This window comes from Myxine glutinosa, chromosome 14 (genome assembly GCF_964187855.1).
Source record: "Myxine glutinosa chromosome 14, kmMyxGlut1.1, whole genome shotgun sequence".
NCBI lineage: Eukaryota > Metazoa > Chordata > Myxini > Myxiniformes > Myxinidae > Myxine > Myxine glutinosa.
In genome coordinates, this window is record NC_136274.1 from 28,342,862 (window position 1) to 28,487,040 (window position 144,179).

Sequence of the window (144,179 nt, forward strand, 5' to 3'; positions counted from 1 at the left end):
TTCTGACAAACCAGACGTGATCTGCTTAACAGAAACTTTCCTCCTTCATGATGTCTCTGATTCCTTGGTATCTCTCCCAGGTTACTCCCTCCTCCGGTATGATAGACCTGAGCCTCGTCCTGGAGGTGGGGTTGCTATCTTTATAAAAAAAAAACTCTTCCTCACTCGCCCTGCACTGCCCTCTCTCCACGTCACCCACAGGAATACCTTTGGCTACGGCTTCCCCTTCGCTCCCACCTTTTGTTCATATGTGTGTTGTACCGTCCACCAAACAGTGATGACTCCATCTACATCTCGCTGTCTGATAATATGGGCCAACTTCTATCGACCCATCCCAACTCTCTCTTCCTCACATGTGATTTTAATTGTCACCATGCCAGTTGGCTGCCATGGCTCTTCAGCAAAGGACTTCTGTGACTCACTGGGACTGACACAATCTGTCAATTTCCCGACCCGGCTCTCAGTCAACGGAGCATCTTCTCTTCTGGACTTGGTTATGACTAACTTCCCTGAAAATGTCTGCTGCTCTTCTTCTGCTCCAATCGGCTCATCTGATCATGTGCTTGTTAAAGTGGACATCTCTGACCATTCTCAGAGAGCCTCCTCAGCGTCGACGAGTCTGGCATTTCACTCAGGCCAACTGGCACGGTCTTCAAGCAGCCATCAATCATCTGCACTGGTCTCCCATCTCTACCGCCACTGACATCAACTCATCCTGGGAATTCTTCCAAAGTAAATTGCTCTCTCTCATGCACAGATTTATCCCATCTCGTCTTCAGTTGTCATACACTTCCTCCCGTCAATGGTACACGGAATCTTGTGGTGAGGCTATTGCCCAGAAACAACTTGCTTTCGTCTCCTGAAAAGCAAATCCAATGGAAGGAAATCTCATTTCCTTTCACAAAGCCCGAAACAAGTGTGTCCACCCTCAGGAGAGCCAGGAAACAATATCTCGCCGTTCTCAGGACCGAACTCTCTTATCTGTCTCCCTCTTCCAAATCCTGGTGGTGTCTGGTCAAATCTGTTTCTGGTGTTTGTTCCCGCTCCATCCCCTCCCTCACCTCAAATGCCCACATGGCTGACTCCGCACGTGAAAAAGCTGAATGCCTCAACTCTGTGTTTGCCTCTAAATCTTGTGTCCCAAACCCATCCCTCTCTGTACCCACCGTACCCAGCTGCTCCTGGACTCTGTGTCCTTTCCTCCTGACAAGGTGGAAAAGTTTCTGTCAACCCTCGACTCTGATTCTGCAACTGGACCTGACGGCATCAGCCCACGGGTCCTAAAATCCTGTTCTCCCGCTCTTTCACTCGCTCTCTCTGTTCTCTTCACCCTCTCTTTTGCTCAAGGTCATCTGCCATCTGCTTGGAAATCTGCCAACATCACCGCTTTGCACAAAAAAGGTGCAAAAACAGATCCCAGCAACTACAGACCAATCAGCCTTCTCCCAATTATCAGCAAAGTCATGGAATCCATCATTGCTTCAGATATGAAATCTTTCCTCTTCTCCAATGGCTTGATCTCTGATCATCAATTTGGTTTCAGACCTGGTCACTCTACTCTGGACATGCTGCTTCTGCTTTCTCAACAATGGATGGAGCTGTCTCAATGCCAAACAGGAAATTAGAGCTGTCTCGCTTGACATATCACGTGCCTTCGATACGGTCTGGCACCCCGCTCTGCTCACCAAACTCTCCTCTTTTGGTATCCATGGAAATCTCCACGCATGGCTGGCGGCCTTCCTCTCTAGTCGTAGTCAACGTGTGGCCCTGAATGAGTTTCTCTCATCTCCTCTTCCTGTTCAGGCTGGAGTTCCCCAAGGCAGTGTTCTGGACCCTGTGCTTTTTCTGGTCTTCATCAATGATCTCTCTGACTCTCTTGAAAATCCCCTCTATCTCTTTGCTGATGACTACTCTGTCGCTCCATTCTTCATCCCTCAGATCGGCAGTCTGCAGCCTCCTCACTCTCTGCAGACCTGGACAAAATCACAGACTGGGCAAACAAGTGGAACATGTCTTTCAATCCTGACAAAGCTCACACTCTGACGATGTCTCTCTGAAAAGACCGACTGGACAACCCTCCCATCCACTTTCTGAATAATCCTCTCCAATAAGTTCTGTCACTCAAGCTTTTGGGTCTCACTATCTGCCATGATCTTTCCTGGGAAAACCACATTTCAAATCTGGCCTCCAAAGCCAGTCGCCGACTGGGCATCCTCCGTCGTGCGAAGTCCTTCCTTGGCACACCTGAGCTCCTCACCACATACAAGGCTTTCATCCGCAGCTCAATGGAATACTGCTCTCCCCTCTGGGCTGGTGCTCCTGCCTCACACCTAGCTCGTCTTCACGCTGTTGAAACCAAAGCATTCAGAATCATTGGAATCTCCCGCGATGAAGCTAACTCCAAGGGCCTCTCACTCACTCACCGCAGGCAGGTTGGTGGTCTTTATGTCTTCTACCGACTCCTCTCTGGCCTTGCCCCCCCCCAGCTCTCTCTGGGCTCTGTCCCGCAAATATTCCTGCAGGTCGCATAAGATCTGCCTGCAACCCTCTTATGGTTAAACTGCCAAAATCAAGACTCTCTGCTCACCTTCACTCCTCTTTTCTCCCGCCTCTGGAACAACTCCCTCACTCTCTTCAATCCCACTCCGCCCTCCAGGTCTTTAAAATAGCTGTTCATCACCATCTCTTATCTTCCCCCATCCAAAACCTTGATCTTTTCTACCCCCACTAATTTCACCCCAATTCCACTTTTTTGAAATACCAACTTCTGTCCTGGAAATCCTTTGTGTCCTTGTGTTTTATACTTCTCCCACCCCCCCCCCCCCTTCCCACACCTCCTCCCCCCCAAGCCCTCTCCCTCCCACACATTTCCCTGCTCTCAAATGTTGTGTTTGTGTGCTTCCCCTTCTCTCTCCATCTTGTCTTCCGCTCCCTCTTTTTATATATTTTGTTTGTCTGGTTGATTTGTTTGTGAAGTAAATGTTAGCTCTTTCACGAGCCTCGATTGAGTGTACAAAAAAAAACCAAAAAAAAAAACCATCTTATTCCACATGCGAAGTAGTTGACAATGTGGCAGGTCTCAATTTTTTCCATGGTGGTTTCAGAGATTTCGAGGTGCAAAGTTTTTCCAAGATGGCACCTGTACCACGTGACCTATGTCGTCATAATTATCATTAAAATATTATACAGGAGGAGGCGCTCCTATGGTGAAAATTGTGTCAATCGGCCCGACAATAGTAGAGAAAAAAAATTCATACTGATCGAATCAAGTGTTGTACTTGTCGAATTATGACGTCATAATTAAGGTACAGATGACATCATTAATATATCTTATTCCCCAAGGGGAGTACTTGACAATGAGCCATGTTTCAATATTTTCCATGGAGTGGTTTCGGAGATAGAGGTACAAATGTTTTCGGTTTTTCTAGGATGGCGGCCAAACCACGTGACCAATGACGTCATCATTTTTTTTCTCCACCAATTTATCTTGAGATGACGCTCAAGAAATTTCATCTTGATCAGATGAAGTTTTGTACTTGTCGAATTATGACGTCATAATGGAGGCACCTATGACATCATTAATATATCTTATTCCCCAAAGGAGTACTTGACAATGAGCCACATCTCAATGTTTTCTGTGCAGCGCTTTTGGAGACAGAGGTACAATTTTTTTCGGTTTTTCTAGGATGGCGGCCGAACTTTTTTTTATCCAAGATGACTGCCATACCATGTGACATATGACGTCACAATTATCATAAAAACATTGCATGGGTGTCACTCCTACCCTGAAAGTTTTGTCTTAATCGGACATATGGTTGCCGAGGAAAACGAGGTTTAGCCCATACGGACAGACAACCCGAAAACATAATGCCTCTGGCGACTTTGTCGGCGAAGGCATGAAAAGGAATTTCAGACTGGAAGTGTACTCAACAGCGAGCACAGCGGATGACCAATATAATTAGCGATTTGGGAATTCAAAACATTAAAACATCCGTTCTCCAATCTCCAAAAAAATCATTGTGGAAACGTTCTGCAGAGTTCGGCGTTTCCTATTCATCGTTACGTCACACAATGAAAGATCTTCACATGAAACCAGATAAAGCAACTGTCATATGTGAATTGTCAGATTCAGGTCATGAAAACAGGTTGACAGCTTGTGACTGTGGACACCACACAGTTCTGATCTGACCACCTGTGATTGTGATAATGCTCTGTGGGGGTACGTCAAAGCTAAGGTTTGCCTTCTTCAAATCTAATAGCCTTCATCTACTATCTGAAACGGAAGCTCAACAAAATCTTTACCCACACACACTGGTATGGTCACTTGCCCCTAAATGCTGCCCAACTTCCACCATATTGGGATCACTACTTAAGAGGCATAAACCCGCACTCCCGATGGGCTTATCTACAAAATGGCTTTAAAAACCAGTGTAGTGCTCATATACCTCTACGGCTACAGAACAGAGCGTGGACCGTGGAGTGTGCAGATCAGGTGGACCCAGTGGAGCTTGCCGATCACGAGCCATATCCATTTAGGTGGACTGAGTTGTGTGCAGATCGCGTGGACCTGTACACTCCAAAGAGTGTGTAGATGACCAGTTCCATAGATGGTGTGGTGTTTACCATCAAATGACGAGAATTTGCCAATGCAGAATTGGCTGGAATTGATGCAAGTCAACAAACTTCAGTGGAGGATAGGTGGTGTCATCATATTGCCAGACTACTTAAACTAGTCCTCTAGTCACAATAAAACACTTTCAAAATGATGTAATCTGCCTCATATTGCTTGGTGCGCATGTGTAGAAACCACAGGAAGATTACTTTTGGGCAAAATCAAATGTATTATGGGTCTGGGATAAGGATTGTTCCTTGGAATGTCTCACCAAGCTTCTGAAAGATAGATGGAAAAGTACCTGAGAGAAAGGTCTCTTTCATTGCATGTGGTCTCTTTCATTTCTTTCATTCTGACCTCTTCCTGTCAGAAAGTTACACTTCTGCACAACAAAAGTCTTGGAGAACTTTCTCAGCTTGCTGAATTGAATGGGCACCTGTTCGTACTGCAGACTCCCAACCAGGCAACAATGATGGGTCGGAATATTTGGCTTGTGAATGTAGAGGTCAAGTTTATTTATTATTAATAGTGTTTGGGAGAGGAAGGGGGAGGGAGGGAATGGGAGGTACAGGTGCTGTGATGACTGTTATAAATATATTCTGAGGTTCCGGAGCCACAAGAGAAATTATACTAGATCTATTTGTAAATGTTTAACTGTCCATATGTGGGTGTTATATCCATGGCCGACACTAGAATGTCCCAACAAGAAATGGTACAAACCCGTCACCTGTCATCCACAAATATTTCTCGTACTATATTCCTATATTCTTACGAGTCCGATTTGAATTCACGAACAGAAAAATTATGGTTAACTGTTGTAAAATTGACACTTTTATCATCTAAAAGCTGAAAATGATGCTTAAAGGATGACTCGAATCACATATTTCACGCGAGTAACGGCAGGGAAAAAGTGCCCGGTGAGCAGAACTGAGTGTAAACGGAGCGGTGTAAACGCACACAGTGCATGCGCGAAAGGCCTAATTTATCATTCATACATCATTTCGAAAGTTGCATATTGCCATGAGGCTGAGCAAATTGGGCAACCGGTTCAAAGAGCTCACAGTAACAACTGAAAGGTGATAACTTAGTAAGCTTTAGACATTAATGCATTACGCCACATGACAGGTCGTGTCCCAATGAGCAGTTTCAAGACTGTCATTTTCCATTGAAAAGTTTTTCATGGAGATCCACGGAGTGAAATAAAGCCGAGCACGTTCAAGCCTCTGCAAAGTTCCAGTGCCTGCATGGTTGAGGGTGAATGAATCACAAAATAAGAAGCAATTCAGCTGCGGTTTAGAGCAAGGTGAAGATGGCCACCCACAACCCGACACCACGCATAGAGTCCCAAGCCCAATGGGGCCCCGTCGGTCTTTGATGAAATGCATTTCATCAGGAAAACTTGATGGAAGGATACAAGTCTTTAAATTGTCCGACCCAGGTTCTGGAATACGATCCAACAATAAATCAACCGTATTCTGGAGATCCTTTTTGACGAGGCACAGTATCAAAAATTACACCAACATTTGGAGGGGACGATAACTCCGCCTTGACCCCTGCTCACACCAACGTCTGTGTCAAAGATCATAAAAGTACCTTTTGGAAATGAACAGCAGGCGATTGAGAGGCGGAACCAGAGCACTGCATACTTTTCGAACAAAACACCGTTTCAACGGTGCTATAATAAGATTGAGTGTCAACATCATGGTCGAGATAGCACCAACACCCCACCTTAAGAACACAACCAAACCATGTCTTTCATTCGCAGTTGTATTTTAAAAATAAAAGTTTGGATTGGAAAACAAAACCCAAAATAAAAACCCTCAACACGAGAAAGAAAACCAATGGAGGTGGAAACATTTACTTCAGCAGCTAGAAAAAGCACAGAAAAAGCAAATCTACATAATACATCTCTGAGTATTCCACCCTCACACTGTACCACCATCCCTCTCCAGCAACCAAACTGCCCTCTTGCAAAAAAACAAAGCAAAAGAGAAACGAAGGCCGACAATGGCGCAATTCACAAACTGGAATCAAGATGCAGAGGGAAAGAAATCAAATTTGCAGCTCTTGGTGGGAAAAAAAGGAATTAAAAAAAAAAAAAACTTGGATAAAAGAGGGGGAAAAAGCAAATGGGGGAAAATGGAAAATGTGACTTTTTACACAAAAAGTAGTAAAAGGGTAAAAAATGGGAAGCATATACAAAACAAAGAGCAGGAAAGACTCAAGGTGAAGAAGGCCAAGCCTTGAGGGGTGGGGACAAATGAGGAGTGGAGCTAAGTAGGGGGTGTGTCCCAAAGGGGGGGGGGGGGGAGGGGGGGTTATTCAAACAAGGGGTAGAGTAGCCAATTTAATGGTGCAAAGAAACACTAAGAGAACAAAGTACATCTAATGTAGTTCTGGGACTAGATTATACAGATGATTTGAATAAAGTCTGTCAGGCCGAACCTCCATGTATGATAATTCCATGAGTTAAAAATAAAGGAAAGAGAAGGTTAACAGGGGATGAGCAGAGGCAAGGAGCCGAGTGTCTGATGTAAAGGGAGGGACACGGAGCAGTAGAGGAGAGGTGGAGAGACTTTATGAGGAACTGAGGGTAGTCCTCACTTTTTCTTTCCCTCAGAAACGCCCCGTTCTCTCTCGCTCCCTGGAGTACCTTGGGCCTCCTCTATCTCGACCACCTCGCTCCCTCGCGCCGCCACCCCGGTGCTCACGGGAGCGCGAGCGACGTCCACGGGTGCGATCGTGAGAGCGTGAGCGAGAGTGGTGCCTGGAGGGAAAACATGAATGGAGAGAGAAACTTGAACGCCATTAAATGAAACCTTATCCAGTGATTAAATGTGCACGAAAAAGCCATTCGACAGAGGAAGACGGATGGAGCTGGAAGGGCATCCCTCCCCAAAAATAAATACACAAGCTAGTGAGGAGGGCAAAGCAAACGCCTACCTCTTCTTCTTGCTGCGGCCGTACAGGTCTCGGCGCAACTCACGAGAGATTGGTTTAAGGTGCATGAAGTTGCAAAATCCACCACGTGTGCATTCTCTGCGTGCGCACAGGCACACGCAAACACACACAATGTCAGATCGGGTAAATGGACCACGGTTAAAAACCCTTTTTTGTATACATGGTCGAGACTCATGGAAGAACTGGAGCAGAATGGAATCGGGGAAGGGGGAGATGGGTGGGGGACACCGACAACAGAATAATATATTCCTTTTCCAAAACTCTCGGTTCATTTAAGAGACAGGTGAAAGAGGGTAAATTGGCAACATACTGAAAATAGGGGGACCATTGAATAGACCAAGCAAGGGGAAGAATGAACTGGAAAAGAGGAAAAACACAGTAACCGACAAGAGTTGTGTTAGAGAGGTAATGGCAGTAGAAACAGTGATGGGGGGTGACGAAATGGTGGTGCACCACTTCCCCCCCCCCCCCCACCCAAATGGAACAAGAGGTGTGCGGAAAGCCAAGGGTTGGGGAATTTCACCAGGAAGGAAGATAGTGGAAGACAGAGAGCAGAGGGAATAATGTTTGAAAATAGACGGTAGAAAACAGAGACCACCGGCCTTCCTGCAATGTGAGAGCAACAGACATTGTATTTCGGCCTTAGCATGGGAGATTCCAATAACTTCGAGAGCTTTAGATTCCATAGAATCCAAGAGAGGCAGGTGATGCTGGAGTGCAAGCCCAGAGGGGAGAGCAGTACTGCATTGAGCTATGGACAAAGGCCTTGTAGACCTTGTAGTTTTCATTTTCCAATGAGCGACGGCAGGTGCCAGTCTAGGACTGGCTTTTGAGGCCATTTTCACAATATGGTCGGCGGATGTGAGCAGCGTTATTCAGGAGCGAGACCTATGCTCAATGGACCACGAGACCCAGGGAACCAACCTCATTCTACAGTTTGCGCTGGAGGTGGTGGAGAGAGTAATATTGGGCGAGTTATGTGTGCACAGGTGTATATATAGATGTACAAGCTTGGCTGTGATGGAGAGCAACGTGGTCTATCGAAGGCATATATATGTCACTCTACCTCCACAGTGAAATAATTTAAGACCGAAGCACCAATGGCCTACGTTGGTCCCTGACAAAAGCCAGTTCAATCGCTAAAACGTTTTGAACATCCTAAGTCTTTGCCTTTTGTGACAAAAAAAAACAAACTCAAGCAGGTTGTCCTCTTGCACTCTCTGCTCTGGATTTCCCAACATTTTGGTAATTGCTGGTGAGGGTGTACACAAGTAAAGAGGGAAAATAAAAGATGAAGAAAATGAGTTAAATGGAAAGGAAAAGGGAAGCAAAGTTATACCAGAATCAGGGGGTCAAAGAATTAATACGTAATATGTAGATGTCCACATATCAATCAACATTTTCATCTCACCCCATTTCGTACTGTCTGCAGCAAGCTTCGCGAAAATCCGTAACAGGTGATAACTCGGCTTGGATGGGCTGCCCATTAAACCAGCGATTGTTCAGATCATTCACCGCTTTCTCCGCCACCTCTTCAGAGTGGAACTGTGGAGACAGACAAACAAACCTTCTCAACCCATCCTTGGACGCATGGTGCTTGGTCGCGTTGACCCCCCCCCCCCCCCCCCCCCCCCTCAGAAGACCGCATCTTGCCTTCACATAAACGTTTCCCACAAGGTGATCGCCTAGGTTGTCACAAACGTTCATCTCCTCAATTTCACCGTATTTCTCATTGAGCTCGGTGAACACCTCCTGCACAAACACACAAAGTTATGCACCGGACACATGATAAATCGACCAGGCAACTCAAGTAAAACACGGTAGCCACAGCACCAAGATCCACCCGTAGAAGAGCGAGCGCCGACAAAGCTCAACAAACAACAGAAGAATGCGGCAGTTCAACAAGGAAGTCCGAAAGTAGTCGAGTGCATTCGCAAGGCCCCTAACTCCCTTTTCCCTCCGGAAGTAGGTTAGAACTGGAATTTGTTCAGAGTTCCGGTGATAGCTTGCCTTCTCTTCGTGAAGGACACCGTGGTGTATTTAACGTCCACCAACTAATGTCAGCAAAGGGGACACTCGGTTTAAAGTCCATCCGAGGGATGGTGCGTGCCTCGATTAATCGTCACGCCTGTGAAACACCAGGGTGGCAGCTTATAGCAGGGTCAGAATTCAAAACAAAGCTTGGCAGCTAGAGGCGAGTGTGAATATCTCTCCGCAGCAATTGTTTAGTTGTAATGTGCAGCAGACAAGGATTCTTCTCAAGTGAGGTTAAAATTTCCCAGTGGTCTGGTGGACAAAGTCAAACACATTTTATACGAGTCCTGCAACCTTCGGTCCCGGGTAACACGTCTTTCCCGTGATTCGTTATATTATTTACTCACAGATTACAACCGTTTTGTTTGTTTTCAAAATGAAATAAAGGTGAGGAGGCACAAGCTTTTTCATCATCCGTGTTTATAAGCACGTTCCGGGAGTACAAGTGTCTTCGGAAGAAAAGGTACAGGAAGTGTGGTTGCGTGATAATGCACCGCCTTAGGAACTACAGGCCACTTGTAATGCACAAGTGGAAAGTTTCCACTTTACAAAAAACAAAAGTAAAGAAAACCTGGGAGGCAGGTAGTGGATCTGTCGATCAAAAACGACAAGCTCACCTCAAAGAAGTCATCGTAGTGCTGTTGGATTTCTACATCGCTGATCATAGCTGTGACACAACAAACAGGGACACAAAGTTGGACAGACTCACAAAATTTCAAAATTAAAATGCGTGTTGCTCGAGTTCAAAACAACCTCGACACGTCTGGTTAAAGGTCAAAACGCACATCGACATGCAAACACACGCACTCCGTCCCAAAAGGTGGGGAACACATAGTCAGTCAATTAAAAAAAAAAAACTACACAGTGAATAAGCAACGCGGTCCATTGCAAAATCCTCGGAGAATGCAAGGATGGATGGGAATGAGATCTTCTCATTTGTTCTGATGTATCATAAACGCAGTGCACGCAAATGGGCATCACCCTTTACCCGCTTCCAGTACCACTGTTCATACTAGACCGACTGGATGAACAACATGCGGAGACCAAGCGTCTCCAATCACGACGAGCTACTCCAAGGCCGTTCACCCATTTCATTCCCCCTCTCCCACCTCCCCCCCGTGTAAGTGCAAGTGCAGGGTGGGGAACAGACTTACACGTGAGCCCATTGGTCGTCTGCACACAGTTCTGTGGGTTCTGGTACAAGTTGTGCAAAACAATAGTCTGAAAGAAAACAAAGATTTCCATTCCATCTGCAAACAACACAGTTTAGACATTGTACACTCTTCTTGTGTTAAACATCACATGATACCTCGATAACTCTTCATGAAGCAAGTATCTGGAAATTCATTCAATGAGCGGGCAATACAATAACATTAATAGTCTGGAGCACAAACATATAATAAAGAATAATAATAATAATAAGGTAAAATAATAATCCTGCCTTACTCTCCAAACTCTGCCGATGGCATCAAAGTCCAACTTCACACATGGCTTAATGACTTCCTCGACTCTCGTAGCCAACATGTGGCACTCAACGGAATGCTTTCATGGAATGAAGTTCAGGGGAACTTATGCGATGACGCGCCGTCAGTCCGTCCGTCCGTAAACACTTGCAACGTCTTCTCCAAAACCGCTGATGGGATTGTGACCAAATTTGGCACAAATGATATTTGTTATGTTGTGACTAAAGTTTGATCACGGCATTAATATATATATATATTGTTACAGACACGACTTTGATGTTAAGGTGGGCCGAGCGGAATGGCCGTCGTGTCCGCACAAATTACCCGATTGTACTCGAACGTTGACGAAGCCGCGCGATGCTGGCTCAATAAGAAAAAGAAGACACCCGGCTGGATTACAATAACACAATACGACACCAGGGGTTCAGTTCTCAAGACCTCCGGAGGAGGTTATATTAAGGCGGAAGGTTAGATTACAACTACAAGAGGGACAGCATAGAAAGACAAGCACTTAGACACACTCTTATATTAACCCCGGACAGACGACAGACAAACGGGACAAGGCTGACTCACACGGGGGTTGATGAAAAGGACAGCGGGTATCGGTGGCTCAAGGTGCACTCTTGGCTCAAAGCAGGGTCCAGTACGGTCCGGTCCAAAGATGCGGGGAGGTCGCAGCGCTCGGATGGCGTCTTGTCTGCTCAAGCTGGGGGCGCATCTGACTCAGCGCTCGCAGGTGGCTTTCCTTCTCCAAGCTGGGTGCGCATCTCTCTCAGCGCTCGCAGGTGGCTTTCCTTCTCCAAGCTGGGTGCGCATCTCTCGTCACATCCGGCGCGGGGCCACGTATATCCGGCGGGGAGTGACACGCCCTCGGCTCGTTAGCTCCGCCTCGTGGAATCGGCACGTTGCTTCTCATTGGGTGCGTGCGGGGGGTTTACCAGGCTCCGCCCTTGACGAGGAGCTGACAAGGAGCCCCTTCGTGGTAACCCCGTGGAGCGCATGGTCTGGAGCTAATCGAGCCGGTGTGAGGACGCATCCTCCCCCGCTCCGCCGCCATCTCCTCTGTTGTTGTTGTAATTGTTGTTGTAGTTGTTGTTATTGTTGTTGTTTGGGGAAGAAGATGGGAGGAGGTATGGGAAAGGTCCTAAACTCACTACTGATGCCATATAATCACATTCTGGTGCAACGAAGAGTCATAATTAATGGAAACGAGGCCTTAACTGACATAGATTAAGAATAACTAGGAAGATGTCCGAAAGTTGGCTACGTGTGGTGCGGTGGACCTGGGCACGACATTTAATGGGGGAATAAGGGGAAGGTCGGCTCTACTGATTGTTATTTACATGCAATGGGACGAGGGAATGGGGGATTGGGGAAAGTTGGGGAGTATTGGAGAAAATAGGGGAATATTTACAAGCGGATATGGAGGCCAAATTCCATATTCGCAACATTGCACCCTTCTCTACCCTCGGGGCGTCCCGACCCGATAAATTTTTACCTACTTTAGTGTGGCACGCAATGTAGTTCCCTCTACTATTAACTCTACCCTGAGTGCGACAGTTTTACAGATATTCACAAATGAGTAAATATGTCCCCCTGCGACGTTGCACCCTTCTCCTCACAGAAACACACCCACAGGATAACCGAATCCGGAAAGAATTCGCAAACTACACATACAGCCGGTAGGGAGCATTATTTACACGACTACGCTGCTATTTACACTACGATCCAGGACCTGTTTTTGGAGGAACACATGCAGAGGTTATGCATAGAGAGAGCGCGCTTGCCAACATCGATACACCAACCCACGAGTGCTCTGTGGCCGACGGCCTTTAATAACGTACAGAGCACCCTTTCCCAGCATCAAAAGCACCACCCCACCACCAATCGGTGCAGTCACCATTGTTCATTGGAATAAAAATAAATTCGACAACCCCTAACCCTGCAGGTGTCTCTTGCTCTTCTTGTGGTGCACTTGGTGGTGTTAACTATTAGTGGTTCACCTGTATGGCATAGGTGCCACGTTGATCCATAGGTCCATCCCCGGGTGGTGCTTGGCCGCAAACGAACTGCGGTCCATTGTGGGTGGCCACAAACATTGCGGTCCATATGGTGTATCGATCCCGGCAGCAAACAGCGAAAGTGCAGGCCCACAACTGCGCAGCCAGCACCTCTCTCTCCTCTCTCTCTACCCCAAAGCCAGATCCTCGGAGGTGGGAGACAAAAGAAGCAGACAAGTGAGTAAGGTGGTAAGGGCGCAAAAGTGCACGCAATGTAAGGTGATGCACACTGGGGGCACATGGGAACCAGGTGAGACAGGTACGTTCCTATCGTACGCCCCCCCCCCCCACCAGGTAACCTACATGGCCCCTCCCTTACCCCTTACTGCATCCACAAAACACAACACTACCCATAAACATCTACTTTACAAATCGACAAACATCCCTACTGTCTTCCCCGTTCCTCCCATAAACCAAATTCGTCTTCTCTCCCTCCTAACCAATCAAATTTGCCATTTTCAACTCTCATCAAAATTTGCCATCTCCAACTGCACATCAAAATTTGCCATCACCAATTCATCATCAGTCCCTCCTAAGGAGGGAGAGATGGAATCACCCCAATGTCTCATCCACGTCGTGATGCGTCTCACAAATCCACAGCAATCTCATTTCCTGCACACAGAACAAAGAAAACACAGGTGTGGAGTCATCATCATCACCACAGGTAAGTGGCTGCGTATGGTGCGACCAGGTTCTTCAATCCTAACTATTTCCTAAATGACTTTAACAACTTTACACTACCCGGGGTCTCTCTCCGGCCAAACCATTGGCCCTCTTACACTATGGGTTCTAAAAACCAATTCCCATTGGCCAAACTGTGGTGCTCTTCAATTTGGGGTCTCACTCCCCCGATTCATCTCCCGGTGCCCTCGTACAATTTCTGGGCTGCGACGTGTACCTCTCCCAGTGGGTCTACCCACCTGCACACCTCCACCACTGCAGTTGCCTCCGAGCTTACCTGCTCCTTACCCTAACCTAACTACCAGGGGAAGGCCCTCTGGCTCTCTCCCCACTCCGTGCCCTCTCTGGCACTGGGCTGCCCGATCCACACCCGGGATCCTCAGGCACCCACTCACAACTACCGGCTCCCAGAGCCCACCTGCGGCCTCACCTGGCCGACATCCTCACAGTGGTGGAGTGCCCAACCAACTACACACACTAACAGGCTACACGCCCAGCCATTTCCACAACACTAATGCACCCATTCACAACACCATTCTGCAACCGCACCACAAATGCCAATATCCAACCACAATTTACCTGCACCCTCTACCTAACACTTACACTACCCGCCCCGGGTACTCGTGAAAGGGGTCCACTCTTCCCCCATCCACACCTTCGCACCATGCACACCACTCCGTACCACTCACTCCAACTCTCTCCACACACCTGTACCTGCACACCTGTGCTCTCACACCTGGTGCCACCTGCACCCTTCTCTCCCCAAGCGCATTCGCGCTGATCCACACACTCACTACTCATACACTGCTCCACACACCTGTCCAGTTGCACACCTGTGCAATCACACCTGTTCAATTCTCACAAACACGGCATCATCTCAGCTAACTACTCCCTTCTGAAACTTGCGCTTCCCAGTCGTCCCTTTAAACTATTGCGCTCCCTCGTCATTATCATCCATACTAATCTACCTGCGTCCCCACTACAGGTATCAGTCACTAACTAACCTTAACGTTACCTACTGTCATCTTCGCTAGATCCCTACACACAATATCCTAACCCACCCGGGCTAGTTTTCACTGCCATACACCCCATAAACTATTGCGCATTTGCCCCACTCCTGTGAGGGATGGTGGATTTGCCATCCCACCACATCGGGGGTCTCTCACTACCAATTTTGCACATCAAATTTCAACAAATTAAAAATTTGCCAATCACTGCCCATCATCTGCCAATCACTACTGCCAATCCCTTGCCAATCATCAAATTTTGTTTTTCTCTAATTTTGGGTCCAAAACACTAACCTCATCACCCAGTCTACTCACTAATGCCTCTCGGTGCGCCAATCCCTGTCCAAAGCCCGGCTTCGTAAAGCCAAGCAATGGATGCTGGTTGTTTTGTGCCAGCGGCTGGATGCATCCCGCATTCGGTGCAGGGAAGGAGGTTTACCCGGGCCGAGATCCCACGCACCATCTCGGCACGGAGCCATCCCATGGCTCGATCTCGGCCTGCCGGAATGCCTCACCAAAAAGTGGTCACCATGACGACCCTTTCTATCGGGCTGCCCGCTCCGCCTAGTGGAGCACGGACGCGGCCGTTCAAAGCGAGGCCCAGCACGCACCGAGGGCCCGATTCGGCTATAAGTCGTTCTACACTCTACCCCGTCTAACGTCGATGCTTCACCTGCATGCTTACACCCCGCAGCCCGTTCCTTGCTCACACACCCAGCCGTGCCCATGCTCCTCGTACCTTTCCTTACACACCCAGGTACACTCATTCCACTCACAGCCTTGGTCACACACCTGACCACCGAACACTTTGGCACACACTCGTTGCTCGCACACCTCACCAATACACCTCTTCGCGCCCCCTCCTCTGTCACCTCCTCTGTGACAATCACAGGTGTGCTCTCATTCGCACACCCACTCACGTGCCTCACTACCAACTCCAGCGTGCATTCCCACTCACGCTCTACCATTCCAGGTGTGCATCCTTCCATCCCAGGTGTACATCCTCGCTCACCTGTCACAACCAGCTCACTCTCCATGTCACTCTCACTACTTTCACCTCCATTCCTGACAGCGCACTCACCCTTACTCTTGACAGCGCACTCTTTCCCCATGCACCTGCCCGTCACACACCTTCCTCGCGCACACTCTCCCGTCACACCCTCTGTAACACTCACCACAGGTGTGCATTCTTCCTTGCCTTTGACAGCGCACTCTTTCCCCATGCACCTGTCCGTCACACACCTTCCTCGCACACACTCTCCCGTCACACCCTCTGTAACACTCACCACACCACGCTTCCATGTGCTCCCTCGCACACGCGCTACGACCGACTCACTCCCGCCAGCACACTCACTCCTTGGCACGCACTTTTTCCTCACACACCCCAGAGTCGGACTTTCTTGCACACCTCCATTTTCGCACACCAGACCTGTCGCACACTTCACCAACGGCCTCTCACGAACACCCGGGTCTATCTCGACCCCCAAGCTTCTTAAATCCCCTGGCGCATCATACGCACGACCATATTGGTCACCACTTACACCGGGTCCTCTTCCTCTTCGCTTCTCCTCCATCACCTGCGAATCCCTCATCCGGTTAATGAGCACATCATCACGATCCAAACACAGACTTTGGACCAATTCTTTTATCTCCTCTTTTATCTCTTTCTTATCCCCTCTCCGTCGCTTCTTAATTTCGCTCATCCCTTCTTCCACTTCTTCTAATTTGTGCTTCACCTCTTTTATTCCCCGGTACGTCTCCTCAAGCTCGTCCTCCAAGGCTACCTTGACCGTTTCCATGTGCGTCCTCACCTGCCGGTCCTTCGTCTCCATTACCTCTACCACCTCGTCCAACCTCGTTGTCAGTCCCTCACGTACCATCTGACATTCCCTCTTCGTCGCTATCAAGTCGTCTTTTAGTTCTTTCTGTGTCACTTTTAACCCTCCTAATACCGCAGTGTTCCTTTGAACCTGCTCCGTTAGTTCTTTTTGTCCCTCCGTCAGCTGTTCCACCTCCTGCGTCAGGACCTCTATGCCCCCCTGTAACTTTACAGTCCCCTTTCTCACCTCCTTCTCCATGTGCTCCTTACAGTGCCTCACCTCCTCGCGCACTCCTCCGACCTCCTCACTCACTCCTCTTCTGATCTGCTCTCCCATCACTTGCATCTCCTGCCCAGATGCCACCCTCATCTGCTCCATCTCCTCCCTGTGAGCATCCAGTTTGGTTTCTACCCCCATTCTGACCCCCTCTATCTGCTGCCCCATTTGGTTAACTTCCCTTTCCGCTTGGTCCCTCATGTCCCTCAATTTGCCTTCCATGGTGTTTTCTAACCACTCTAACCCTTTTTGCATCCCTTCCATTTGATTCTCTTGAGCGGCCATTCTGTTTTCTACCCCCGCTAACCCATTTCTCACCTCTTTTATCCCATTGTCTAACCCCTCAAAATTTTTGTCTACCTTCTCACCAGTACCCCTCGCTTCGTCCCTCATTACCCCCATTTCGTTTCCCATTACCCCCAATTGCTCATTCTGAGCCTCCATCCGGTTCCCTATTACCCCCAATTGGTTTCCCATTACCCCCAATTGCTCACTCCGAGCCCTCGCTTCGTCCCTCATTACCCCCATTTGGCCCTCCAATCGCTCACTATCAGCCCTCATTTGCTCACTAGTCTGGGCCATAAGGGCCTTCATTTGTATAAAAAAAAGGTTCCAATCCACCAGCGTCACTGCTACGGTCGCGGGCGTGGACGCCGTGGCCACCTCGTGCGTGACAACGCTATTTTGCGACCCTGCCGCCCTCACTGCTTCGCTCTCCTCGCGTCCCTCAATTTGGTCCTGGACCGACCCTGCTTCACTCTCCCCTACCGGACCCCAGCCGTCTTGATCCGCCATAGCGCGACTTTCAAAATTCGAGTTTCGTAAAACAAATCCAAATTTTTTTTTTCGTTATAATTCCGTCGAGCGCAGTACGCGCTCCGAATCGATTTTCCCTCCCAAAATTTGGGCCTAATAAATTTAGTCCCGGGTTCGAATTCCACTCCTCGACACCAATTGTTACTCTAATAGTACAATTGGTGTTCCAAAATTTGGGCTAAATAAATTTAGTCCCAGGTTCGAATCCAACTCCTGACAACCAATTGTTACAGACACGACTTTGATGTTAAGGTGGGCCGAGCGGAATGGCCGTCGTGTCCGCACAAATTACCCGATTGTACTCGAACGTTGACGAAGCCGCGCGATGCTGGCTCAATAAGAAAAAGAAGACACCCGGCTGGATTACAATAACACAATACGACACCAGGGGTTCAGTTCTCAAGACCTCCGGAGGAGGTTATATTAAGGCGGAAGGTTAGATTACAACTACAAGAGGGACAGCATAGAAAGACAAGCACTTAGACACACTCTTATATTAACCCCGGACAGACGACAGACAAACGGGACAAGGCTGACTCACACGGGGGTTGATGAAAAGGACAGCGGGTATCGGTGGCTCAAGGTGCACTCTTGGCTCAAAGCAGGGTCCAGTACGGTCCGGTCCAAAGATGCGGGGAGGTCGCAGCGCTCGGATGGCGTCTTGTCTGCTCAAGCTGGGGGCGCATCTGACTCAGCGCTCGCAGGTGGCTTTCCTTCTCCAAGCTGGGTGCGCATCTCTCTCAGCGCTCGCAGGTGGCTTTCCTTCTCCAAGCTGGGTGCGCATCTCTCGTCACATCCGGCGCGGGGCCACGTATATCCGGCGGGGAGTGACACGCCCTCGGCTCGTTAGCTCCGCCTCGTGGAATCGGCACGTTGCTTCTCATTGGGTGCGTGCGGGGGGTTTACCAGGCTCCGCCCTTGACGAGGAGCTGACAAGGAGCCCCTTCGTGGTAACCCCGTGGAGCGCATGGTCTGGAGCTAATCGAGCCGGTGTGAGGACGCATCCTCCCCCGCTCCGCCGCCATCTCCTCTGTTGTTGTTGTAATTGTTGTTGTAGTTGTTGTTATTGTTGTTGTTGTTTGGGGAAGAAGATGGGAGGAGGTATGGGAAAGGTCCTAAACTCACTACTGATGCCATATAATCACATTCTGGTGCAACGAAGAGTCATAATTAATGGAAACGAGGCCTTAACTGACATAGATTAAGAATAACTAGGAAGATGTCCGAAAGTTGGCTACGTGTGGTGCGGTGGACCTGGGCACGACATTTAATGGGGGAATAAGGGGAAGGTCGGCTCTACTGATTGTTATTTACATGCAATGGGACTAGGGAATGGGGGATTGGGGAAAGTTGGGGAGTATTGGAGAAAATAGGGGAATATTTACAAGCGGATATGGAGGCCAAATTCCATATTCGCAACAATATACACATATACATATACATATATATACATACATACATATATATACATATACATACATACATACATACATATATATACATACATATACATACATATACATATATATACATATACATATACATATATATACATATATATATATATATATATATATAATGGTATCTGTAATCTGGTTCTCCAACCTAATGAGCGGACAACATGACGTCATCGCCATGCACGTCCGCCTTGCCTGCAAAGTTCCAGAGGAACCATCTAGCAGTTTCCCCGCTAATTTCGGTCCCCTTGTGTTTTATACCTCCCCCCCCCCCCCCCCCCATTCCCACGCCTCCTGCCCCCAATCCCTCTCCCTCCCACACTTCTCCCTGCTCTCAAATGTTGTGGTTGTGTGCTTCCCCTTCTCTCCCCATCTTGTCTTCCGCTCCCTCTTTTTGTATATTTTGTTTGTCTGGTTGATTTGTTTGTGAAATAAATGTTAGCTCTTTCACGAGCCTTATGTAAAGCAGCTGTATGGGACACCTTGCTGGCGGTTCTCCACTGATGATATGAAGGTCGCATAGTGACTGACTGACTGACACACACACACACACACACACACACACACACACACACACACACACACACACACACACACACACACACACACACACACACACACACACACACACTTGTGGTTTTTAGAACCCTCCACTTTGTAAATATCTGTAATATTCCCTTATAAATAACCCCCTGTAAATATTCCCATTTTTGGTGTAAAGGTCAAAGGTCACACCCTAGTTAGGCCACGAGCAAGCTGTGCTTGAAGCTGTTGTCCTGTGAGCCACCTATCACGCAAGCTGTTGACTCTCAGAAACTTGTCTTCTGATTCTGTTGTGGCTTTGGGTCTGCCAGACCTCTTCCTGTCAGAGTTTCCTCCAGTTTCCAATATACTACTTCCTGCAGTGCAATATTGTCCAAATAATGCTTCAGAGGGTGTAATAACAGTCTGTTCCAATACTGCTTTTATACAGACAGGGGGATTGTAATCAAGTAATCAGCTGAGGTTGGGACACCTGCAGGAATTGTTTGCATCAACTTTCAAGGCTTAATTTACTTACATTGCTGCAGAATAGCTGTAAGTTGTTAACCCATTACTTGTTCCCTGAAGAAGGCCTTTTTATTTTTTTGCAATATAACTGTGCAATTTACATTATTTTCCCGTTTTTGCTAACCTAAACTTTTTTTTTTTAACCTTGAGCAGCTTACTGCTTACCTTTGTACCATTTCAGGTTATTCACTGGACATTAAACTGCAAAAATTTCAATAAAAACTGGAAAAACTGAGGTGTTCTAAAACTTTTGACCGGTGGTGTATATATATACATATTAATCGGGGTCTAAGTGGGTCAAAGTGGATCCAGGAAGGGGATCAACTACAAAAAAAGGGTCTAAGTGGGTCAAAGTGGATCCAGGAAGGGGAGAAGAGAGATATCCATTCAGGGCCACATGTTGACTACGACCAGACAGGAAGTTCACAAGCCATGCGTGGAGATTTCCATGGATAACATAGGAGAGTTTGGTGAGCAGAGCGGGGTGCCAGACCGTATCGAAGGCACATGATATGTCAAGGGAGACAGCTCTGATTTCCTGTTTGACATTGAGGACCTCCATCCATTGTTGAGACAGTAGAAGCAACATGCCGAGAGTAGAATGACCTTTGAAATTGAAAGATGAAATTTAAAATAGAAATTTTGATTCTTTTGAAATTTTTGAAATTTTAATTTGAAAATTAGAAAAAAAATTGAAATTGAAATGGAAAATGAAAGTTGGCTGACTCTCCTTCCTCAGACCTTGCTCAGCTTTACGGCGTGAAAACCAATGCAGTCGAGATTATTGGAATCTCCCGCGATAAAGCTGAGTATCAATGGGTCTATCACTTCGCCATCACAGACAGGTCGGTGGTCTCTGTCTTCTACAGCCTCATATCAGGTCTTACGCCCCCTTCTCTTTCTGTGCTTTGTCCCCTCAAGCCCCAGGATTCTACATGGCACATATGGTCCCCCATCAACTCTCTTCTGCCGAAAGTACCGAAATCCAGGATCACTACTCACCCCCACTCATTCATCTTTTCTCCCACCTGTGTAATCAACTTACACATCCTCGTCAATCTCGATCTTTCCTCCAAGTCTTCAAGATAGCTGTTGACCACCATCTCAAGACCATTCCCAGTCCAAAACCATGATCTTTTGTACCCTCCCTACCCCAATCCCCACCCCCAAACCAACTCGATCCAACTTCCAGATTTCCGGTTTTCCCTCCTGAGAGTTTCCCTCTGTATCCATCTTGTCAACTCTATCAATCATTTCCTGCCCCTCATTCCTCACCACACCCATTGGGTCTGTTTTTATATTGACTTTCAACTCTGCTGCTGGTGTCTGCCCCCTCTCCCCCTCCCTCTCTTTCTCTACTGTTCCTTTGGTCCTGTTCTCTCCTCATCCCTTCAGTGTACTTATTCTAGCTCTTCCACGGGCCTCGGCTATGTATACAAAAAGGTAAAACAAATAACAACGTTCCATATGCAAAATACAAAATCAAAGTCTTCAGATTAAAACTGGGATATTGTTGGCCAACATGGTCGTGATCATTCGTGGAATCCTGTCCCGAATGCGCATGTGCAGAGGAGTGACAATTTTTTTTTTTAATCTGTCTGCCTGTCTTGCAGTCAAGGAAAATCGAAAATCATTCTAAACTGTTTTTAAGAACATCATAAAAGGACACAAACAACAAGAATGAATAACTAATGTAACGTGGTAGATAAGGTGGTGTAAAACACAACACAACACAACATGCATTTTAAGGCCATGTTCCCTGCTAGAGCGGGGGTTAGCCTTGCGGTCCCCATGACAATCTTCTCCATTTTGCCCTATTTTCTGCATCTCTCCTTGTTAACCCCCTTGCCCGCATTTCTTCTTCCACCATCTTTAGCCAAGTCTTTCTCGGTCTTCCCCGTCCTCTACTTCCTTCTACATTAACGTCCATCACTCTTCTCAACCAGTCACTTTCATCCTTCCTCAATACATGACCAAACCATCTCAACCTGTTCCTCTTCACAGCATCAATCACAGGCAATATTCCCATCATCTTTCGCAATTCATCATTTGTCTTCCTCTCTCTCAACGATACTCCGCACATCCATCGAACCATTCGCATTTCCACCCTTTCCAGCCTTCGTTGCTGCTCTACGTTCATTACCCATGTCTCGCTCCCATAAATCATAACACTTCTCACACATGCAGCATACACCTTTCCCTTCAGCTTCAGCGACACTCTCCTCCTCATCAGCACGCCACTCAGTTCCCGAAACTTCTTCCATGCACATCTCACTCGAGCAACCGTTGCCGAGTCTGATCCACCTTCTCCATTCAGCATGTCTCCGAGGTAACAAAATGTTTTCACACCTTCCAGCTTCACGCCGTCTCCAAGATCCAACTCAACATTTCCTCCATCTGCAGCTCCCTCTGTGCACACCTTACATTTGAATGTAGCTGCCACACTGGTTAAATGACCCTCTCAGACCACTACATTTTTGATGAACCCACTCAGCACACATTGTACATTGAATGGAGTTCACTCCGACACCCTTCGTGCACACAGCACACGGCCACTTCCCAGTTCTTTCCACCTCACCACATGCTTTACCACTTGCCATCACCTTTGTCTTTCCGATATTCACCTTCAGACCTTTTGTCTCCATACATTCCTTCCACTTGTTCATCTTTTCCTTCAGTCCATCCATACTTTCCGCAATCAACACCAGATCATCTGCATACAACAACTCCCACGGTAAACCCTCCTTTACGGTCTGAGCCAGCACCTCCATCACAGCTACAAATAGTAGTGGACTTAGTACCGACCCCTGATGCACTCCCACCTTCACCTCAAACTCACCACTGTTCCCGTCCTTCGTCCTTACAGCTGTGCATGCTCCTTTGTACATTGCCATCACTACTCTGATCAACCATTCCTCCACTCCTAACCTCCTAACTTCCTAACCAAGGTGGTGTAAAAGACGCCGCATTAACAGCAGTAAACTACCGGAATTTCCTATGACCTTTAAATTTTTTATTTTGTTACCTCCACCACCGCAGGCCCTCGGCATTGGGGAATATCAAGATTCAGACAAAATCGCGGCCTATAGGTACTAGGTACTACATAGATGAGGCTTGGAAATGCAAAGCAAGAGTTGGAACGACCCCATCCATGTCCTTTATATCAAGAATGCGTGGGGTTTGGTGCTTTATGAGCTCTCTAGTTACCACTACGATGGTTGCCATTCTGCTGAGCTGTCTTGCCCAATTTGGAATCCAGGCCCTGCTACAAGCTGCTGCTACTTGGCATTTTCCATGCAGGCCAATGCATTCCTGTGTGCGCTGCCATCCCTGAGGTGGACCCATCTGCCAGCACATTGCACATCCGAGGGTCACTTTAGCAAAGAGTAGGCAAATCAACAACCCCGCCATGACTCTTACCAACCTGCACTCGGCAACCATGTTGAGTAGGTCAATCTTTTCATATCGAGTTGAAGGAGGCCTTCTTCCCACAATTAACTGAATATAGGCCGATGAGGGTAACGGCAGTTGCTTGCCATCCTAGAATGCCTGCAGGGCCTCTACCTCTGGGAGACTCGTCCTTATGCTACCACCTTTAATCTGGTTTTGCTCCAGCTTTGTTTAAACCTAATAACACTGCCATAAATGTATGATATTAGGTGAATGATGAAACCTCGTGCTCTGCACTTCCGCATGCTTCCCACCTGAAGCAAAGGTGAAAGATGGCAAAAGGTACCACCAGGAATTAACCCAATATCAAATCACGACTTTCATTTTAAAATGTGCCTGCCCAGGAGGCGGGGCCAAAAATGATGCTGCTTCAAAAACAAACTACTACTTGCCCATTGGCAAGAGGGATCATCTGGGGTTTGGCGTATGACACGGAAAAGGCCTGTTTGATCATGAACACAGCTTGGAATCGGCTGGAAATGAGACGAGCTTCCAGAGCAGATTGAAAACCAGCTCAACAATCAGACAGAAAATAGAGGAAGGTTAAGGCAGAGCAACGACGTTAATAATAATGAACCAAGGATGAAGAAGTCAATACAATCAACAATATGGGCACAAATTACCACCATGAAAATGTTAAAATGTTCTTCAATGACCGTTCCGTACTCGAACACATTCCAAACGCCCAACATTCCACAGGACACGTAATAGGGATGGATTGCACCTGACAGGTAACAGCTCGTACCTGGCTAAAGGTTGGCTTATTGTGGAGACGAGAACAACGATCCCCGTGGCGACATGCTCCGATCTTGAAGTAAAAAGAGCAATTTACTCTGAGGATAAAAGAATGGGCAAAATTAGAACGTATTCCGTACAAAACATGTGCCGAAGAACAAGGAGCCGGGAACAACCCCAAGCAGGAAGACGATTACATACACATCAACCAGTCAAAGGAACAGGTGCATGCACAAAATTAAACAAATAAAGCAAGTGTATGTATGTATGTATTTTTTTGTATACAAGATCGAGGCTCGTGAAAGAGCGAACATTAATCACACAGAAAGACAAACAGACACATAAAACAAATAACATCGGGAGCGGTAGACAAGATGGGGAGAGAGGGGGAAGGACACAAACACAACATTTGAGAGCAGGGACCGAGAGACATGGAGACATCGAGAGAACTGTGGGAGGGAGAGGGCTTTGGGGGGGAGGCATGGGAAGGGGGGGGGGGGGGTGTGGGAGAGGTATAAAACATATGGACACTGCCAGGACTTCCAGGAAAGAAGTTGGAGTTTCAAACAAGGTGGATCTGGGGTGAATTAGTGGGGGTAGAAAAGATCAAGGTTTTGGATGGGGGAAGATAAGAGATGGTGGTGAACAGCTGTTTTAAAGACCTGGAGGGAGGAGTGGGATTGAAGGGAGTGTGGGAGTTTGTTCCAGAGGCGGGAGAAAAGAGGAATGAAAGAGTGAAGGTGAGCAGAGAGCCGTATGTATGTATGTATGTATGTATAACATACATGTTTGTATATATATATATATATATATATATATATATATATATATATATATATATATATATATATATATATATATATATATATATATATGTTTGTGTGTGTGCGTGCGTAAACACCCAACATATGCATTAAGGATACTGTACTATCATTTGTAGACTGGATATATCGGATCAAAACTAGAATATATATTTTGTATACAAGTCAAGCTTCATGGAAGAGCAAGAAGACTGAACGAATCAGGATGCAACACACACAGAAAGAGAGACAGAGACAAAGGGGAGGAGGGACTGAGAGGAATGGAGGGAAGAACAGAATGAGGGGGAGGGAGGGGGGGAGGGAGGAGGGGAGGGGGGGAGGGAATCAGGGGCGGAATGAGGAAGGGATGGAAGGAAGGTGGAACGGAAGGAGGAAGGAACAGAGGGAGGAACGGGGGAGGGAGGGATGGAATGAGGGGCGGAATGAGGAAGGGATGGAAGGAAGGTGGAACGGAAGGAGGAAGGAACAGAGGGAGGAACGAAGGGATGGAGGGACGAAGGGAGGGAACGAAGGGATGGAGGGACGAAGGGATGGAGGGACGAAGGGAGGGATGGAGGGACGAAGGGAGGGATGGAGGGACGAAGGGATGGAGGGAGGGAGGGAAGGGATGGAGGGAGGGAGGGAAGGGATGGAGGGACGAAGGGAGGGAGGGAAGGGATGGAGGAACGAAGGGAGGGAGGGAAGGAGGGAAGGACGGAGGGACGAAGGGAGGGAGGGAGGGACGAAGGGAGGGAGGGAGGGACGAAGGGAGGGAGGGACGAAGGGAGGGACGAAGGGAGGGAGGTAGGGACGAAGGGAGGGAGGGAGGGACGAAGGGAGGGAGGGAGGGAGGGACGAAGGGAGGGAGGGAGGGACGAAGGGAGGGAGGGAGGGAGGGAGGGACGAAGGGAGGGAGGGAGGGACGAAGGGAGGGAGGGAGGGAGGGACGAAGGGAGGGAGGGAGGGAGGGACGAAGGGAGGGAGGGAGGGAGGGACGAAGGGAGGGAGGGAGGGACGAAGGGAGGGAGGGAGGGACGAAGGGAGGGAGGGAGGGACGAAGGGAGGGAGGGAGGGAGGGAGGGACGAAGGGAGGGAGGGAGGGACGAAGGGAGGGAGGGAAGGACGGAAGGACGAAGGGAGGTAGGGACGAAGGGAGGGAGGGACGAAGGGAGGGAGGGACGAAGGGAGGGAGGGAAGGAGGAACGTACGGAGAGAGGGAGAGAGGGAGAGAGGGAGGGAGAGGGACAGAGGGAGAGGGACAGAGTGAGAGAGAGGGAGGGAGAAAGAGGGAAGGAGAGAGGGGGGAGGAAGGCGGAGGGATGGACGGAGGGATGGAGGAGGAAGGGAAACATTAACAGCAGTGTTGAAGTACAAAATAGAGGGATATTTGGACAAACAATTGTTGTGGGGAGGAATGAGGAGTAAGGAAGGACACGTGGGATGCGGATGGACGAGATGGATACGGAAGGAAACACAGGAAGGAGAGCTGGAAATTTGGGAGGTGGGGTTGGTGGATGTGTTAACGGGGGTAGAAAAGATCATGGTTTATGTAGATACGAACATCCCCCTGAAACATCAACGGCACGAGTGAAACTGGAGGTTAATGCAAACAAAGCAGCGATTCCAGTGCAGCGAATGTTTAAACCCACTTAACCATATAATCGGGATTTCGATTTCTAGATGAGGATTCCTATGCCATAGAAGTCTCGAATCGAGCAATTTCAATAATACACGCACGACGAAAATATCCACATGAAAAAAAGCGATACTTAAAATGACATCGGATACACTTCTAACAAAAACACGTCAATTCACAAAAATAGGAGATAGGCCAAAGGCGTTAGTCGAGATGTTTTCCTTTTTCCATCCAAGTGAAAATGCCAAATGTCAGTGAGCCCGGTTAGACAACATAGCGATGCAAATGATTGTTAAGTGATCAAATAAGTCCATTATCTAACCACAACCCAACGCAGTCCGATTACTTGTCCTTCTCTGTGCCAAAGATGGAGGCGAGATATTCAGCCATGATGGCGAGGCTTGAGCGCCTGTTGCTGTTCCCCACTGCTGTTACTCTCGCGAGATTTCACGAATGTATATATGTCCCCTTTATTCTTCAACACAAGGAACTTCAACACGGGTCATTGGGCCCAAGACTTGCACGACGATTGCAAACATGGATTTTTGTCCATACGCTTTCTTTTCTTGATGCTGGTGTCAAGCGAGGAAACACCACGACCACGTACCTTTTTTGTTTGTTTTTGGCATCATTCGGCGGGGGACCTCCGAGACTCGGAGTTTGCGGTATAACTATAAACGATGCATATATGCACCGAATGTCCGAATCTGATGTGATATTTGAAATAATTTTGCAAGATCAGAAGCTGCCAATGGAAAAAAATAATCTAACGATCGAGACTAATGTCTACGAGTGTTAATTATAACACCTAATAATGTAATAAACCGCCGAAAATCTGGTTCAAACCAAAGTAAGACGCTGTCGCTCATCACAACGCCATGGCTTCAACATCCTGTACAAAGTTTTTTTGTTTTTAAAGAGGATGCCTATCTTTAAAGATGTATAACTGAATAAAACAGCTCATTTGGTAGATCTGTAACCGCAGTTATTTTTCAGCAACGCCAGTTACAATCCAAATAAATAAAGTTGGGAATATCATGAAAACAAGAAGTCGATCATACCTTGGAGTGCAGACAATTGTCTTTTTGGCATAATACGTTATGATTTGACATCACTGAATGTGCGGTTAAAGTGCTGATGCATTTTCAATGGGCATGATTATACAATGTGCACAATTTAAAACTACTAAAAAGGGCAGCAATGTTGTTCACATCTATTTCCCATGCATGAGACCAGACCTTGTTTGTGGGTGAGGAGAGTGGGGGGAGGAAGGACAAACGACACGTTCTTCAATTTCATTTTATACTTTAATATCGCACTTGCCACAGCAATAATTCAATTACATGGGTGGAAAGGACGAATGGAGGGGGGCCACGGAGGAATACAGAAAGCATATAGGTAACCGGAAGTGAAAAAAGACCGAGGAGTTGCCTGTTCCGTTGGCAAGGGGAGGGGGGGGGGGAGAGGGGGAGGGGGAATGGGGGAAGGGGTAGGAAAGTCGGATTTGAACAGTGAAGCGACGTCTTGGAATGTCTCACGCGCCGAGTGCCAGCACTGGAAAGGGAGGTGTTCGGGAGGACATAAAAACAAACAATTAGGATCAACACCATAAGTACTAAAGAGGTGCTTTATCAATTGCCATAAAAGCAAGAAGAGGGTGGGCATGACAGGTCAGTCTGCTCACTCGGAGGAAATAACATTTATAGGGGAGCGAGTGTCTATGGAAGGCGAGTCAGAAAAAAAAAAAAGGAGAAAAAAAGGATTTTTCCTTTTTTTCCTTTAATCACAATAAATACAAGGCACAGGGAGGTGACATTCGCTGAACGTGACGTGCAAAGTAAACCAAGTGTTCATTTACATCTGTAAGATATCTAATAATGAAAGATGATAAAAGCACACCTGACACGAGGCTGAGGCTTCAGACTTTGGCATGCTCACAAGGCTAGACTGTCGAAAAAAATGTTCCAATCCGTCATATTTGACGTGCTTTTTACGACTAATATATAATAATTTGGAAAGTAGAGGAAGATGACCCAACAAACTACGCAAGGTAGATCGATGTAAGGTATTGTCAAACTAACAGATTAGCTCTTCTTTAATGCGAATTTATTGCCTGGACAGAAATACAACATGCATTTTAAGGCCATGTTCCCTGCTAGAGCGGGGGTTAGCCTTGTGGTCCCAATGAAAATCTTCTCCATTTTGCCCTATTTTCTGCATCTCTCCCTGTTAACCCCCTTGCCCGCATTTCTTCTTCCACCATCTTCAGCCAAGTCTTTCTAAGGTCTTCCCCGTCCTCCACTTCCTTCTACATTCATTTCCATCACTCTTCTCAACCAGTCACTTTCATCCTTCCTCAACACATGACCAAACCATCTCAACCTGTTTCTCTTCACAGCATCAATCACAGGCTCTATTCCCATCATCTTTCGCAATTCATCATTTGTCTTCCTCTCTCTCAACGATACTCTGCACATCCACCAAACCATTCGCATTTCCACCCTTCGTTGCTGCTCTACGTTCATGACCCATGTCTCGCTCCCATAAATCATAACACTTCTCACACATGCAGCATACACCTTTCCCTTCAGCTTCAACGACACTCCCCTCCTCATCAGCACGCCACTCAGTTCCCGAAACTTCTTCCTTACACATCTCACTCTAGCAACCGTTGCCGAGTCTGATCCACCTTCTCCATTCAGCATGTCTCCGAGGTAGCAAAATGTTTTCACACCTTCCAGCTTCACGCCGTCTCCAAGATCCAACTCAACATTTCCTCCATCTGCAGCTCCCTCTGTGCACACCTTACATTTGAATGTAGCTGCCACACTGGTTAATGACCCTCTCAGACCACTACATTTTTTATGAACCCACTCAGCGCACATTGTACATTGAATAGAGTTCACTCGGACACCCTTCCTGAACACAGCACATGGCCACTTCCCAGTTCTTTCCACCTCACCACTTGCCATCACCTTCGTCTTTCCTATATTCACCTTCAGACCTTTTGTCTCCATACATTCCTTCCACTTGTTCATCTTTTCCTTCAGTCCATCCATACTTTCCGCAATCAACACCAGATCATCTGCATACAACAACTCCCACGGTAAAGCCTCCTTTACGTTCTGAGGCAGCACCTCCATCACAGCTACAAATAGTAGTGGACTTAGTACCGACCCCTGATGCACTCCCACCTTCACCTCAAACTCACCACTGTTCCTGTCCTTCGTCCTTACAGCTGTGCGCGCTCTTTTGTACATTGCCATCACTACTCTGATCAACCATTCCTCTACTCCTAACTTCCTCAATGCCCATGTCAATACTTCGCGTGGAACCCTATCGAATGCTGTCTCCAGATCAACAAACCCAAGAAACAACTTCTTCCTCTTCTCCATGTACTTCTCCTGCAACTGCCTCACAATAAAGAGCGCGTCTGTCATTCCTCTTCCTGGCATAAATCCAAACTGCATTTCGTCGATCTTCACCTTCTTCCTTATCCTCCTCTCCAACACCCTTTCCAATACCTTCATTCCATGCTTCAATAACTTTATCGCTCGGTACGAGCCACACTCCACAGGGTCACCTTTCCCCTTGTATAGAGGGACGAGGGTACTCGGTTCCCAATCCACTGGAATGTGGCCTTCTTTCATCACCAGACTACAGATCTCTGTCATTCTCTTCACACCCCAACTTCCTGCTGCTGCCTTCAACATATCTCCCACAATCTGGGTCCACAACGATTTGTCCCACTTCATCCTTCAAGCAATTCACCCCTATCACATCACACCTCTCTTTCACTATCTGCTTTGCAATCCTGAATACCGCTCTCTGACCCTGTTCCGAATCCAAGCTTTCTCCGAACATTTTCCAACTTGCCTCCTGTGCCCTTGCTACCTCTTTCTTTGCAGCCTTCTTGGCTGCCTTATAACATTCATGCTCTGCTTTTAGTGCTCCCGCACCCTTCGCCTTCTGCCACTCCTTGAACTTCTTCCTCTTCTCGTCAATCCTCTTTCCAACTTCCTCATCCCACCACCATGTTTCCGAGTGCCTCGGTGGTCCTTTTGTCCATCCACATACCTCACCAACGGCTCCCAACAGACTATCTTTCATTGACATCCAACCACGTTCAAGCTCAACCACATCATCCTCTACCCTACTCAGCCTCTCTTTTAATGCCTCCCTTACTGTCACCTCTTTCAACTGTTACGTGCTCCTCCCCGACCCCCTGGTCACGGTGTACCTCCGAACCCCGAGAGAAGCCACGGCAGAAAAATGTGTTATTCCGTGTCAAAACCAATATTGAAACCACACCAATGGTTATCAACAAACAAATAATGTATTAAAAATCACACAGGAATAACGATACAACAATGATAGCAATCAACACATCTTATGATGGTACCATCAGCTAGGGTAAGAGAACTCACTGTGCTCCAAGTGAGTGAAAAAGAACACTCCCCCAATGTCTCTATAACTCAAAGGTGATCCCCTCCAGCGAGTGTCAGAGCGAGATCAAATCGAAACCTGAACCCCGTTCAGATGACGGGCCCGGTCACACTGCCAAAACAGCTCACAGGCGTAGGCGGCCGAAGCGGCATGAAGAGTCATGTGGTCCAAAACCGCGTAAGGCAAACTCACGGAGGAATGGGAAATCCAAAGGCGCCCTCCAGGTATAAACGTTCACAGTTCACAGTTGGCGAACCGCAAATTAATCTTCAAACTCCGCGTTGCGCACACACATCCCAGATAGACGACTGGATGGTGAAAAAGGCTGACGCGAAGCAAAGACCTTTTGCGATGAGCAAAGTGCGAGTGTCAAAATGGTCGACGGTTCGTACTTGAGTCGCCACAACCCGGCGATGATTCTTCAGAATCCCAACGCCAAACCTGACCACACAGGTTTATCAATCCCAGCGATAACACCGATCGCAGGAATTCCTTTCAAGGAAACTCAAAGTTCACTCACGACTTTCGTTCGACAACGCTCGCTTCGGAGCTTGAAGCGACCAGCTTCTTGTTCGACTTTTGCCCCGCCTTCCTTTCTCTCCTCCTCTTCTTCCTCGTCTTCCAGTTCCCGATCCGGTTTCCTGTTTCATTTAACATTAACATTTTTACCTTGTGACAATAATAATGGCTATCTCCCGCAAACAATAATAATAATACGACATGGAACCAGAAATGTTTCAAGGGGATGAAAACCACAACAACGGAAGTGACGAATCCATAACACAACCTCCACACCTTCATTCTCGGTTGGTACTTCACCCACCGAGCTCTCCTCGCACCTTTCACCCTTATGTCGCAGACAACCAAGTGATGCTGTGAAACAGCCTCCTCCCCCGGGATCACCTTTGTGTCCCGGAGGTGCCCCCTATCTCGCCTACGCACCAACAGGTAGTCAACGGTTGTCGTCGACCCACCTGACGTGTATGTAACGAGCTTATTATCCTCTTTCTGGAACTGAGTATTACAAATCAACAAATCAGCTCCATCAGCAAACTCCAAAATCCTTTCACCTTCTCCATTTCTCACACCATATCCGTAACCCCCATGAACTCCCTCAAAACCGTCCATACTCCTTCCCACATGTCCATTTAGGTCTCCTCCTACCACAACAACTTCCTCATCTTTCACGTTTTCCATCAGCTTCTCTATCGCACCCCAGAACTTGTCCTTCTCTTCATCGCTCCGACCAACCTGCGGAGCATATCCCGAGATGACGTTCACCAAGAGCTTTCCAATCATCATTTTCACCATCATCAACCTATCACTCACTCTAGTCACACTCCCCACAGTCTATAAACTCCTCAGAAAACAGGACACCAACACCATTCACACCCTCCGGGCACCCTTGCCACACAAACTTGTATTTCTGTCCCTGCCTACCCTTCACCATTCTCACACCACTTCCCTTCCATCTCGTCTCTTGCACACAACATATGTCCACTCTTCTTCTGATCAATACTGATGTCCCTGATGTCCACACTTCTCCTGATGTCCCTGTCATTGTCCCTACATTCCATGTCCCAAACCTCAGAAACCGATCTCCACTTCGGGCTGTACCCTGCCCATATGTAGTTGTAATTGTCATGGTTCTCTTTTTGAGGCAATGTTTTCATGGCCGGATGCCCTTCCTGATGCCAACCCTCTTAGTCGCCTCTTACGACACGCAGGGATACGGTGTACCTATTCTAACCAGGGTACACACCGGGATGCCTGGACAGAAATGAGTAAATATATAATATATTAATTATTGAGAAACAAAGATAATAATTTTGAATACCTGTACGTTGCCTTTTTGGGTTCCTTCTGGTACTCCAGTGCTGTATTTGGTCAGTTAATTAATTTCGCATTTATTAAAGACTTGCCTGGTAATTGATAAATGACTCGATATTGATGATGCCGATATATCATACCAATAAACGAAAATTGGTCCTTTTAAAAATTTTTTTTTTTAAATCTCTCTGCTTGGTGAACGTTTTGGCTCCACTTGCGTTGGTTTTTCATAAAATTTCCTCATACAGAAATCCAAATCATTTTATGAACAGTATTGGCTAAACAAAATAGTCCTACACCTATCGTAAGAGCTTGAGTAACTTGTGAACAGGCACACAATCGATTTTTTGACCACCTGGATCATCAGCTGGGCTCCATTCTTTAGAGCTTTTGATCCTTTCAGCCCAGAAACTCTCCAAGCAGTGGGTCAACCTAAACTACGGCCACACCGTCAATCCAGCAATGCAATCTCACTTTCAAACTTTCCAATATAGCTTTATCTGTGGATGTTTACCTTCCTAGCAGTGGTATTTCATGCATTACCATGCACTAGAAGCACCCGCAGGTTATGGGAGCGGCCAGGGAGGTTGTTATCATTCTTATTCAAACATGCAATGCCAAATACCTCTCACTGCGTAATTCGAAACGCCTCTAGCTCATGGCACTTTAAAGAGTAGGAGTTGTAATGCCCTCTCCCACCTAGAGGTGGCGCTACACAATACACATTTACATCCCCTCTACCCCCTACCCAAGACCACTGGCAAAGAAAAAAACACCCCCATATACACCATTTAAGGATGATCCTTAAATGACACGATGATCCTATGTAGCAAGTCTGGAAGTAATCGGTCCATGGATTATAGTAAGGATTCAGCATCCTTATCCTCATCGCACGTTCCCTCATACAATGTGTCCCAAAGGTAGTGGAGCGATTTTGATTTTTAATATTTTGCTGATTAATATATAACCACCTTTAGAGGCCATTTTTCCCTGCAAAGCAGGGGTTGGCCTTTTTCGGGAACCGTGGTTGTTGTTGTTTTTCGGTCTCCTTTTTGAAGCAATGTTTTACGGCCGGATGCCCTTCCTGACGCCAACCCTTTTTGCCGCTGGGAAAAATGATTGCCGCTGATTATTAATTTTTATTTTCCAGATTGATGGTCTAAACCTGGAGATTTACCAGGAATAGATGGACAGATCAAGAAGGTGCTGAACTGCCCTTACAAATGGAAATAATCCAATTGGTCAAATTCTATGAGAATACGTGTGTGTGTGCGTGCGTGCGTGTGTGTCACATTACCGGTGAATACATACACACCTGACCTTGTGCATTATACGTACATTACCCAATACGTTTACCACCGAATTGAACAGTTCTTCAAATTCAAAAAAAGGTCAGGTCTTTAGTAACTTGTAATTGGGTGACCAATTTTGTGACTGCCTGAATCATCAGCTGAGCTCAGTTCTTCCGAAAGCCTTTTGACCCATGCATACGCCAACGACACTTACCAGCCATTGCTTCCTGTGCAAAATACTTTACATCAACGTCTTGGTCACCTCCAAGTTTCTCCAGAACTGGTTTCACATCAGTCTGCAAGGTGCTGAAAAGAGGAAAACGTGCACATCAGATTGGGGATGAAAAAAAATCCCATTTTTTACTTTAAAGCTAAGTGGGGGCAAAATACGACCGCCACAGTGTGTCAAATGGCTTGTTAACAGATATACAATTAGGAGTTGATGAACTCCAATCCTAACACTTGTTCCTTGTAAGCAGGACAAAGCAAGCAATGAAGTGAAGGAATGGTCAAGTGCAGAACTATATGGTCAGAATCACTACAAGCCACTTGGTAAACAAAGTCCGACTCACTTTGGGTCAAGGATTGGTCCAATGCGCTGGAGGGACTTGGCAACGTTGAAGCGGACATTTGCTACCTGATCCTGGGCCATGCGTAGCACTGTGGGGAGGAGCAGCCGTGCCGTCAGGTCAGCACCGCAAGCATCGGCCAGCACCTGGCGTCGGGAGCCAAAGGGAAGCGCACAATCGAGTTACAGCACCAGAGGTCGGCTCGCAATTCAAACCTAAAACAGTGGAAATCAGAACTGGAGCTCAAAGTAGAGGGTACGAGAGCGAGGGAAACAAACTGGCCAAGGCCCTTGTTGCGCTTCAAGCAAGACTTGCATTGTGGATTCGCACACGAGATCAAAGTGCGAGGCTCACGTTGACACAGAAGAGCGTAGTCATGCGGTGGAGGTAATTGTGATCTGCAGCCATCGCAAGTACTTTTGGGATGATGGTCGTTTGCGCCCAGTCCCTCCCAAACCTCTCCACCAGCTTGCGCAGGTTGTTTGTGGCAGCATCTCGGATTGCAAAAACTGGGATACAAGGGAAGGGTGGAAACTAGAACAAAACAACAAACACAAGTTTTAAGATCAAGACTTGAAATGAGGATGGGATCAATTGCATCTCCTGTTAGGACGGAGCTTGGTATGGACAGTCAAAGGGGGACTACTTTGTGGAATGTAGTTTTAAATTTAGCTTTTGGAATAGAAATGACGACAGATAAACTGCAAAGTGGGAAAGAGGGGAGGGGGGAGGGGGGGAGGGGGAATTACCAGGGAAGAGATGACTGGCAACGTTAAACTACAAATCGCTTTACTCTGGTCGTTCCACCCCTGGAACATCCAATCGTACAAAATCTTGCTCTTCCATGAGCCTCGTTCCTGCAAATAACAATTTTTTTCATGACAGGTAGAGCCAACAGGTACGTTACAGAACAAGGTCATAAGAAACCAACCGCCCTTTTCCATTAGTTTACTCACCGTGATCCACAAGCCAAGCCATGCACAGAGCATTCAACTTCTCATCAAAGAACTCCACACCCTGACACGAGGAGGGCGACAAGTGGGTGAGAATCCCAAAAGAACAGGAGGCCGATAAACGATGCGATCGTGCGAGTCTATCAAATGAGCCGAACACCGTACCAGCTGCCCGGCGAGCAGGGGCATGTAGTCTATAATGGCGAGACGCACGCGCCATTTGGCATCCTCGGCGAGTTCCACGATGGCAGGCAGCAGGGACTGGGACAGCTGTCTGATACCAATGACCTCGTTAACACAGTCCAGGTTGGAGATGATGTTCAACCTCACTTCCGGGCACTAGGGTGATGAGGGCGGAAGAATGGGAGGGAGAGACACGGGTGAGAAACTACCCAAGAGCTCATCGGAGCAGCAAATGTTATTTGGAAGAGATAAGACAGGATGGAGAAATCAAAACCTCGTCCTTAAGCTGAGTCAGGAAAAGCGGCAAAAGATGTTCCACTGTATTCTCTTTTCCCAGGATTGGCGACAAGCCCATGATTACAGAAGCAAGAGCGGACTTCACGTGCTGGTTTGCATCCGAAACGAGCTCCTGGAAGGAAGTGACACAGAGGAACACTTCATGTGACAGTCAGAAGGATGGACGAACTCAAGCAATCCAGATGTACATCTAAACACAACCTTTCCATTACAGCACGGTAAGCACCTCATCTCCGGAACGTTTGTCACCTGCGTCTACCACAAGCCATTCAGCTCCCCCCCCCCCCCCCGCCCCCCCCTCTCACCCAAGGTGAACTTGACTGCGACACAAACTCACCTTGACCCACGGTAGGATGTTCGTCATGATTACGTTCTCCCGGCAGTCCGCTGGGAGGTTTTCACAAAACTCTGCACACACACAAACACGTACAAGTGCATGGTCACAAGATGCGGGATGACAGACGGAAACTCGCCGTCCGTTAAAATAATAAACATTGCTGACCTTTGACCTTGTTGGCTGCGGCTGCCCGAACCTCAGCCTCACAGTCTTTGAGCAAGTTTTGAAACGCTGGCACCAGATCGGTCTTTGTGATCTCCGCACCCACGGCCTTCTGAATCTAAACAAAACATTCAAAACGGGCGTGCTCAATAACCAACTTCGGTAAATCCAAACAAACACAAACAAAGCACGTCGTATACACGTGGCACCTCGGTGAACTTGTCTGCAACCATGTAGCGGACACGCCACGACTTGTCCTCAGAGGCCTGGCGCAGCGTGGGCATCACCAGCGTCTCGAGCTCTTCTTGTGGAAGCAACGTTGCCACGGAAACGCCCGCCTCCACGGCCAGTAACCGCACGGAATCCTGCGAACATGGAGAGACCTTGAGACGTGTTGGCAAGAGTCGGTGAGATACTAAATGCTAAAAGATTGCATCTGTGGGACGCACACCCCGACAGCCAGAGACCCATCCTCAGATGATCCAGAGTGATCAGATGATCCATCCCATCCAGAGTTTCCCATCATATAAATGGACAAGTGCACTTTAGGGCATTCTGAAAATGACGGCAGCCCGGAGCAGACTCGATTTCTGCCCATTGCGAGTTGAAATGCGTTCTATCAAAATAACTGGCACGACAGTCAGAGTTGTCGGTGGGCTCAGGAGCTGAGTAACGAGGGATGGATGGAGCTGAGTAACGAGGGATGGATGGAGCTGAGTAACGAGGGATGGATGGAGCTGAGTAACGAGGGATGGCAGCGCTCAAAGCCGGATTTGCATTTGTAGGTCGGCAACCGAAGCACCGTGAACGTCTCTTCTTGACACCTCTCCAAAGAGCTTCCTCAGTTTCAGTTCCGCTATTGAAGAGTATATCAGGGATCAGGAAAGCGTAACCTCGTGAGAACAAATGAGGTAAAAGCATACTTGGCTTACCAAGGTAAAAATCCTGTGCCTTGGAGAGGTGTCCAAGGGGCCAATAAATGATTCGTATTAATAGTTGCTATGAGATAACCTATTACTCTTGATCACCCATACCATCACAAACTCAATGGACAAAAGACTGGCACCTTGTAATTTGGTCCCATTGAACAAGGTGCAAGTTGAGCCTTGACGAGCTTTGTGCTGGAAAAAAATCCCCCTACATTATCCAAGGCCTGGGACAATGGGACCCAGACTTTACACCGCTAGTGAAGTTTTGCAACCGCGATTGACGTTTTGCACAAACTTTTTCCCAGAGCGAAGCTATTACCGGATCGTACTTTTGATCCCCAAGATGGCATTATTAATCAATCGGAACCAATTACCCATCGATTTATCCTCATGGTCTGTGCTTATTTAATAAACAATTTGATTAACGAAATAATTTTTATGACCCACAATTCTCCACCCCCACTAAACTGCAGCCGTCCCACCTCCGCCGTCCCACGTACCACCTCTGCTTCCCTTGCAATGCTCAAGTTTGCAGATTTCAAGTAATTCTCAGAATAAAACACTCATGTCTGAAAGTGTAAAATGGAGCTGCATTTCAGGTACTTTGTGTATGATCTTATGGAAATGTTCATGACCATTCTTAGCTGGTACCAGGAGGATAAAAAACCCCCACACCTTTCCTGCAACGCTAAAAACATTTTCACAACATTTCAAAACAGACAGCCAAGTCCAGCAACATTGTGCATCACGTGCGGAGAAAGGGAAATGCGGGGGTTGGTGGGGTGCTGGTGCAAAGAGTGGGGTTGTGGGATGTCGGTGGAAGGAGTGCGGTTGTTGAGTGTCGGTGGAAGGAGTGGGGTTGTGGGGCGTCGGTGGAAGGAGTGCGGTTGTGGGGCGTCAGTGGAAGGAGTGGGGTTGTGGGGCGTCGGTGGAAGGAGTGGGGTTGTGGGATGTCGGTGGAAGGAGTGCGGTTGTTGAGTGTCGGTGGAAGGAGTGGGGTTGTGGGGCGTCGGTGGAAGGAGTGCGGTTGTGGGGCGTCAGTGGAAGGAGTGGGGTTGTGGGGCGTCGGTGGAAGGAGTGGGGTTGTGGGATGTCGGTGGAAGGAGTGCGGTTGAGTGTCGGTGGAAGGAGTGGGGTTGTGGGGTGTCGGTGGAAGGAGTGCGGTTGTGGGGCGTCGGTGGAAGGAGTGGGGTTGTGGGGCGTCGGTGGAAGGAGTGCGGTTGTGGGGCGTCGGTGAAGGAGTGGGGTTGTGGGGCGTCGGTGGAAGGAGTGCGGCTGTGGGGCATCGGTGGAAGGAGTGGGGTTGTGGGGCGTCGGTGGAAGGAGTGCGGTTGTGGGGCGTCGGTGAAGGAGTGGGGTTGTGGGGCGTCGGTGGAAGGAGTGCGGCTGTGGGGCATCGGTGGAAGGAGTGCGGTTGTGGGGTGTTGGTTGGAAGGAGTGCGGTTGTGGGGTGTCGGTGGAAGGAGTGCGGTTGTGGGGTGTCGGTGGAAGGAGTGCGGTTGTGGGGTGTCGGTGGAAGGAGTGCGGTTGTGGGGTGTCGATGGAAGGAGTGGGGTTGTGGGGTGTCGATGGAAGGAGTGGGGTTGTGGGGTGTCGGTGGAAGGAGTGCGGTTGTGGGGCGTCAGTGGAAGGAGTGGGGTTGTGGGGCGTCGGTGGAAGGAGTGCGGTTGTGGGGTGTCGGTGGAAGGAGTGCGGTTGTGGGGCGTCGGTGGAAGGAGTGCGGTTGTGGGGCGTCGGTGGAAGGAGTGCGGTTGTGGGGTGTCGGTGGAAGGAGTGTGGTTGTGGGCCGTCGATGGAAGGAGTGCGGTTGTGGGGTGTCGGTGGAAGGAGTGCGGTTGTGGTGTGTTGATGGAAGGAGTGCAGTTGTGGGATGTCAGTGGAAGGAGTCGCGTTGTGGGGTTGTGGGGCATCGGTGGAAGGAGTGCGGTTGTGGGGTGTCGATGGAAGGAGTGCAGTTGTGGGACATCAGTGGAAGGAGTGGCGTTGTGGGGTTGTGGGGCGTCGGTGGAAGGAGTGCAGTTGTGGGGTGTCGGTGGAAGGAGTGGGGTTGTGGGATGTCGGTGGAAGGAGTGCGGTTGAGTGTCGGTGGAAGGAGTGGGGTTGTGGGGCGTCGGTGGAAGGAGTGCGGTTGTGGGGTGTCGGTGGAAGGAGTGGGGTTGTGGGGCGTCGGTGGAAGGAGTGCGGTTGTGGGGCGTCGGTGGAAGGAGTGCGGTTGTGGGGCGTCGGTGAAGGAGTGGGGTTGTGGGGCGTCGGTGGAAGGAGTGCGGCTGTGGGGCATCGGTGGAAGGAGTGCGGTTGTGGGGTGTTGGTTGGAAGGAGTGCGGTTGTGGGGTGTCGGTGGAAGGAGTGCGGTTGTGGGGTGTCGGTGGAAGGAGTGCGGTTGTGGGGTGTCGGTGGAAGGAGTGCGGTTGTGGGGTGTCGATGGAAGGAGTGGGGTTGTGGGGTGTCGATGGAAGGAGTGGGGTTGTGGGGTGTCGGTGGAAGGAGTGCGGTTGTGGGGCGTCAGTGGAAGGAGTGGGGTTGTGGGGCGTCGGTGGAAGGAGTGCGGTTGTGGGGTGTCGGTGGAAGGAGTGCGGTTGTGGGGCGTCGGTGGAAGGAGTGCGGTTGTGGGGCGTCGGTGGAAGGAGTGCGGTTGTGGGGTGTCGGTGGAAGGAGTGTGGTTGTGGGCCGTCGATGGAAGGAGTGCGGTTGTGGGGTGTCGGTGGAAGGAGTGCGGTTGTGGTGTGTTGATGGAAGGAGTGCAGTTGTGGGATGTCAGTGGAAGGAGTCGCGTTGTGGGGTTGTGGGGCATCGGTGGAAGGAGTGCGGTTGTGGGGTGTCGATGGAAGGAGTGCGGTTGTGGGTTGATGGTGGAAGGAGTGCGGTTGTGGTGTGTTGATGGAAGGAGTGCAGTTGTGGGACATCAGTGGAAGGAGTGGCGTTGTGGGGTTGTGGGGCGTCGGTGGAAGGAGTGCAGTTGTGGGGTGTCGGTGGAAGGAGTGCGGTTGTGGGGTGTCGGTGGAAGGAGTGCGGTTGTGGGGTGTCGATGGAAGGAGTGCGGTTGTGGGGTGATGGTGGAGAAATGAAGTTTGGGTTGCTGACCAAATGATGGCCTTGAAATCTCAATTCCTGACTAACAGACTGCTGGGAGGACAGGTGGATGTGCCGACGAAGCAAAGAAAGGACATCAAACCTGTTCATCAGATGCGAGGTTTCCAAACATAGGTATGACATCATTCTTCAAATACTCCAGTTCAAGAACACGAGCGAATTCACCCAACTTGGAAGCAGCGGCACGGCGCACCATGGGGGTGTCGTCACCACAGAGGTTACGAAAGTGCCTGTCAGTTGTACGATCATTCATTAATTTTACATGAAGCAAAATATAATATATGACTAAAAGAGAAATGATTTATTTAATCTCTCTTCAGGACAGTGAGTGAAGACTTACTGCCGTAACTCGGCCTTCACGGTGCTTGAGACCCGAGGGTAGGCAACAGCAAATAGACCGCAGGCAGAGGTGCGCGACGTAAACCAGTCCCCGCTTGCCAAGCGCTTCACCAGAGGAACAAAGTGCGCCTCGAGATCAGCCGGCGTGTGTTCCGCAGACACGGCTCGAAGAGACTCGACCGCCTTGTCTCTAACCACGGTCTCCTCCACCGTGGCCAGCGATTCCAATGGCGGCTGCAAGAAGAGTATGGATGTGGTGATACTGCGAAAGATGTGGTGCATTACTAATCTTCAAACTCTCATCTTTAAAAGACCCCTCCGTCAAGAACCTTTCTTCAGCCCAGCACCTCTAGCAACAACAAAACAATGAAGCCTCTTTTTTTTCTTTTTCCCCCTTCTACAACATCCACGCACACCCCACAATACCAGCAGGCAGTAGACGTACTCGGACCCCCCAACGAGAGCAGTGAAATTCCCCAGTTGTTCAGCGAGGGCCAACAGAACCTCATCTTCATCGTAGATTGTATCTGCAAGGTTAAAGTTCAAAACAAAGACTGAACATAAGAACAGGAAAAAAAGACCCGCCCCCCCCAAGTGGTAATCAAATAGTCCAGCACTGTGCTTGCTAATGTTAGCATCCATACCTGCATGTACACAAATTATCACATACCTGGAACATGCCTTTAAGGTAACAATGACCAACTCTCTCCCTCCAGAAGTACGAGCAAGTAAATCTCCCAATATTGCGCTGGGATCAGGTCCTGTAAGAATTAGTCTTTGCGGATACTGGGCCTCATCATCGGCTGTAAATCAGTCCATCAGATACCTTATCTTCAAGTTGGAATCCAAAGTAACAAACTGCCTCGGAAATTTCCACGTTTATCCTGCCATTCTCAGCCAAGAATGGTGCGCAAGGCCTCATCAAAAGGGCCATTAAACATGGCTCCCCAGTGTGCACCAGTGCTGTCATTCTAAGCTTTCCCTCCTTTAGGCATGTTTACGCCACGCCAAGCAGGTACTTCGGATCAGGTGGGTACAACAGGAACGTGGCTGGCGTTCACACCATACCGAGCCACCACAAAATAAAACATTACACCTGTTTGTGCATACTCCCATTCCACCTGCAAGGCAAAATGGCTGGACCAAAGTCTGTTGGTGACATCACACAAAAGGAAGTGAAGTATTGAGGTCCGTCGCTCACTCAGCATAGGCCGGTCGGTGACGTTGCAATCTTTCACGAGCTCCTTACTTTTGTCTTGCTTTTCCTGCCCTCTTGCTGATGAGTTGCTGTGTTGTCATGATTTACACCAATCATAATACAAACAATTACTTTGCACAAATGTATTTGTTGTGTTTGTGATATTACATTTTTATAGGCAATTTAGGTTGAAGATTTAGGTTGAATGTTTTTTTTTCAAGAAAGAACCCCTCAGCACATACATAGGGGAGGGGTAGGTGCAGACTGGAAGTTTGGGACGATTACACCTCACCACCACGTAATTCAAAACACCTCACCACCAAATAATTCAAAACACTGCACCACCATGTAATTCAAAACACCTCACCACCACGTAATTCAAAACACTGCACCACCACGTAATTCAAAACACCTCACCACCACGTAATTCAAAATACCCCACCACCAAGTAATTCAAAACACCTCACCACCATAAAACACGTAATAAAAACACCTCCCCACCACGAAAATAAAAACACCTCACAGCCATAAAACACGTAATAAAAACACCTCACAGCCATAAAACACGTAATAAAAACACCTCACAACCACGAAAATAAAAACACCTCACAGCCATAAAACACGTAATAAAAACACCTCACAACCACGAAAATAAAAACACCTCACAGCCATAAAACACGTAATAAAAACACCTCACAGCCATAAAACACGTAATAAAAACACCTCACAGCCATAAAACACGTAATAAAAACACCTCACAGCCATAAAACACGTAATAAAAACACCTCACAACCACGAAAATAAAAACACCTCACAGCCATAAAACACGTACTAAAAACACCTCACAACCACGAAAATAAAAACACCTCACAGCCATAAAACACGTAATAAAAACACCTCACAGCCATAAAACACGTAATAAAAACACCTCACAGCCATAAAACACGTAATAAAAACACCTCACAGCCATAAAACACGTAATAAAAACACCTCACCACCACGAAATTAAAAACACACCACCACGAAATTAAAAACACCTCACAGCCATAAAACACGTAATAAAAACACCACACAGCCATAAAACACGTAATAAAAACACCTCACAGCCATAAAACCCATAATAAAAACACCTCACAGCCACAAAATTAAAAACACCTCACCACCACGTCATTTAAAAACACCTCATCACCAACTAATTCAAAACACCTCACCACCACATAATTAAAAACACCTCACCACCATGTGATTTAAAAACACCTCACCACCATGTGATATTAAAACACCTCACCACCACGTCATTTAAAAACACCTCACCACCACATAATTCAAAATACCTCACCACCACATAATTCAAAACCACCAGAACATTATTAAAAACACTTCACAACCACGGAAACAAAAGTTTGTGGGAGTCGTTAAGTGACAACACTGCCCAGATGTGTAGATATATAGATAAATGACTGTACCCGAGTTGCCGTTTTGTCATGGTTTAAACCAATTATAATTCAAACAATTATTTTGCACAAATGTATTTGTAATATACGTGATATCACATTTTATAAACAATTGAAGTTGAAAACAAAAAAAATTCCCAAAAACATTCCCCAAAAAAAAAAAAAAAAAAAGTAAAATGTTTCCAAAAAAATACCCTTAGAACATACCGACGGGGGAGATAGGTGCATACCAGAAGTTTGGTACGATTTCACAAAAGTTTGAGAAAGTAGTTCAGTGACAACACAACACAGGACAGGACAGACGCAGCACAAATATATACATATACCACCTTTAGAGGCCATTTTTCCCCGCAAAGCGGGGGTTGGCCTTTTTCGGGCACCGTGGTTGTTGTTGTTTTTCTGGTCCCCTTTTTGAAGCAATGTTTTACGGCCGGATGCCCTTCCTGCCGCCAACCCTTTTTGTCGCCTTTTACGACAAACAGGGAATTACCAGTGAACTGGTACTCAATTTGCCGACCTCGGAAGGATGACAGGCTGAGTCAACCCCCCTGGCGTTAATTCAGCGATCGACCGGGATTCGAACCCAGGATCCTGGGATCCTAAGCTGGCACCCTAGCCGCTAGCCCAACACCAGACAAATATATACATAGATATATATATATATATATAAATATAAAATTATATACTACCGGTCAAAAGTTTTAGAACACCTCAATTTTCCCAGTTTTTATAGAAATTTAAGCAATTCAAGTCCAGTGAATAACCTGAAATGGTACAAAGATAAGCATTAAACTCGAGGTTAAAAAAAAAAGTTTCGGTTAGCAAAAACGGAAAAATAATGTAAATTGCACAGTTATATTGTTCAAAAAAGGCCTTCTTCAGGGAACAAGTAATGGCTTAACAACTTACAGCTGTTCTGCAGCAATGCAAGTAAATTAAGCATTGAAAGTTGATGCAAACAATTCCTACAGGTGTCCCAACCTCAGCTGATTACTTGATTACAAACCCCCTGTCTGTATAAAAGCAGTATTGGAACAGACTGTTATTACACCCTCTGAAGCATTATTTGGACAATATTACACTGAAGGAAGTAGTATATTGCTATAATAATGGCGAGAAAAAGGCAATTAACAAAGGAAGACAGACAGACCATTTTAACCCTTAAAAGTGTAGGTCTTTCCTTTAGAGAAATTGCAAAGAAAGCCAAGGTGTCAGTGAGTACAGTTTCCTACACCATCAAAAGGCACTTGGAAACTGGAGGAAACTCTGACAGGAAGAGGTCTGGCAGACCCAAAGCCACAACAGAATCAAAAGACAAGTTTCTGAGAGTCAACAGCTTGCATGATAGGTGGCTCACAGGACAACAGCTTCAAGCACAGCTTAACACTGGTCGAAGTAAGCGAGTCTCAGTTTCAACTGTGAAGAGAAGACTTCGAGCTGCAGGTCTGACAGGTCGAGTGGCAGTAGGAAAGCCATTGCTAAGATGAATAGAAATTGAGATAATAAGAAAAATTGCTAAGATAATAAGAAAAAGAGGCTTGCCTGGGCCATGAAGCCCCGCCAATGGACTACTGAAGACTGGAAGGTCTTATGGACCGATGAATCAAAATTTGAAATCTTTGGTTCATTACGCAGGGTTTTTGTATGCCGTCGAGTAGGCGAAAGGTTGGTTCCTCAGTGTGTGACACCAACTGTCAATCATCGAGGAGGAAGCGTGATGGTCTGGGGCTCTTTTGCTGGATCCAGTCGGCGACTTGCACAGAGTGACTGGCACCCTGAACCAAAAGGGCGACCACAGCATTTTGCAGTGCCATGCAATACCCTCTGGTATACGCCTAGTTGGTCAGGGGTTCATCCTACAGCAAGATAATGACCCTAAACACACCTCCAGGCTATGTCAAAACTACCTTCGAGGAAAAGAACAAGACGGTAGGCTTCAAATCATGGAATGGCCAGCACAGTCTCCAGACTTAAACCCCATCGAGCTGGTTTGGGATGAACTGGACAGAAGAGTGAAAGCAAAGCAACCTTCAAGTGCAACACATTTGTGGGAACTTCTGCAACAGTGTTGGGAAGAACTTCCCGAACAATATTTGATTTCCATTGTAGAAAGAATGACACGAGTGTGTTCGGTGGTTATATCTGCAAAAGGTGGCTACTTTGCTGAGTCAAAAAATTTAAATTAAATTTTGTTAAACAAAATGATTCTGTGATTTCTTTTTTTATCTCCAATTGTTTATTTGTTCTTTGCTTAATTTCAGAGTACATTGAGAAATTAAACTGCGTAAATTTCAATAAAAACTGGAAAAATTGAGGTGTTCTAAAACTTTTGACAGGTAGTGTATATATATATATATATATATATATATATATATATATATATATGCCTAATGTGTGTATATGTGTGTCATACCAGTAAGGAATGGAATGAGCTCACTTCGAGTCCTCTCCACACCCAGTGCCAATGCAATGGTGGAAAGCTTCTTGATGCTATTCAATCGCAACTACAGAAGGGAGGAAAAAAATAACAAATTAAACAATTTTAACGAAGTGGTTATAAAGGCGATACATTGCAAAGTCCACAACGATGCAAGTACTACAAGGCGCGTATCGAGGAGTCCAGTTTACAAATCAGCAACGCTCTGTCCGACCAGGAATTTCACAAGCCTTTATCAACACTGTAAAACAGGTAAGTTGAACTCTGACGTCATAAGCACACGTCAAAAAGCCGGCTGGCTTCGAGGTAGGTATTTCACTGGAGGTACCATGGGTACTTTTCCCAGTTTCTGAACCACTACCTCCACCACCTCTATCTGACTTCACCAGCACAACAGCAAACCACAACCCATCCTCTCCCCCAATAGAACAGTCAACAACCTCTCTCGAAAACTGTCACCTCCTCTTTCCACCACCACCACTAGTCACTACTGCGCAGGGAGTAACCTTCAAGGGCAAGCAATGTTTGACAAAATAAATGCCGATATCAAACGATCTCTGAAAACTTGATACACCAAGTCCGAATGAGGGAAACTAAACAACCAGGAAAATGACACTAACACTAACAAATAAACTCACCAAAGAACGGGTAAAAGGGAGGTAAGTAGGCCTCAACCACTCCCCCGGAGCCAAACACACACTCGCAGTACTGGAACACGCACGAACGAACAGAACCTCTCTCCTCCAGGTTATCAGAGCGCACTGACACACTCACCTGTACATCCTCATTCCGAAGCTCGTCGATAAGAACAGCAATAGGGTACAGGGACTCATCGCTATCCGAGGCCGCCATCTTGATGCCTCTGTCTCTGAGGAGCGCGACGGGGTTTCCCAACATTGCGAGCAGGGGCCATGAGCAAAACGTTTTTTTTTAGTGTTGTTGTTGTTGTTGTTGGTTTGACAATGACAAGAATAGCGATGATAATCGTGTTTGTTGCTGCTTATTTGCTGCGGACACGTTGAGGTTGTAGTGTGATTATTAATTCCCGATGTAAGCAGCCATGTTCATCTTCGCATAATACGACGTTTCATGGGACGGTGATGATTTCCTGTGACGGTGAGTGATCGAGATTGCGGCTGTGCTTGTCACGGCGACTGAGGCCGCTGTGGGCGGGGTCGAGTGAGACCGCTGTGGGCGGGGCCGAGTGAGGTCGCTGTCACCGTTGCCTGGAATAAATATGGAGCTTGATCCCATCTGCGTGTCCGCATATTTATAACAAAGACATTACATTACCCCAATTGCAACCACACTTCACAGAGTTACCCCATAGTAGTTGCAATGTTACCCCATTATAACCGCAATTACCTCCATTGTTATCAGTTACCTCCAATGTTTAATGCCTGCGTTACCCCCATTGCAAATGATGTTACCCCCACCGTAATTGCAGTTATCCGCATACTAGAACCATACCTCTCTGGCCTTGCTCCCCCAGCTCTCTCTGGGCTCTGTCCCGCAAATATTCCTACAGGTCGCACAAGATCTGCCTGCAACCCTCTTATGGTTAAACTGCCAAAATCAAGACTCTCTGCTCACCTTCACTCCTTCATTCCTCTTTTCTCCCGCCTCTGGAACAAACTCCCTCACTCTCTTCAATCCCACTCCACCCTCCAGGTCTTTAAAACAGCTGTTCACCACCATCGCTTATCTTCCCCCATCCAAAACCTTGATGTTTTCTACCCCCGCTAATTTCACCCCAATTCCACTTTTTTGAAATACCAACTTCTGTCCTGGAAATCCTTGGTGTCCTTGTGTTTTATACTTCTCCCTCCCCCCCCCCCCCTTCCCACGCCTCCTCCCCCCAAGCCCTCTCCCTCCCACACATCTCCCTGTTCTCAAATGTTTTGTGTTCTCAAGTGTTTGTGTGCTTCCCTTTCTCTCCCCATCTTGTCTTCCGCTCCCTCTTTTTATATATTTTGTTTGTCTGGTTGATTTGTTTGTGAAGTAAATGTCAGCTCTTTCACGAGCCTCGATTCAGTATAACAAAAAATATATTGAGGGAGCTGCGCTCCAACGCGAGTCGAAGGAAGTGACGCGACCAAAGACGGAATTCGTCCGAGTTGCTTTATTAAAACAAAACAGCTCAGGTATTCTGACAAAAGCCCGTTTATCGGGCAGCAATATATATACACATTTATGTCGGGAAGTTTGCCCGGCAAAAGCTATACCGGGCATGCCCGGGTGTCAAGGGCGAGCCTTGGAAAGGCGAGTCTGGACCTGCCCGGGCGTGTTTGGCTGCGGCCTGGCAAGTCGAGGCTGGGCGTGCCCAAGCGCTCTGGACAAGCACTGGAAAGGCGAGAGCGGGCATGCCCGCACGCTCTGGGCGAGCCCTGGAAAGGCGATAGCGGGCATGCCCGGACGCTCTGGGCGAGCCCTGGAAAGGCGATAGTGGGCATGCCCGGACGCTCTGGGCGAGCCCGGGAAAGACGATAGCGGGCATGCCCGGGAGGTTCGGGCGTGCCCGGGAACAGTGAGTCCGGGCATGCCCGGGAGAGGCGCGTCTGGCCGTGTTCTGGCCGGTGCAAGGCGATTGTGTGCATCCAGCGGTAACCGCTACACACGCCCCTCCAGAATCGACCTGCACCGGCAGGGTCAATTTAAGGGGGGTCCGGATGACCCGGCCGAAGCGACCCCTGGAGGGTCGTGGGGAGGGGTCCGACGTGGTGGTGGGTGGTCGAGCGGGGGGAACTGTGGACGGGGGGCGGCCTCGCCGCGGAGGAAGGGCCAACCGTGGTGGTCAGTCGACGTCCATGTGCGCCGGTTTGAGGCGGTCCACAGAGATCCGGTCCGACCGGCCGCCAACGTCGACGACAAAGGACTTGTTGCCCCGTCGCAGGACCCGGAAGGGCCCGTCGTACGGCGGCCGGAGTGGCCCCCGGTGCGCGTCATGACGCACAAAGACGTACTCCGCTGTGCGAAGCGCCGGGGGGACGTAGGACTGGGGGCCACCGTGGCGGGACGTTGGCACGGGGGCAAATCGGCGGGCGGCCTCCTGGAGGTCCGAGCGCTGGTGTGCGGCGGACCAGGGACTGGTAGCGTCGGGCACGAACTCGCCCGGGACGCGGGGCAGCTAGCCGTAGACGAGCTCGGCGGCGGACGCCCGGAGGTCCTCCTTGGGGGCCGTGCGGAGCCCCAAAAGGACCCACGGTAGCCGGTCCGTCCAACCGTCGTCCTGAAGGCCGGCCATGAGTGCGGCCTTCATGGAGCGGTGAAACCGCTCGCACAACCCGTTGGCTTGGGGGTGGTAGGCCGTGGTGCGGTGCAGCGTGACCCCCAACGAGTGGGCGACCGCGCCCCAAAGTTCGGACGTGAACTGTGGGCCGCGGTCGGACGAGATGTCCGCCGGTGTGCCGAAGGGCGCGACCCAGGTGGCGATGAACGCCTGCGCCACGTCGCTGGTGGTGGTGGAGGTGAGGGGCACGGCCTCCGGCCACCTGGTGGTCCTGTCCACCATGGTGAGCAGGTGAGTGAACCCCCGCGATGGGGGCAGGGGACCCACCAGGTCCACGTGGACGTGGTCGAAACGCCGTGCAGGCACGGTGAAAGGTGCCAGCGGGGCCTGGGTGTGGCGGTGGACCTTGGCCCGCTGGCAGGCCGTGCAGGCGTTGGCCCAGTCGCGGACGTTCCGTCGAAGGCCATGCCAGACGAAACGCGCCGACACCAGCTTCTGAGAAGCTTTCCGGCCCGGGTGAGAAAGGCCATGGATGGAGGCGAAGATGCGGCGCTGCCAGGAAACGGGCACGATGGGGCGAGGCTGGCCCTGGGAGACGTCACAGAGCAGGACGGTGCCCGCGGAGGGGATGTCGGCCAGGCGGAGGCCCGTGTCCGCCGCCCGGAGGGCCTGCACCGAGGTGTCGGTGGTCTGGTCGGCCGCCATGAGCGCGAAGTCCACGCCGAGGTGGACCGCGTTCGCGCTGGCCCAAGAAAGACAGTCGGCCACGGCGTTGTCTTTGCCGGCGACGTGCCGGATGTCCGTGGTGAATTCCGACACGGCAGAGAGGTGGCGCTGCTGGCGGGCCGACCACGGCTCCGTGACTTTGGCCATTGCGTAGACCAACGGCTTGTGGTCGACGAAAGCCGTGAACGGGCGGCCCTCCAGGAGGTGTCGGAAATAGCGAACGGCCAGGAAAAGATCGAGCAGCTCGCGGTCGAACGTGCTGTATTTTAACTCGTTTGGCCGGAGCTGCCGGCTGAAAAAAGCGAGTGGCTGCCAAACCCCGTCCACCCATTGTTCATGGACGGCGCCCACCGCGTAGTTGGAGGCGTCCGTAGTGAGGGCGATGGGCGCGTTGAGCACCGGGTGAGCCAGCAGCGTTGCGTCGGCGAGGGCCCGTTTTGCGCTCGCGATGGCCACGGACCAAACGATGTCATGCTTGGCCGGCTTACCCCGGAGGGCCTCGTAAAGGGGCCGCATGAGCTGAGCAGCGCGGGGCACGAATCGGTGATAAAAATTCACCATGCCGAGGAACTCTTGTAGGGCCTTGATGGAACGGGGACGCGGGAACGTGGTGATGGCCTCGACCTTGGTCGGCAGCGGCACGGCCCCGGTCTTGGTGATGCGGTGGCCCAAAAAGTCAACGGTCGTCGTGCCGAAGTGGCATTTGGCCGGGTTGACAATTAAGCCGTGCTCGCTGAGGCGACCGAACAGTGTTCGGAGGTGGAGGAGGTGCTCGGCGCGGGACGTGCTGGCGACGACGATGTCGTCCAGATAGACGAAAAGAAATGGCAGGTCGCGCAGCACGCCGTCCATTAAGCGCTGGAACGCCTGGGCCGCGTTCTTGAGGCCAAACGGCATCCTCAAAAATTCGAACAGGCCGAACGGCGTGATGACGGCCGTCTTCGGGACGTCGGCCGCCCGGACAGGTACCTGGTGGTATCCCCGTATCAGGTCAATTTTGGAAAATATGACCCGTCCCGCCAAACGGGCGGAAAAGTCCTGGATGTGCGGGATCGGGTACCTGTCGGGGGTGGTAGCGTCGTTGAGGCGGCGGTAGTCACCACACGGGCGCCATCCGCCCCCCGGCTTTGGCACGATGTGCAGTGGTGAGGCCCACGCGCTATTGGAGCGCCGCACGATGCCGAGGTGCTCCAACGCGTCGAACTCGGCCTTTCCCACGGCGAGCTTGGCCGGGTCGAGGCGGCGGGCCCTGGCGTAGACCGGCGGGCCCGTAGTGGGTATGTGGTGCTCGATCCCATGCCGCACTGCGACGGCCGAAAACGTCGGCCGTGTGAGGGCCGGGAATTCCGCGAGCAGGCGAGCGAACTCGTTCGCCGTCGGGAGAGCGCACGCCAGTTCGGTTGGCGTGGAGCTGCTCATCGTGCACGCCAGGGAGCTGAAGGTCTCGGCGTTGACAAGGCGACGACGTTTGACGTCGACCAGCAGCCCGTGCGCGCAGAGGAAGTCGGCGCCCAGCAAAGCCATAGGGACGCAGGCGGTCACAAAGGTCCACTGAAAGCGCTGGCTGCCGAAGCAGAGGGTGACGTTGCGCGGGCCGAAAGTGCGTATGGCCGAGCCATTAGCAGCGACCAAAGAGGGGCCGCAAACGGCGTCCTGCCTGTCCTGCTCGGAGGCGGGTATGACGCTCAGTTGGGCGCCGGTGTCACAAAGGAAACGCCGCCCGGACACTTTGTCCCGAATAAAAAGCAAGTTGCCCGAGTGGCCGGCGCTCATGGCTGGGAATGAACGCCGGCCCGGCCGTTTCCCGACTTGCCGAAAGTGCACGGGGGTCGGCACGTCCGAGCCTTGTGTCCGAACCTGGCGTGGTAATAACACCACGCCTGGTCAGGTGGAGGCCCCGTCCGTCGTGTCGGAAGCGGTCGGTGCGGCGTGGCGGCCGCCAGTTTCACCGGCAGTTCGGCCTCCAACCGCGCAGGGCGCTCGGGCGTCGTGGGCGTCGCCTCGGACTGCGGCAGGCTCCAGGTAGCCGCGCCGATGTGTTGGCCCGCCGAGGAGATCTTATCGGCTTCCCTGGCGAGGGCGCGGGGATCAGTGATCGACGTGCCAGCCAGGGCGAGGCGTACCGGGTGAGGCAGCTGGCGAAGGAACAACTCGCGGAACAGAAAATCCGGAGAGTGCTCACCGAGCAGCGAGAGCATATAGTCCATGCGCTCGGACGGGCGCGTGTCGCCGAGCTCGGGCAGGTCGAGCAGGCGCCGTGCGCGTGCCGCCGGTGAGAGGGCGAAAGCATCGAGGAGGAGCGTCTTCAGCGCGTCATACTTGTCGGCAGCGGGCGGGTGCTCGAGGAGGCTCAGGGCGCGGGCCGCGGTGGCGGAACCGAGCGCTGCCACGACGTGGTGGAAGCGGGTGTCGTCCGCGGTGATGCCTCGCAGGGCGAACTGGGAGTCCGCCTGGGTGAACCAAACAGCCGCGTGAGCCTCCCAGAAGGTAGGCAGTTTAAGAGTCACTGCCGTGTCCATGTCGGTAGGTCACCAGTGAGGGAGCTGCGCTCCAACGCGAGTCGAAAGAAGTGACGCGACCAAAGACGGAATTCGTCCGAGTTGCTTTATTAAAACAAAACAGCTCAGGTATTCTGACAAAAGCCCGTTTATCGGGCAGCAATATATATACACATTTATGTCGGGAAGTTTGCCCGGCAAAAGCTATACCGGGCATGCCCGGGTGTCAAGGGCGAGCCTTGGAAAGGCGAGTCTGGACCTGCCCGGGCGTGTTTGGCTGCGGCCTGGCAAGTCGAGGCTGGGCGTGCCCGGGCACTCTGGACAAGCACTGGAAAGGCGAGAGCGGGCATGCCCGGACGCTCTGGGCGAGCCCTGGAAAGGCGATAGCGGGCATGCCCGGACGCTCTGGGCGAGCCCTGGAAAGGCGATAGCGGGCATGCCCGGCCGCTCTGGGCGAGCCCGGGAAAGACGATAGCGGGCATGCCCGGGAAGTTCGGGCGTGCCCGGGAACAGTGAGTCCGAGCATGCCCGGGAGAGGCGCGGTCTGGCCGTGTTCTGGCCGGTGCAAGGCGATTGTGTGCATCCAGCGGTAACCGCTACAATATAATAATCTATCTATAATTCCAGTAATCTCTGTCTGTCTGTCTGTCTGTACGTTTGTTTGTCTGTGACCGCTGTTTCTCGACAACCACGGGTCCGATATACTTTTAACTTGCCAGGTATATTGCTGGGGACCCGAGGATGTGCCTTTTCAAGGTTTCATATTAATCGGACAATTACTTACCGAGCTATGTCCAAAAAACGATTCAACCAATCAGAGAGCAGCGAACTATCGCGTGTGCCGAACGTGGCGGGCACACTCTGCCTCGGATGGCACATTTGAGAGCGTATTCATTTATTTCACGTTTGCAAACTATGTTGGCGTTAAACTATGTTTTACAACTAATAAAAACGAATTTGCGATTCATTCGCTTTCCTACGCGTTTGTGCATGCGATGGCGATTTCTTTACCAAACTCCGGAAGCCGTTCGCTTTGGACCAAACCATTGCATGTAAATAGAGGGGGGGGATTGTCACCACTCGCAAGCCGTTCGCTTTGGACCAAACCATTGCATGTAAATAGAGGGGGGGGATATAATTTTAGATATAGATATAGTACGGGCATGCCCTAGTAATAATAATACGGCCATACTTATATCCAATTGTAACCGCAGTTACCTCCAATGTTTCATGCCTGCGTTACCCCCATTGCAACTGATGTTACCCCCACTGTAATTGCAGTTATCCCCATACTAGAACCATACGGCCATACCTATATCCAATTGTAACCGCAGTTACCTCTAATGTTTAATGCCTGCGTTACCCCCATTGTAACCAATAACCAATGTTACCCCGCTGTAATCGCAGTTAGTTATTCACATTCTATAACCATATTTAGCAGTTACCCGATTGTAACCGCAGTATTACCTCCCTTGTAGCCAGTGTTATCCGCATTGTAACAGCAGTTACCCCCATTGTAACCGCAGCTACCTCCATTGTTTAATGTCAATGTTACCCCAAATGTAACCAATGTTCACCCCGCTGTGATCGCAGTTATTACCTTCGCCACCAAAGGTGGATGGAGGTTATGTTTTCACCTGTCTGTCTGTCCGTTTGTTTATTCGTTTGTGAACAAGATATCTCAGAAAGTTGCGGACGGATCTGGACGAAATTTGGTGGACAGGTTGAATGTCTGACAAGGACGATTCGATTCGATTTTGGGGAAGATCTGAATATGGATTCGGATATGAGAATTTTTTTTTTAAAGTGATTCTTCACCATTGGGAGATAGGGCCAAAAACGATACATAGCAGGATATCTCAAAAAGTTGTGGATGGATTTGGACGAAACTTGTGGACAGGTTGGGTGTCTTACAAGGAAGAATCGATTCAATTTTGGTGAAGATCCGGATCCAGCTGGTACAATTTTAAAGTGATTCTTCACCATTGGGAGATAGGGCCAAAAACGATACATAGCAGGATATCTCAAAAAGTTATGGATGGATTTGGACGAAACTTGTGGACAGGTTGGGTGTCTGACAAGGAAGAATCAATTCAATTTTGGTGAAGATCTGGATCCGAATCCAGCTAGTACAATTTTAAAGTGAATCGTCACCATTGAGTGATAAGGCCAACCAGGTGGATGTATGCTGTCCACTGAGTGCCGTTCCAGTTCACATTCCATAACAATATTGGTTGTTTCTTTCCTTCATGTACGTGAATGGAATGGTCTTAAGGTGTTACTCCATTGGTTCTTATATCTCCATCCTGCATATGCAGGTTTCAGAAGGTTTTCAGAAGGCCCTTCCAGGTCTGGTGTGTGTGTGTGTGTGTGTGTGTGTGTGTGTGTGTGTGTTTGTATATACTGTATTAAAGCGCGGCGTTACGCGCGCTGCTTGTGAGCAAGGAGGAAGCGGACAAGCGGTAACATATAAACGTCTTTATTGTAAGACTACACTGTAACACTGAACTCCTCCGGGCTGGTCGCCCGGTGTAAATCATGAGGCCACGCCTACCCCTCGGGCGTGGCCACCGCCCACTTGGTGCGTGGAATGATGTCACCACGCCAGTGGGCTTTTGTGTCCGCCACACGCGCCCCCCCAGAATTCCCGCGCACCTGGAGGGCCAGTTTGCGGGGCAGACGAATGACCCGGCCGAAGCGCCCCCTGGCGATCGGCGGCGTCCGGGGTGCAGGGATACCAGGTGGGATGCCCCTGGGATGGGTGCAGGACCGGGGGGCGCCGTGGCGGCGGGGCTGGGCGGTGCCGGGGGTCCGCCCGCAGGAGGGCGGCCCCGACGTGGGGGTCGGGCCACTGGCGGTGGATGGTCCACATCGAGGTGGGCCGGCTTGAGGCGGTCTACCGAAACGCGGTCAGGAGTACCGCCGATGTCCAGGGTGAAGTGCTTCGCCCCGGTCTCCAGCACGCGGAAAGGCCCGTCGTACGGGGGCCGCAGTGGTGTCCGATGGGCATCGTGGCGGACGAAGACGTACTCCGCCGTGCGAAGCTCCGGGGCGACGTGCGTCGGTGGGTGCCCGTGGCATGCCGTTGGCACCGGGGCGAACCTCTGGGCGGTCTCTTGCAGAGCGGAGCGCTGCTGTGCCGCGGACCATGGTGCCGTGGAGTCGGGGAGGAACTCACCCGGCACCCGCAGCGGTTGCCCGAAGACCAACTCCGCCGCGGATGCGCGCAGGTCCTCCTTGGGCGCCGTCCGGAGGCCCAGCAGGACCCAGGGGAGCCTGTCGACCCAGCCGCCGTCGCGGAGGGTGGCCCGGAGCGCGGCCTTCAATGAGCGGTGAAATCGCTCACACAGGCCGTTAGCCTGGGGGTGGTAGGCCGTGGTTCGGTGCAGCCGGACCCCGAGCCCCTGCGCAACCGCCCCCCAGAGCTCCGAGGTGGGCTTCGGCCTGGACGAACCAGACTTCGGCCTGAGCCTCCCAAAATTCCGGAAGTTTGACGAAGGCGGCCATGGCGATGGCGTCGCGTGTGGAAGGATCGCTCCGGCAGATCCAACGTCGAGGGTCACCAGTAAAGCGCGGCGTTACGCGCGCTGCTTGTGAGCAAGGAGGAAGCGGACAAGCGGTAACATATAAACGTCTTTATTGTAAGACTACACTGTAACACTGAACTCCTCCGGGCTGGTCGCCCGGTGTATATCATGAGGCCACGCCTACCCCTCGGGCGTGGCCACCGCCCACTTGGTGCGTGGAATGATGTCACCACGCCAGTGGGCTTTTGTGTCCGCCACACGCGCCCCCCCAGAATTCCCGCGCACCTGGAGGGCCAGTTTGCGGGGCAGACGAATGACCCGGCCGAAGCGCCCCCTGGCGATCGGCGGCGTCCGGGGTGCAGGGATACCAGGTGGGATGCCCCTGGCTGCCCCTGGGATGGGTGCAGGACCGGGGGGCGCCGTGGCGGCGGGGCTGGGCGGTGCCGGGGGTCCGCCCGCAGGAGGGCGGCCCCGACGTGGGGGTCGGGCCACTGGCGGTGGATGGTCCACATCGAGGTGGGCCGGCTTGAGGCGGTCTACCGAAACGCGGTCAGGAGTACCGCTGATGTCCAGGGTGAAGTGCTTCGCCCCGGTCTCCAGCACGCGGAAAGGCCCGTCGTACGGAGGCCGCAGTGGTGTCCGATGGGCATCGTGGCGGACGAAGACGTACTCCGCCGTGTGAAGCTCCGGGGCGACGTGCGTCGGTGGGTGCCCGTGGCATGCCGTTGGCACCGGGGCGAACCTCTGGGCGGTCTCTTGCAGAGCGGAGCGCTGCTGTGCCGCGGACCATGGTGCCGTGGAGTCGGGGAGGAACTCGCCCGGCACCCGCAGCGGTTGCCCGAAGACCAACTCCGCCGCGGATGCGCGCAGGTCCTCCTTGGGCGCCGTCCGGAGGCCCAGCAGGACCCAGGGGAGCCTGTCGACCCAGCCGCCGTCGCGGAGGGTGGCCCGGAGCGCGGCCTTCAATGAGCGGTGAAATCGCTCACACAGGCCGTTAGCCTGGGGGTGGTAGGCCGTGGTTCGGTGCAGCCGGACCCCGAGCCTCTGCGCAACCGCCCCCCAGAGCTCCGAGGTGAACTGGGGGCCGCGGTCGGATGAGATGTCTGAGGGGGCGCCGAACCGGGCGACCCAGGTGGCGATGAAAGCCTGCGCGACATCGGCCGCCGTTGTCGACGCCAAGGGCACGGCCTCCGGCCACCGGGTGGTGCGGTCCACCATGGTGAGGACGTAGGTGAAACCCCGCGAGGGGGGCAGAGGTCCCACCAGGTCCACGTGGACGTGGTCAAACCGGCGTTCCGGCACCGTGAACGGGGCCAACGGGGCCTGGGTGTGCCGGTGCACCTTGGCGCGCTGGCACGCGAGGCACGTCCTGGCCCAGCCACGGACGGCCTTCCGGAGGCCATGCCAGACGAACTTGTCGGCGATCAGCCTTTGGGAGGCCCTCGCGCCCGGGTGGGACAGGCCGTGGATGGCGTCAAACACCTGGCGCTGCCAGCCCGCGGGTACAATGGGGCGAGGACGCCCGAGGGAGACGTCGCACAAGAGGGCCGCGCCCGCGCCGTCGAACGGCACCTCGGTGACGCGGAGGCCCGCGACGGCGGTCCGCAAGGCCTGGACGTCGGGGTCAGCGGCCTGGTCTGCTGCCATCCGGGCATAGTCGATGCCGAGGTGGACTGCGTGGGCGACGGCCCGGGAAAGGCAATCCGCCACCGGGTTGTCCTTCCCCGCGACGTGCTGGATGTCTGTCGTGTACTCGGACACGGCCGAGAGGTGACGCTGCTGCCGGGCCGACCACGGCTCGGTGACCTTGCCCATCGCGAAGATCAGCGGCTTGTGGTCGACGAAGGCAGTGAACGCCCGGCCCTCGAGCAGATGGCGGAAGTGCCTGACCGCCAAGTGAAGTCCGAGCAACTCGCGGTCGAAGGTACTGTAACGGCGTTCGGGCGGGCGAAGCTGCCGGCTAAAGAACGCCAGCGGTTGCCAAGCTCCACGCACCCATTGCTCGTGCACCGCGCCCACCGCGTAGTCCGAGGCATCGGTGGTGAGGGCAATCGGTGCATCGGGCGCCGGGTGCGCGAGCATGGTGGCGTTAGCCAAGGCGAGCTTCGCGCCCGTGAACGCCGTGTCCATCTGCTCGGTCCAGGTAACGTCGCCTTTGCCCGGCTTACCTCGGAGAGCTTCGTGCAGGGGGCGCAGGAGCTGGGCGATACGGGGCAGGAACCGATGGTAAAAGTTCACCATGCCCAGGAACTCCTGCAGCCCTCTGATCGTGCGGGGGCGCGGAAACCCCTTCACCGCCTCCACCTTGGCCGGCAGGGGGACGGCGCCGTGCCTGGTGACACGGTGCCCCAGAAAATCGATTGTGGCGGCGCCGAACCGGCACTTTGCGGGGTTCACAATCAGGCCATGCTGGCCCAGGCGTTCGAAGAGCGTGCGGAGGTGGCGTAGGTGCTCTTCGCGGGACGTGCTGGCGACGAGGATATCGTCCAGGTAGACGTAGACAAAATCCAAGTCGCGCAGGACGCTGTCCATCAGTCGCTGGAATGCCTGAGCCGCATTCTTCAGACCGAAGGGCATGCGCAGGAACTCGAAGAGTCCGAATGGCGTGATGACCGCCGTCTTCGGGACGTCCTCCGGCCTGACGGGGACCTGATGGTAGCCGCGTATGAGGTCCACCTTCGAGAAGAAGGACCTGCCCGCCAAACGGGCGGAAAAGTCCTGAATGTGGGGGACGGGGTAGCGGTCGGGAGTCGTGGCGTCATTGAGACGGCGATAGTCCCCGCACGGTCGCCATCCCCCGCCGGGCTTCGGCACGATGTGCAGCGGCGACGCCCAAGCGCTCTCTGAGCGCGAACGATGCCGAGTCGCTCCAGGGTAGCGAACTCCGCTTTTGCCACCGCCAGCTTCGTCGGCTCGAGGCGGCGTGCCCGGGCGTAGACCGGTGGCCCGACGGTGGGGATGTGATGGGCCACCCCGTGCTTGACGGCCCCCGCCGAGAAGGTGGGCCGCGTGAGGGCCGGGAAGCTGGCGAGGAGGCGGGTGAATGCGTCCGCTGCCGGAAGCGTACAGACCAACGTGGCCGGAACCGAATCGTTCGGCAAGCCGCTTGGCAAGCCGCTCGTTGAGCTGGGCAACGCACACGCGAGCGAGCTGAACGTCTCGGCCTGGACAAGCCGTCTGCGCTTGACGTCGACCAGGAGCCCATTAGCGCACAGGAAGTCCGCGCCAAGCAGTGCCATGGGCACGTCGGCGGTGACGAACGTCCATCGGAAAACCTGCCCTCCAAACCGCAGAGAGAGGCAGCGTTTTCCGTACGTACGGATGGGCGTCCCGTTCGCGGCAAGCAGCGCGGGGCCCCCACCCACGGCGTGCTTGTCTGACGTGCCGGCGGGAATGACACTCACCTGCGCTCCCGTGTCGCACAGGTAACGGCGCCCGGAGAAGGTGTCCGTTATGAACAGCAGGCTGCTCGAACGGCCGGCGCTCATCGCCACAATTGAGCGCCGGCCCGGGCATTTCCCGACCCGTTGAAGGAGCACGGCGGATGACACCGCCGAGCTTCGTGGCCGAACTTGGCGTGGAACCAGCACCAGGTGGTGGAGCTGGAGGAGCGCGGCTGGCTCCGCCAGGCCGGTGGAGTCGACGGGTTTCCCCGCGGTGGCGGTTTTCGCCGAGGCGGTGGGCGGGGCGTGGCGGCGTTCACGAGGTGCGTATCAGCATGCTGCTGAACTTCAGCATGCTGTAGAAGATGATGCTGTGGAACATCAGCGTCGAAGGCCGTGACGGCCACGCCAACGCTCGCCCGCGTGTCCGAAGCGGCGAAGTACTTGTCCGCCTCGGCCGCCAATGCTCGGGGTTCCGTTAGCCCGGTCCCGGCCAACGCGAGGCGAACCTGCGCTGGAAGTTGGCGACGGAAAAGCGCCCGGAATAGCGAACCGGGGGCTTCGTCGCCCAACAGTGACAGCATATGGTCCATTCGGACCGACGGGCGCGTCTCACCGAGCTCGGGGAGATCCAGGAGGCGGTCGGCCCGTGCATCGTCCGTGAGGCTGAACGTGGCTAGGAGTAGCCGCTTGAGTGCCTCGTACTTGTGGCCGTCCGGTGGGTGGCGAAGGACGGACACAACTCGAGCGGCCGTGCCGGGCCCGAGGGAGGCGACGACGTGGCAGTAGCGCGTGTCATCGCCGGTGAGGTGCCGAAGCTGAAATTGGGCTTCGGCCTGGACGAACCAGACTTCGGCCTGAGCCTCCCAAAATTCCGGAAGTTTGACGAAGGCGGCCATGGCGATGGCGTCGCGTGTGGAAGGATCGCTCCGGCAGATCCAACGTCGAGGGTCACCAGTAAAGCGCGGCGTTACGCGCGCTGCTTGTGAGCAAGGAGGAAGCGGACAAGCGGTAACATATAAACGTCTTTATTGTAAGACTACACTGTAACACTGAACTCCTCCGGGCTGGTCGCCCGGTGTATATCATGAGGCCACGCCTACCCCTCGGGCGTGGCCACCGCCCACTTGGTGCGTGGAATGATGTCACCACGCCAGTGGGCTTTTGTGTCCGCCACAGTATATTGTTATGTCTGGTGGGAAATGATATGTAGTGCAGATAGAGCTGAGTAGGTAACATGCTTCGAGGTGTTGCGGTAAGGAAAACTACCTGTAATAGGTTCATGTGTAGGCGTTTTGTGGGGTAAGCAGTATACTTGTGAACCTACCAGGAGGTTCGTGTGTTAAGTAGAGATAGGGATTAAAGAGTAGCGCCCCTGTGTGTCCTCACCTGGTTAGCCAAACTTTTGTCCATTTTGGCACTGCACACCACATAGACATTCCGACAAGTCCTTAGTGCAACACTAAATAACGCCCTCCTCCCTGACATGACTTAGTAAGAAACCAGGCCAGGACACCGCCGCATGGCCGCCGCCATTTACACCTCCGACAGGCCTATATACCTTGAGTACCACGCGCTATGACCAAGGAACAGAGAACGAGTGTTGGGGTGGCGCGGTGGGCGTGCACCTGGACGAGCCGGCGAGTCGGTGGAGGAGACTGATTGGTTGGCAGTGCGCCAAGGCTGACGTCACCAGCCAGCAGATATTAACGAGCGCCAAACGCCATTTCGGGCAGTTGGTTTGAGACGCGGCAGGACTTTAGTTGGAGTGAGCGAGTTGGTCGAGAGGAGTTGCGCAGCACGAGTTAGTTGAGTGCAGATTCCTGGCCCTGGCAGTCCCGGTGCGATCTCGAGTGGGGAGAGTCCTGTCCCTGGTTGCATTGGTTCGCAGTTCACGGCCTGAGTTGACGAGTAGTTGAGTTACTCTCTTGGTGTTTGGACATCTATGCTCGTGCTCTGGCAGTCTCTAGCGGCGCTCGGTTTTCTTCGTCTGGCGCAGCCCGAGTTGGGTCGTGGCCCGGGTGGAGTTCACTTGCTTTTGACCTCGTTTGGAGTCGCCGGCCTGCGTTGGATGCACGGTGCTTTTTTCGTGGTGCTGGGAGCGGTGCTCGGTGCTTTGGAGTTTGGAGCGAGCGACCTCGTGGTGTGCGATCGGCGCTTGTGGAGCTTGGAGCGAGGCCTCGTGGGTACATCGGGGCCGAACGGGGCCATGTTGGACGGCAGCCAAAGACAAGATGACAAAGATGATGAATATATTTTTTAGACAGTATGTAATAGATGAATCAATGTCCATAAACTTTTGTCAGAAGAAGAATCACAAATTTTAATTCCCGAGGAGGATAAACACTTTTGTTTACGAGGGAATAAACAGTAAGGAACAATAACCTTTATCAACCAAGAAGAGCATACAACAATTCACGAAAGCACATTGCAAGATTCACAAAAAGTCCCAAGTGAAAATCCTGGTACAGTAGAGATGAACATCAAAGGAAACATTATAAGGATACACCAAATAACAGCAGCATGCACAGTATACAGTCAACATACAGTGTAGACAAACCAAGTAAAATCCTAAGTACAACATATACAACATTTTCAAACCTAGTGAAAATCCTAAGTACAACAAACCAACATTTTACAAACCCAGTGACAATCCTAAATATTTGGACCTCAGTCCTGACCTTTATACAAGTTGAAAGTGGGAGGAGAAAGTGGAGAGGGAGGAGCGAAGAAAGGGGAGGAGAGCAGTAGGATTGGTTAGGCAAAGTGTAGGGGGGAGGGAGCAAGGATCGAGGGATACAATGTGATTGGTCGAGTGAAATGTTCGAGCAGAGGGATATCCCGCTGATTGAGGAATGCATATTAAAATATCCTGAATGAGGAAGATATGTTCTTCCAGACTCTGCGGCGCCAAGATTCTCCCAATTCTGCTTGGAGATTTTCAAGGACCTGTAAAGTCCTTCACTTCATGTGAATGTAACTACAAAAACTATATATATATTTACTAATTAAACTTTAAATATTATCTTAGAAACAAGCATATCAAATTCATCTTTGTCAACCACAAAACTCATTTTAACATTAGTAAGTCGAATATAATATAACATTACATTACAAAACCAATATATATTTTGCAGTGTAAGAAAAGTAAACATATATATTGTTATGGTTTTCCGCCGCCCTTCCTACCCTTACCAAGGGGAGATTAAGCCCCTTGTTCTTTCTGGGCCGGCGTAACCGAGACTTGAAATGGCCCTTCAGGGCAAACGCAAGGTAGGGTTTCGGGACCAAGTCTCACACATACCTAAATACCTGCGCCGCCACGGCAGCGGGGAAGCAAGCCTCGCACGAGCGACATGTAATTTGAGTACACCGAGCGGATTGCGTACCACATGGTCCGTGCAGTTTTCCAGTATTGGAACCCGATTCGAGTGGTTCTATTCGTACCACGCTTAGTCAATGATGGAAGGGACGAAACGGTCGAATAAAGGAATAACAGGATTTAATTATTATTTACACTTATACGTACAATTCGGTAGAAAGCAGACACAGAGCAGAACTTAAGCAGTCTTATACTTAGGCCCAGACACGGGCCCGATCACACTCACAAAGGGGAAATGCAGGCAGGATGATGTTCACGCGCTGCCTTGGTCGTCCAGGAACAGCGGCCCGGCGTGCTCTCCATGGTCCCAGCACGTCCCGCGAAGATGGCAAGCAGATGGTGGAAAGGATGCTCGTAGCGCATCTCTCGAACAAAAGGGGCAGATGAGGCAGGAAGGTGGGAGGGAATGTTCGCGTCTCTCGGCGGCTTTCCACAGCGCGTTGAGTCACCAGCGTGCTATCACTCGCGTAACCCAATGCAATAGAGGCTCAGCCTCAGGCTCAACCGAGCGTCACTTTAATACGAGCGCTTATACATGGTTCATGCGCGTCTTTCTCCGAACTCGTAACTCTCATCAATACGCGCCTCTCCAATAGCTCAATGCACAAGCTCACCTCTCCCCGAACTCCACTCAACACACTCTTCAACTGCCAACTCTACTGCCAACTCTCGTGGGGGCTTTGCGCAACGGGTTATATTGACATGCCCTGAGCCCTTTCGAACGTTCCAACCATGCCCTGTGACGCATTGCTGCAGCCACTCCCTGTGAGCCCTGATTGGCGGCTTGCGCTTACCGTCAGCTTCTTCGCCGCCATCATTCGGTCCCGACTCGACCCGCCAGGCCTGCCTCATGTTAATTCGTGCCAAAAAGCCAAAGGCAGCATAAGGAGGCAATGGAGGCATAAGGCAATGGAGGCGGCATAAGGCAATGAAGCAATGAAAAGGACCTAACTCTCATTATTCTACTCAACGCAAAACTAACACAGGAAAAGGACTATGCTCACAAATACTAAGAGATAACTGCACTATCGCCAGGCTACATGTTGTAATGTGACTAACTATGAGGGGGAAATTTAACCTCTATTGTACAAAACTCAAAACCGCAACACTACCCCTCTCCCTCGTCAGACTCGTCCCCGAGTCGAACCCAACAAAATTGGAACGACCGGTTTTGAGAATGATCTGGAAAATTACTTTTACTTTTACATGTGACATATAGATGTGGTTCCCCCTAGCATTTACTCTAACCCGTGTATGCGACAGTTTTAAAACACTAAATATGTCCCCCCTATTGCGTTCAGTAGCTACTCTAACAGAATCATGCCCACAATTAACCGAATCCGGAATTTGTCAAATTAAACATATAGCCGGTGGGCAGCATTTTATATACAAGCACAGAAAACTTACTTATTTACAGTTCTATGACCCAGGACCTGTCCTTTTTGGATAGAAGATTGGAGGGGAAAGAAAGCACAGCAAAGCACAAAAACACACTCATCATCATCACATTTGCTGCTTGCTTCTTGCGTCTTGCTTCTTGCATCTTCTGTGTGCATATATAAAACCGGCTAGCCCCCGGACCGGCATACAGGCCATTCCTGCTCTTCAGGGCTAACTAAACTTACAAATCTTCTCGTCCCTAGCACACCATAATAAAAATGTACAACAAAATGCGTTCCATTTTATTTCTCTGACAGGCAGGGCCAACCCTATGTGGTCAGACTGCGTGACATTCATGCCACTCAAAACAAGTGGTCAGAAGATGTAAGGTGATGCTGCAGCAAGGTGCTGTACAGCAGAGGTGTAAGGCCACAAAACTTGTGGTCCATAGTGTGTGTGGTGTGCAGCAAAGTGTTTGTGGCAGCAAATTTCTGCACAGGTGCAGCAAAGTTACAACAAAAGGATATGGCAGCAAAGTGCCATGCGGTTCGGCTGCACATATGTAGCAAAGTGCAGCAGGGATGCTGCACAGGTCGATGGTGCTGCACAGTTCCACCTCCAAAATGGTCCTGGGGTGGGGGGAGAGACAAAGCACGACCAGCAAAGCGGAAAGGGCGCAAAGGTACACAGTAAAACAAGGTAATGCAGCACAAGGGGCGCGGAAGAGCAAGCAGAGCAGGCTCGTCCCTAGCCGTCCGCACCCACCAACGTCGGCTTACACTACCCTAGCCCTTCCTTGTATTTACAAATTAGTCTCTACGTCTTGTCTCCCATATCCCCCTCTATACCGAATTCGTCTCCCAATCCCTCCCAGGAAGGAAGGAATGGAACAAACACAATGTCCCATTACGCCATGATGCATCTTACACTCAAACAGTTCACTTGGTCCTGGTGTGGAGTTTCGTCCTCCTAGGGGCATGGCTGTGGATGGCGCGAAGGGATTTCTCTCATCCTAACTACTCTAATGACATTTACTTTTAACCTACCCGGGGTTGTACCCTGCCAATCATCTTTAAACTATGTGGTTCTAAAAACCGAATTCCCATTGCCCACTCTGTGATGCCATCCGAATTTGGGTCTCACTCCCCAATTTTTCTCTCTGTGCCCTTGAGCAATTTCGGGGCTGGGTCGTGTGGCTCCACTAGCAGGTCCAATTACCTGCGCACCTCCGCCACTGAAGTCGCCACCTGAGCTTACCTGCTCCTGCGACTACCTAAACCGGGGAAGGCCACTCCTGGCACTTTACCCCCTGATGCCCGCCTTGGCATTGGGTAACCCGGGTCCTTCCTTTGGATCCTCGGGCCCCACTGAACAACTCACAACTACTCTGACTGGATCCCAGAGCCTACCTGCGGCCTCACCTGGCCGACAAACTGCCAGTGGCGGAGTGCCCCAATAACCATACGCACCAATTAAACCACACGCCCAGCCATTTCACTGATTCATGCACCCTCCAAAGCACTACTTGCCACTACCTGCACCACAGGTGTCAATATCCATACAAACTTTGCCTTCGCCCTCTACCTGGCTTTACACTACCCCCCCCCCCCGGGCATCCGTGAATGGGTTCCATCTCCCCCCCATTCACTCCTTCACACCATGCATTCCACACCTTCTATTCCCACACCAAGCATTCCACACCATTTATTCGCACACCATTTATCTCACACACCACTTGTCTCGCACACCTTTTGTGCTCACACACCTCTTCCCATACACTTCAACACAATTCCTTTTGTTCTCCATACACAATTCCTCAAACACTACTACACAACTCCTCACACACACAGCATCATCTAGCTAACTGTTTTTCCCCTAAAACTCGTGCTGCCCGGTCGTCCCGTTACATTATGCACTTCCTTCGTCATTATCAACCATCTAAACTACCTATGTCCTCACTATAGGTACAATGTCACTACTTAAATCTCATGTCCTCTACAGTCTGCTAAATCCCTAACAATTATCCTAGCCCTCCTTCGGCTAGCTTCGGTGCCCCATGGAGGTAACCATTGCTGGCCCCCCATGTGCCTGTCACTGCCATCCCCCTAATCTAATGCTCATGGGCCCTGGAGCGTGTGAGGAATGGTCAAACTACCATTCCTCCACGTAGGGTACATTCCTCTCATCCGTCCGCTACACTTGAGCCTCTTCGTGCGGAAATACATCATCACAGCTCGACTTTGAAAGGCCGACCGATCCATTTGGGTGGTTTGTCTCCTGTAGGTTGGGTCCGTCCAGCTTTTTCGATCCAGGGGAGGAGACATGGATGGACCGAGGTGCAGGGGCCCATCTCTGCGCGGGGCCTCGCGGTCGCACGCACGATGGCCCAACCGCCCACAGTCGGAGCACCGCATCCGCAAAGGCGTGCGGCTCCGAAATCTCCTACCTCCCCTTGAACCTCACCGATTGCCTTTGCCGCCACGGCGCGGCACCAACCATACAGGGCGGGGGCCGGCACAGGTCGTGCACGGCGGTCCTTGTGAAACAGCCACACCACCGATCCCGGCCGGTCCCTGCCGCACACAACTCACCGAGGGCTCACGTCAGCTATCCATCGCGCTAAACGCTACCCCGGTCGGTGTCGATGCTTGAGCCGCATTCTCACCACTCGTGACCCACTCTGCACTCGCACACCGAGGCATCCCTGCGCCTCCCATACATTCTGTTACACACTCTCCTTCCACATCCTCTGGTGTGCATTCTCACTCACACACCGTACTCACACCTGCACACCTAGGCACACTCACACCTTTCACAAACTCCGTTACACACTCTTCCCGCACACAGTCTGTAACACCCATTGGTGTGCACTCTCCTGTTGCACACCCAATCCTCGCACACTTTTTCTCCACGCACTCTTCTCGTGCACATTCCGTCATACACTCTCGTTCGTACTTCGGCGCACACTTTTCTCTCTCACACCCGTGCTCCGGTGCACACTTTTCTCACATGCGCACCCGTCACCCTCGTACACCGCTCCCCCAACACTATATATCGCTCCCCCAACACTATATCTCGCTCCCCCAACACTATATCTCGCTCCCCCAACACGATATCTCGCTCCCCCAACACTATATATCGCTTCCCCAACACTATATCTCGCTCCACCAACACTATATCTCGCTCCCCCAACACTATATCTCGCTCCCCCAACACTATATCTCGCTCCCCCAACATGCTATCTCGCTCCCCCCAACACTATATCTCGCTCCCCCAACACTATCTCTCTCTCCACAAACACTATATCTCGCTCCCCCAACCCTACATCTCGCTCCCCCAACACCATCTCTCGCTCAACAAACACAATCTCTCGCTCCCCCAACACGAAATCTCGCTCCCCCAACACGATATCTCGCTCCCCCAACACTATATATCGCTCCCCCAACACTATATCTCGCTCCACCAACACTATATCTCGCTCCCCCAACACTATATCTCGCTCCCCCAACAATATATATCTCGCTCCCCCAACACGATATCTCGCTCCCCCAACACTATATCTCGCTCCCCCAACACTAGCTCTCGCTCCACAAACACTATCTCGCTCCCCCAACACTACATCTCGCTCCCCCAACACCATCTCTCACTCAACAAACACAATCTCTCGCTCCCCCAACATTATATCTCGCTCCCCCAACACTACATCTCGCTCCCCCAACACTATATCTCGCTCCACAAACACTACATCTCGCTTCCCCGACACGAAATCTCGCTCCACAAACACTATATCTCGCTCCACAACCACTATATCTCGCTCCACAAACACTTTTTCTCGCTCCAAAAACGCTATCTCATGCTCCATAAACACTGCATCGCGCACCACAAACACTATATCTCGCTCCACAAACACGATCCCATGCGCCACAAACACTATATCTCGCTCCACAAACACTGTCTCTCGCTCCACAAACACTATATCTCGCTCCACAAACACTATCTCTCGCTCCACAAACACTATATCTCGCTCCACAAACACTATCTCTCGCTCCACAAACAATATATCTCGCTCCACAAACACTATCTCTCGCTCCACAAACACTATATCTCGCTCCACAAACTCTATCTCTCGATCCACAAACTCTTTCTCTCGCTCCACAAACACTATATCTCGCTGCACAAACACTATATCTCGCTCCACAAACACTATATCTCGCTCCACAAACACTATCTCTCACTCCACAAACACTATATCTCGCTCCACAAACACTGTCTCTCACTCCACAAACACTATATCTCGCTCCACAAACACTATCTCTCGCTCCACAAACACTATCTCTCTGTCCACAAACACTACCTCTCGCACCACAAACACTATATCTCGTGTATCACCACAAACACAAACACTGTCTCTTGCTCCACAAACACTACATCTCGCTCCACAAACACTATCTCTCACTCCACAAACACTATATCTCGCTCCACAAACACTATCTCTCGCTCCACAAACACTATCTCTCGCACCACAAACACTATAGCTCGTGTATATACTGATACGGCAACTCCCTGCTCATAACTCGGGTACAATGTTCACAATCCGTCCTCCCCTCATAACTGAGGTGGGGGCATCGCGCAAGGGGTTATATTACCACGCCCAGCGAACCCTCTGGAATCTCCAGCCACACCCTATCAGGCGATCTTACTCGAGCCCTGGTTGGCCGGTGATGTCTTACCGGCTCCGCCTTGATGGTCGCTTGACGTGGCCGCACCTCCACCCTTGCACTCCGCCCCCTTTTTGGGCCTTACCTCGTGGCTTTTGGGCTGGTTCGAGCGAGCAACTGGCAGCTAACGCTGCCGGCCCAATGCGTAACAAACTGCGAGGGCGATGGAGTACAGACAGGGCAGCGCTTAATGGCGTCGCTTGGAGGGAGGCTGCAAAATCGACAAGGGTGCCTACTCTTATTTGTTTTACGCAATGCAGATGCAACTATTGGGAATGGCCTTATCCTAAACACATACTATGAAATAACTGACGTCCTAAGGTGACCTACGTGTTGCTTGTGGCCTACCTATGGGGTGCAACCTTTAACCTTTAATGATGTTACCTGTGCTGGGTTCTCAAAACCGCAACACTATATATATATATATATTGTTACCGTTTTCCACTGCCCTTCTTCCCCTTATCAAGGGGGGATTAAGCCCCTTGTTCTTTCTGGGCCTGGCGGAACCGAGAGACTTGAAATGCCTCTTCCGGGCAAACGCTAGGTAGGGTTTCGGGACCAAGTCTCGCTCGTACCTAAATACCTGTGCTGCCACAGAAGCGGGGAACCAAGCCTCACACGAGCCACGTGTGATTTGAGTACGCCGAGCGGATTGCGTACCATGTGGTCCGTGCAGTCACCGTTGATATTGGACCCCGATTAGAGCGGTTCTATTCGTACCACGCTTAGTCAATGAGGGAAAACACGAGAACAATCGAATGGAAGGAAGAATACAGGTTTAATCATTATTCCCAATATTATGTACAATGATCGGTAGAAGCAGAGACACAGAGCAGAACTTAATCAGTCTTATCCTTAAGCCCAGACTCGGGCCCGTTCACACTCACACAGGAAATTGCAGCCAGGATGATGTTCAGGCCAAACGCGCCGACTTGGTCATCCAGGAACGGCCCCGCCCGGCTCTCCTCGGTCCCAGCACGTCCCGCGAAGATGGCCAGCAAGCGGTGGAAGGATCCTCGTAGTACGTCCCTCGAACAAAAGGCAGCCGATGAGGCAGGAAGGCAAAGTACGCATCTCTCAGCGCGGCTGGCGGTTCCACAGCGCGTTTTGCAACCAGCGCGCCATCACTCGCGTAACTCAATGCACTATAACAGCTCGGCTTCAAGCTCAACCGAGCGTCACTTTCATACGAGTGCGTATCCTGGTTCATGCGCGTCTTTCGCCGATCCCGTATCTTTCAAAGTCCTTTACTGCTGACCGCGCTCCTTCCACTTCTCACTCAATGCCAACTCAGTCCTCGTACCTCAATTGCTGGTGGGGGCTTTGCGCGACGGGTTATATCGACACTCCCTGAACCTTCTCGAACCTTCCAACCATGCCCTGTGACGCAGTGCTGCTGCCACACCCTCTGAGCCCTGATTGGCGGCTCGCGCTTACCGTCAGCTTCTTTGCCGCCCTCATTCTGTCCCGACCCGACCCTCCAGGCCGGCCTCGTGTTAATTCGCGCCAAAAAGCCAAAGGCAGCATAAAGAGGCATGAGGCAATGGAGGCAGGATAAGGCAATGGAAGTACGAGAAGGACCTATTCTCCTTACTCTACTCAACGCAGAACTAACACAGAAAAAGGACTATGCTCACAAATACTAAGAAATAACGGCACTATCGCGAGGCTACATGTTGTTTGTGTGACTAACTATGAGGGGGAAATTTAACCTTTATTATACAACAACAACAGGCATTTTAAGGCCATTTTCCCTGCAAGAGCGGGGGTTAGCCTTGCGGTCCCCATGACAATGTGACAATGACAATTAACCTTTATTATACAAAACTCAAAACCGCAACAATATATATATATATCTATCTATAATTCCAGTAATCTCTGTATGTGTGTTTGTTTGTTTGTTTGTTTGTCTGTGACCGCTGTTTCTCGACAACCACGGGTCCGATATACTTTAAACTTGCCAGGTATATTGCTGGGGACCCGAGGATGTGCCTTTTCAAGGTTTCATATTAATCGGACAATTACTTACCGAGCTATGTCCAAAAAACGATTCAACCAATCAGAGAGCAGCGAGCTATCGCGTGTGCCGAACGTGGCGAACACACTCTGCCTCGGACGGCACATTTGAGAGCGTATTCATTTATTTCACGTTGGAAAACTATGTTGCCGTTAAACTATGTTTTAAAACTAATTAAAACTACTATCTATAATTCCACGGGTCCGATAAAAAACACCGTACTCGCAAGCCGTTCGCTTTGGACCAAACCATTTCATGTAAATAGAGGGGGGGGGATTGTCACCGTACTCGCAAGCCGTTCGCTTTGGACCAAACCATTTCATGTAAATAGAGGGGGGGGGATATAATTTTAGATATATATATAGTACGGGCATGCCCTAGTATATGTAAATAAAAATATTTTATATATGTTTATTTATATATAATTTTAAAACAAAAACTATGGCACTTAGGTGGAATTTGTTTTGAAAGCCATTAATTAGATGTATTGGTCGATGTATATTCCTAGCTTTCAGCCAGTTTTCAGCTAGCTTCAATGCCTTTTCATTTTTATATGAGTGCCAACACATTTTGGGCGGACAGACGGACAGACACAAACATTAATTTGAGAGTTTTCTTAATAAAACTCAAGGATGTGGAAACGGATGTTGCTGAAATTTGGAACATATTACCTCAACGTACAAAGCATTTACTTCTGAAATTTGCAGCCGATTTCGTCCAGTAGAAGCCAAGAAACGTGTTTTCAGTCCCCATATTAAAGCTGCATACAGAGAAACGATCCCTTCTAATGAAATAATATAAATTATAATTATATATATAATATAAATAATATAAATTATTTATAATATATAATTAATATAATATATATAATATATATATAATTAATTATATATATATATATATATATATATATATATATATATAAATATATAAATATATATATATATATATATATATATAAAACCTAATTATATATAATATAAATTATAATAATATAAATTATAAAATAAATCTTACTATAATTCACCAAATGTCCGTCTGTCCGTTCGAAGGTACCGCAAAAACGGCTGAACCGATCGCAACGATATTTTGGGTGGGTATTCCTGTGACCCCTTGGAGTAAAATAGGCTGTATTGTTTTTCCAATTTTTTCCCAATTTTCCAATTTTTCCAATTTTCCAGTTTTTCCAAACACGAGGGAATAATATTTACCGATATGAACAGTGATGTGGCTTTTGTTGAAATTCTACGTACCAGGAGAGAGTAGATCGACTCCTGACGAACTCTTCCGATATAAACGTGTGGCTCCGAAGTAACATGGCAGCGTGTGCAAAGCGACTGAGAAACAGGTGTAGCGGCCGCTTCCGTGTTACAGATTCGATGCGCACTCTTCACACATAAACGTGCGACTGAGAAAGACCTGTAAAGGCCGCTTCCGTTTTGCAGAATTCAATCTTTTGTTCAAAATGGGCGCCATGTACTGTTTAGATTTTGATGATTTGCGTGTGATATGATTCAACGGATGTTTATATGAATCGTTTAAAATAAAAAAAGCCTTCAATTGCTGATATTTTGTCTTTTCATTTGGGCTTCCCAATTGAAGCCCCGCCCATAGGGCGGGTACCGTTGCTAGTGGTGCAAATGTGAGAAACCAAAAGAGAGCCTCGGCCCACCGCGAAGGAAGAAAACCTAAAGAGGGCCTTGGCCGACATTCCACAACATGGTCAAGGATGGATGTGGATGCCTTTTACTAGTAATTAAAATATAAAGAGTCGAGCGCTTTGCGTCTCCCTTTGATTTTACGCCACGACCAGTGCTCAACCACAAGGCCCTAACATCTTAAGCCAACCACCTTAACCATTAAGCCAACACGAGGCTTAGATATCCCATGGATTTCTCTTCACGTTTCCCTCACAGGTGTGTAGCCATGACCGCACCACTCGGACTCATCCAGTGGCGACTTAATGACAGATTCCAACCACAGGAACGAATCCGCCCTTAGAAGATTTCGCTGTTTTATCAGAAAGCAAAGTACAAATCACATTTTGAATGTTCTATTTTCAAATGAAAGAAAATGTATCGTGTTTGGTGATGGTGACGCCGTGAAAGGTTAAAGGTGGGGGAACTTGGACAAGGTGGGTTCAGAGGTCGTCAAAATGGCGGAACTAGGACTGCTCGGTGCCTGAGGCCGGAGGGTGAGATGGTCGTCACATGTTTGTTGGACGGATCTGTGGCCGATAAATTAATGGTCGGACTCATAAGTGTACAAGACGAAGACAAGAAGGACCCAGCGGACAGGACAGGTGCAACTGCGACGGTTGTTCCATGCACAGGTAACCAGAAACACTTCATGGAGCAATATGAACCAGTTTATTTTTTCGTTACTTGTCCAAACCATAAAAGATAAACACGTTCCAAACACAAAACCGACAATATATGCACAAGTAAAACCCGAGAGCACAATGTTTTTAACGTTTCACAAAATGAAGATTAAACACCACACAGTACAATGAATGAATGAATGAATGAATGATCGATCGAATGATCGTTTTAAGGCTATTTTTCCCCACTAGAGCGGGTGTTAGCCTGAGTACAATCAATCAACATCAATCAACAGTACAATCAATGAATTAATTAAAATTAATTAATTATTCAATTAGGCCTACAATCAGAATTGAACAAGAGAAAGTGAAACATGAATGCGTCAGAAAAGTGAACTGATGAAGAAACCCATGAATGATGGAATGTGAGTGTTGAACATTCTACTCAGTATGGAATCGATTGATCTGATTACATGTTCAGGGATGATTATGTATATTGTGAAACGTCAAAGATCACTCACAAAGGTACCCAGTTTACCTATTGTTAAGCTAACCAAACATGGGAAATTGTTGGGCCTACAGTATTAGGACTGGGCTGGGATCCCAGGCCTGAAAGAAGGTGTTTAGGTCGGGAGCGACAGAGCCGTCTGGAAGTCGAGTGTTTCCTCCTTCAGTTCCGTCGTAACTCCCACATAGTCCGCACATCTCTCCAGAATAAAGTTCCTCGCTCTCCAGCTCCACCTGCAAGCGGCGCCAACCTGGGGAGAACGAGAGTACATGAGATTAGGCTGCAGGGTGAAGTCAGGTTGGGGTGTGGGGATGTTAATTCATTCCTAACATTCCTTCCTGTCCCACACTTCAATTTTGGATGGATTTAGGGTTTTCCTGAGCTCTATTGTTGGATTTATGGGTTCAAGTGTGAGTTTAAGTGATCCGCTCCGGTAAGATGGTACTATAGTGAGGATATTGAGTTGTGAGTGTCAGGTACCGTTGTATTTGACGGTGAAATAGTTCTTGGTGTGCAGCACAGAAACAGGAAAATTTTCATACAAGATGTGGAAGTCCCCACTTGGGTCATAATATGGCAGCTGAACAAAAACTCCATCAACCTGAAAGGGAGAAATCCAAGTAACATTTCCAACATTGATGAGGATGCTTAGGAGATGAGAAAATGGAGGAAAAAATAACTGTAATAATTAATGTAGTTAATGTAAATGAGTATCTACCCAGGGTAGAATCCCATCAGTACCTCAGTGCCCTTTCCATGGATGAAACTGATGTTCTTGCCGTAAACTATGATGTCGGCTCGGGTGGTGGATGAGACAAAGGGATTGGGTTCACGATCGATGTGTATGAACACCTCCCATGTACGTGGTTGTCCGGTCGGGCAGTGTGCGGCCAAAAGCCTCGTTCCGATGCCCATGGACGTGAAGTGGAAATTTTGAAAGTTTTTGAAATGCGGATCACCACTGGCATGGCATTCGGCTGCAATGAGAGGGGGTTAAGGGGTGAACCTCGGGCGACAAGCTTGCGGCTGTAAGTCAAGATGCACAAATGTTTATGTCATGGAGTTGAGAATCTTTAATGTGGGAAACAGGACATCTTCCAATGTGAATCCTTCAGCAAAAATGACGGATAGGGAAAGAGGATGTGGAGCTGGGTTGGTGAGAGGAGAATATTGGGTTTGACCACGTATCCTAAAAACATTTTCCACTGTGTAAAGTCCAGAACCATATTTTTTGCTTCGTGTGTAAGTTTACTTCACAGACAACTCCAGTTATTACTGGGAAGTCCCCTGTGTATGGTGGTGTGTATTATAATAATTAATTTATTAAGTTTATGCAATGTGTGTCTTGCACAACACCACGGCGGTCGTCAAACTCTTTTGAGTATTCAATGGTACGGTGATTCTTTTGAAGGAAAATAAACATAAGGGCAATACCCCTGATGTACGCCTGGTGGAATAAACAGGATACTGCACTGACTTGACCAAAGTTATTTTAAACCAATTTCAATGGTTGCTAGAAGACGGGGCAGCAAGTCGAATCATACTAACATAATCATAAGACTTTAAACAAACAAACAAAAAAATACTTATTTTGGGGGGCAACCCCCAACCCCCGCCCTCCCCCAACCCCGTATACCTCCTCAGACCACAATTTTTCTTATGCCTTGAACGAACATTGGTACATCATGGGTGATGAAGATTGCGGTGAAGTCTCATCAAAATTGTGTGTGTAGTTTCTGAGAAGAAAGCAAATACCTATTTTAGGGGGCAACCCCCCCCCCCCCCATAGACCTCAAAGGGGCAGATTTTTTTTCATGCCGTGAACAAACTTTGGTACAGCACGGGTGGTGAATGTTGTGGTTAAGTTTCATCGAAATAGAGTGTGTAGTTTCAGGAAAGAAAGTAAATATCTATTTTGGGGGGTCAAACCTGAACCCACTTTGACCCCGGTAAACCCCCTTAAACGGCGATTTTTAAAAATGCCGTGAACAAACTTTAGTCACAATACAACAAATATAATTTGTGCCAAATTTGGTCGCAATCCCATCAGCAGTTTCGGAGAAGAAGTTTCAAGTGTTTATGGATGGACTGACAGACTGACGAACGGACGGACTGACAGACTGATGGACGGACAGACAGACTGACGGATGGACTGACGATGCACCATCACATAAACTCCCCTGAACTTCGTTCCAGGTGAGCTAAAAATGAGAATCAAACCGCCATCTTTTTTGAATCACATATTGTGCATCTTTTGTTTATCTGCAATCTCGACATTTGGTTCCAGCAACATTGCCCCAGGAATGTCATTGTAGTTGTTAGTGCAATGGCGAGCATACCGTAGGCTGCTCGTGGAATGATGAATGGCTCGTCTGTGAAGTTGTATCCCTTACAGGTGAGTCCACTCATAGACTCGACCACGCTGTCATCCACGGTGATGTGAACTTGTTGTCCACTAGGCAAGGCACGTCGGGGAAGACTGAAGGCAAGGGTCACGAGGTCACCTTGGATGTCTGTTGAGGATGCAGCGACTTTGGTAATGAAACGGGATGAGCGAGTTTCCCAAAAACGGATAAATCCTGACATGGAGTTGGGACGAAGCTAAGGATGGGGAGGGTAAAAGTGAAGAAGGTACAGTCACTGAAATTGCTTTGTTTTCTTGACTTGACTCTTTGATTGAAGTGATTAGTAATGAAGAAGTATTTGTAAGTTTGAGTGAGGGAAACACAGCCATAAGAAAAATGCAACAACAGTGTCAAATGTACACTTTGATTTATCAACCATCATGCTGTCCTACTCTTCGAATGCACACCTTGTCCATCCTTCTTACTGGGACTTTGAAATTAAAAATACAGAGTCGAGGCTCGTGGAGGAGCTGGAACATAGAACAGATCAGAATGCAACACAACAAACACACAACAGCGGGACTGAGGGACAAAACAGAGAAAGACTTTGAAGAGATGGGATGTGGGGAAGAATGAGGACTAGGGGAGGTGGACAAGATGGATACAGAGGCAAACTCTCAGGAAGGAAAACAGGAAAGCTGCAAAGAGGTGGGCTTGGGGAAGGTTAACGAGGGTAGAAAACATCATGGTTTTGGATGGGGGATGATCTGAGTTAGTGCTGAAAAACTGTCCGGAAAAACGAGATTGAAGAGAATGTGGGAAGTTGATTCCTCAGGTGGGAGAAAAGAGGAACAAATGAGTATATGTGAGCAATGATTCTGGATGCTGGGAGTTTCACGAGAAGGGGGATTGGTGGCAGACCTTGTGCGTCCTGCAGAAACCCGTGGGGTGGGGGGAGGAGGGGGAAGCACAGAAAGATTGAGTCATCAAATTGAGGCCTTGCCGGCCTAGCATTGAGTGTGAGATTCATTGGGAGTCGTTGATCCTTTGCGTTTCGATTGAGCAGATTCCATGATTGTTCAATGTCCGGTAGTTAATTCCTGCTTCGTCGCAAGTTACCAAATGAGTGATAAAATCAGCTAAATCTACAATGAACTGATTCAAGAAGGTCGGGCCATGTTGCCAGGCTTTGTGAGGGAGGTTTTAAGAGGGTTTTTTGCTTGCCTTCTCAAGTCTCGTCTTTCATTCATCACATTCTCCATGTCCAACTGAATTGTTCTTCCGCAGTTGTTTCTTTAATTTCTCTCTGAACATGTCAACAATCCAACTTCAAACCTTTTATAACAATGCATCGGTGAAGTTATCTCTGTTCTTGTAGATGTCCCCCCCCCCCCTATTCTTTTCAATCTCTCCAAAACACCTGCTTTCTCTCCACTTATCTCAACACAGACAATGTTGGTCTCAAATAATCCTGCACCAACATCTTCAATCCAGCTCGCTAAATAAACCTCAGACGCTGAATCGTCTCCCTTTTTCGTTCAATAACTTGTCTCCCATCCTTGATGGACACAATCTCACACTCCCCTCTGCCCTCACCTTTCAGCTCTGCCCACTGCCCTCTAACTTCACCAAATCTGTCCATGCATGACACAGGAATATCATACATTATTTACACTCTGAACATCCTGTCTGCTACTTCTGAGGCTCTGCTCCAACACCTTACACAAGCCAGATCAAATTGTTTCTTAGCCCAGACCACTTGACATTGTGCCTCAGGTCTTCATTCCTATAGGATGGATTGTCCTAAACATTGGGGGATGATTGTAGTGTGGTTTACATGTGCTGGCTTGGTTTTGCTTGAGCTATGACAATGCACCACTCGAGGTTATTGTTTTCTCTGGCATAATGCTCATTATGCTTCTCTTTGTAGTCCATTACCATCTTGAGATCATGCACTGAGTCCTCCACCAACATGTTGGTGCTGTCTCAAATTGACCATCCTTAATCCATCATCATCGGATGAAAATGGTAGAAATTTTTCAGATAAACGGTTGACGGATAAATGCAAACATCAAGTCGAGCAAAAAAAAAAAAAAAACCACCTTTGAGGCCATTTATCCCCGCAAAGCGGGGGTTGGCCTTTTTCGGGAACCGTGGTTGTTGTTGTTTTTTGGTCCCCTCGAGTCGAGTCGAGTCGAGTTTTGGTCCCCTCAAGTCGAGCAAGAGAGATGATTTTCGATTGAATGAAATTGGGAGAATTTCAAATGGAGGAGAATATGATTTTAAATATGTTTCAGAATGATTAAAAAATACCTCACAAATGCAGATGATAAAAGGTGTTGGCAGTGTGAAAAACGTTACCTATGAATGCGGTGTTATACAGATCACTCATTATATTGAATCTTGCTAATCCAAGTGAGTAACGTAATGGATTACAACAGCACTTTACCAAAACTTTGACTTTTTTGTAACTAAGTGGAGTATGGGGTTGGAGGGGGCAGAAAGCTCTGCATTGTACAGGTGTGGACCTGTGCCCACAGTCATCTCATTGCAGTAGCAGATGCAAATCCTTGGCTTACATTATTGTTGAAGGTAATTGACCAGATGATCATATCCCCGTTGAAGTCTTTGGGGCTGTACGAATATTTCATTGGCTTGCATTCTGCACAGGAAACAAACGAGACGATAGGTTTATCGAGATTAAGTTTAAAATAAGGCTTCTTACAGAAAAAAAGATCATCTAGATGTTATCTTAATACAGTAGAATGGAGCTAACTTCTGAGAATGGAGCTAACTTCTGTATCTTCACACTCAGCCTTGACAACTTTGACTAATTACGTGCAAAAACCTTCATTTATCTATCTATAATTCCAGTAATCTCTGTGTGTATGTATGTATGTATGTATGTATGTATGTATGTATGTATGTATGTGACCGCTGTTTCTCGACAACCACGGGTCCGATATACTTTAAACTTGCCAGGTATATTGCTGGGGACCCGAGGATGTGCCTTTTCAAGGTTTGAAATTAATCGGACAAGTAGTTACCGAGCTATGTCCAAAAAACGATTCAACCAATCAGAGAGCAGCGAGCTATCACGTGTGCCGAACGTGGCGAACAGACTCTGCCTCGGACGGCACATTTGAGAGCGTATTCATTTATTTCACGTTGGCAAACTATGTTGGCGTTAAACTATGTTTTAAAACTAATTAAAACTAATTTGCGATTCATCGTAACTGCGATTTGCGACCTTCCGGACAGTGAAGACTTCACTTCCGGCAGCCAATCACAGAACGAGCCGAGCCGAGCGCGTGCGCCATTACGGTTCGTAATTCGATTTCTTCCGGAGAAAATAATAATTTCTCGATTTCTTATGCGCATTATTTCTCCCAATTCAGTCAGAGCGAAGGGCGGAAGCGAAGAGCGTTGTTTTTTTTGTTTACGGGCGTACGGGCGGGGTAGAGCGTACGGGTAGCGTTTTTTTTTTTTTTTTTGGCAAGGAACGGGCACCCACGTACGGGCATGCCCTAGTTATACAAATTGCTCATCCGTTTATTTGTGTGGTGTTTTGGCTAGACCGCTGGCTCGATAGATCTCAAAAAGAAAAGCCGCACCTGTGTCTGAAGGAAGCGGTTCAGTTTGGAATTTTAAATATGAAACAGGCAAAGCCTAGAAACAAATGAAACCCTCTATAATTACCCTTTAGCACCCATTAGAATGACCCTTTAGAACACTCGAGAATTGAGAATTACCCTTTTTATTTTGTAAAAATTTCCATTTAAAAAATTCCACTCTGTTATTATATGGGGTATTATGTGTGGATCAGTGACGAAAAAAATCTCGATTTAATCCATTTTAAATTCCGGCTGTAACATAACAAAATGTGAAAAAGTCAAGGGGTGTGAATACTTTCTGAAGGCACTGTAATGTAACATGCCTAAAATGAAACTTACCTAAAATGGGAGAACTGAACATCCAAAGTGCTATTGTTCTGCAGTGGTAAAACATATATGCATAGAAATACCAAGAAATAAATAAATAATAATAAATATACATATATATATATATATATATATATGTGAGCCTGCTTGCTTGTTCTGTATATGTTTCCAAAACTTAGCTTAGCCAAAACCTAGCAAAACGTAGCTCAGGGGCCCCCCCTTATAATCAATCTGTAGTTATTTCGTCAGTAGAACTCCCTCTTGTATACTCATCTCCCCTTCCTTCTGTAAGCACCTCTGAGATTTCTGCACTTAGAAATTCCTCCAATCGTTTTGCAGACGGTGCCTTGTGCACACGTGTAATTCTTGCACTGAACTCCTGCAAGTGTGCACTCGCACCACATATTGCAAGAATTCTGCAAGAAGGATTCTCCAAGCTGCGAACAAAGACATTGCCACAATTAGCACACAAAGCACTGTTGTCTGAAATCAAATCAAAATATTTTGAATGAGAACAACATCGACCATCGAACGTTGGAAATAAGCATACAACAAATTATATATTTTGCATGATGAGGAATGTTTTTGTGAGTTTTGTGCGTCAATTGGTATTGGAAGTCTTCCTGGAAAGTATTGGTTTCCTGTGAGTCTACGTACCATGTAATAGTGATTTTGGTAAGTACAGCCACACGATTCCACTGGGACACAATCTTCTCCATCCAAGACGTAGCCACAATCACACACACAGCCCTCCAGGCAGAGGGAAGAAGAGGGACCAGCAGCAGGTTGTTTGTTTATGCAGGAAGGAGGGACAGTTGGGACGCAATTACTGTATGAGCTGAAGCTTGGGCACTGGATAGCTGAAAAGAGAGAGAGAATATGAGCGACAGGGAAGGACAGACACACCCAGAGAGAGGTCCACAGTGCATTGCCATGGACAGTCATCCAAAAGAGTTGTTTTTATTTAACACTTCAGATCCCAAAGCTTTAATCAGTACTAGCATTAAATATTTACAATTCAGAACTTTTGGATTGTCGGTGGAACTCAGTCCAACTATGTATCGATATGGTGTTCAAGTAGACATATACACATAGTATTGATTTTGCTCATCTTACATGAAGGATGGGACCACAAGAAAAATGAATACAAGACAGGTTAAGAAGAAGGGATGATTTGTCCAAATTGTCCTTCAGACATAATGTAATAAATAAATATAAGGAAATGAATTGACAAGAAGTAAAATTGTCATGGAAATATATTGAAGACTCACGGCAGAAGTCGTCTTTCCGCCATCGTGGCATCTTCACACCATCGGCCACACAGGCGTCGTGGTAAACCGTCAGGGAATCGCACAGTGCTTCGCGAGACATGTTCCGCATGGCCATGTCGAAGGCACAGTCTTTCACCATTGGCTCTGGGTCCATTTTAGAGATACATTGTTCAAAAGGACCGGTTGTGTCGAGCATTTTCCCACAATTGTCTCCTTTCTCAGCCTCCTCCACATCGTCAGGATCTGGGATTGTAGCTCCGCCGTCGTCATTTCCTCTGTGCAAAGGTAGAAGTTTCAAGTCAAAACAAGGTTGGCTTTTCAGAAACGTCATCAAAGTCATCTTTACCGTTGCTTTGAGCAGGTGGCAACTGAAATGAATGAATGAATGATCGTTTTAAAGGCCATTTTCCCCGCTAGAGCGGGGGTTGGCCTTGCGGGCCCCATGAGCTCATGGTTCCCTGTTTGAGGCAATGTTTTTATGAATGAAGTGGCAACTCTATGATGCAATATGAAAGGAGAATTGTTTGAAAGCTGTGTGATTACTGCACCTCAATCCCACATGTTGCCAATTGAAAGAATTTTCCTTATGAAGATACTCGTAAAAATATTGACATTTTTTCAATTCTGTTTAAGGGCAAAATAATTCCGTTTCATATGCCCTCAACTGGTTACCTCTGCCACCGAAGGTGGATGGAGGTTATGTTTTCACCCCTGTCTGACTGTGAACAAGAAATCTCAAAAGGTTGTGGACGGATTCGGACGAAATTTGGCAGAGATGTTGCGCATGTGACAAGGAAGAATTGAGTCAATTTTGGTGAAGATTCGACCCGGATCCGGATCAGAGAATTTTTAAAATGATTCTTCACCATCGAGAGATAGGGCCAAAAATGATACATAGGAGGATATCTCAAAAAGTTGTGGACGGATTTGGACGAAACCTGAAAGACAGGTTGGGTGTGTAAGACGGACAAATCGATTCCATGTTGGTGACGATATGAATATGGATTCGGATACGATAATTAATAATTTATTAAATGATTCTTCACCTTTGAGAGATCGGGCAAAAAGCGATATATAACATGATATTTAAAAAAAAGTTATGAACGAGTTATGAATAAACTTGGTGGATGAGTTGGTTAGGTGACAAGAACAAGCCGATTCGATTTTGATTCAGGTCTGAATCCAGAACCGGCCTATCAGTGGGATGCAAAACAAACTGTTCAGCCTGGCGGAGGTATGCGCTCTACCGAGTGACGTTCTAGTTCTGATATGTTTCTGAGTTTGCACTCTTTGAGCTGAAACATTCTGGCAAAGTCACATCAAAACAAATGGCCAATGTCTTTTGTTTCCATTCGTGTTGATATTCTATTAGTACGAGGTCCACGTTGACCAGCCAGAGTGCCTATGTCACAGAAAAGGACATTAAGGAGAGGGCCCACCTCCATCTCATCGGGACAACTTGGAATAGGTGCCAAATGGTGCCTGGAAACAAAATCAAAGCTAGGCCAATGGCCTTTTGTGGAGGTTTTGTCATTGTGGAGGCATCTAATCAGTTGGATACCATTATCTTCAAGGACTCTATTTGTCCCTCAACCCCACTGTTGTGTGCTTTCCCCTCTCCTCCTGCTGTTTGGTTCGTTCTATTGCGTCCTCATGCGTTCTACGTTGTACCTCGTCCGCGAGCCTCGACTCTGCATTACATTGGAACCACTACATGGACTGCTCCAGAAAGAATCTGTCTTCGAGTGCTGACTGCTGATCGCAACAAGGCATTCAACGACGTCAAGAATATTCTCATGTCACCACCGATCATGACCCATTTTGATCCAAAGTTACCCACAATGCTTCAAATGGATGCATCACGGCTATACGGCCTTGGTTTTGCTTGTTTGCAGCAACACGGTGATTGTTTTAGACCGGTTCAGTGTAGGTCACGTCACATTTCTGATATGGAATCCAAGTGTGCTACGATCTAACTGGAAGCATTGGCTGTGGCCTAGGCCATGCCCTGTCTAAATGTGAGCAGTACCTCATGGGATATTCGTCATTTGATCTCTTGATGGACCAAAGGCCTCTGGTGCCTACCCTCAACCGATATGCATTGGATGCCATCAAGAACACTCGCCTCCAGTGCATTGTATAAAAACTGACACGGTATAACTTCACCATCACCTGGTAGAAAATTGTGGAACACTCGCTTATGGATGCACTTTCACGTCATCCGCTGGATGAACCACAGCTTCAGGATCTACTGAATGAGATGGACTTTTCCATTCATCGCATTGTTGCCACCACTCTGCAGCAATTCAAAGATCAACCATTATGGCACCCGTTTCAGGATCCCATCCTCAATGTGATCCTAAATGTGATAAACTTGACCTAAATGTGATCAGATCTTCATCTAAGTCCTAATAATAGATAAAGAGAACCTGATTTAACAAATAGCGCACAAAAAATCTACTTTTTCATTTATTAATTGAGCAAAATGATCCAACATTCAATTTCTTTGTTGGAAAAAAGTATATTTCCCTCTCTCCCTCATGTGACCTTTAATTTTCACATTAACTTTAATGGGTTGATATCAAACATAACAGTGGATTGACATCAAATGTTAGTGAAGGCATATCCATCGATGCATTCACATAAATTATCTATTTTCTCGTTGTTCTTTTTACACCAGACTTACCCTTGCTCGTCTTCAACCTTCCAGCTGTTGCCAAAGTCTACAGGGTCCTTTGTTGAAGATCCGTCAGGTCTTTCAAAGTCATTCCTGCGATTCTTGTCCATGTCTCCACACAAACCGCATATGGTGTCTTTATATGTGGATGGTAAACGGATGCGGACTTGTTGATGTCGATTAAACATCATTTCAAGGCCAAAGTCTGTCTCCGCGTGGTGATATGTGCCCCATTGTTTCACCGAAATACGATGGCTGCCGTTTGACCAAGAAAAAGGGATGTTTACCATATTCCCATCCCACTGTGGAAAAAGAGATAATCATCGATTAGAAACCAAGATATTCTTTCAGAAACTAATAATATCAGGACCGTTATGCTGTGGCACATTTCAACCGAGGGTGGCAGTGGTTGCAGCTCCATCACTGTGACAGCCACACAAGAAAATGTGGAGATAATCACCACAAAAGCAACCAAAGGAGATTTAGGATGGCTACGAAAGTGTGTATGAGAGAAGGTATGGAGATAGAAGGAGAAAGGTTTGGCAGCAAGACTCACCATGAATTTGCAAGATTTGACGAGAGACACGGTATGTCCATACACCTCCATTGTGACCTCCTTCGCATACGAGACTCGATGGTTGTTGTACCTGTTTTCGTTTGTGAGAAGCACTCGCCAAGTGCCATTATTGCAAGGCTGCAGTGAGAAAGAATGACAACGACAGATATATGTCTATGATATGATATGGATATATATGATATATGATATGGAACGGATGCTGTGGATTGCTTGTTGAGAGCCACGAGCAACAGAGCACCAATCCACCACAATACGTGCACGTCATCTGAATAAAGAATGGTGTAGTGTCACACCTGGTGTCCTATCCACATCAGCATTAGGTGCAAGGTATACAGCAGGTAAGTGAAATATAATTAAGGAATCAATTGAACAGTTGCAAGTGAATAACCCCATAATCCCACATCCTTATCCTTACTGCATGAAGACCTTGGATAAAATAGTGTATTTAGTGTGTGACATGTTACAACTCTTTTATTGTTCATTGTTTATTCCTGGTGGAGGTGTAAGGACATCATGAATCAGCATTTCAGAAACCACAGTACATGAAGAATTCAATTGAATAAAGAATCCAAAATCATCACCTGCGTCATCACATAGGTATGTGTACCCTGGAAGTTGAAATTTCTGCCATCCCACATCCTGAAATGAGGATCACCCCAAGCACCACATTCCACTGGGGAAAACCAGCATGATCGTAAAGTTCAGTTGGTGGAACAAGGTACAGCCATGTTGGTGGGAGCAAGAAAGGCTTTGGGCGGTTGTGGATCATGAGTTAACACAGACAACGATTGCACAATTTAACCCATAAAATGCTGGATTTACTGGTTAGTAGGCCAGAGATGCTTTTTAGTCATCGGCTTTTCTCCGCCAATTAGAAGCAAGCTTTCACAAGTTATTCGGGAATTATACATTCTAAGAAGGATCATGATTCGTTTTGGGGGTTGACGTCAGTTGAAAATCATCTGCATATACGTCTCGGCCATGATCGTGGCCCAACGCGTTTTATGGGTTCAATCCAAATAAATGTGAACTAGAGCAATGCGACTGTGTCGCCAATATGCCTCTGCATAGTCCCATAACGGGTAGATGCCCTCGTTCACTCTCCGAAAAATAAACAAGTTTGAGTTAAATCCCTTCAGCTGTTTTCAAGAATCACATTTTCACCAGCCATGACAGGTTTCACATCGATCGGTGAAGCTGTTTCAGAGAAGGCATTTAAAAAAAATTAACATTTTTGGCTGGTATACCACTTCACCTATGATGTCATCATTATCATGCTTTTGTTCCCCATTGGGAGTACTTGAAAATGTTCCAAGTTTCAAATTTTTCCATTCAGCGGTTTCTGAGAAATAAAATTTTAATTATTTGCTTTTAATCCAAGAGGGCTGCCATACCACGTGCCCTATGACGACACAAATATCATAACAACATTCTGCATGGGTGTCGCTCCTACCCTGAAAGTTTTGTCTCAATCGGATATATAAACGAGGTTTAGCCCGGACGGACAGATGGACGGACAACCAGAAAACATAATGCCTCCGGCCACTTTTGGGGGCAGCGGCATAAAAAACTCTGAGTTTTAAGAGAAGGATGATGTATAAATGTACAGGATTTTAGCTAATATTGTGAAGGTGAAGTTAATGATTATTGATTTGACTCACTTTGTTTGGGCAGGCATGCCAGCATGGCGTTGTCATCTGGTTTGCATTCGTTGTAATACAAATCGCATGGCACGGCCGAGCATGTGATCATTCCATTGGAATTGCATTCACAACGTTGTCCACAGTTTTCACTGAGGAAGGAGTCTCCGACCTGATCAGGATCACAGGAAAGGTCCGTGTGAGTGGTTGACGCCGGGTACACTACAACCCAGAGTTCATACAATGGTCATGTGTACAATTTGTGTCGATCGTCTGGCTGACTCACGTGTTGGAGAAGTTATTTCGAGAGTTATGAAGTTTATTCCTATTTTCTGGAACATTTTCCCTATCTTTTGACCATGGATGTAAAGACCATCTGAGATGCTTGCCTTTTGGCTTGCATTGATATCATCTTTGGCAGTTTTTTTTTTTTTGTATACAAGATCGAGGCTCATGTAAGAGCTAACATTAATCACACAAAAAAAAATCAAACGGACACATAAAACATAAGATAAAGGGAGCGGAAGACAAGATGGGGGGAGCGAGGGAAGCACACAAGTACAACATCTGAGAGCATCGGGACATTGGGAGATCTGTGGGAGGGAGAGGGCTTGGGAGGAGGAGGCGTGGGAAGGGGGCGGGGGGTGGGGTGGGAGAGGTATAAAACACATGGACACTGCTCGGACTTGCAGGAAAGAAGTCGGAATTTCAAAAAAGTGGATCTGGGGTGAATTAGCGGGGGTAGAAAAGATCAAGGTTTCAGAATGGGGGAAGATAAGAGATGGTGGTGAACAGCTGTTTTAAAGACCTGGATTGAGGAGTGGGATTGAAGGGAGTGGGGGAGTTTGTTCCAGAAGCGGGAGAAAAGGGGAATGAAAGAGTGAAGGTGAGCAGAGAGCCTAGATTTTGGCAGTTTAACCATAAGAGGGTTTAACCATTACGTTGAACAGACATCTGGGCCTCAGCATCATATACATGTGTATGCTTGCCCTTGGCCTCTTGTTTGCTAAATGACTATGCACGACTGGTCATTTGGCCTTGCACTCTAAGTATATGTACACACCCTTTTATGCTTGATCGATTTTTCTTTCGAATTTTTATTTGGCCAAATACTATTAAATTATAAGTTGGTGACTTGGCACTCCTCGTGTTCAGTTGTTTGAATGACAATCAGTTTCGAATTGAGAGGTGCTTCAAGATGTCCTGAAGCACAACCAAAAACCGACGTGTCATTTGCAGCTTGAACCTGCAACCCAACCAGATGTTCTATCGTGGACTCCTTAAGCATTTTTGAACTATACATGATATCTTGTTGATTAATCATCCATTCAATATTTGCACAGACTTTGTCACTCGTATTTAACTGTTTGTTCCCTTGCGACCTCTCACCTGGTAGTACTGGCTACCACGAGTGCATCCACAGGATGACGAAGGCACACACGTGTCTCCATTCCACACAAAGCCAGTGTTGCAATCACAGCCAGGCAAGCAGTGCTCCTGGCAGGCGACACTTGACAGGGTTGGGCCGCAGGATGCCTGGCATGGCGAGGTGCAGGACTTGAATACACTGTTTTCTGGGCAGGTGTGAGCTGCATAAAAACATAATCAACTGTCAAGATCAATATCATTTTATGTACATCTCATTATTCATATTGTTTAAAGCTTGGCAAAATTAAATGACAACAAAAGTAAGTTGAAGTGTAGACCACCTTTAGAGGCCATTTTTCCCTGCAGAGCAGGGGTTGGCCTTTTTTGGGCACCTTGGTCCCCTTTTTGAAGCAATGTTTTATGGTCGGATGCCCTTCCTGCCACCAACCCTGTTACTCGCCTCTTGCGACACACAGGGAATTACCAGCAAGCTGGTACTCAATTTGCCGACCTCGGAAGGATGACAGGCTGAGTCAACCCCCCTGGCGTTAATTCAGCGATCGACCGGGATTTGAACCCAGGATCCTAGGATCCCAAGCCGGCACCCTAACCGCTAAGCCAACACCAGGCAAAGTGTAGCCTAAGTGTAGCCAAAAGTAAGTTGAAGTGTAGCCTGTGGTCAATCATCCTGCCGTCATTATCTTCTCCACCGAAGGTGGATGGAGGTTATGTTTTCACCCCTGTCTGTTTGTTTTTCTGTTTGTGAACAAGATGTCTCAAAAAGTTGTGGACGGATTCGGACGAAATTTGGAAGAGAGGTTGTGTGTGTGACAAGGAAGGATCGTTTCAAATTTAGTGAAGATCAGGATCCGAATCCAGCTTGTATAATTTTCAAAGTGATTCTTCACCATTGAGTGATGGTCATTGATATTTGACATTGGTATTTGCTAATCTATTTATTCTTCATGTGATTTATGCACACGCTTCACTATGAGACTCAGATTAATGCAAGTTTAAACAAGAAAGAGCAATCAGAGATTGCAAACCCTCGCCCGGATGTATTTTCAGTGGTTTTTAAAGGCTTTTGTGTTAAAACAAATATGGCGGCCGAACCACGTGACCGATGACGTCATCATTATTTTTTGCAATGTATGCAAATCCTTTTAAAATTTCAGGTCAATCGGATGAAAATTGAGGATTTTAGAAATCTGGCCTATGTTGACCTTTTGGCCTATGTTTACCTCAAAAATACTTGGGGGTTCAATTCAGTTACCAGATTTGCAAATCCTCTTTAAATTTCAAGTTAATCGGATGAAAATTGAGGATTTTAGAAATCTGGCCTATGTTAACCTTTTGGCCTATGCTTACCTCAAATATACTTGGTGGTTGAATTCAGTTACCAGATATGCAAATCCTCTTTAAATTTCAAGTTAATCGGATGAAAATTGAGGATTTTAGAAATGTGGCCTATGTTGACCTTTTGACCTATGTTGACCTCAAAAATACTTGGTGGTTGAATTCAGTGAGCAGATATGCAAATCCTCTTCAAATTTCAAGTTAATTGGATAAAAATTGAGGATTTTAGAAATGTGGCCTATGTTGACCTTTTGGCCTGTGTTGACCTCAAAAATACTTGGTGGTTGAATTCAGTGACCAGATATGCAAATCCTCTTAAAATTTCAAGTCAATCGAATGAAAATTGAGGATTTTGGAAATTTGGCAAAGTTGGTGACCTTTGGCCTATGTTGACCTCAAAATAGTTGGGGGTTGAATTCAGTGACAATATATGCAAGTCCTCTTCAAATTTCAAGTCAATCGAATGAAAATTGAGGATTTTAGAGATTTGACAAAGTTAGTGACCTTTGGCCTATGTTGACCTATTGACCTTTTGACTCCAAAAACAATAGGCTTCTTGCTTATGACCAACTCTGCCATTTGGTGAAGTTTCGTGAAGATCGGTTGAGAATTGTGACCTGTAGGCGACTGACATACAGACAGACAGACAAACAGACAGGAGTGAAAAAACATAAACCTTCGCTGGCAGAGGTAACTACAAAAAACAATTACACTTGATGACTTCATGCTACTACACTTCACATGTATGTGTAGTACATACAAACTTGACCACATGGAAAGAGAAAAGATAACAATAGGGATATGAAAATATTTTGAGTGTGGCATTGCCAGGACAACAGTTATCCGATCATCACCAAGTTAACAAGATGGCTCTTAATAGTGCAATGGAAAAAGTGCACCCTGTAGATGAAACCATTACAGTAACAGGTGGTTTGGATAACTTATTTGCCAATATAAATTTTAAGGTTTATTCAGTGGTTGTGGATTGGTGGTTGCACTACATTTTGAGCACGATGTTGTCTTTCGTGTTTACCAATTTAGTTGCAGAAATGCGAATTCGAGTTTGCGTGAGATGAGCTGTATATTACATACGGCAGAATCCTGTCCCACGCCAACTTGCAATGCTGAGCCCCTGAGACAGGCACATCTCTTCGTATGCAGACAAAGCATCGCACAGGACATCGTCTGCACCACCGTACGTGGCTACGTCAAATGCGCAGGCATCGACAAGGTCGTCGGGTGGCAAAGCACCATGACAGCCAGCAAACGGCCCACCGGGAATGGCCATCATGCCACAGGCTTCTGGACCCCTGGCATTGTCCTCAATGGTAGGATCAGGCGTTGGCAAGCTTCCGTCGTCGTCTTGCCCTCTGGGAGAGTAGAAGAACAATCAGGGAGGGTTAGGTTGTTACAGCAATATCAATTAACATGTCCCCAAAATAATGTCCTAGAGAGATATAATGCAGGATGAAATCAGGATGAGACCAAGGCAACTTCATCTTTAACAACATGGAAAACCTAGTGTTATTCATTTTTAGTGTTTTTACAGCATATCCTGTAGGGTAATGCCGTGTAGAACAGCGTTCTTCTGTCTGTCTGATTGTATGTCCCTCACAAACATCCACCAATCAGAGATGTGGATCTGGTCACATGATAGGGTGGACAGCATTTAGTAACCATTAGTTTCATATTGTGGCGGACACGGAAGCTCACTGGCGTGGTGACATCATTCCGCGCACCAAGTGGGCGGCGGCCACGCCGAGGGGTAGGCATGGCCTCAGGATATATACCGGGCGCGCAGCCCGGAGCGCGCCAGTGCTACAGTGACCTCTTGTCAATAAAGACTCTTTTGTTTTACCCGCGTTGTCCGCTTCCTTCTTGGTAAGCAAGGAGCGCACGTAGCACCGCGCTTTAATTGGTGACCCTCCGACGTTCTGGTCAGCTGTCGCTGACCACCCGACATGGCAACCAACGCAGTAGCAATGAAGCTCCCCGAGTTCTGGGAAGCTCAGGCGGAGATCTGGTTCCTGCAGGCCGAAGCCCAGTTCAGGCTTCGAGGCATCACGGCGGACGAGACACGTTACTGCCACGTGGTCGCCTCCCTCGGGGCCAGCACGGCCGCCCACGTCATGTCGGTCCTGAGGACCCCACCGGCCGACGACAGGTACGAGGCGATCAAGAGTCTCCTCCTCGCCACGTTCGGCCTTACGGTGGACGCACGGGCCGATCGCCTTTTGGACCTCCCCGACCTCGGGGACACGCGACCGTCGGTCCGTATGGATCATATGCTGGCGCTCATGGGCGACGAAACCCCGAACGCCCTATTCCGGGCGTTATTTCGACGCCAGCTGCCGGCACGGGTACGCCTCGCGTTGGCCGGTTCCGCCTTAACGGAACCCCGGGCGCTCGCTGCCGAGGCCGACAAGTACTACGCGGCTTTGGACACGCAGGCGAGTCTTGGCGCGGTCGCCGAGGCTCCCGAGGCTTTCCCTGATGCACCGCACCTCGTGTCCGCCGCCACGCCCCACCCACCACCACCGCTGCCGCGAAGAAAACTGCGGCCTCCGCCGCCGCAGCCGCCCACCTGGTGTTTCTTCCACGCCAAGTTCGGCCACGAGGCTCGGCAGTGTCGCCCGCCGTGCTCATTCGGCAGGTCAGGAAATGGGCGAGCCGACGCTCGGTGGCGGCTTTGAGCGTCGGCAATTCAAACAGCCTCCTGTACATAACGGACACCTTGTCCGGGCGCCGTTACCTGTGCGACACGGGAGCGCAGGTGAGTGTCGTTCCTGCCGGTACGTCCGACAAGCAAACCGCGGGCCGAGGTCCCGTGCTGCTTGCGGCCAATGGTACGTCTATATGCACGTACAGAAAACGCTGTCTCTCTTTGCGGTTCGGAGGGCAGGTTTTCCATTGGTCGTTCGTTACGGCCGACGTGCCCATGGCACTGCTCGGCGCGGACTTCTTATGTGCAAATGGATTACTGGTGGATGTAAAGTGCAGAAGGCTTGTCCAGGCTGAGACGTTCAGCTCGCTCGCGTGCGCGCTGCCCGGCTCGTTGAGCAGCTCACAGAGCGGCTCATCGAGAGGCTCGCTGAGCGGCTTGCTGAGCGGTTCGGTTCCGGCCAGGTTCATCTGTACGCTTCCGGCAGCGAACGAATTCACCCGCCTCCTCGCGGGTTTCCCGGCCCTCACGCGGCCCACATTCTCGGCGGGGGCCGTCAAACACGGGGTGGAACACCACATCCCCACCGCCGGGCCACCGGTCTACGCCCGGGCACGCCGCCTCGAGCCGACGAAGCTCGCCGTAGCTAAAGCGGAGTTCGCTACGCTGGAGCGGCTCGGCATCGTGCGGCGCTCCGAGAGCGCGTGGGCGTCCCTGCTCCACATCGTGCCCAAGCCTGGCGGGGGATGGCGACCGTGCGGGGACTACCGGCGCCTCAACGACGCCACCACCCCCGACCGCTACCCCGTCCCCCACATACAGAACTTCTCCGCCCGGTTGGCGGGGATGTCCTTCTTTTCAAAGGTGGACCTCGTACGTGGCTACCATCAGGTCCCTGTCAGGCCGGAGGACATCCCGAAGACGGCTGTCATCACGCCATTCGGGCTTTTCGAATTTCTTCGGATGCCCTTCGGTTTGAAAAATGTGGCTCAGGCGTTCCAGCGCCTAATGGACAGCGTCTTGCGCGGCTTGGATTTTTTGTACGTCTACCTGGACGACATCCTCGTCACCAGCGCGTCCCGCGAAGAGCACCTTCATCACCTCCGCACGCTCTTCGAACGCCTGGGCCAGTATGGCCTCATCGTTAACCCCGCCAAGTGCCGGTGCGGCGTCACCGGCATCGACTTTTTGGGGCACCGCGTCACCAGGCACGAGGCCGTCCCCCTACCGGCCAAGGTGGAGGCGGTGAAGGGGTTTCCGCACCCCCGCACGATCAAGGGGCTCCAGGAGTTCCTGGGCATGGTAAACTTTTACCATCGGTTCCTGCCCCGCATCGCCCAGCTCCTGCGCCCCTTACACGAGGCCCTTCGAGGGAAGCCGGGCAAAGGTGACGTTACCTGGACCGAGCAGATGGACGCGGCGTTCTCGGGCACGAAGCTCGCCTTGGCCAACGCCACCATGCTCGCACACCCGGCGCCCGATGCACCGATCGCCCTCACCTCCGACGCCTCGGACTACGCGGTGGGCGAGGTGTACGAGCAATGGGTGCGTGGTGCCTGGCAACCGCTGGCGTTCTTCAACCGGCAGCTTCGCCCGCCCGAACGCCGTTACAGTACCTTCGACCGCGAGTTGCTTGGGCTTCACCTGGCGGTCAGGCACTTCCGCCATCTGCTCGAGGGCCGTGCGTTCACGGCCTTCGTCGACCACAAGCCGCTGGTTTTCGCGATGGGCAAGGTCGCCGAGCCGTGGTCGGCCCGGCAACAGCGTCACCTCGCGGCCGTGTCCGAGTACACGACGGACATCCGGCACGTCGCGGGAAAGGACAACCCGGTGGCCGATTGCCTTTCCCGGGCCGTCGCCCACGCAGTCCACCTTGGCATCGACTATGCCCGGATGGCGGCAGACCAGGCCGCCGACCCCGGGGTCCAGGCCCTGCGGACCGCCGTTACGGGCCTCCGCGTCACCGAGGTGCCCTTCGACGGCACGGGCACGGCCCTCGTTTGCGACGTCTCCCTCGGGCGGCCTCGCCCCATCGTGCCCGCAGGCTGGCAGCGCCAGGTTTTTGACGCCATCCACGGCCTGTCCCACCCGGGCACGAAGGCCTCCCAGAGGTTGGTCGCCGACAAGTGTGTCTGGCATGGCCTCCGGAAGGCCGTCCGCGGCTGGACCAGGACGTGCCTCGCGTGCCAGCTCGCAAAGGTGCACCAACAGACCCAGGCCCCCTTGGCCCTGTTTACGGTGCCGGAACGTCGGTTCGACCACGTTCACGTGGATCTGGTGGGACCTCTGCCCCCCTCGCGGGGTTTCACCCATGTTCTTCGCTCAAACCTGATTGATCTCTCCATACAGGTTGCTTCTGACAAACCAGAGGTAATCTGCTTAACAGAAACTTTCCTCCTTAAAGATGTCCCTGATTCCTTAATATCTCTTCCTGGTTACTCCCTCCTCTGGTATGATAGACCTAAGCCTCGTCCTGGTGGTGGGGTGGCTATCTTTATCAAAACTCTCTTCCTGACTCTTCTTGCACTGCCCTCTCTCCAACCCACCCCTCCCACCCCCCCAGGAGTACCTCTGGCTACGGCTTCCTCTCCGCTCCCAACTTTTGTTCATGTGTTTTGTACGGTCCTCCAAACAGCGATGACTCCATTTACATTTCTCTGTCTGACAACATGGACCAACTTCTATCCACTGATCCTAACTCTCTCTTCCCCATATGTGGCGACTTCAACTGTCATCATGCCAGCAGGCTGAGTGTGGGTACCTCTCTCATCAGCCATGGCACCTCAGCAAAAGACTTCTGCGACTCTTTGGGACTGACACAATCTGTCAATAACCCGACCCGGATCTCAGTCAATGGAGTAGCTATCTCTGTCCCCCAAATATTCCTGCAGGACACAAAAGATCTGCCAGCAACCCTCTTCTGGTTAAACTGCCAAAATGAAGACTCTCTATTCACCTTCACTCTTTCATTCCTCTTTTCTCCCACCTCTGGAACAAACTCCCACACTCTCTTCAATCCCACTCCTCCCTCCAGGTCTTTAAAACAGCTGTTTACCACCATCTCTTGTCTTCCGCCATCCAAAACCTTGATCCTTTCTACCCCTGTTAATTCACCCCAGATCCACTTTTTTGAAATTCCGACTTCTTTCCTGCAAGTCCTAGCAGTGTCCATGTGTTTTATACCTCTCCCACCCCCCCCCTTCCCACGCCTCCTTCCCCCAAGCCCTCTCTCCCCCACAGATCTCACGATGTCCCTGTTCTCTGCTGTTGTACTTGTGTGCTTCCCTCTCTCTCCCCATCTTGTATCCCGCTCCCTTCATTGTATGTTTTGTGTGTCCGTTTTTTATTTTATTTTGTGATTAATGTTAGCTCTTACACGAGCCTCGATCTTGCAGACAAAAAAAAAAAAAAAAATCGGTCACCGCTTCTGACACCAAATCCTTCCTCTTCTCCAATGGCTTGATCTCAGATCATCAATTTGGTTTCAGACCAATTTGTGGCCCTGAATGGATTTCTCGCATCTCCCCTTCCTGTTCAGGCTGGAGTCCCTCAAGGCAGTGTTCTGGGCCCTCTGCTTTTTCTGGTCTTCATCAATGATCTCTCTGACTCTCTGGAAAATCCTTTCTATCTCCTTGCTGATGACTCCACTCTCTGCCGCTCCATTCCTCATCCCTCAGATTGGCAGTCTGCAGCCTCCTCATTCTCTGCAGACTTGGAGAAAATCACAGACTGGTCAAACAAGTGGAACATGTCTTTCAATCCTGACAAATCTCACACTCTCACTTTGTCTCTCCGAAAAGACCGTCTGGACAACCCTCCCATCTACTTTCTCAACAATCCGCTTGAAGAAGTTCGGTCACTCAAGCTTTTGGGTCTCACTATCTGCCATGATCTTTCCTGGGAAAACCACATTTCCAAGCTGGCCTCCATAGCCAGTCGCCGACTGGGCATCCTCCATCATGTGAAGTCCTTTCTGGCGCTTATGAGCTCCTCACCACAAACAAGGCTTTCATCCGCAGCTCAATGGAATACTGCTCTCCCCTCTGGGCTGGTACTCCTGCCTCATACCTAGCTCGGCTTCACGCGGTTGAAACCAAAGCATTCACAATCATTGGAATCTCCCGCGATGAAGCCGATTTTGTGGGCCTTTCTCTCTCTCACCGCAGGCAGGTAGGTGGGGTTTCTGTCTTCCACTGACTCCTCTCTGGCCTTGCTACCCCAGCTCTGTCTGTGCTCTGTCCCCCAAATATTCCTGCAGGACACAAAAGATCTGCCAGCAACCCTCTTCTGGTGAAACTGCCAAAATCAAGTCTCTCTGCTCACCTTCACTCTTTCATTCCCCTTTTCTCCCACCTCTGGAACAAACTCCCTCACTCTCTTCAATCCCACTCCTCCCTCCAGGTATTTAAAACAGCTGTTCACCACCATCTCTTATCTTCCCCCATCCAAAACCTTGATCTTTTCTACCCCGTTAAAACCCCCCAAATCCGCCTCCTTAAATCCCCAACTTCTTTCCTGAAATTCCTAGACGTGTTAATTTGCTTTGTACCATGTACCCCTCCCTCCTCCCCCAGCCCTCCCCCTTCCACAGACCTACCGACGTCCTTGTTTTCTACTGTTGTTGTGCTTGTGTACTTCCCTCTCTCCCCCTCTTGTCTTCCGCTCCCTTCATTGCATGTTTCATGTTTCTGTGCATCTTTTCATGTTCAATGTGTTAGCTCTTTCACGAGCCTCGATTCTGTATTAGAAAAAGAAGAAGAAGAAGAAAAAAAGACCATCTAGAGACAAAAAAAGGGAACCAAAGCACCCACCCATCGTTCTCCTCAACAACCCTCCAGCTATTTCCAAACTCGCTGGTACTTGTGGTTTCGGTTCCATTTGGCAACTTGTAGTCATTGTACGCATTCGCATCCATGTTTCCACAAAGGCCACACACATTTCCAGTGTACGAAGCCAACAGGCGGACACGAGCAACATGGTTGCCATCATATGCAGCTCCAAGTCCAAAGGACGTGCGCACGTACAGGGAGGAACCCCAGCGTTGAACAGCGAGGAAATCGGAGTTGTTGGTGAAGAAGTAAGGAACTGCAGTTTTTATACCATTGACCTGTGGATGAGGAACAAAGAAAGAAAAACAAATGAACATTCAGAGTGCAAGAGGAACCAATAATGGTTTTCTCTGAAACTGCTTGTCCGATTGATGTGAAACTTTAAACATAGGAGGGACTCCAAATGGATAATATTTTGTTGCTAAATCTGACGTCATCGGTCACATGGTATGGCAGCCATATTGGATTAACGGAAAAAATTATCATTTTCTCCGAAACCACTCAACGAAAAAATTGAAACTTGGCATATGTCATCAACTCCCTATGCCCTATGGGGTACATAGGGTGATGATGACATCATCGGTGACTGTGGTATTCCAGCCACAATTGATTGAATTGAAATTCTTATCCGAAAAATCGAAGTCTTCATGTGTCTGATATATGATCCGATGTGAGTGAAGAATTAAATTTATGACATTCATAACCCATGCCAAGAAACTATGTGATATAATAGTGTGCAATGGATCATATGGTTTTGTGGGCCACATAGTAGTAAAGATGGTATTTCTGTTCAAAATGAATGCGCAAGGTGAGAATATGCACTCTACCAGTGCCATTCAAGTTGATAAAATGGATTATACTGGCTCTTTTTACTTACATTTCATATCACAATTAAAACTAGATTGGTCACAGAAAGACAGTGGTGAAAAGATAACCACTTTTGGTGGGGAGAGGTAACAAAACAGACATACCCATATTACATTTGCAGGTCTTATTCTTAACCCACATATAGCCAGCTGTTGTGCAGCACAACACAATGATCATCAAGATGCATCACAAGTAAGTACTTTCAAAATCTAAAATAATCGTCCCAAGCTCTTCACATGATAGAAACCTAAGCTCAACCTTAAAGAACCAGCTAAGACCATCTTTTGTTCATATATGTTCCGTACCGTCCTCCAAACAGTGATGACTCCATTTACATTTCGCTGTCGGACAACATGGACCAACTTCTATCAACTCATCCGAACTCTCTCTTCCTCATATGTGGCGACTTCAATTGTCATCATGCCAGCTGGCTGGGTGTGGGTTCCTCTCTCACCAGCCATGGCACCTCAGCAAAGGACTTCTGCGACTCTTTGGGACTGACACAATCTGTCAATTTCCCGACCCGGATCTCAGTCAATGGAGTATCTTCTCCTCTAGACTTGGTTATGACAAACTTCCCTGCAAATGTCTGCTGCTCTTCTTCTGCTCCAATCGGTTCTTCTGATCATGTGCTTGTTAAAGCGGCCATCTCTCTGGCCATTCTCAGAGAGCCTCCTCAGCGCCGACGAGTCTGGTATTTCACTCAGGCTGACTGGCACGGTCTGCAAGCAGCCATCAATCAACTGGACTGGTCTCCCATCTCCACTGCCTCTGACATCAATTCTTCCTGGGACTTCTTCCAAAGCAAACTGCTCTCTCTCATACACAGATTTATCCCATCTCGTCTTCAGTTGTCTTACCCTTCCTCCCGTCCATGGTACACTGAATTTTTTGGTGAGGCAGTTGCTCTGAAACAACTTGCCTTTGCCTCTTGGAAGGCAAATCCAACTGAAGGCAATCTCAGTTCCTTCCACCAAGCTCGGAAAAAGTGTGTGTCTACCCTCAGGAGTGCCAGGAAGCGCTATCTATCCACACTCAAGATTGAACTCTCAAACCTGTCTCCTTCCTCCAAATCCTGGTGGCGTCTGGTCAAATCCGTTTCTGGTGTTTGTTCCCCCTCCATCCCCTCCCTTACCTCAAATGGCTACACAGTTGACACCGCACGTGACAAAGCCGAATGCCTCAACTCTGTGTTTGCCTCAAAATCTTGTGTCCCAAACCCATCTCTCTCTGTTCCCACCTTTCCCAGTCGAACCCAACTGCTCCTGGACTCTGTGTCCCTCTCTCCTGACAAGGTGGAGAAGTTTTTGTCAAACCTCGACTCTGATTCTGCAAACTGGACCAGACGGCATCAGCCCACGGGTCCTAAAATCCTGCTCGGCCGCTCTAGCTCACCCTCTCTCTGTTCTTTTCACTCTCTCTTTTGCTCAAGGTCATCTGCCAGCATCTTGGAAATCAGCAAACATCACCGCTTTACACAAAAAGGTGCAAAAACAGATCCTTGCAACTACAGACCAATCACCCTGCTCCCAATTACCAGCAAAGTCATGGAATCCATCATTGCTTCGGATATCAAATGCTTCCTCTTCTCCAATGGCTTGATCTCTGATCATCAATTTGGATTTGGATTCAGACCAGGTCATTCTACTCTGGACATGTTGCTTCTGTTGTCTCACCAATGGATGGAGGTCCTCAATGCCAAACAGGAAATCAGAGCTGTCTCCCTTGACATATCACGTGCCTTCGATACGTCGGTCTGGCACCCAGCTCTGCTCACCAAACTCTCCTCCTATGGTATCCATGGAAATCTCCACTCATGGCTTGCAGACGTCCTCTCTGGTCATACGCAACGTGTGGCCCTGAATGGATTTCTCTCATCTCCCCTTCCTGTTCTGGCTGGAGTTCCCTAAGGTAGTGTTCTGGGCCCTGTGCTATTTCTGGTCTTCATCAATGATCTCTCCGACTCTCTGGAAAATCCTCTCTATCTCTTTGCTGATGACTCCAATATCTGCCGCTCCATTCCTCATCCCTCAGATCGGCAGTCTGCAGCCTCCTCACTCTCTGCAGACCTGGACAAAATCACAGACGGGTCAAACAAGTGGAACATGTCTGTCAATCCTGACAAATCTCACACTCTTACTATGTCTCTCCGAAAAGACCGACTGGAAAACCCTCCCATCTACTTTCTCAACAATCCTCTCCAAGAAGTTCTGTCGCTCAAGCTTTTTGGTCTCACTATCTGCCATGATCTTTCTTGGGAAAACCACATTTCCAAGCTGGCCTCCAAAGCCAGTCGCCGACTGGGCAGTGGGCATCCTCCGTCGTGCGAAATCCTTCCTTGGCACACCTGCGCTCCTCACCACATACAAGGCTTTCATCCGCAGCTCAATGGAATACTGTTCCCCCCTCTGGGCCGGTGCTTCTGCCTCACACCTAGCTCGGCTTCACGCTGTTGAAACCAAAGCTTTCAGAATCATTGGCATCTCCTGCGATGAAGCTAACTCCGAGTGCCTTTCACTCGATCACCGCAGACACGTTGGTGGTCTTTCTGTCTTCTACCGACTCCTCTCCGGCCTTGCTCACCCAGCTCTCTCTGTGCTCTGTCCCCCTAATATTCCTACAGGTTGCACAAGGTCTGCCAGCAACCCTCTTATTGTTAAACTGCCAAAATCTAGGCTCTCTGCTCACCTTCACTCTTTCATTCCCCTTTTCTCCCGCCTATGGAACAAACTCCCCCACTCCCTTCAATCCCACTCCTCCCTCCAGGTCTTTAAAACAGCTGTTCACCACCATCTCTTATCTTCCCCCATCCAAAACCTTGATCTTTTCTACCCCCGCTAATTCACCCCAGATACACTTTTTTGAAATTCCAACTTCTTTCCTGGAAGTCCCTGCAGTGTCCATATGTTTTATACCTCTCCCACCTCCCCCCAAGCCCTCTCCCTCCCACACATCTCTCGATGTCCCTGCTCTCAAATGTTGTGTTTGTGTCCTTCCCCTTCTCTCCCCATCTTGTCTACCGCTCCCCTTATTTTGTGTTTTATGTGTCGGTTTGACTTTTTGTGTGATTAATGTTCGCTCTTTCACGAGCCTCGATCTTGTATCCCAAAAAAAAAAAGTAAAACAAAAAGACGTTTGATACTTGGGTAAACAGGTGGATTGCTCAAGTTAGATTCACACACATAAAACTTACACACACACACACACACACACACACACACACACACACACACACACACACACACACCAAACGTACACACACACACACACACACACACACACACACACCAAACTTACACACACATCTAGCTTACACACACACATCTAGCTTACACACACACACACACACACACACACACACACACACACACACACACACACACACACACACACACACACACACACACACACACACACACACACCAAGGTTACAGACAAACACACACAAATGTGGATGAATCAAGACCTGGGAGGGCTCGGTTCCACATTCTGAAACCCAAATTAGGAGATAACGACCAACAACACACACAAACACATGCACGCAGACAGGGGCATTGCAATAGTCTCGCATCCCCTTCAGGGTGAGTCTAATGAGTACCTGCTTGTGCTACCTCTGTGAATATCTTCTGCATTGTTTTGCACAACAGCTGGTTGCATATGGATTATTAAATAAAACTGTAAGTGGAAAATTTATTTGTTTCGTTCTTCGATTGATATCACAATTAATGAACTGTAATAATATTCAGTGCACTTAAACATCAGTGGGTGGGCCTTTGGGTTAGAAATTGGCTGTTTAGGGGAATGGGAGGTGGTGCTTGGTGGGGGGAGGGGTGCAAAAAAGTTTGAGAACCACTGGCTTATATGTACGCACACTCATCTCAAAGTTTTCTAGTCTGGGTTTGAATCCCAACCCATCTATAAACGGCCATCCTTCGGATGGATGTTAACCAAGCCATCTCATCTATGGACATTAGTTGGTGGATGTTAAAAACTCCATGGAGTCCGTCACGAAGATTGGCGAGTATTCCCCGGCACCATGGCCAAATAAATTAAATGGCCAAATAAATTAAATGGCCAAATAAATTAAATGGCCAAATAAATTAAATGGCCAAATAGATTAAATGGCGAAATAAATTAAATGGCCAAATAAATTAAATGGCCAAATAAATTAAATGGCCAAATAAATTAAATGGCCAAATAAATTAAATGGCCAAATAAATTAAATGGCCAAATAGATTAAATGGCCAAATAAATTAAATGGCCAAATAGATTAAATGGCCAAATAAATTAAATGGCCAAATAAATTAAATGGCCAAATAAATTAAATGGCCAAATAGATTCAATGGCCAAATAAATTAAATGGCCAAATAAATTAAATGGCCAAATAAATTAAATGGCCAAATAAATTAAATGGCCAAATAGATTCAATGGCCAAATAAATTAAATGGCCAAATAAATTAAATGGCCAAATAAATTAAATGGCCAAATAGATTAAATGGCCAAATAAATTAAATGGCCAAATAAATTAAATGGCCAAATAAATTAAATGGCCAAATAAATTAAATGGCCAAATAAATTAAATGGCCAAATAGATTAAATGGCCAAATAAATTAAATGGCCAAATAAATTAAATGGCCAAATAAATTAAATGGCCAAATAGATTAAATGGCCAAATAAATTAAATGGCCAAATAAATTAAATGGCCAAATAAATTAAATGGCCAAATAAATTAAATGGCCAAATAAATTAAATGGCCAAATAAATTAAATGGCCAAATAAATTAAATGGCCAAATAAATTAAATGGCCAAATAGATTAAATGGCCAAATAAATTAAATGGCCAAATAGATTACATGGCCAAATCAATTAAATGGCCAAATAAATTAAATGGCCAAATAAATTTGTGTGTGTATTGGTGCCCTAATCAGTAGGGGGCACTGCAATAGTGGCACAGCCTCCCTTCCAGCAATGATGCTACATAGTGATGTCCAAATACCTTTGTGAGATTCTGATAAGGTGAAGAGGTAACAGTCTGTCTGGATGGACATTGGTCGTTGAAGCATTCATCTTGCTCACATTTAAAACATTTTACACAGAGTTTGAATGGAAAACTTTTTCAACAAGTCAACGTGAGCAAATTTATCAACATTGTTCAACTAATTCAGACAAAACTTCTGTGGACATGTGAATGTAAATATCAGTGATTTACAACAGGAATGGCTGCTCGGTTATGAGCCAATCGAGCAGGTACTCTTGTTATTTGTAACAGTCTTACCCGGAGCTTGCGGCCCTTAAGGAACTGAACTCGCATTCCGAAGGCATCGACAGTGAGCTCGCTGGTGTATGACACTCTGTTGACTCTGCGACGATGCTCGTTCTTCACAAGCACCTGCCATTGAGGATCCTTACATGGCTATGGGAGAGAAAGATGGAAAGTTGGAATAGTAGATGAGCATAAAAATGGAATATATATGTAAATAAATAAATAAATATATATATATATATATATATATATATATCTATATATATATATATATATATATATATATATATATATATATATATATATATACGTATGTGTGTATAATGTATATACAACAACAACAACAACAACAGGCATTTTAAGGCTATATTCCCTGCTCGAGCGGGGGTTAGCCTTGCGGTCCCCATGACAATCTTCTCCATTTTGCCCGATTTTCTGCATCTCTCCTTGTTAACCCCCTTGCCCGCATTTCTTCTTCCACCATCTTTAGCCAAGTCTTTCTCGGTCTTCCCCGTCCTCTACTTCCTTCTACATTCATTTTCATCATTCTTCTCAACCAGTCACTTTCATCATTCCTCAACACATGACCAAACCATCTCAACCTGTTTCTCTTCACAGCATCCATCACAGGCTCTATTCCCATCATCTTTCGCAATTCATCATTTGTCTTCCTCTCTCTCAACAACACTCCTCACATCCACCAAACCATTCGCATTTCCACCCTTTCCAACCTTCGTTGCTGCTCTACGTTCATTACCCATGTCTCGCTCCCATAAATCATAACACTTCTCACACATGCAGCATACACCTTTCCCTTCAGCTTCAACGACACTCCCCTCCTCATCACCACGCCACTCAGTTCCCGAAACTTCTTCCATGCACATCTCACTCTAGCAACCGTTGCCAAGTCTGATCCACCTTCTCCATTCAGCATGTCTCCTAGGTAGCAAAATGTTTTCACACCTTCCAGGTTCACGCCGTCTCCAAGATCCAACTCAACATTTCCTCCATCTGCAGCTCCCTCTGTGCACACCTTACATTTGAATGTAGCTGCCACACTGGTTAATGACCCTCTCAGACCACTACATTTTCGATGAACCCACTCAGCGCACATTGTACATTGAATGGAGTTCACTCCAACACCGTTCCTGCACACAGCACATGGCCACTTCCCAGTTCTTTCCACCTCACCACATGCTTTACCACTTGCCATCACCTTCGTCTTTCCGATATTCACCTTCAGACCTTTTGTCTCCATACATTCCTTCCACTTGTTCATCTTTTCCTTCAGTCCATCCATACTTTCCACAATCAACACCAGATCATCTACATACAACAACTCCCATGGTAAACCCTCCTTTACGTTCTGAGCCAGCACCTCCATCACAGCTACAAATAGTAGTGGACTTAGTATCGACACCTGATGCACTCCCACCTTCACCTCAAACTCACCACTGTTCCCGTCCTTCATCCTTACAGCTGTGCGCACTCTTTTATACATTGCCATCACTACTCTGATCAACCATTCCTCCACTCCTAACTTCCTCAATGCCCATGACACTACTTCGCGTGGAAGCCTATCGAATGCTTTCTCGAGATCAACAAACCCCAAAAAAAACTTCTTCAACTTCTTCTTCTTCTTCAACAACAACTCCACTGCTTCTTCTTCTTCTTCTTCAAGAAACAACTTCTTCTTCTCCTCTTCTCCATGTACTTCTCCTGCAACTGCCTTACAATAAAAAGCACGTCTGTCGTTCCTCTTCCTGGCATAAATCCAAACTGCATTTCGTCGATCTTCACTTTCTTCCTTATCCTCCTCTCCAACACCCTTTCCAATACCTTCATTCCATGCTCCAATAACTTTATCGCTCGATACGAGCCACACTCTAGACTCTACATTTCTCTACTCTACTCTACATTAGAGTCTAGAGGGTCACCTTTCCCCTTGTATAGAGGGACGAGGGTACTCAGTTCCCAATCCACTGGAATGCGGCCTTCTTTCACCACCAGATATATATTATATATACACACACACATATATATATATATATATATATATATATATATATATATATATATATATATATATATAGATATATATATATATATACATACACACATGAGGATTATGAACAGGATGCAGGCAGACGAACACAGGCACAGGGCCAAGGCAGGCAGGTAGGATGACCTCCTTTGAGCTCTCCTCACTCCCAGAACTCTCCCACTTTTCCTCATGAAAAAATGAGCTCCTCAACACACTCGATCCAGTCTCCCTGCCATTCTCCTCAGAACTCTATCAATACTCGTGTGTCACAAGCTCCTCCCCCTTCTCCTCAGACTTCTTGCAATCCTCTCAGAACTGTACCCACTTCTCTGAGCACACGGAACCGAGATACTGGCTCCTCCATCTTCTCCCTTGACAATCCTCCGCCCCTCCAGACGTTGGGCTCCACTTCTTCAGGAGGTGATCATAGCTCCGCCTCCTCTCTCATTTCCCTGGTAGAGTCCCATTGCTATCTGCCTCGTTTTTCTCTACTCTACAGAGCACCCGGTGACCCAGTGCACCCAGCAGATGTTTACAGGGAGGTTTGTACGCACATTTAATTAACTTAATCCCCGTCTATTTATTACAAAGCACCACCCTCCGTGTGGTGCACATTTAAACAGACAATCCTTAAGCTGCCGTGTCCCTACTTCTTACATCAAGATTGGTTTCCTACTCAAAAAATGGACCATACTACTCTGTACAGTTTTATCTCTTCTTAGGTAATCTCTTACACCTCCCCCATAAACATAATAATTATTTTATATATATATATATATATATATACTATATACTATATATGACACCTACCCGAGTGAACACGTATGTGCGTGTGCCCATGAAGGTGAATTTCCTGCTGTCAAAGTTGATATAGTGAGGATCTCCCCAAGCCGCACATTCCACTGTGGAAAGAAAGACTTTTTTATAGCTTCTATTGAAAACCAGTCTGTAGCTCAACACCATTTCTGCTCAACAATGGATCAACTACAACCAATATGCCATTCTTGCAATATACACACAGTCAAAACATCAATCATGACCATGAAACTCTAAATAACCTAATTAATCTTCCACTAGGCAAATAAGAAAAGCAGGAGTGAAATCGGGAGTGAAAACTCAGCAATCAAATCAACAGGAGGATTTAGGTTTTTCATACAAGAATGCAATGTCCTCTGTATTCAAAAGTTGCATTTTTTCAAATCTCTAGGCCAAACTCTCCAACCAGTCTCCTTCCAAGCCATGGTAGTGCATTGTCAAGTCTGTCTCTGGCGTATGCTCCCCATCGATTCTGTCCCTAATCTCAAACAGGAATACTACAGACTATGCCGGAGAAAAGGTAGAACGCGCAATCTCTGTCTTTGCCACCAGATTGCGTCAACCCCATCCATACCGTTATGTCCCCATCTTACCCCCAACATATCCACTGTCTACTGAACTCTGCGTATTTCTGACCCGAGCAGTTAGAGAAAGTTCTGTCTGATTTGACGCTGCTTCAGGGACAGAAACAGATGGCATCAGTGCCCATGTTCTTAAATCGTACTCTGTCGGTCTTGCTTCCCTTTATCTGCCGTATTAGTCAGGTTCACTATGTCAATAAATTATATTTCGTTCAAAATCATGGTAGATTAGCAAACCTATACATTTTTGGAAAGGTTATAGCATAAGGAAACTAAAAATCAATGTTTACATTTGGAGAGATACCTTTATGGCGGCCATTTTGGATTTTCAAAATGGCCACTGTAAAATACATATTTTGTTCTATTTCTGCCTCTAATTACCCTAAAAACTTTTTAAAATATACTAAACCTATATTTTCAGGGACAAGGAATCCAATGAAAGTATCAAATTAGAGCTATGGGGAATGGTAAGACACGAATCAAAGGTTTTGAATTGCAAAATACTGTCTTTATATTCGCGATAAGTTGCATAATCAAATACATGTTATCATTTTGTACAGGCAGTTAATAACATCAAAATGTGTCACAATAATTCATATCACCAAACATACACAGGCAGTCAGCAAAATCATATACACAGGCAGTCAATGACAAAATATTGTTGCGGATATGAGGACTGTATATTTTTTTGATTGTGTGAATTATTATTATTGTTTATTCTGCGCCTCCTGCCTCCGGAGCTGTGTAAAGGTCAAAGGGCATCCCATAATTAGTCCATAAAGCATCCACACCACAGCCAATCATAGAATACCCCTGTTCAATAGTTATATCTTATTATGTGTTTTAGGGTAAGGCTGTGTCTCCCATTAATTGAAATACTCCATTGCACCAGTGAAAGAGATAAATTCCCTTCATTCCCACTCCCAACACTTCCATTCCCCCCTTTTCGTCAATTGCAATTCGCATTGCCAACTGCATGTTGGGCGGTTTTCCCTTCATCCGCCATTGACCACGAGGCAGGGTTGGGGAAGAAAGGCGGGTCCCCACCTCGTCATAGAGGGGAGGAGTGAGTCAGCCCCACTCAACCAACCACGAACAAGGGGTTGGACTTGGAGAGGGTGTGGAGAGAAACATCGAGGAGGTTCGCGAAGGTTGAGGGGCGGGGCCTATATAACCCGCAGGCAGGGCGTGTCCAAGGCAGATGAGCTTTGACGGGATGAGCTACGACAAGAGCGGAGTGTGTGGTTTTTTTGGTCAGAGCTGGGTTGGTCGTCAGTGGTGGTCAGTGTTTGCGTAGAGTGGAGGGGTTGCGTTGAGTTGTCGGTGGTGAGGAAGAGTTGGACTAAGCAAGAGAGAAAGAGTCCTGGAGTTAGTAAGAGAGAGAACCCGTCACGCGAGAGAACCCGTCACGCCAGACCCCCCACCAGCAGCGTTGGCTTGGCTCCACCAAGCAGCTCCGACCTGCTACCCCGCGCACATGACAGGATCGGTGGCATCGGCGGCCGTCGAGGTCCAGCCCGACGTCCCGTGCGGGATCAAACGCCAGCCAGCTCCGGGCCTTCCTCCAGCCACCCACCTCCTGTCATTCCTGCCTGCAATTTCCATCCATTTGCGTACGTGAGTTTGTTTTGTTCGTGCTGTCCTGGGTAGTAACAATAAGTCTGTATAAGCTAAAGATTGCACTGTGTCACCTGCGTCTCATGTCCCTGTAAATAAACGTGACTGCTTGCTTCCTACTTTTATGTGTAAATAATAAATCCAATTACTCTTCTGTCCGTCTTCTCGTCTTATTCCTTTTCCTCTTTGCATTCGGTCGTTTTAGAGTTTTCCAGATTGGGCAGCTGCGGTGCGATACGGCCAAAGTTTGGGTGGAATCGGGTTCTAGTCGGGGAATAACTGTTCGGTCGCGGTCATACCAACCGCTCTGTCAAAATAACATCTTAACCGCGTCCGCAACAATATACACAGGCAGTCAATGGCATCAAACATACACGATTACAGAATATGCCATTTAGAGTTCGTCATCACTGTCCTGTGTGTCGATTCCGACAATATAGTCCGCATCGTTTTCACAGTCCGTTCCACACAAGCAAAGGTCGGTCAAATTGATTGGCAAATCGAATTGGTCGAATGGTCGATCGAATCGAATTCGATGAATCGAATCGAATCGAATCGATCGAATTGGTCGAATGGTCGATCGAAGCGATTGGTCGAATTGGTCGAATGGAATTGGTCGATTGGTCGAATTGGTCGAATTGAATTGTTCGGAATTGGCAAATGTAAACATTGATTTTCAGATTTTCCATGTAATAACGTTTCCAAAAATGTATAGGTTTGCTAATCTACCATGATTTTGAACGAAAAAACATAGTGAACCTGACTATATTCAGCATGTCCTTCTCCTTTGGCTGCCTCCACTTGACATGCAAGTCAGAAACATCATTCCCGTTCACAAAAGGGTGCAAAAGTAGACCCTACCAACTACAGAACATTGAACTTGATTTCAATTTCATTTTTGAATTATCATTTTAAAAGTGATTTTTCACCATTGAGTGATAGGCCTCAAACTGATATAAAGCATGATATATCAAAAAGTTATGGATTGGACGGATTCGGATGTAACTTGGTGGATGAGTTGGTTAGGTGACAAGAACTAGTCGATTTGATTTTTGTTCACGTCCGAATCCAGGTCCGGCCTATCAGTGGGATATAAAACATAAATTGTTCAGCCTGGCGGAGGTATGCGCTCTACCGAGTGCCGTTCTTGTAAAATCATGTCAAAGTCCAGTGATGTCCCAAAATGTCCACTTCCTACATGGGATTTTATGCCTCCACAGCCGAAGGCATTCGTCTTTGGTTGGCTGTCCGTCCGGCTGTGCATCCGTCGGTGCTGACGTCGCAGATTTCCGTGACCACAATAACTTTTGAACCACTGAAGAAATTTTGACCAAACATGGTACAATTATGCAAAGATGAAGTGATTCCATTTTTGGTTCAACAGGTCAGAGGTCACGTGCCCTTTGAAAATCATTTTTCAGATCATAACTCGAATTAGAAGCATGTGACTTTTTCTCTTTTCTCTGTCTGTCTCTGTCTCTGTCTCTGTCTCTGTCTCTGTCTCTCTTAATTTAATTAAACGCTTAGCTTTGCTCTTGATGTATTCATAGCTCTTGCATGAGCATTTCCTTTAAAATTGTTTGTGGTTTCGTTTGTGTTTTCACCTTTGGTTTGTAAAATATTTTTATACTTGCTGGTTTCCTTTAAATATCCTTTGCTTTTTTGGTGTATTCATGATCCTTATGCAATGTTTCTTTAAACTGGTTGCTTTGTTTACAACTGCTTTGTGGAATGGTTTTACACTTTTATAATAAAAGGACACAAAAGTCAAGTCTGTCTGTCTGTCTGTCTGTCTGTCTGTCTGTCTGTCTGTCTCATGTGACCTTTAATTGACATCAAACATAACAGTGAGTTGACAAATAATGTGGGCAAAGGCATATCCATTCACGTATTCGTCTCAAATCATGTGTTACTACTTGTGCAAGCTCCTCCATGAGTCTATGATAAAAAAAAAACATAGGGGCAATACCCCTGGCGCTCACCTGGTAGAATAAACAGTATACTGCACTGACTAAAGGTATTTTAAACCAATTTCAATGATTGCTAGAAGACAGGGCAGCATGTAGAATCATACTAACATTATCATAATAAAAAATACCTATTTTGGGGGCAACCCCCCTCCTCCTCAGACCTCAGACCTCCTCAGACCCCAATTTTTCCAATGCCTTGAACAAACATTGGTACATCACGGATGATGAAGGTTGTGGTGACGTTTCATCAAAATTGTGTGTGTAGGTTCTGAGAAAAAAAGCAAATACCTATTTTGGGGGGCAACCCCCCCGTATACCCTCATAGTGGCAGATTTTTTAAATGCCTTGAACAAACTTTGGTACATCACGGGTGGAGAAGATTGTGGTGAAGTTTCATCGAAATAGTATGTGTAGTTTCAGAGAAGAAAGTAAATATCTATTTTGGGGGGTCAAACCTGGACCCAATTTGACCCCCCGTAACCCCCAAAGGGCCAGATTTTTTTTAATGCCGTGAACAAACTTTGGTACATCATGGGTGATGAAGGTTGTGGTAAAGTTTTGTCAGAATTGTGTGTAGTTTCAGAGGAAAAGGCAAATTCCTATTTTGGGGAGGGGGGGGGGGGGGTCAAACCTGGATCCACTTTGACCCCCAGTAAACCCCCTTAGACCCCGATTTATTTAATGCCGTGAACAAACTTTAGTCACAACACAACAACTATAATTTGTGACAAATTTGGTCGCAATCCCATGAGCGGTTTCGGAGAAGAAGTTACAGGTGTTTACGAACGGACTGACGGACGGACGACGCGCCATCGCATAAACTCCTCTGAACTTCGTTCCAGGTGAGCTAATCAGGATAAAAACAGCTTGCAAGTGTAAGAACACGGTGCTTACATGTTCGTGGAACACAGTCGTAACCTCCTAGTTCTCTGGCTTCACATGAGAAGAGGTGGGAATTGAATTTTTTCTCTGTGCAATGCATTTTGGGAGTTTCACGTCGACATTCACATTTCTCCTCACATCCTTCCTTGAAGAATGTTTCACCCAACTAGGGAATGACAGTAAAGTGGATCAGAATCAGAAGTGGAGCTTTGAATGCAGGTGAAGGGAAGAGGGAACATATTGGGCAGGAAAACTTGCACAAATGGAAAGACTATTTCAGAAACAGAAAGACAATTATTGACCAACCTCGTAATATCTTCCATCTGCATCTTTGCAGCCACACTCCTGTTTAGGGACACATTTTACACCCTCCCAGACATGGTCAGATGCATCACACTCACACCCTTCAGCACATTCGTCCACGCAATTTGTGTTTGCTTTGTCATTGTAGCACGTAAGGGGACATGGTGATGTACACAGCTCGTAGTGTGATCCAGATGGGCATTCCAGAGCTGCGTGAGAACAAAAAGGTATTAGAAGACAAGTGGAGGAAGTTTTACCTGTGGCCCTCAACAATCATCATTTTATGAGGTGCCGATGGCTGTTTTGTCTCAGTGTTTAAGGGTTCCTCCTGTTTAACCGTCTTACAAAATCAGTGAGAAGCCGCCACCTATCTGTGAAAGTATAAGGTGCTGTGACAGTACAAGGTGAGCTTAAACTCGGTGCTGTGAGGAGAGCTCGACAGAATGTGCATGGTCAATGGCAACAATTTTCATTGTAACTTGCAGATAGCCAAACAAATATGTCGATGAACTTTAACAGCTTAATCAAATGTCCCACCAAAACGAACATTCCGGGTGAGATGAGAACTTACGACAAGAGATGTAGTTTCGCCAATTCGTGGTGACATTAACTCCAGCTTCTTGACAGTCGGTCATAAATGCCTCCACGGATTTGCAAAGATCTTCCTTGTTGAAACCCGAGAGGACGTAGTCAAAGACGCAATCGTCAAAATAGTTTTCCGGGTCAATGGGACCAATGCATTCTTTCAGAGGACCCGCCTTGTCTTTCATTACCCCACAGTTACGTGCACTTTTTGCTGTGGCCTCATCTGTTGGACTCATGGTAGGATTAACTTGTCCACTTGGATCAGCGCAGGAGCTGCGTCAGCACAATAAATGTCACATTTTGTGCATCAATACATACATCATCCTTCATTTGCCTTGCTCAATCATTGTTCATGTTCATTCACAATTGCCATAAACTCCGTATCATTTTCTGATGTATATTTTCTTTTCCTCCAAAATCCGTCTCGAACAATGATCAAAAGAAGGACATGCTTCCCATACCTGGTCCCTTCAACCTTCCAGCTCTTTCCAAAAGTGATGGCATCTGTCGCTTGCTGTCCGTTAGGCATGGCGAAGTCATCTGCCGCCACTCCATTAAACTGCCCACAAAGACCGCACATCTTCCCGGAGTACTCAAAATTACTCTCGAGTTCCACCTTGACGCGTGACCAACCTGAAGGGAGGCAGACAGACAAATCAATAAAAATAAAAATAAAAACACCTTTAGAGGCCATTTTTCCCCGCAAAGCGGGGGTTGGCCTTTTTCAGGGTTTTCAGGGTTGGCCTTTTTCAGGGACCGTGGTTGTTGTTGTTTTTCGGTCCCCTTTTTGAAGCAATGTTTTACGGCCGGATGCCCTTCCTGACGCCAACCCTTTTTGCCGCCTTTAACGACAAACAGGGAATTACCAGTGAACTGGTACTCAATTTGCCGACCTCGGAAGGAATGTTATCAGGCTGAGTCAACCCCCCTGGCGTTAATTCAGCGATCGACCGGGATTCGAACCCAGGATCCTAGGTTTATCCTAAGCCGGCACCCTAGCCACTAGCCCAACACCAGGGACAGACAAATCAATATTTATGGTAAATCTGATTTTGACAAAACCTTATCCAAACTAAATGGATAAAATGTTGGAATGATGGGACATGTTTGAAAAAGAAAAGGAGCTCGTGATAGACTCGCAGCAGGAAAATCGATAACAAAATGGCAGCAGCTTCCTGGGCTGGACTAATATAAGGCCTTGTTTTTACAGACAATAACAACGTTTCATTAAGTCAGGAGATTATGTCGTATATTTGTTTTTGTTTTTATTGATATAAGGCTTTTATGCATGTTTTGTATTTCATCGATCTATAATATTGCTTTGATAATTAAGGAAAAGATGAAAGCTGTCGATTATGCAAAGAAAGTGAAATGAGGGCAGATTAAAGGAGATGCACCATAAAGTGGAAGATCTCTTCCACTAGGGCTTCATGTTTCAAGCATGTGGTGCACCAACCATCTCATGTCATCCTGCACCTTATCCACGATCTTTATTACCCCCATTAACCCTTCCTTACCCAACACTCTTACATACAGATTGCTGTTTCCTCCCCTTTTCCTCTTTTCCTATTTGTTCATCCCCTTGCTTCATATTGTATCCAAGAGTTGCCTCGCTGCCCTCCTGTCAATCTGTACCCCCCTCAACTTGCTGTTCGATGAACCTCAATCTTGGAAAGAAAACTAATCAAATTTTAATTGTGAGGCAGGCAAAAAGACAATTTGAGGAAGATATCGAAAGGAATATTTGGCAAAACAGAAGCCTTTAGAAAACATACGTGAGAAATACAGGATTATAAGATGGTGTAGGACTAGTTATAAATGCTACAGGTCAATTGCATCATATAATATTTATCAGAAATGGCCCAGATTTCATTTCTTACTTTTTTCAAAACTAGCAAAAGTATCCCTGCATTTCCAGGCAACGCAGGGTCCCTCATCCCACCCCTTCTCCTGCCTCCTCTCACTCAACCCCCTTCCTCCGAATTCCCACCCCACCCCTTCCCCTCCCTTCTCCTCTCATCCCACTCCCTCCGGACTTCCACACCACCCCTTCCTCGCCCTCCTCCCACCCCTCCCTGTCCTTCCTCTGATCCCACCATGGCCCATCCTTCCGGACTCCCACCCCAAACCTTCCCTCTCTCTCCTCCAGACTCCCACCCCCCCCCATTCCCTCTTCCCAACACCCTCTCTCTGGACTCCTACTCCACCCCACCACCCTCCCTCCAGACTTCCACTGTTCCCCTCCCTCTTCCGACCGCTACCTTTCCCTCCCCCCACCCAACCACAGCCCCTCCTTCCAAACACCCACCCCAACCTTTCCCTTGCCCCTTCAGACCTCCACCCACCCGTTCCCTCCTCCCATGTCCTTCCTCCCACACCCTCCCTTCTTACTGATGGGAATACTAAGAAAGGCGGGCAGATGAGTTCACTCGAGCGTATGAGCTCTTCAGGATATTTCTCTGTTAACTCCTCTTGTTGGGATTTAAGGAGTTCCTCCACCTCTTCCTCTTGCATGTCCTCAAAGCCCTCTTCTCCAACATCACGTTCTCTTCCAGGCAACACTTGAATGTATATTGGACTCACTTTAAAGGATATAACGCACAGTAGACTCTGATACCGTAATGGCGGCCCACTGATGCCGCGCTTTCACTTCAAACCAAACGATCGAACAACTCGATCTTTTCGCCTAACGTCATCACATTTCTCTGTCTTTTGGCACAAATAACTTTGTCAATCGCTTTACATATTTTGCGCCATTAAAAACGGTGCGCAAGAGACAAGAAAAGGCTCATAATGGGAGCTATGTAATCGTACATGCATGGGACGGACGCAAACAATGACTCATCTCAGCTCGAAAACCACAATTGGTCAAAATGAAATTCTACGATAACAGAATCGTGACCAAATAGGTTGCCTGCGATTGGCCCAAACCCACGATATTAGAACCCGTGATATTGGAAGGTTTACTGTACAGCGATTTGTAGGTATGAAGATCAGACATTCGATGATGTGAGTGAGGAAAGTGAAAAAAATAAATTTTGAGCACCTAATCGTGCAGAAACCGTAGTGGCCTTTTCCAAGGCAAGGCATTTTTCAGCAGTCCGATACAAAGCTTAAGCCCCCTGTGAGGGATAGTGGGCTGATGAAGGATAAAACCTGTTTTGGTTTAATTTAATAAGCCAGTTAATTATCTTCAAAAGGGGTGTTTAAATTTACCCAAATGCTCAGATTTCATTCATGCACTCCATTAGAGTTCCCCTCGTATGCATGAAAAGTTTTGGGATGCTAGGTTTCATGGTTTTGCAGTTATGGAAGAGACACACACACTAACTTATTAACTGACTGACTGACTGACACACATTGTTATTATAGATACAGGAATCATTTCAAACCTACTTTTCATGGAGGAATAGATTGTTGGAGAGAAAAAGTAGTTTATATAATACAGTTGTCTATTTATTTCATATGCAAAGAAGGGGGGGGGGGGGGGAATGGGGGAGTGTGTTGAATGGTGACTAGTGTGTATAGGGAGAAAAGGCTGGGAGGGGGAGGGAATCAAACCTTCTGCCTACTTGTATATGTGATAGCTGGTCCCATGGAAAGCAAATAGGACGTTTGACAGTACATTACACACTGGAGGGTACTGAATGAAGTAGGGAGTGAAGTTGGATCAATATTCGCAGATGTATTTGAAATCTCAATGACAGGAGAGTTACAAGAGGACAGGAAGATTCATCAAAAAAGAGAGGAATATTGTGGGATTGTATTGATCTACTTAAGGTAAACTAGAGGTTCCAGGGAACCTGAACTCAACTGGTCTATATCAATATGGTTAGAATATGCATAATAGAACCACAAACTATATAGTTTATATGTGCTAAAAATATATGACAAAAATTGATTTTTCAATATGGCCGCCCTGCCACGCCCATTTTTGGGCGTGCAACGCCCAAATGCAATCCCAAACTAGTTTATGTCTTAAAGATGCTGCATAACAAGTTTCATCAAATCTAATCAATATTTGTGTCTTTTAGAGCGTAGACGTCGAATTGTTTACAGACGACAGACAGACAGACGGACGACGGACGACGGATACTGGGTGTCAACAAAAACTCAGCTGGACATAGTCCAGTTGAGTTAAAAACAAAAACAAATCACCAATACAAATTGTTGAGTCAATGAAAAGACAGAAAAAATGGAAAAATACAGATGGCTCCAAAATTTATGCAGATTCGATGTGTTTAAAACTTGTCTGTCAAACACACTCTTATTCTGTAATTAACCCCTTCTTTCATTCCTTCTCAAATGAATTGTCCTTCTTTCTTCAAATATGCTTTGTTATCCATTCCTCAGCTCCGAGCTTCTTCAAACCAGAAATAATGAACGAGATAAGTAAAAATAAATCATCCAAATTATCCATGTTTACAGAGTTCATCTGTACAATGAGACCTTGTAATGTGCATTGTCACCTTGCTTCTCCATCTGTACATCGCCGGCTTATAAGGGCAGCAGAATGTAAGGGGCACAAGATCTGAATGTGTATCCTTATTAGTGCCCCACCGGTTTCACTGGAGAGGTTTGCTCTCCGTCCGTCCATCCATCTGTCCCACCTGTGGTTTTCCAGACTTTCCCCCCCCCCACCCCCCCATACACTTTAACATATTCAACTGAAACTTTGTACTTGGCTTTATTATGATAAGTTGCAGAACACGTTTGTTTCAGGGCATTTTGTAAAATTTTCACAGTTGTGCCCTTTTTGGACTTAGAAAACATCACACCTATAGGAGACTTGTATTGCAAAGCGTTTCTCCCTCTTGTTGACGTACACTTACCATCATATGAGACAGAGAAGAGGGAAAGTGTCCGCAGGATAAGTAGCTTGGACGTCTGGTAAATCTCAAACCTCCCATCTGGGTGTTCGTAAGGAAGGCGAATGTTTGAGCCATTCAGCTAAAGAAAGTCCGGAAGTGTAGGAAATAATGTATTGTAAGAGCAACACATAATTGGTAAAATCAAAAAAAGGAATTGATAATAAATCACTAATAAAAGCAGCAATTACACCAAATTGTACATAGGAACTACGCCAAATGATAACTCAAGAATAACAACACCCACCTGTACACCGTAACCCTTCAGAAAAGAAACACGGATGTAGTCCACATCTATGTGCACGTCCCTTGTCCAAGAAATAGATTTCTTGCCTGTGCGGTGGTCGTTCTGAACCTGGACGCTCCAGTTGAGCGTGCTAGAAGCACATGGAGCAGCCAGAAGCAGCGGACAAGTTCCCATGTAGCTAAAGTGTTTCCCATCAAAGGTCGAGTAGTGTGGGTCACCAGAGCCAGTGCATGTTGCTGGAGAACAAAGGAGGTAATGTACTCGCTGTTACAATGAAACAAAGACAAAACAGAGTGATCCGCTACATTTGCAACTCTGCGGCACTGCAGATACACTACAAACAACAATGGGTGCTACCTTGTTTACAAAAGCTTGTCTGAAATCTTGCCTTGAACTGGTCGCAGGCTTTAGCCAAATGGACATCAATTTTTTTCATACAAAGACAGACAGAAGAAGAAGAAGAATAACCACCTCCAGAGGCCATTTTTTCCCCCCCGGTTGGCCTTGTTTGGGCACCGTGGTCCCCTTTTTGAAGCAATATTTTATGGCCGGATGCCCTTCCTGCCGCCAACCCTGTTAGTCACCCCCTTTTTGAAGCAATATTTTATGGCCGGATGCCCTTCCTGCCGCCAACCCTGTTAGTCACCTCTTGCGACACACAAGGAATTACCAGTAAACTGGTACTAAATTTGCCGACCTTGGAAGGATGACACGTTGAGTCAACCCCCCTGGTGTTAATTCAACAATCAACCGGGATTCGAACCCAGGATGCTAGGAATCCCAAGCCAGCACCCTAACCGCTAAGCCAATACCAGGCTACGCCAGGATGCTAGGATCCCAAGCCAGCACCCTAACCGCTAAGCCAATACCAGGCTACGAAGCCTGGTGACATTCATACAAATACAGAGAGAAGATAAAAAAAATTCCAGAACCTTGATTAGTCTTGTATTAAATATCCATTCTCATAATCACATGGTTCACAGGATAATTCAGGTGGAAATTCTCAAATTCTGTGTGATGCCCAAACCAAAAGGATGTTTGTGTGTCAACGTACCATGCAGGTGCTTCGGGACTAAAAATATCCACTTGGAGTAGGGCCAGGTGAGACTCAGGAAGCCCTCGGCTGTGCTTGCCACACCAGCATCAAGCGTCACGTAGTACGTCCTTCCAGAAAATTCCGATGGTGACGTGGTGATGGTCAGGCGCCCGTTCGAGTCTATTTGACCGGTACCTGCATCCACTGACAAAACCTCGGTCCCCATCTTGTAGTCGTGGAATCGAACGTATGCGCCAGCGTTAGCTCGTACCACCTGATGGACCACGCAGAGTAAGAACCAACAAATGATCACACGAAAAGCAAGTAAAATAGAGTGTAATAAACAACTTGCATAGCTTATTGATTTGTTAGGTTACAGGTAAATAGGCTGACTATGTGGTCTTGGAGTTGTAAGAGATGTAAATGAAGTCTCAGTAACTTTGTGTACTCGATCACTTTCAATATCCAACCGAGACACCAAAATCTTACCGGCAAACTGAAGGAAAACGTCCATGTAATGCTGCGAGAGAAATCCTTGGGGCTGAATTTAAACGCTGTCGCCACACACATGCCTAGAGAAACATACAAAAGAAAGAATTGGGGAACTTGGTAATAAAATCGTACTGGAATATCGTTATGGCACAGAGAAACAGGGCAAAAATCAGTCTTTTGATACAATATAGCATGTGTTGTTGGGAGATACAGGGCAAGCTCGATGGGCAGAATGGCCCTTTCATACACCTAACTTTGTTTGTCCGTATTAAAGTTGGGAAGTACATTTTTCAAAAGAACATTTAATTTCAAAACCAAACTTTCAGAGGACAATCACCTGAATGAATGAAACCAGGGGCATGGTTATCTACTCAAACCTTTTACTTAAGAGAACTAGCCGCAGTCTCCAAAGCCTTTGGCTGTAGCTCAATAGAAAACTGCTTTTCCCTATGGGCTGGGGCCACAGCATCACACCTGTCTGTCCTTGATTCTGTGGAATCTAAAGTTCAAATAGTATTGGAATTTTCCACAATGAGGCTGAAACACGAGGCTTGTTACTCTCACATTAGAGGCAGGTCAATGAGGCCTCTGGGTGCTATCATCTCTCCTCCATTCTTGCCTTCTCAGTCCTCTGAACCTCCCCAGAAACTCCAGCACGCGCTACTCCAGTAACCGCCTCATATAGGTCATTCACAATCACTCTTCCCATATTGGTTATAATATGGCGATGCACCACCTCATATCATTTTCCCTTTCCTAACCAAGATCAGCTCTGAGCTCACCATGTTTCAATGTTTTGCACCTGTTCCCCACTTGTTGTGTGCACCTGTTCCCCACTGGTGCATTGATTTTTAACCCTTTATCACCTCACTCTTCTATCAGCCTTGAGTTTGTATGCATGTGTGTATGATATATCATATACGTATATCTGTTTGATGATCGGCGGCTCTGTTTGATCAATGTCGACCAAAGAATCAAATCCCTGTCTGATGACAGAGTGGACGGGCTGATGCCTCCAGGACAGAGGTGGCGCTTTGGTCTACGCTAGGACTTCGGTCCATAGGAAATTGGAACAGTGCTTGTCACGTTGTCTGCCGTTGATTGTTATCTCCGCAGATCACAGCACACACCCTGGTTACCCTCGCCAGAGGAGAGGGTATTGCATTTGAGTCAGTTTATCTGTCTCTCAGTCTGTCTGTTTGTCAGTCTATCTGTTTATCTGCACAGAATAAGTATGCTGTTCCCTGCAACCGTTGTTGGAACTTTAAAACACCATACAAAGTGTTTTTTTCATTCCCCAAATTTATGCCTCCTCGCAAATCTATCTCAGAGTTATATGGACAGTTCCTTGGACTTCATGATAGAGTTTCTGCTCTGACGTGCACTGTCAACTGTGGGACCTCATACAGAAAGGTGAGTTTATTTCTCAATCATGTCCATTCAATTGAATTTGCCACAGGTGGACTCCAATCAAGTTGTACAGACATATTAAGGATGCTCAAAGGAAATTGGATGCACCTGACCTCAATTATGAGTGTCATAGCAAATGGGTTGAATACCTACTGACTCGAGACATTTCAGCTTTTCATTTTTAATTGATTTGTAACAATTTCTCAAAAAAAAAATTCCACTTTCACATTATAGGGTATTATGTGTAGATCAGTGATTTTTTAAAATATCAATTAAATCAATTTTAAATCCAGGCTGCAACACAACAAAATATGAAAAGGTCAAGGGGTGTGTATACTTTCTGAAGGCACTGTATATGAATTGCAGTGCGACTCCAAACTGTGAGTGGTGAAAGCACCCCGGAACTAAGTCCGATACAGCCCTTGCTGCACGGTACCAGGAGTGATAAGTGCCACCTTCCACGTGGAACATTATATCGCACTTCACCAAGCACAAACCGGAGACATCATTGGATGTGGTCGGGAACAATGATGATAAATATTGCCGTTCTCCAACGTGTGTGTGTGTGTGTGTGTGTGTGTGTGTGTGTGTGTGTGTGTGTGTGTGTGTGTGTGTGTGTGTATCCATAGCAATTCAAATGTGCCACTCACTATTGATTGTGAGAATGATGCAACGCAGCTCAGTTTCTTGTCTGCATAGACACACAATGAACATGATATAGCTTCATATACACGTGACATCGAATGCCAGAGATGTATTTATAACGACAAATAGGTGAAGACAATGAGGAACAACAAAAATGAATGTCTGAAAAGTGAGCAGCAAAAAGTGAGAAACAAAAACATGAAAAGGAAAAAATTAAAATGGAACTCCGAAAGGCCTAAAACAAAGAAATTAAGAAATATAATGACTCAAAGACAATGGTAGAGAGGATTATGAGTAACTAACCCCGAGGATTCTGTAGCAAAGAAGCAGATCTGCTTTTGCCCGGAGGACTCTGCTTGTGGAGTCACAGTCAGGCCGGTGTGGAATAAGCGGAGAGAGGACGTATTTGTCGTGATATTTTGCTGTGTTGTGGGTTCAGAGACAATTGTGCTGAGCGAAACGATACTTTCACTGGGGGAGAAACATAAATGGGACATTGGTTAGGGGTATAAAGTGGAGGAGGGAGAGTTGGGGAATGGGGTGGAGGGGGACAAGGAGACCACGGAGTTGGAGGAGGAGGACAGGTGTGCAGGTCCGAGGAGGAAGCACACAGGTGTGCAGGTCCAAACAACTTGAATTTGTCAAAGTGCAATCAACTTTGGGTTTTTAAAAATCATGCAAATGAGCAACTCCTAGCAGTTACACAAGGCTTCATCTATTTATTATGTACACACATACTCTGGAATCCCCACTCCCAGTACATATGTAACAAATACATGACCTCTCAACTATATTTGATTTGTTAAGAAACCTCAGTTTACCGATTCTGTGAAGAGCTACATTGGCATAAAGATTTTTTAAAATCATTTATTTATGGGGTACTTTCAACTTCAATTTGAGAATGACAAGCAAGTTGTGTGTGCCCGCACGGACTCTGAATGGGTTAGGCTGGAGAGGCAAAAATGCAAATGGGGTCTTCTGTCATTTATTGCCACCTCAAATGCAATGTAAATGCTCTAATGGTGGCGTGTTGCTCCATTTGAAACTGTTTGTTCGAAATACAGTGCCCTCTATAAGTATTGGAACAGTAAAGTCAAATTTGTTATTATTGCAATATACTCAATAAATTTCGATTTGAGATCAAAAGATGAATGTGCGGTAAGAGTACAGAAGGCCAGCTTTTATATCTTGGTATTTCTATGCATACGCTGTATGTTGTATCATTCTAGAACAATAGCACTTTGTATGTTCAGTTCTCCAATTAAGCTAAGCATAAGTATTGGAACAGATTAACTTAAAGTAAATTAAAGTTGTATAATAGCTAGTATTTGGTTGTGTATCCCATAACTGCATTGAGCCTGTGACCCATTGACATCACCAAACTCTTGGTTTCTTCCTTTGAAATACTTTACTTTACTGCAGACATTTTCAGTTGTTGTTTGTTTTGGGGGTTTCTGACTTAAGCCTCCTCTTCAGCAAGTGAAATGCTTGCTCCATTGGATTTAAATCAGGAAATTGACTTGGCCTGTCGAAAACCTTCCTTCCCCTCCCTCCCCCCCCCCCCCCCCGATTAACTCGAATACCTTGGTTGCGTTGGCCGTGTGCGTTTGGGTCATTGTCTTGCCGCATGGTGAAGCGCCGCCCAATGAGTTTGGAGGCATTTCTTGTGCAGAGGCAGACAAAACGTTTCTGTACACTTCCGAATTAATACTGCTGCCATCATTAGTTACATCATCAATAAAGATGAGTGACCAGTTCCAGAGGCAGCCATGCAAACCCAAGCCATGACAGTACCTCCACTATGCTTCACAGATGAGTTAGTACATTTCAGATAATTTGCAGGTCCAAATGCACATATCTACACTCACAGACAAGCTACCCCCTACAAACCATATATCACTGGAAAGCTGACAATCTGGAGAATACAAAAATTGAAGAATTGAGACAATACACCTTCAAATAAGGAAATTACATTTATTTTCCTCAACTCAATTGAAAATTTACATTTTTGCATTTTGTCAGCAAAATTGTAACCCCATACAACGAACTCAGGCAATCTACTTTTTTCCCTCAGTTTTACATATTATAGGGATGCGCTAATATTTAAATGATGGCTTTTCTTCAAATCAGTTTATTTCAGCTGCACACTGATTATTTTTTGTAGAAACAGAAAAAGGTGACATTTTACTTCATACATTTTTTAAAGTAGGGGTATCTATCTCTAAAAGCCATCATTCATTCACTCAACACCTCAAACCTGACATCTGACCAAATTTGAAGAAATTCTGATGATTCGTTTTTGAGTTATAACAAGTTTATGAATATTCATGAGAGCACAGATGTTTCTGAAAGAACATACATCATCGAGTATTTTGACATGAAAAAATAAAAAATAAATATTTTACTCAAATTTTACCCCAATCGACCCCTTAATAAGGTGTGAATGGAGGTATTTTGTGGTTACACTCGGTTATATTACATTTTACATCAAACCATAACTTCCTGGAGCTTTCCATGTTGATGACAAGTATGTGTTATAACTTATAACTTCATCTGTGTGGATTAGTCTTTATCTTGTCTGTACCTTGATGAACTGGACTCTATGTCGATGTCGAAGCTGAAGGATTGTCCGCTGTTGATGCTGAATTTCTTGTTGTTGGTTGGTGTACGCCCGACAAACATGGGAGATTCACATTTGGCCTTCTTTTCGACTGTAGGAAGGGGTCACAATTAATGAGAAGCATTGGAAGAGGCAAATCGAGCATATCTGGCAATGAATGTATGATCGGAGTGTGCATAAAATCTGAGTCATTTGGGCCAAATTTTACCATTGGAGGTCATGGGGGTTTCCCACAAGTCTTGAGATTATAGCTCATGGAGGATTGAGTGACAAACCATAAACAGAAGAGAAGTTACAGAGAAAACTGCACAGGTGAATTATGTCAAGGTAATACAAATAAACCAATGGAAGAATTTGTGCCTTTTTTTGAAAACCCGACATACCCAATATTTGAACTGGTGAAAGATATTCGAAGAGATTGAATACTCATCTATCTATAATTCCAGTAATCTCTGTGTGTGTGTCTGTATGCGACCGCTGTTTCTCGACAACTACCGGTCCGATATACTTGAAACTTGCCAGGTATATTGCTGGGGACCCGAGGATGTGCCTTTTCAAGGTTTTAAATTAATCGGACAAGTAGTTACCGAGCTATGGCGATTTCTTTACCAAACTCCGCAAGCCGTTCGCTTTGGACCAAACCATTGCATGTAAATAGAGGGGGGGGGGATTGTCACCGTACTCGCAAGCCGTTCGCTTTGGCTTTGCGAATGGACCAAACCATTTCATGTAAATAGAGGGGGGGGATATAATTTTAGATATATATATAGTACGGGCATGCCCTAGTTGATGCAATCCTTGGTTAGGAAGGTACACGTGACATGGACAATGAAAATGGCCTTTTATAAGTCTGTGGGAATAAGAATTAATCTGTGGGAATAATTAATCATTGGAATCTCCCGCGATGAAGCTGATTGTGAGGGCCTTTCACTCACTCACCGCAGGCAGGTTGCTGGTCTTTCTGTCTTCTACCGACTCCTCTCCGGCCTTGCTCCCCCAGCTCTCTCTGGGCTCTGTCCCCCAAATATTCCTAAAGGTCACACAAGATCTACCAGCAACCCTCTTATGGTTAAACTGCCAAAATCAAGGCTCTCTATTCACCTTCACTCCTTCATTCCTCTTTTCTCCCACCTCTGGAACAAACTCCCTCACTCTCTTCAATCCTACTCCTCCCTCCAGGTCTTTAAAACAGCTGTTCACCACCATCTCTTATCTTCCCCCATCCGCAACCTAGATCTTTTCTACCGCCGTTAATTCACCCCAGATCCACTTTTTGAAATACCGACTTCTTTCCTGGAAGTCCTAGCAGTGTCCATGTATTTTTTTTACCTCTCCCACCACCACCCCCCTTCCCATGCCCCCCCAAGCCCTCTCATTCCCACAAATCTCCCGATGTCCCTGCTATCAAATGTTGTACTTGTGTGCTTCCCTCTCTTTCCCCATCTTGTCTCCCGCTCCCTTTATGTTATGTTTTATGTGTCAGTTTGTCTTTTTGTGATAAATGTTAGCTCTAACACGAGCCTCGATCTTGTATACAAAAAAACAACAACAAAAAAACACCAAGTCAATGCATCAGGGAAGGACAAAGTGGTAAGATTGGAATGAAAACCAAACTCACATTCAATGATAACCTGCAACGGTATGGAGGAGAAAGGTCCAGTCATTTGACCATTTACTGTGGCAAAGTCCTCCAGGGTGAGGGCGAGCACAAAAAGGTCTTTCATTTTAGGAGGAGGGTTGAAGTGCAAGATACATTTTGTCTGTGGAGGGATGTAAGTAAGAGAGGTATGAACAGGTGAGGAGGAATAGGTGTTGTTTTTTTCTGACAGGTGCAGGTTTTCCCATTAAATCTGACATTCCAAAGTCAACATCTTCCAAAACACTAAAATGAACATTCAAATTACAAGTCAAAATTGTTTTTTTTGTATATCTAAATGAAAGTTCCATGTTTTTCAATCACAGAAGTCGCGAAAGTTAACTCGGACTCACCTCGTCCAGAGTACCATAAGGGACAATTCCACAAACTTCATTGCACTCCTGTCCAACAGCCAACCGACAATGAACGTCGTCCCCATCAGCGTCCGAAACCGCCAATGGGATGGAAGTTTTACATCCAGACTTCACTCTGTGGAACCAATCAATGTAACTTCCTGCTCCGCAAGCATCATTTCGAAGTAGCGAGCATGTGCGCTGACTGTACAATTGCTTTTTGTAAAACCAATCATCAAGTGCAGTATAATTTCCAGTCGTTAAATCAATCATTGATGTTTGCTCCAGTTCCTAAAAACTTATTACACTCCTGCTTGTGGAAGTCCAAAATATTTCCAAAATTAAAACTGCAACTCCTCATTCCAATTGCTTTTCCCCATCCCCATTTTAGTCATGTGCCTCCTTAATGCAATGGACTCTCTATTCGACGTCGCACAAAGACCTTGTCTCCAAACTTTCCATTCCCCCTTCACCAAATGACCTCCTCTACTCACTCTCCACTCTCATTCACAAAACAATCTTCTACACCGACTCTCCACCCACTTAAAAAAAACACCCACAGACATATTTTCCTTTCTCACTTGATGAGCGGTTTTGAGCTGGTGACTGGAGATGAATTTGGCTTCCCGGTGTCCTGTCGGGTGCCGATGTCGATGGTGGTTCTCAATGTCCAATCATACTTTTTGCTGCGTTTGGAATTGTAATTTTTCTTCATCACGTATGAATTGATGTAACAGCAGTCGTCATACCTGTACGAGATTACAGAAACAGGAATTTTAGAGGTAATCAACACTCATAATTATCCCCAAAATAATACGATCCCAACCCGATACCCGAATGAATCCCGAATTTTGGCCAAATACAAAGTTTGTGTTTTTATATCCCCGTTCAGTGAGCATAAAGTGGCCCACATGTTGTTACATCACCCATATATTGAGGTCATGTCTATCTTTTGTTCTTCACAACAGCCTGGATTCATTCGCTCACTCTACAGACTCCTCCGCCCCTTGAGTTCGTACGCAGATGATCCCATCTACTGCACCTTTACCCATTGGCCAAAGGCACAGACTTGTCTTGGGGAAATTGAACATGTCTGCTTTTACTGTGTATAACATAATGGTAGGCTACATGACATGATGTGGGATTGCATAGAATGGCCATCCTTGTCCCACATGACAAAACAGATTTTTCACACAAATTGGGTGAAAGTTAAACAATAAATGTCCACCATTACAATAAGATATTGGGTCCTGACAAAATTATCAGCAAATATCATGATTTAACTATAACGGCACTCAGTAGAGAGCATAGCTCCGCCTGGTGAACAGTTTATGTTTTGTATCCCACTGATAGGCCGGATCTGGATTCGGACCTGAACCAAAGTCTAATCGGCTTGTTCTTGTCACCAAAGCAACTCGTCCACCAAGTTTATTCATAACTCGTCCATAACCTTTTAAAATATCATGTTATATATCGCTTTTCACCCGATCTCTCAATGGTGAAGAATCACTTAAAAATTAAATAATTCTTGTAGCCGAATCCATATTCAGATCTTCACCAAAATCGAATCTATTTGTCCTTGTCACACACACAACCTGTCCACCAAGTTTCGTCCAAATCCGTCCACAGCTTTTTGAGATATCCTGCTATGTATCGTTTTTGGCCCTATCACTGAATTGTGAAGAAAAACCACCGTTTAGAGGCCATTTTTCCCCGCAAAGCAGGGGTTGGCCTTTTTCGGGAACCGTGGTTGTTGTTGTTTTTTGGTCCCCTTTTTGAAGCAATGTTTTACGGCCGGATGCCCTTCCTGACGCCAACCCTTTTTGCCGCCTTTAACGACAAACAGGGAATTACCAGTGAACTGGTACTCAATTTGTCGACCTCGGAAGGATGACAGGCTGAGTCAACCCCCCTGGCGTTAATTCAGCGATCCTATCATCAGCGGGATCAGCGGGATCGAACGGGATTCGAACCCAGGATCCTAGGATCCTAAGCCGGCACCCTAGCCGCTAACCCAACACCAGGGTATAATTGTGAAGAATCAGTTAAAAAATTGTACTGGCCGGATCCGGATGCGGATCTTCACCAAAATCGAATCCATTAGTCCTTGTCACGCGCGCAACCTGTCCACCAAATTTCGTCCAAATCCATCCATAACTTTTTGAGATATCCTGCGAAGTATCGGTTTTGGCACTATCACTCAATGGTGAAGAATCAGTTAAAAAATTGTACTAGCTGGATCCGGATGCGGATCTTCACCAAAATCGAATCCATTACTCCTTGTCACACGCACAACCTGTTCACCAAATTTCGTCCAAATCCGTCCATAACTTTTTGAGATATCCTGCTAAGTATCGGTTTTGACCCTATCTCCCAATGGTGAAGAATCACTTAAAAACTTCTAGTAGCCGGATCCGAATCCGGACCTTCACCAAAATCTAATAATTTCGTCCTTGTCACATACGCTACATCTCTGCAAAATTTCGTCCGAATACGTCTACAACTTTTTGGGATATTTTGTTCACAAACGGACAAACAGACAGACAGGGGTGAAAACATAACCTCCATCCACCTTTGGTGGCGAACGTAACTATTGAACAAATACAAAACTACCCATTAATTCAATCATGAAACAAGAATACATTGTCAGGGAAGTACAATGTTAGAGATAGGTAATACTTTCAAATACGTACTCAACAACGCTGGTTCCAACGCTGTGAATGTGCATTTCAAAGCTGGCAGTCCCAACCATCCATTTACTGCGCTTGTTGTAACCGATACATCGGTAATTCAGGGCCACTTGTGAATTGCAACCTTGTATACAATTCCATGATCCGGGACCTTTCACAAGTTTCTGAGACGTCACAGTCTTGTCCTTACAAGATCCACCGTGGGATGAGTCTCTGCGCCAACCGACCAAGTAGTCAAAACGCACCTGCATGAGAACACAAAGGGTAGTCAATGTGACGTCATTGCAAAGTTAGCAAACTGAACGGACTAACTGGCTTTGTTCTGGAGTAAATGCTTAATGGGAAAATTTATTATGCTTAATGGGAAATTTAATTGGGAAATGGAGATTAAATGGAAATGGAAATTTAATTGGGAAATGTGAAATTTAATTGGGAAATGGAAATGAAATGGAAAATTTAATTTGGAAATGGGAAATTTAATTGGGAAATGGAAATGAAGTGGAAATGGAAAAATTTAATTGGGAAATGGGAAATTTAATTGGGAAATGGAAATGGAAAATTTAATTGGGAAATGGAAATGAAGTGGAAATGGAAAAATTTAATTGGGAAATGGGAAATTTAATTGGGAAATGGAAATGGAAAATTTAATTGGGAAATGGAAATGAATGGAAATGAAATGAAATGGAAATGGGAAATTTAATTGGGAAATGGGAAATTTAATTGGTAAATGGGAAATTTAATTGGGAAATGGAAATAAATGGAAATGGAAAAATTTAATTGGGAAATGGGAAATTTAATTGGGAAATGGAAATGGAAAATTTAATTGGGAAATGGAAATGAATGGAAATGAAATGAAATGGAAATGGGAAATTTAATTGGGAAATGGGAAATTTAATTGGTAAATGGGAAATTTAATTGGGAAATGGAAATGAATGGAAATGAAATTAAATGGAAATGGGAAATTTAATTGGGAAATGGGAAATTTAATTGGGAAATGGGAAATTTAATTGGGAAATGAAAATGGAAAATTTAATTGGGAAATGGGAAATTTAATTGGGAAATGGAAATGAATGGAAATGGGAAATTTAATTGGGAAATGGGAAATTTAATTGGGAAATGGGAAATTTAATTGGGAAATGGAAATAAATGGAAATGAAATGAAATGGAATATTTAATTGGGAAATGGGAAATTTAATTGGGAAATGGAAATGAATGGAAATGAAATTAAATGGAAATGGGAAATTTAATTGGGAAATGGGAAATTTAATTGGGAAATGGGAAATTTAATTGGGAAATGGAAATGAAATGGAAATGGAAAATTTAATTGGGAAATGGGAAATTTAATTGGGAAATGGAAATGAATGGAAATGGGAAATTTAATTGGGAAATGGAAATGAATGGAAATGGAAAATTTAATTGGGAAATGGAAATGAAGTGGAAATGGAAAAATTTAATTGGGAAATGGGAAATTTAATTGGGAAATGGAAATGGAAAATTTAATTGGGAAATGGAAATGAATGGAAATGAAATGAAATGGAAATGGGAAATTTAATTGGGAAATGGGAAATTTAATTGGTAAATGGGAAATTTAATTGGGAAATGGAAATAAATGGAAATGGAAAAATTTAATTGGGAAATGGGAAATTTAATTGGGAAATGGAAATGGAAAATTTAATTGGGAAATGGAAATGAATGGAAATGAAATGAAATGGAAATGGGAAATTTAATTGGGAAATGGGAAATTTAATTGGTAAATGGGAAATTTAATTGGGAAATGGAAATGAATGGAAATGAAATTAAATGGAAATGGGAAATTTAATTGGGAAATGGGAAATTTAATTGGGAAATGGGAAATTTAATTGGGAAATGGAAATGGAAAATTTAATTGGGAAATGGGAAATTTAATTGGGAAATGGAAATGAATGGAAATGGGAAATTTAATTGGGAAATGGGAAATTTAATTGGGAAATGGGAAATTTAATTGGGAAATGGAAATAAATGGAAATGAAATGAAATGGAATATTTAATTGGGAAATGGGAAATTTAATTGGGAAATGGAAATGAATGGAAATGAAATTAAATGGAAATGGGAAATTTAATTGGGAAATGGGAAATTTAATTGGGAAATGGAAATGAAATGGAAATGGAAAATTTAATTGGGAAATGGGAAATTTAATTGGGAAATGGAAATGAATGGAAATGGGAAATTTAATTGGGAAATGGGAAATTTAATTGGGAAATGGGAAATTTAATTGGGAAATGGAAATAAATGGAAATGAAATGAAATGGAATATTTAATTGGGAAATGGGAAATTTAATTGGGAAATGGAAATGAATGGAAATGAAATTAAATGGAAATGGGAAATTTAATTGGGAAATGGGAAATTTAATTGGGAAATGGGAAATTTAATTGGGAAATGGAAATGAAATGGAAATGGAAAATTTTATTGGGAAATGGGAAATTTAATTGGGAAATGGAAATGAATGGAAATGGGAAATTTAATTGGGAAATGGGAAATTTAATTGGGAAATGGGAAATTTAATTGGGAAATGGAAATAAATGGAAATGAAATGAAATGGAAATGGAATATTTAATTGGGAAATGGGAAATTTAATTGGGAAATGGAAATGAAATTAAATGGAAATGGGAAATTTAATTGGGAAATGGGAAATTTAATTGGGAAATGGGAAATTTAATTGGGAAATGGGAAATTTAATTGGGAAATGGGAAATTTAATTGGGAAATGGGAAATTTAATTGGGAAACGGAAATGAATGGAAATGAAATTAAATGGAAATGGGAAATTTAATTGGGAAATGGGAAATTTAATTGGGAAATGGGAAATTTAATTGGGAAATGGAAATGAAATGGAAATGGAAAATTTAATTGGGAAATGGGAAATTTAATTGGGAAATGGAAATGAATGGAAATGGGAAATTTAATTGGGAAATGGGAAATTTAATTGGGAAATGGGAAATTTAATTGGGAAATGGAAATAAATGGAAATGAAATGAAATGGAAATGGAATATTTAATTGGGAAATGGGAAATTTAATTGGGAAATGGAAATGAAATTAAATGGAAATGGGAAATTTAATTGGGAAATGGGAAATTTAATTGGGAAATGGAAATGAAATGGAAATGGAAAATTTAATTGGGAAATGGGAAATTTAATTGGGAAATGGAAATGAAATGAAATGGAAATGGAAAATTTAATTGGGAAATGGGAAATTTAATTGGGAAATGGAAATGAATGGAAATGAAATGAAATGGAAATGGAAAATTTAATTGGGAAATGCTTAATGGGAAATTTTTTGGTTTTCTCTACTTAGGGGACACTGAAAGACAATTCATTCCGATTCTCTTTGATGTTCCAGGACAAGATAATTAAATTTGATTTTGTGCAAACGGAACATTCTGTGGCTCTTCATTCCACCTTCATCAACACCTTAGTGAAAGCTTAGACAAGCAACGTTACAACCTGTGTGTGAACCAGAGATGTGTTCAGTCACCAAGTTTCTTGTGGAGAGCTCGCCAATTGGCTTTGCCACTCAAGCGAGCGCTCCACTCGAAACCCTTGATAAGTAACGGCTGTCTTGGCTAGCCGCTTGGTAACTGAACACACCCATGTTACCTGTGAGTGTGGATGAAGAATGCGAAACAATGAATATTGTTCACCTCTGTTGTGTTAGTAAGAAATCAGATCCAGACAACAGATGAACAATAACAGCCTTTACTCAATCGCTGCCATAGTCACCCTCCTTATCTCCTTTCTCCACCCCCTTCACAAGTGCCCTGTCATGTCCAATCACCGCCATATTCACCCTCCTCCTCTCCTTTATCCATCCTCTTCACAATTGCCCTCTCATGTCCAATCACCGCCATATTCACCCTCCTCCTCTCCTTTATCCATCCTCTTCACAATTGCCCTCTCATGTCCAATCACCGCCATATTCACCCTCCTTATCTCCTTTCTCCACCCCCTTCACAAGTGCCCTGTCATGTCCAATCACCGCCATATTCACCCTCCTCCTCTCCTTTATCCATCCTCTTCACAATTGCCCTCTCATGTCCAATCACCGCCATATTCACCCTCCTCATCTTCTTTCTCCACCCCCTTCACAAGCGTCCTCTCATGTCCAATCACTGCCATATTCACCCTCCTCATCTTCTTTCTCCACCCTCTTCACAATTGCCCTCTCATGTCCAATCACCGCCATATTCACCATCCTCATCTCCTTTATCCACCCTCTTTACAATTGTCCTCTCATGTCCAATCACCGCCATAGTCACCCTCCTCATCTCCTTTATCCATCCTCTTCACAATTGCCCTCTCATGTCCAATCACCGCCATAGTCACCCTCCTCATCTCCTTTATCCATCCTCTTCACAATTGCCCTCTCATGTCCAATCACTGCCATATTCACCCTCCTCATCTTCTTTCTCCACCCTCTTCACAATTGCCCTCTCATGTCCAATCACCGCCATATTCACCCTCCTCATCTCCTTTATCCACCCTCTTCACAGGTGCCCTCTCATGTCCAATCACCGCGATATTCATCCTCCTTATCTTCTTTCTCCACCCCCTTCACATGTGTCCTCATGTCCAATCACCGCCATATTCACCCTCCTCATCTTCTTTCTCCACCCCCTTCACAAGCGTCCTCTCATGTCCAATCATCGCCATATTCACCCTCCTCATCTTCTTTCTCCACCCCCTTCACAAAAGACTGAGGATCCAAAAGATCCTGAAGACTGTTAAGGACCCAAAATACCGCAAACACCCAAAAAGATCCCAAAAACCCTTAAAGACCCCAAAGTCCCAAAATATTCTGAAGACCCTTAAAAGATGGTTAAAAACCCAAAATACCCCAAATACCTCGAAGACCCAAACTCCATAAAATACCATGAAGACCCAAAATACCACAAAGACCCCAAGACCTTTAAAGAGCCAAAAGACAACAAAACCCCAAAAGACCCTAAAGACCCAAAATTCCCCAAAGACCCATAAAGACCCCAAGACCCAAAATACCACAAAGACCCTGAAGACCCAAAATACTCTGAAGACTCTTAAAGACCACGAAGACCCAAAATACCCCCAAATACCCTTAAAAGACTGTTAAATATCCCAAAAGACCCCAAGCATATCCCAAAAGACCCCAAGCAAAAGACCCCAAGCATGAAAAAAAGCATTTCTGACGTGAAGGTGTATCGTGATGTCTTTACAGGTATGCTTCATCAACTGTTAAGGTGAAATAAATTTACCTAATTGAAGACACTTATTGCAGGAAACCCCTTTTCCGTAGTCGATGACAAATTCCACTTTTTTGAAATACCAACTTCTGTCCTGGAAGTCCTTGGTGTCCTTGTGTTTTATACTTCTCCCTCCACCCCCCCCCCCCTTCCCACGCCTCCTCCGCCCAAGCCCTCTCCCTTCCACACATCTCCCTGCTCTCAAATGTTGTGTTTGTGTGCTTCCCCTTCTCTCCCCATCTTGTTTTCCGCTCCCTCTTTTTATATATTTTGTTTGTCTGGTTGATTTGTTTGTGAAGTAAATGTTAGCCCTTTCACGAGCCTCGATTCAGTATACAAAAAAAACCAAAAAAAAAAACCTCAAAGACCCAAAAGACTACAAAATCCATTAAATACCCTGAAGACCCAAAATTCCCCAAAGACCCATGAAGACCACAAGACTCTTAAAGACCACAAAGACCCTGAATACCCAAAATACCCTGAAGACTGTTAAAAACCCAAAAGACCACAAAGACCCAAAATACCCCAAATACCCTTAAAAGACTGTTAAATACCCAAAAGACCCCAAATACCTCGAAGACCCAAAAGACTACAAAATCCATTAAATACCATGAAGACTCAAAATGTCCCAAATAACCCAGAGGACTTAAAAGACCGAAAAGACCATGAAAACCCAAAAGACCCCAAAGACCCAAGACCCTTAAATACCCAAAATACCACAAAAGCCCACAAGACCATGAAGATGCAAAACACCCCAAAGACTCAAAATACCCCAAATACCCTTAAAAGACTGTTAAACACCCAAAAGACCTCGAAGACCCAAAATACCCCAAAATCCATTAAATACCATGAAGACCCAAAATACCCCAAAGACCCTGAAGACCCCCAATGACCCAAATGACCCAGAGGACTTAAAAGATCGAAAAAGACCCTGAAAACCCAAAATACCCCAAAGACCCCAAGACCCTTAAAGACACAAAATACCCTGAAGACCCAAAATTCCCCAAAGACCCATGAAGACCGCAAGACTCTTAAAGACCACAAAGACCCTGAAGACCCAAAATACCCTTAAGACTGTTAAAGACCCAAAAGACCACAAAGACCCAAAATACCCCCAAATACCTTTAAATATCCCGAATACGAAAAGACCCTGAAAAAGGAGACGACCCAAAATACCCCAAAGACCTTTAAATACCCCGAAAACCAAAAAGATTGAAAAGACCCTGAAGACACAAAAGATCCCGGTTACTGAAAGAATCGAAAAAAACCCAGAAGACTGAAAAGACCCCAAGGCCCAAAATATTCCAAAGACCCTTAAAGACCCCAAAGACCCAAAATACCCGGGATACCCTAACAGACCAAAACATCCCCAAAGACCAGAATTTTTGATGGGCTTTATTACTGGTACTAGTACCCGTCATTTTTGATGGGCTTTATTACTGGTACTAGTACCCGTCATTTTTGATGGGCTTTATTACTGGTACTAGACCCATCATTTTTGATGGGCTTTATTACTGGTACTAGTACCCATCATTTTTGATGGGCTTTATTACTGGTACTAGTACCCATCATTTTTGATGGGCTTTATTACTGGTACTAGTACCCGTCATTTTTGATGGGCTTTATTACTGGTACTAGTACCCGTCATTTTTGATGGGCTTTATTACTGGTACTAGTACCCGTCATTTTTGATGGGCTTTATTACTGGTACTAGTACCCGTCATTTTTGATGGGCTTTATTACTGGTACTAGTACCCATCATTTTTGATGGGCTTTATTACTGGTACTAGTGTCAGCCATTAGGGTTTAAACCCCATGACTCAATTGATCATAACATCTGAAATTATATATCGTGCTTCTGAAAACTGATTTGAACTCAACTGCAGGCAGAGGCGAGTGGACAAAATGTGGTTTCGAGGCTCGACGTGCAGGGTGGATCCTTAGCCTAGTAAATTAGTCCTTGAATGAATGTGCCAAACAGTAGATAAAATGTTCTCGACCCACGTACAGGAAAAAGATGTCATCCAAACGCCTCCTTCACAAAGGGAATAATTAATTATATATCTTCGTAGTGTTTAGTATGTCTCCTAAACCAAGGACGTATCCAATCTTCATCTACCATTTAGCCTAGTGTATAAGAATATTTACTTCGGCCTGCGCTCGGGTCTGATATGTTTAGATAGATAGCCAAAAAAAGCGTAGCCTATCATTATGCTTACATCTTGTTGTCTAAATTTGACCTTCTATAGGACGGGACAATGGGAGGTGTTGTCCTTATGGTCCAGTAGTGCTATGTCTTCAGCGCAGATTCTTGTCTAATATTTTGCTATAAATGAAATGCCTTTCCACTTATTTTTTAGCGAGTGTCTTGAGGAATTGTCCGCTGCGTGTAGGCGGTACATTCTCGAGCCTCGCTCCACACGTGTGTATATAATCGATTTTATTAAACATTGTTGTTCTTCTTCCTCTGATTCTTCTTCTTCGTCCTTCCCTTGAGGTCTTCGATCTCGACAATTTTGGTGTCAGAAGTGGGATACATCCAAGTGTGCAGACGAGGTGGATCCTCACGTTCCAGGTCGGGAGGGAGGCCTGCCGGCATCTAATTTGGTGGGTACGCATTTTTGCACCTCGAAATTGAAGCCTCCCGCCTTACTTTGGACGTATGGACCTCTGTCGGCTGTACCACCTGGCTTGCATTCCGAACCAAATTTAGTTTAAACCAGAGCAGCAGTGGGTAATGAATCGATTATACAGGGCGCCCGGGATAAGGAGGTAAGCTTCCTGCGTGGGAAGCAGGTAGACCCATATGTGGGTGATAGATAATAGGTATTAAGTTACTCCGGCGTGAGAACTGCGTTTAAGGTTAGGAATCGGGGGGCGACCCGATCTTAGGACTACCAGGAGGGACTAGCCCAAGAAAGGTAGAATAATGAGTATTTTAAGTTAAGCTACGCACTGGATGTGTTAGAGTTCACAGGTAAGTAGGATTGAAGTGTGCATGAGTGTGCATGAATTTATACTGTATTGTATGGAGAATGAAAGGTCAGTCACATGGTATTTGTGTATAAGGGAATGAATGATCTGTCATTGCAGCGTGTATTTGTGTTTATTGTGTGTGTGTCATTGATGTGTGTCATTGACTGACAAGGGGTTCCCCAAATTGCCTACGGGCGTTGGGCAATCCGGATGAGTAAAATTGGCAGGGAATAATGAGAATGTTATGGAGAGCATGTGTAGACAGGGCTTTAAAACAAGTGTTCAATTACATCCCCACATTAACGGCTCTCCAGATGTAGCAAGGGAGAATGGGAGTGAAAGTCAAAAATAATAGGCTGTCAACCGACAGGGTGTTTATTCAACGGCATGGCCGGGGCTTGTATTTGGCCGACGTGGGATGACAGAATGCGTTGAATGAAGGCAAGAATGACATGTGATGCTGACGTGAGTCCAATCGGAAGAATGGATGGTTATGGTTTCACCGGTCCGTTTATCTGTCTGTCTGTCCGGACACGGAGCTCTTGGGGAGAGCCAGAAGGGGTTGGGGTGACCAAGATGAATGTGGACAATATATTAATTGTTCATATTAATCTATTAATCTCTGTATATTAATCTGTAAAAATATATTAATCTCTGTGTGTGTGTGTCCGTATTTGTCTGGCTTTCTGGCTGTCTATGGAGTCATGTCTCTGAACACTGATTTTGAGGGAGTTGCTGGTGCGGACCAAAGCGGTGTCCGCGGTATCTACTGGGGGTCGAATGTCACTCCCTCAGTGTCTGCGAACTTGTCGTTCGGCAGTGTCGAAAGACAGGTTCGATTGTCGGTCTGTCTGCTTGATTTTCGGGTCTCACTCTGAGTATATGGCATATACTCTGAGTATATGGTCGTTTTCTGTTTTGTGCTTTAATGGTGGTTGATTTGACTTCCCTGAAAGGGGGACTGAAAATGCTTTGATTTTTTCGTGGATTGCCCATTGGGCATGTTTAGGATTTAATAGAGTGGTGGAGTTCTGTGAAATATGATGACGTTGTCTTATGGACACTTTGTGAGTGACTAGACACGTGCCTGGAAGGGGAAATTGTATTCATAACTCATGTGGGTTGTGTCTGAAGAAAAGGTTTAAAGTAAGTGTGAAGAAGGTCATGGAAAGTGCGAAGATGTTAAAGGAAAGTCGAATTAGATGGATCATTTGTCAATGACAAGTGACTTTGCAAGGTTTGCTAAGAAAGGGAGGGGAAAAGATTATAAAAGTTGATGGAAAAGACGGGAAATAAAGAAAAGTGGTTAGTTATGGACTGTTGTTTTGTGATAAGAAGGTGATTGGGGGCTGGTGAAGATTGGATCACGGCTCTGCAGACCAGGTGAACAGAACTCCACCAGGAGTGGGTATATGGGAATCACACCAATTAAATTATTGCTCAAAGGGAGGTGATAGAGCAAAATAAAAAAGATTGTCATGTGGACCGCAAGGCTAACCCCGCTCTTGCAGGGAAATGGTTTTGGGAGGCTAGTTATTTTTCAGATAATTTTTCCAGTGGGTTTATACTGATGTGAAATTCGCGTATCTAGAAAGGAAGGGAAAAAATTGTCCAGGTATTGATAGGATAACAGTGAAATTTTGAAGTGAAGTGAAGGATAACAGTGAAGAGTTAGTGTGTTCGTTGCGATTTTTGGGAATGGCAGGGTACTGTCGTACATGGATGATGGACCGACTGCGGAAAACGCCAGTAAGGCGTCGATACAATGTTGAACACCGAACGGTCCAGGTGTTGGACAACAATGAAGGGTTCATAATTAATTTGGCACCTCAAGACAGACGTTCCGACATCCGCACCTACAGAGTTCGATGTAATACAATTACAAGCCGCGGCCTCAAACGTAGAACATCAAAAATTGGATTAAATTGGGAGCTCAACGCCCCGCAGAAGGACAAATGTGGACGATTAATGACAAACCCGTGGCACCGCGAGCTTTATTGCCATGGTTGGCACGCATGGCGCATCCAAATGGCCATGTGTGCCATAGGGGGGTGAGGTGATGAGGCAGGTCACTTCCACCTGGGCAGCACCAGGCCTTTCGACTGTGGTTACCATGGTCTGTCGCTCGTGCGCTATATGTCATCGGTATCAGCGCCAGTGGATATGGCAGCCCTTGAATTACCTATCATGGATGACATGTTTTTAAAGTTTTGCATAGGTCTATCCCATGTGGCACGCAGCATACATGAACGCGTTCGGGAGGCCCTACCGGAGCCAACAAGCAAGCCTACCCACACCGTCGAGGCAGGAGATTACGTGCTGGTGAAGCATTTCACCCGTAAGACTGCGCTCGAACCAAGGTGGACGGGGCCATACCAAGTTCTTCTGATCACACCAACAGCAGTGTTTTGTGAGGGCAAGTCGTCCTGGGTACATGCCACACATTGTAAGTTGGCCATACCCACAAACACAGACACCTCAAACGCACCACCACAGATCGAGGATGCTGCACCACCGCCTGTTAGGGGTGGCAATCACACTTAGTTTAATTTACAGCTTTGCCAGCACTGGGGACACGAGGGCATGGGCGAACATGGAGACATATGTATATGGCGACCAAACTGTTAAGGTCTACCGGCAGAGAGTTATCTGGGGTCAGAGGATAAATATACCCTGCTGCCATGTAAAGGAAGATGTATGGACACGGATAATGTGGAGGGTGTTGTACACAGACTCACATGGAAGGAAGACAGGTTTTGCTGCCCTCAGTCGTTTGAAGCAAGCGCCACGACAAGGCGGCGCACCAATAGTAAACATGGCCAGGCCGGGTTACAAATGGGGAAAGGACTCGAACAATTTAACCACGCATGTATTACTGAACAGCGGCACTACTCTATTACTACAATGTGAATTCATGACCTCCCCCTACGATGATAGGCCACCATGCATTTCACACATATTAATTCCGCACCCACGGATCGAAAGCAAGAAAAAGCCAAAGGAAAATACGTATTGGACAGTGACCCGTGCAATGGCGGAGGTACAGAACCGATCACGGTGTTGGGTGTGTATGCATTTTCCCCACACCAGTACGACAGGGATAGAAATGGTAGTGCTACCCCTGTCCCTACGAGATATGTGCTCAGGACCCTTGCGTACCCCATGTCTGACCACAACCTTGGAACTGATAGGCCCAAATCTACCCAGCAGTGTGTTCCCGGGAGTTTCGATATACCCCACCCATTAAGCAGGCTTTGTTAGACAAACCACCTGATCCAGTCTGGGTGACAGAGCAAAAGGGACGGGTGTGTCTTATAGGAAAGGGACACGTTCAGATGGGAACCTCGGAATGTACCCATACCCTGCCATCCGATACCAGAGGGAGAGAAAAGGGAGGCCCCCTTGTAATAACCATAGATGACCAAGCCCAGCATAACGTAACCAAGCTAACCATATCTTGGGGGACACCAAGCGCCACCCGCGTTGAGATCGGTAAATGCATGGCCTCGGCCCTTATCCCACCCCATGGAGTAATGTTTATTTGCGGAAATAAAGCATATCCATACCTACCCGAACAGTGGGGAGGGACTTGTTATCTGGGATCCATTTTTCCCAAGGTAAATTTGGTAAATCATGTATTATTAAATGTAGGGAAGATGATTAAAAGGAAGGAATTTTCGGAAATTGGTGAAAGTAAATATGGCATTTGAATTTCCAGACACGACACAGGAAATGCGGCTATGAATAAGCCAACCATCTGAGAGATAAGGTAACTAAATGCCAATTAGTGGGACGGGGGGCTAGGAATTGATCATGGTGTGTGTAAGAAAGTATTTTTCAGGATGGACGATGAAGAAATCGCCGTTGGAAAACCATGATCTTGACCACAGAGGCCGTCGATCTGAATGGGTCCTTCAACAAGGCAGATGTGACCAGCGCTTCAGAATTTTGTATTGATTTTTGTGATGACTGTGAAAATCCCTTGTGGGAACTGGCTACTGGCTGATGCCTGCATCGATGTTTGAGATGATTGTAATACTTGTGTTGAAAATCCCTTGCGTGTACTGGCTAACGCCTCTTATGTATTATGAATGATTGGCAAATAGATAGTCTCGCATTAGTAATGGAACGAATTGGAAACGAAACCTGAATCGCAGAACTACAATTGGAAAACGAATTAATGCATATGCAAACGATGGTGATGCAGAATCAAGTGGTTTTGGATATGTTGTTGGCAGAAAAGGAAGGAGTATATGGGGTGATCGATGAACCTATTTGATGCTTGGGATTCTGATAATGATTATGATTTTAGTTGGGATGATTATATCTGTGATTTAGAAAGTGTACGTTCTTTTAAAAATTATTTACACCACCCAGCAAATCACATTCACAGGGCTTGATGGCATTTAACGTCGATTGTTTGCCCTGATTCGCGAGGACCTCACTTGCATAAAGAGGGCCCCTTAATCTGGCTGGCAACTGGGTCGCACCTATGCCGCAGCGAGGGTGGATTCGGAATCTGGCGGGCGGCAGCAATCTCTTAAACCAGGCGCCGTCGTCGCGAATCATGGCTAACAATTTATGCGTTGAATGTTAGACGGCCAGTTAGGGCCGATATCTTTCTTGAGCATGCGTGACGCTATGTCGTGCCTAGCATGTGACTAATTGGGATGCTAATCACTTTGTATACGGTGTCTTTCCAAGGAGTTGTCTTGTAAAGACAAAGGGAGGAACTGTCAGCCATTAGGGTTTAAACCCCATGACTCAATTGATCATAACATCTGAAATTATATATCGTGCTTCTGAAAACTGATTTGAACTCAACTGCAGGCAGAGGCGAGTGGACAAAATGTGGTTTTGAGGCTCGACGTGCAGGGTGGATCCTTAGCCTAGTAAATTAGTCCTTGAATGAATGTGCCAAACAGTAGATAAAATGTTCTCGACCCACGTACAGGAAAAAGATGTCATCCAAACGCCTCCTTCACAAAGGGAATAATTAATTATATATCTTCGTAGTGTTTAGTATGTCTCCTAAACCAAGGACGTATCCAATCTTCATCTACCATTTAGCCTAGTGTATAAGAATATTTACTTCGGCCTGCGCTCGGGTCTGATATGTTTAGATAGATAGCCAAAAAAAGCGTAGCCTATCATTATGCTTACATCTTGTTGTCTAAATTTGACCTTCTATAGGACGGGACAATGGGAGGTGTTGTCCTTATGGTCCAGTAGTGCTATGTCTTCAGCGCAGATTCTTGTCTAATATTTTGCTATAAATGAAATGCCTTTCCACTTATTTTTTAGCGAGTGTCTTGAGGAATTGTCCGCTGCGTGTAGGCGGTACATTCTCGAGCCTCGCTCCACACGTGTGTATATAATCGATTTTATTAAACATTGTTGTTCTTCTTCCTCTGATTCTTCTTCTTCGTCCTTCCCTTGAGGTCTTCGATCTCGACACTAGTACCCATCATTTTTGATGGGCTTTATTACTGGTACTAGTACCCATCATTTTTGATGGGCTTTATTACTGGTACTAGTACCCATCATTTTTGATGGGCTTTATTACTGGTACTAGTACCCGTCATTTTTGATGGGCTTTATTACTGGTACTAGTACCCGTCATTTTTGATGGGCTTTATTACTGGTACTAGTACCCGTCATTTTTGATGGGCTTTATTACTGGTACTAGTACCCATCATTTTTGATGGGCTTTATTACTGGTACTAGTACCCATCATTTTTGATGGGCTTTATTACTGGTACTAGTACCCATCATTTTTGATGGGCTTTATTACTGGTACTAGTACCCGTCATTTTTGATGGGCTTTATTACTGGTACTAGTACCCGTCATTTTTGATGGGCTTTATTACTGGTACTAGTACCCATCATTTTTGATGGGCTTTATTACTGGTACTAGTACCCGTCATTTTTGACGGGCTTTATACGATCGTATAAAGCCTGTCAAAAATGAAGGGTTGGAACAGTTTTTGACGGTACAGCCACGTGAGCATGCCAAGGTCTGAAGTCTGGGCCTAGTGTCCGCGGTGTGCTTATATCATCTTTATTTGTTAGACATCCTACAGACGTAAATGAACACTCATTTTACTCTGTGCGCATTGCACATCACGTGCAGAAAATTTCACCTTCCTGTGTGATGAAATTATGGTTGATACCTATTGCAGTTTCAGCTTTAACCGGTGACGGCTTATAAAAGGGGCTGAGTTGTCGGGAGAGGGATTGTCTGCATTCGTCCGGCTTCAAGTTGGTAAGAACGATAATGTGCCTTTATATGACTGGCTTTATATGATGCATTGATGAACGCTGGCTTATTCGATTACTATTCTTTTTAATAGATGCTGTGGAGTTCTATCGAAATAAAACTCACGATGTCTGGAGTCTTTGTGGTTTCACCACACCCTGTGCCTTGTATTTATTGTGATTTAAAAATACCGCTTCTGTACACAGATATTGATGCTCAGTTTGCAAGCCACCGTCTACAAATCCAATATAAGAGGCATAATTACTCTTCTTTTGAGTCTTCGGAGTCCTTGGGGTCGTTTGTGTCTTTGGGGTCTTTTGTGTCCTTGGGGTCTTTTGTGTCTTTTGGGTCTTCTAGTTCATCGGCATCTTTTGGGTCATTTGTCTTTTGGGTCCTCTCGGTCTTTTGAGTCATTTGAGTATTTTGGGTCCTCGATCTGGATCTTTGGGGTATTTGGAAACTCAAAGGTTGGTGTATAAGGACGAGGGGAGACGGGGCTCCCTTGACTTCACAGGTTTTAATGGAAAAGATTAAGGAATATTCGAATGTGCAACGATCCTCAAATTAAGGATGTCCTTAAGGGGAAACGAGGAAATATTTCAGTAAATCCTCAAATCTTTCCTTAAGGATGATTCATGCAACTTGGCCTAATTTATTTGATTTCGGTGACGATCCGGATCTGGATACTATAATTACCTCCATCACGAAAATCGAAGGTGGACGAAGGTTATGTTTTCATCCCTGTGTGTTTGTCTATTTGTCTGTGAGCAGGGTACATCAAAGAGTTATGAACGGATTTTGACGAAATTTGGTGGACATGTTGGGAGTGTGACGAAGACTAATTGGGTAGATTTTGATAATGATCCGGATGCTATATCTTTTTTTAATTTTTGAAGTGATTCTTTACCATTGAGTGAATGGTCCAAAAACTATTTATGGCACGATGTCTCAAAAGGTCATGGACGGATTCAGACGAAACTTGGTGGACTGGTTGGTTGGGTAACAATGATGAATTGTCTAGATTTTGGTGAAGATATGAATAAGAATCCAACATTTTTTTAAAAAGTAATTCTTCACCACTGAGAGATGGGGCCAAAAACGATACTGCACGATATCTCAAAGTTGTGGCTGGATTCTGCTATATCTCCTCTATATTTCCGAAAGCGCTGAATAGAAAAAATTGAGACATGGCTCATTTTAAAGAACTCTCCATGGGGAATAAAATTTGTTAATGATGATAGCGTAGGTGCCTCCATTATGACGTCATAATTCGACAAGTACAAAACTTCATCCTATCAAGATGAAATTTATTCAGCACCATGGAGGCATAAACTGGTGGAGAAAAAGAAATAATGATGACGTCACCGGTCACGTGGTTCGGCCGCCATGTGCTTCTTAACACAAAAGCCTTAAAAACCACCGAAAATACATCCTGGTGAGGGTTCGCAATCTCTGATCGCTCTTTCTTGTTTATTTCTGTTTCTTAAATTTCAGGCAAAAGTTGTGCATTGCAGTCAACTTTGCATATGGTCGTTGCTCAGCACTTACAATTGTTACGAGCACCCTAACACATTCATCTCACCGATTGTAGATCTGCTCTTCCATGAGCCTCGACTTCTGTTAAACAACAACATTTTTTTCTTGTAAGCCCTATTGTGAGTAAATACATGGAGTTGACTATGAAAGAGATTTGAAAAAAGTGTTATCATTGGTTCACGAGTTATCAAGTGACCACTATATTCGTCATGTGTGTGCGTCTGTCTGTGTGTGTGTGTGTCTGTCTGTCCGCAGCATAACCACCCGATGATATCATCCGATCTTGATGAAACTTGGGTGGGAGGTTGATATCATGATCTAGTTGTGTCCTGCCTGGAGTGGGCGTATTGCGCCCATTGTGGGCGCAGCCACGCCCGAAAAAGATGTCTTTTTAGGGGGTAATCGAGTTCAAGCTACATCTTCTCCGAGGGAGTTGGTGGAATCTGACAGGGGTTTCGGTATTTGGTTAGGCCAATGTCATGTGTCTAGCCCCACGGAGCTCGA

The 144,179-nt window shown here is 46.9% G+C and overlaps 3 protein-coding genes across 9 annotated transcripts in view; all 3 read right to left on the minus strand.

Annotated features, from left to right (window-relative positions):
* Nucleotides 1–5,103: 5,103 nt before the first annotated feature.
* LOC137417509 (splicing factor U2AF 26 kDa subunit-like) lies at nucleotides 5,104–27,320 on the minus strand. Of its 7 annotated transcripts, none has more exons than XR_013621418.1 (10): nucleotides 27,205–27,320; nucleotides 24,433–24,520; nucleotides 10,762–10,828; nucleotides 10,225–10,274; nucleotides 9,227–9,325; nucleotides 8,985–9,118; nucleotides 7,556–7,651; nucleotides 7,217–7,379; nucleotides 6,206–6,340; nucleotides 5,104–5,852 (listed from the first exon to the last, which is right to left on the minus strand). XR_013621418.1 is itself a non-coding variant. In XM_078768389.1 (9 exons), exons 1-8 carry the CDS (start codon nucleotides 27,246–27,248, stop codon nucleotides 7,229–7,231), a joined length of 729 nt encoding a protein of 242 aa, XP_078624515.1. In that variant the 5' UTR covers nucleotides 27,249–27,320; the 3' UTR covers nucleotides 5,104–5,852; nucleotides 7,217–7,228. The 7 variants fall into 7 exon arrangements, 5 of the variants coding, with proteins under 5 accessions (XP_078624515.1, XP_078624514.1, XP_078624518.1 ...); XR_013621419.1 differs by having other exon boundaries at nucleotides 27,181–27,291; XM_078768389.1 differs by lacking the exon at nucleotides 6,206–6,340.
* Nucleotides 27,321–28,143: 823 nt separating this feature from the next.
* PPP2R1A (protein phosphatase 2 scaffold subunit Aalpha) lies at nucleotides 28,144–47,545 on the minus strand. The gene is made up of 15 exons (XM_068103430.2): nucleotides 47,149–47,545; nucleotides 46,351–46,441; nucleotides 41,712–41,812; nucleotides 41,287–41,519; nucleotides 41,029–41,176; nucleotides 37,137–37,292; nucleotides 36,931–37,045; nucleotides 36,766–36,836; nucleotides 36,406–36,540; nucleotides 36,114–36,287; nucleotides 35,952–36,012; nucleotides 35,350–35,504; nucleotides 34,999–35,141; nucleotides 34,641–34,732; nucleotides 28,144–28,412 (listed from the first exon to the last, which is right to left on the minus strand). The coding sequence occupies exons 1-15, from the start codon at nucleotides 47,269–47,271 to the stop codon at nucleotides 28,393–28,395; spliced, it is 1,818 nt and encodes a 605-aa protein (XP_067959531.1). The 5' UTR covers nucleotides 47,272–47,545; the 3' UTR covers nucleotides 28,144–28,392.
* A 26,041-nt stretch (nucleotides 47,546–73,586) lies between these two features.
* The window catches only part of LOC137439583 (IgGFc-binding protein-like), a 74,988-nt gene continuing 4,395 nt past the window's right edge, over nucleotides 73,587–144,179 (minus strand). The window contains exons 2-33 of the mRNA XM_068135476.2: nucleotides 127,656–127,897; nucleotides 125,544–125,711; nucleotides 124,963–125,098; nucleotides 124,592–124,733; nucleotides 122,938–123,064; nucleotides 120,657–120,824; nucleotides 120,359–120,399; nucleotides 118,296–118,378; nucleotides 117,825–118,080; nucleotides 116,771–117,006; nucleotides 116,488–116,605; nucleotides 112,117–112,288; nucleotides 111,642–111,928; nucleotides 111,074–111,279; nucleotides 110,780–110,933; nucleotides 105,712–105,803; nucleotides 102,870–103,007; nucleotides 96,711–97,006; nucleotides 90,330–90,607; nucleotides 87,903–88,102; nucleotides 86,535–86,685; nucleotides 85,455–85,546; nucleotides 84,853–84,990; nucleotides 84,306–84,598; nucleotides 81,620–81,894; nucleotides 81,006–81,208; nucleotides 80,644–80,785; nucleotides 78,987–79,069; nucleotides 76,402–76,663; nucleotides 74,804–75,039; nucleotides 74,543–74,663; nucleotides 73,587–74,312 (exon numbers count right to left, since the gene is read on the minus strand). Coding sequence (XP_067991577.2) covers nucleotides 74,131–74,312; nucleotides 74,543–74,663; nucleotides 74,804–75,039; nucleotides 76,402–76,663; nucleotides 78,987–79,069; nucleotides 80,644–80,785; nucleotides 81,006–81,208; nucleotides 81,620–81,894; nucleotides 84,306–84,598; nucleotides 84,853–84,990; nucleotides 85,455–85,546; nucleotides 86,535–86,685; nucleotides 87,903–88,102; nucleotides 90,330–90,607; nucleotides 96,711–97,006; nucleotides 102,870–103,007; nucleotides 105,712–105,803; nucleotides 110,780–110,933; nucleotides 111,074–111,279; nucleotides 111,642–111,928; nucleotides 112,117–112,288; nucleotides 116,488–116,605; nucleotides 116,771–117,006; nucleotides 117,825–118,080; nucleotides 118,296–118,378; nucleotides 120,359–120,399; nucleotides 120,657–120,824; nucleotides 122,938–123,064; nucleotides 124,592–124,733; nucleotides 124,963–125,098; nucleotides 125,544–125,711; nucleotides 127,656–127,897 — 5,718 coding nt within the window. The 3' untranslated portion in view covers nucleotides 73,587–74,130. The remainder of the gene's footprint in view (nucleotides 74,313–74,542; nucleotides 74,664–74,803; nucleotides 75,040–76,401; nucleotides 76,664–78,986; nucleotides 79,070–80,643; nucleotides 80,786–81,005; nucleotides 81,209–81,619; nucleotides 81,895–84,305; nucleotides 84,599–84,852; nucleotides 84,991–85,454; nucleotides 85,547–86,534; nucleotides 86,686–87,902; nucleotides 88,103–90,329; nucleotides 90,608–96,710; nucleotides 97,007–102,869; nucleotides 103,008–105,711; nucleotides 105,804–110,779; nucleotides 110,934–111,073; nucleotides 111,280–111,641; nucleotides 111,929–112,116; nucleotides 112,289–116,487; nucleotides 116,606–116,770; nucleotides 117,007–117,824; nucleotides 118,081–118,295; nucleotides 118,379–120,358; nucleotides 120,400–120,656; nucleotides 120,825–122,937; nucleotides 123,065–124,591; nucleotides 124,734–124,962; nucleotides 125,099–125,543; nucleotides 125,712–127,655; nucleotides 127,898–144,179) is intronic.

What these genes read in the sequence shown, in the direction of transcription:
- LOC137417509 (XM_078768389.1), bottom strand. Translation starts at nt 27,248, where the DNA reads ATGGCTGAATATCTCGCCTCCATCTTTGGCACAGAGAAGGACAA. An exon ending in GACGACCAATGGGCTCACGT is followed by an intron (nt 10,275 to 10,761) that starts GTAAGTCTGTTC and finishes GTTGTGTCACAG; the next exon opens with CTATGATCAGCGATGTAGAA. An exon ending in TGCAGACAGTACGAAATGGG is followed by an intron (nt 7,652 to 8,984) that starts GTGAGATGAAAA and finishes GTGCGCACGCAG; the next exon opens with AGAATGCACACGTGGTGGAT.
- PPP2R1A (XM_068103430.2), bottom strand. Translation starts at nt 47,271, where the DNA reads ATGTTGGGAAACCCCGTCGCGCTCCTCAGAGACAGAGGCATCAAGATG. An exon ending in GTGAAGGCCGAGTTACGGCA is followed by an intron (nt 41,177 to 41,286) that starts GTAAGTCTTCAC and finishes TACAACTGACAG; the next exon opens with GCACTTTCGTAACCTCTGTG. An exon ending in CCCTGCTCGCCGGGCAGCTG is followed by an intron (nt 36,013 to 36,113) that starts GTACGGTGTTCG and finishes TCCTCGTGTCAG; the next exon opens with GGTGTGGAGTTCTTTGATGA.